The sequence below is a fragment of the Haemaphysalis longicornis genome, unplaced genomic scaffold, assembly GCF_048455015.1.
Source record: "Haemaphysalis longicornis isolate Haplotype H1 unplaced genomic scaffold, Haemaphysalis longicornis Haplotype H1 scaffold_1, whole genome shotgun sequence".
Taxonomy (NCBI): Eukaryota; Metazoa; Arthropoda; class Arachnida; order Ixodida; family Ixodidae; genus Haemaphysalis; species Haemaphysalis longicornis.
In genome coordinates, this window is record NW_027526203.1 from 289,371,257 (window position 1) to 289,515,435 (window position 144,179).

The following is a 144,179-nucleotide window of genomic DNA, read 5'->3' on the forward strand; positions in this document are numbered from 1 at the left end:
TAGGCCGTAGGAGCGCATATTTTCGTCGTCTCAAAGGGTGAGCGGTTGGTAAACGCACACGGCCGTTTCAAAGGTCCTCCGCAGGACTTCTACAGCATCGCTTATGGACAGGAGCATTTTCTGTGTATAGGCCGCACTTCTGAGTAGGTAATCAAGTGTCAATTAAATATTCCTTGTAGCACAGGTATTAGATGGCAACATTTCTAAAAAGAAGCAAATGGACAACAAGCAAGGAGTGCACGCTAGCTGGAAACTAGTGTTTTTTTTTTGTTTTTTTGTTGTTGTTGTTAAAGACAGCAATGAAGTTCCCGTGTGAGCCATACACGTTATCTTTTGTGCCTTGGTAACGTGAGAGCAGTGTTGTACGGAACGGCGTTCCTGGGACTAGCTCCTTCTGGGAGGAACGGATGAACGCCACTGTTTCGTTTAAGGGTCGGTGAAACTCTAACGGTAACTCGTTACGTTTACAAAGGAACGGCAGAGGGTACGGAATTCCTTCTGTAAACGTTGCATCATTATGATTTGGCTGTTTTTGATGCCAATGCTTCAGAGCACTGAAGCTAGTACAAAAAGCCACAAGCCGCTATTGTGTTTCTCTTCCTATAAGCTGCACAATTTGCCCGCCCTTCTGCGGTACGTGCTTCCTCGAAGGTCAAAGGCAGAAGAATGACCACGCAGAGGGCCGCAGCCTGTCGGGCAGTCTGCAACGGGATGCCAATAAGACAGGTGCTCCGGCGCCACTTTGATTCGTCTTCCGCCGCTACCTCTTCTTTTGTACAACCATGAACACAGACATTTGGAGGACGCTTAAACTCACGACCTGCTTTATAGATAGTAAAGCCGGTCGTGCTTAAACTTCGCATTTAGGAGGGGAACGTGAAAGCCGAGCAGGAGCAGACGCATTCGCCCTCCGCACTCGTAGAAGATGCCAGCTCGGAAGAGCACCTCGCACAAATAGACTGCACCGCATTCATCGCACACGCGCTCTCTACAGGCAGCCGAGCCAGCCGAAGGTGCCGTACGAGACTGCTCTGCTGTCCGTCAATGGACACCTCGGTCGCCAGCGTTGCGCTCACTGCGTGTAAAAACGAGGCGTCAAGTTCCCAGCCTCGGATTCTTGAAATATTGCTGCTGCCGCCCAAAGCGAGGGGAGCGTTATCTGATCTCATGCGCACCAGCAACCATCCCCGCGAGCTGCTAGCCGAATCTGACCTCCGGCGTTCTATCGCTTCACTGCACGAACATCGCGCTCAAACGCGTCGCTGTAAACTTTCTCACGCACCGAGCGGACCTACGGTTTCGTGATGCTTGCCAGGTTTGCTGCGAAAATTGGTTTTCGTATTTTTGCTGGGAATTTTTGCGCCTCCTTCCCTTCGCATCATAATTGATTGATTGATTGTATGGTTTAACGCGCCGACGCAACACAGGCGATGAGGCGCGCCGTAGTGGAGGGCTCCGGATTAATTTTGACCACCTGGGGATCTTTAACGTGCGCCGAAATCTCGACACACGGGCGTTTTTGCCTTTCGCCCTTCGCATCATAGCAGTGTGACGACTGTAGTGTGTTGTCACGGACCGGCTCCGACCAGTGCTGCAGCCGGGCACCGATGGCGAGCCAATTCGTGTCGTGGCTGGTGGATGCTGCCGTGCGTAGAGTTGCTCCCTTCCAACGACGAGAAGCCAGGGGACAAACTTAAAAACTGTTTAATGCATAGCTAAGTGGAGAGAACAAAGTTACAGCAGACAAGGCTTCAACAAAAAGGCGAACATGAATTCTCAATCCGGCAGAGTAACACTCCGAAGCTCTGTTGTCGACGCACTGGCTCCGATGCACGCGCGTGGGAGAATTTAAGGCGCAAACCACAACGGTAAAAGTTATGCGCACGGCACCACAGAGAGATTTAACGGACGCTTCAAACAAAATATTTACAAAACAACCACTGTGTCTGTGGAGAGCGCGGGTTGCATGCTGGTACACGCAGATGAAGAACTTCGAGGGACGTGCACCAACTTTCCCTCAACTACAACACGGAAGTACTCTCAAGCGCTTCGGTGTAACTGCTCTTCAACAGTGCCAACGAAGTGTTGACGAAAAAACGGGTTTGTCTCTCCGACTCCAACATCGGGATAAGGCTCTTCCTGAGTTCAAACAAGGGACTCTACTAAGTTGCGAATATGCATATTACGGGTATATTTTCCCCACTAATACTGTAATATTGAATCAGCATTCATTAAACGCCTATGTATTGTTCCATTCGATGCTGTTTCATGCGAAAGAAATTTAATTATGCTCGTGCATGTAAATAACTTTCTGTTTGCAAATCTGAAGCGCAGTATACTCATTGCGAAGTTGAAGGCCTATGATGAAAGTGCCATGTGTGTTGGACTTGTAATAGACAAGCACCAAAGTTGCAGTTAGCTATGTCTGGAGTATGTCCGGTGATCCCTAAAAAAAATTCGTCTGGAAGCGATTCTTTGGATTATTTTTATCTCCAGATATTCTGCTCCCGGCGGTGTTCAATATACATAGTTCGATGTGTGTTTTTAATTGCTCCCTTTATTTCGTCTTAGACTTACCCGACACTATATTAATTAAAAACCAATTGTCACGTTAATATAACGACACGATCCAATGTTCCAAGTGTAACTGGAGCGCGTTCCTTCCGCATTAAAGTCACTTGTAACGGGAACTCGTTTCAAAATTGGGAAGGAACGAGGACCGAGCTTTCGTTCCCGTTTCAGAGGAATGTCTGCACCAATGCGGGAGATCAATCATGGGCAATAAGGTTGCATATAAAGCCGGTCGTGGTTAAGAACGGCAGGGGTAGTAAAACAAATAAAACTCAGAATGTGAATGTCATAATACCGAGTTCAAGGAAATGTGGAAGCCATCATGAAGTACAAGAAGCATAGCATCGTTAAAATATTCCCTCCTTCCCTTAACAGCACTAGGAAATGGTAGGGTTAACTTTCAGTCATGTTTAAACAATACAACTACAGAAGCGCTAACTCCAAACTGTCCTTTTATTGCAAAGGCATGAAAATATGCCCTAACTCTAAAAGGAAACATTGGCAATGAAAATGCACAAAATATAAAGAAGCCACACATCCGGATTCGGGCAACTATTTCAGCTGCAGCCAGGGGTCCCGAGCCGCTAACTTCAGCCCATTTTATTACATACAAATTACAGTACATATGCCTCGTTGAACTGATGCGCGTTTTCTTCCTAAAAATGTAGCAGGCCTCCATTACCCCCCGCACACTGTGATTACCATGCGTGCACAAAACATCGCTTCGCTACCATTGAAGCATGGCGAGCGACCTCCTGAATGAATGAACGAACGCATTCATACCGACTCGCGTAACTTACCATCCCGTTGGGTTTGAAAAGGCTTAGGCTTGCCTACCCGGCTCCAAAGTAAACAGATTGAATTGAGAAATGTTGGGTTGGACCCGAATTGTATGGCATAAACCTATGTAATTAAAGCATTCAACATCGCAGGAGCAACTAAAACCGGCTGAGTTATTGGCACGGGGTAATTTTGTCCGGCGCTCACAAGTGCGGAGCTTTGGCGAGTAATCTGGCACGGGGCTCTTGGAATAGCGGAGTCTTTTGTTCTACCCTTGTAAGCATCTTTGATGGCACGGCGCCTCAAATAAAGCTGGCAAAAAATAGTCGGTACATAATTCAGCAGCGTGTCGCGGTAATTATGAAACCTGTTGCACCGCCCTTACTGGTGGCCAATTCAAACATTTCTAAATACTTCGGGGAGGCCAGTTGATTTGCCCATTGTGTTGCCTTGGGCACGGCCGCTCGATGGAAACAAGATTGCTTCCACCGAACGGCCGTGCCTTGGGTAAGTGACCCGTTGCGTCAACCCTTGCAGGGGTAGTAAAACAAATGGAGCCGTCGAGTTGCTTCCCGTGTCTGGCTGGAAGTTCTTTTGAAGAGCATGTGGTAGCCTTATGGCGTTCTGTCGCGAATTATATCTAGACTACGTAGACCGTTGCGCATTTTAAGAAGCGTTACAAGCGCTCCACACCCTCGCCGCTATCCTATTGGCGCGCCGGCAAGTGGGAACGCTCTTGAGGCACGCTGGTGTGAGCACAATAAGTGTAAATATTCATTGGGCAAGGAGTGGCGAGTGGCCTAAGAAAAGAGGGTTGTTTTGGAGGGGGTGCGGGCTCCTGTAAGCCCTCAACTCTTAAAAAAAATGCTTGAGCGTGTTGGTTCATCGTCGCCCAGAAAACATAGCACGGTAAAAACAAAGGGAGGGGAGAGAACAGGACGAGGGCTTGTCCAGTCCTCTCATTGTCCTTTGTTTTCACCGCGCTATGTTTTTTGGGTGACGCTGGTATGTACGGGTGTTCGCGTAAAACCAATAACCGTCGTTTTTACGGCTGTCGCCGCATAACGTTCTCTTCTAAATAGCAGCGACGGCAAGCGACATAATAGTAGCAGTCGCCTTCATATTGCATAGATTATTGCTCTAAAAACTTCTGTGGGTTTGTTTTGACACAATACATGAGCACGACATTTAGATGCACCTAAGAGGGCAAATATGCCGAATGACGAGGGGAAGCAAACCGGGAAGCGCAAAAAATGTGACCAGCGTTGTAACCTCACGCAACGCGTGCATTTTATAACGTCGCAGCTGATACCTCTTTTTTCCAGCCAAATGATGTGCATGGGCCTCGTAAATGTCCCATTTTGTTCATCTGGCCGAAATGAGAGATCATTTAGGAGCGCATGGGCAAATCCAACTCAATGCCTGCCCAAAGCATTTACTTCACATGAACCTAAAAAAAAGTGTACTTTAAATATACCCAGACTGCATAAGCAGGGCTTTTACGGCGCTAAAACTTCGCAAAATAGAGTATTTTACATCACTGTTATGGTAAAAAAAACAGCAAGGAGGTGTTAACAGATTGGCAAAGAGTTCTCGACTATATTCAACAGGTCTATAGAATTAAAGAGTGCCATCGACTGCACTTTTTTATGTATGTAGAATATTTATGTGTGTCCTATTCCACACTGGACCTGGATGAGTGATCACCGAGTCTAATGAAGAAATATGACCAAAAATGGAGCTGAAAAAACTACTCATCTCAAAAAAGTGATCCGTGCCGTGACGTGACTCAAGGCGAAACGTTGTGCTTGCACTGCGTAATGTTGCAGGGCAGGGCAGATTTTTTCACGTGAATCACATGCTCAGAATCATTATCGGACTACAGTTTTCCCTTTTAACAGCGGAGCTGTTGTATAGGTAGGGCCTTTTCGTCCGTCTGCTGAATGCCGCGCGTCACGCAGGGGTAGGCGCAGGTTCCCAGGCCCACAGATATAGAGGGCGCAGTAGTCTCGCGAGAGCTAGGGTGCCTCGATGCGCGCCCACCCTAGCGAGAGCGGGTTCCTCTCCCTCCAGCTAGGGAAGGGACAGGGGAGGGGGCCTCCCGTTGCTGACGTTTAGCTGCCGATTCCTTCGCGGCGTGAAGCGCAGAACGTGCGTTGCGAGGGCGCTTTTGTTCTCGGGCGAACGCCCTTTGATGTCCGAGCACACACAAGGGAACTCCAGCTGCGCTGTTTGTTCTGGTGACGTTATTTATGGGAAAGTGGCCAGTAAATGCCTCACAACGTTCACCGGTTTGTGCACAGATCCCCTGTCGGGTATCACCATTTGACAGCTTTGTTTGCCAATGAGTCTTCATTCGATTCCTCATGCCATACCCTAATTTTACCGGACGAGACAAACGATCTCCTACAGTATCGTCTTAGCAAATAGCAGCCTGAAAAAAAAAAGGAATCTTGTCATTTTTTTTGTGCCCGTGAGTTCGCACGTCTGGGTTTAACCAAATTGTAAATTTTATAAACAGTGAACGTACAAAACTGGCAGTGCGAAACCAAAGGTGACCCTTTTTTTATTTATTTTACGCTTTGGTTTGGCATTCGACGTACATGTGCATAGATGCTGTTTTTATTTTTCAAAATATTAATTCAGTTGTGAGTCAGAATTCTCCTAGCTGTTGCTTCTGCGTCCAGTTATTGTCAAGCTTTTCGTGCAATGCAGGGCACCGACCCGATGAAAACTCGAGTTTAACTAAACCGATTAAACCAACTCGAAGGTAAGCTCAGAGGGAAAAAACAAAATCAGCAGAATGAGCCCTACGGGGTTTCGAGAAAACTCGTACCTCTCAGCTGATAAGATGAATGTGAAAAGCCGTCGCATTTCTAACGCTGTAAGATTTAACAGAGCTGTAAATTAGGACTCCTAGGATGCATATCCTAGAACACAGCCAGATTTACAAAATATATTTTGGAGGTTGACGGCAATGTTCGGGACAGGCTGTAAGATTGGCAAGTTTAAAATTCTGGCATCTTTTCCCACGGAATCGCAGGAGAGGGCGGGGGGGAGACGAAGAGAAAGAGGAGTGGATCGCTTATTCGCGATCGCTTCGATATTATACTAAATATTTCTGCGGAGTTATTCATCAGTTTTGCTGGTTTTGCGAACCAGCTATAAAAGGAAAACTTCTAAAAGTGGCAATACATCCTCACCAAAAGAGAGAAACGCTGATAGGCAAAGCTACGCTTAGCAACCGCCACCGACTGCATCCAACAATGCATCATCCCGTCGCATGCAAACGCGCCTCAACATGCCGCACCACCAAGTAAGTTCAAAAGGCCTTGGTTCGCTCCCCTGCCAGCAAATGATTTCAAACCTATATTACGTCCAAAACAAGGCCTTAACAATAACCACATACCCCCGCTTCTTATCACGTCAGCAGTAACGGGAGCAGTCAACACGGCTTGGAGGGAACCGGATATAAAAATGAACGTGCATCGTATCCAAAATACAGCTACTATAAGTACTCCAGTCAAAGAAGTCGCTCTCAAGATGAGCCGAGTCAAGCAGCTCATAACAACAAGCAGCATGAAGTAGAGCTTTACATGATTGCTCCAGTTGATACAATTAAGGGGCAAGTTCATGGCATTCCAATTGGTCTCACGGAGCCGGAAATACTAGAAAACATTTAACAAGATAATTTTGAAGTAATCATGTCCAGACACTTGGGGAAAACTTCCCAATCAGTCGTCCTAACTTTTGTCGGTCAAACCGTGCCACGACGTGTCCGGATTGGGGGAACTATGAATGCAGGCCCCACAGGAAAACTGTGCCCCTATGTGATGTGTGCAAACAACTCGGCCATCGTGCCACATCTTGTCCAAACCCAGGCGTAAAGGCATGTTCCTTGTGTGGTAAATGCAATCCTGAGGTAGAACATGCATGCGTACGCACGTGCCAACTATACGGGGGTCCACACCTATCGGCATCGAAAATGTGCCGGCAGAGGTACATCACCCCCTACGCTGTCACACAAATCGACAACCAACAAGAACGGGATCATAGCACCTCACATAAAGAAAATATACGGATTCGCGAAAATAATCGGCCAACCAGAAGGAGTCAATCCAAACATGAAATATCGAGTCATAACAACGGCGCAGCTACACCCCAAATAACAAATACGCCAACGACCCCTATTTCCACAGCTAGAACTACTCAAGATATTTAGATACCCAAAATGTCTAATTGGGCTACAGCTGTTACCGAATATGGCGCGCAACAAAACAGAAAGGTGACTTTGACCCAACAACTCGAAGAAGCAAACAGAGAAATCCCTCTTCTCAAACAAGAACTCAGAGCCAAAGACAGTGTAATTAATGACCTCAAGAAAGAATTTGCTGCACTAAGGGCAAACTTCGAGAAAAGCCGCCCAGACGACGAAGTGAAAAAAGTGAAAAGTCCCCCCCCCCCCCTTTAAGAAAAAAAGAATCGCCTTCCCGCATACACATACCAATCGCGAAAAAAAAAACGATGGCACTTCTTTCATAAACGAGGAAGCGACTGCAGAATTGCCTGAACATAGAGACACTGCTCGACCATGCAAGCAACTGGACAAAAAACAAACCGAAAATGACCCTAAGAACGGTGTGGAGAAAACACTAGAAAATATATTTACGGGTTTTCATTTCAACAATTGCACAAATGCAACACGGTATACAACAGCAGATAGAGGCCTTAAGAAGTAAATTTTACACTCACTTAATAGAGTTTCTCCACCCCTACAACAACTGCAACGACATCAAATATAAAAAAAACACCCCAGTAACAATCATGCAATGGAACTGTCGAGGGCTGCGACAGAAGGTAGGAACTCTGGCCAATTACATTGACCTCATGCCGTCTAAACCCGACATCATTGCGCTACAAGAGACTCGCTGCAAACCCTCCTTGCCTGGATACTACGTTCACATAGACCCGACTACAAAGAACACGGCGACCCTCATTAAAAAGACAATAGCCTCTACCCAGATCGACACGCCGCAAAGGGGATGCCAACACGTTGTCACCGAGCTCCACGCCAGAAACATCGGCGTTCGATCGCAGAACCTCTTCATCGTAAACTTGTACTGCAGGCCCAAGGTCTCGGCTGATATTTACAGAACTGTCGACGACATAATCAAGACCATCCCAGTTGGAAGCAAGCTTCTCGGGCTGGGCGATCTCAACGCACCGCACCCCTTACTTGGATATGACAAGGAATCTCTCCGTGGAGCCAACCTCATGAAGACCATCGAAAACCAAGAACTTGTCGTGTTCAGTGATCCGACAATGCCCACAAGAGATGGGGGTTTGAGAACTCTAGATAGAAACCCGGATGTGACTATAGCGTGCCCCAACATTGCGTGTCAGTGGTTGGTCTTACAAGAAACACTAGGGTCGGACCACTACCCCATCATAATCACGATTGGGTGACAAAACAACTACGAGGTGACCTACCGCACTGCTCGCATGATAGACTGGGATCGTTTTCGAGAACACCGTAAAGGGGTCAAGACCGCCCTCGAAACTGGAGAAGACGGAGAAGACAAACCAAGTTACGACAGCCTATTCCAGGGCATTCTCGATGACGTCCAGAAATGTACGGAAACAATCCCTCTGAATTCGATGAGACCGGAAGCCGAATCACAGCTAATCCGCCTGAGGAGGAGACGCATAAAATTTAAAAAAAGATGGAAAAGACACAAGTATGCCCGACTCAGAATAGGATACGGAATATCATGAGGCTAGCGGAGGATCATGCGAATAAATTACAACGTGACCGATGGCCGAATATCCGCAAACAAATGAAAGGAAGCCTCGATCAGTCTCCGCAAAACCTGGAACCTTCTGAAGTACCTCATTGATCCCAACTCAGGTAGAGCGGTCACAGATCGGAATATGGCCAGAATTTTAAACATGTATACCGGCCGGCAGCAAGACCTCTTCGCTGAGCTAACATTACTCGATCGAAAAACGGCCCGAGGAACCCTTCACCCTCCATATACCGGCCAACCGAACACAAAATTGGACGGCGTTAGAAATGCACGAGCTGAGGGTCACCTTAATGAGAGTCGGAAAGGAAGTGCTCCCGCCCGTAATCAAATTACACATAGTATGATATTTAATTTGGATGACAGGTCACTGGAAATTCTTCTGGGAAAATTCAACGAATATTGGCAATAGACCCTTTGCAAAATGGCCCAAACGCTGGCGGAGGAACAGTAAACCATTCCGGCAACACTGTGCACCGCCATCATAAAGGAAGCGAAAACACCGAAAAGGCAGCAAACGCAGAGCAGCTAACGTTCGCCGCGGCGTAATAATGACATGAGCTTCTCGTAAAGTTGTTTTCCCATAGCTAAGTGGGAAAATACTCTTGCTGCTCTTCCTTTGTTTAAAGAGCAGCATATTCTGGGATTTTATATTCGACGAGGTAGTCGACTGACAGACCCTGCGAGATCCTACAAATCAGCGTGGAATACCGTCATCTGGGATGACGAACCGCAGCAGACGAATGCAGGATTCGTTTGTAAGATGAATAGCCTTACCGCCGCCTACTAGTTTAGTCGTCGAGTTCTAATTGTGTTGATTCGATGCGCCCTTGCCCCGTCGTAGTGGCGGCTGGCCGCTATAAACGGACTATGCGGGGCCCGTTCTTTGCTGAGCGCTCATGTTGCGACTGCTTAAAGTTTCTAAACCATTTGCGCAAAGGACTAAAGCATACATAAAGACACTGCTCTTGTCTCCACAAAATTTTCTGAACGAACTTTCGTTGCCTTGCAGACAGTAAAATGTTGTCCCTCGTCTCTCTTGATTGCTGCGATCCATCTTTTTTTTTTTTCGTCTGTATGTCAATTGGAAACACTTGATAGGACACATGCACATAAGTTATGCAAGTTATAAACATGTGATGTATCTTCCACCTGTATCACATAAACAGTACAATTCGCGCATTGCGTCAGGGGGTTCGTCTTACATCGGGATTTAATAGAAAAGCAGGATTCTAATTCGGTTCGAGTACGGAGTGGTCGCTGCACGGTATGCGCCGTTAACACCACGAGAGAACGAAATTCGAATAATGTAAAGACAAAAATTAAAGTCCTATGCGGTATTCCCGATATACTGCCGTTGAAATGTCAAAACAAGCAGAGCGAAACACGCCTGCAGGCTCGAATTTTTGGCTGCACCTACACAACTCTCCTGCCTGAATTGTCGCATTAAAACTTCGGCAGTCATGCATTCCACAAGTGAAACTACCTCAAAACAGTTTTAAAAAAAGGAAGACGACCGCGTTTCCGGTTTACAGATGTCGAAACATCCATCAGCGCGGGCAGAGCGAAGCACGAATGCAGGCTCGAATTCGCCTGCGCCGAAACAACTCTGCTGCCTAAATGTTCGGCGTTATTAATGGTACCAGTCGTGACTAGCACGTGAAACGCAGCTCTCAAGATAGTGTACAAAAAAATTTAGTGCCCTTCCTCTCTGTGAAGAAGGATGACCTGCGAAGCTGCACGCCCTCCACGGAGTGCAGCTTCTTGTAAACTTACCTATCTTAGCTTTATTTGTAGAGTATGATTGTAAGGTCCACTTATGAGATTAGCGGCCAGGCGCCCGGGCTGCGCGTGAGAACCCGCCACTCTGTCTGACTACGTAGCACCGCCAACACTGCAGAGCAGTCGACGCCAATTCGTCACGGCGCGCAAGGGAAACGGATTGTCTGGCCCACCGCATACCACAAGGATAATCCCCCATTGAGAAAGCAGACAGCGCCACCGGATTCCGGGAACGTCTGCTAGACGCGCGGAGGTGGAGGGATTACCGGCGTGGGGACGAGCGCCGCACGAGTCTCCATTGTTACCACGTCCCGGTCAGCATGACGCACAGTCGCGTCTTTCGCTCTCATCCCTCTGGGTCGTACGCGCCTGCTGGCCCGTGAGCGGTCCGTTGACCCAGAGATAGCGGCGCCTCATTGAATATTCCGTGGCGTGCTGAGTGACAGCTGTCTACACGAATTTGGGCACTCCCTTGCGCGTGTACGAACGCTATTCACCGCGAGCTCGACATGTAGGTGGCGACAGCGTCGCGCTGCTAGTGTGGATGCTCCGCTGAGCGGCCCGTAAGAATGCACACTGTGGGCGCGCTTCGTGCCTTTTTCCCGCCGTATGTGCGCCCGAAAGGTGCAAACAAGAGTGGTATGCTGTAGTTCGGCTCCTCAACGTTCAATGTATAGCATGGAAGCGGCAGTCAGTTTTCATTACTACGCAAAAAAAAAAAAAAAAGCGACGACTCATCGGGAATCTCAGAATGGCCGTAATTGTGGCAATGAACTTGTACGCTGTGGCTCGTAGCAAGTTCGATCTTTCCAGACTATGGCTTTGAGCCTTCAATAAAAGCATAAATAGAAACAAATCAGGAAGCCTCGATCTCTGAAATTCAGTTTACAACGGCAATCTCAATCGCTTTCACTGGTAGCATGACGCATTCTTGCATTTGTGGGATGCCCTGAAATGGTAACACTACTTAACTGCCCCGAAATTCTTTCTAAGAGCTGACGATATTGTTTGTGTGTTCAAAAGGCAACATAAAATTACTGAATTTTGATCAGCGTAGAGATATAAATGTATCCGCTCTAACGGGTCCTTTAAATGAAATTTTAACGACTCTGAAGGAAGGTTTGATGAATAACGGTTTCGGATCACTTATTTACGGCTTTCGTCGCAAGTGAACTTGCGAATTGAATTGTCAACGAACGCAGTACAATCAACATCTCATGTTTAGCTAGGTTTTCGTAAAGTGACAAGCAGGTTTACAGTGCGCAAACCAAGCTTCTGGGACCTCACAGTGAGCACAAATTTTCTGTTACGGCTGCTCTGTTGACCATTTGCGTTACTTTTAAAATCTAACAGGTGCCTACAACAGCGAGATGTGTGTTTGCATTCTTGCGTATAAGGTCGCTTACGAACCCTAAAGATGGCAATAAATGAAGTTGCGCTGTTGCAGATGTAGTAAAACGTTACCTTTTTATTTCTCGTTGCGAATCAGCGCAACGGGTTCCCGGTAACTACTTTGTTTTGTAAACTGAACATCGCATTTTTCTTGGCATTTAATTCTTGAGGATTGATTAAAAAATGCAAGGATAAAAGATGTCGGTGCATTTCGTTTTTTTCTTTTTTCGGGGGGGGGGGGGGGGGGGGTCTGCAACGTTGCAGGAGCAGCGTGAAGAGAACGCATGTAACGCGAAAAGCCAAACTACGGTTATCACTATCATTTACAATCGAAAATACACTAGGCGTCGTGTTCTGTAGCGGTGAAAAAGCAGTACGTATTTTCAAAACTGATTGGTCCGAGATTGTCCAGGAATTGTGGCTCGCCTTTTTCGAAATTGTATTGAAAGCAAGCATTGTGGGAAAAAATTAAAAAAAAAAAACAGCGAGTCATGGCACACCCCCCTCACACATGTGGGCAACAACGTGCATTATATTACGCGTTTTCTCCTCTTTCTTTTAACTTAGGTCCACCTCAAGAGGTTAAGACGTGACCATATTAGGCATTTGGTTATGCTGAGTGAGACACGTTTCTGGACAAGGTGATTCATGTCGGATTTGAAAATGATATATATAAAAATGACACACGAAATGCCACATGACAGACGCAAACTCACAACTGCTTAATTTTACCGAAAAATCCCCCTAAATACTCTTGCGCATCCATAGAAACGTATTTTAAATAATACGTAAAATTAGCAACTCGATACAGTTGAATAAATGTTTATTGCTCCTCCTCGGTATAAACAACGACTGTCCAAAAATGATATTTATTTTAGAAATGGTACGGGAAGGACACGATCACACAGGCGTTTGCGGGTGTAAAATACGGTCCGGTAATGTATGGGCGGTAGCGCATGGGTCGTGTGCAGTGTGTTTTTGTTTGTTTCTTCTTTCTATAAGGACACAGTGCAATTTTACAAGGGTGTGGAATTTGCACGCGTATGCACAGGTCTTGTCGCTTCTTACCCGTTTCGCGTACTAAACTTTTATCATTTAAATAATCACCACGCCAACTTCAAAAAGCACCCTTCTACGTTCCCGAAACGGCAGACGACTGCATTCAACAATAAGAAAAGTGCAATGTGTGGAAGCAATGTTTATAACACGTTTCATACTCAAGCGGTGACCAGGGCGAAGATGTTTCGTGGAATTAAACCAGCGCATTAACCCGCAACGGCCGCTGATTATTGCGTTTCTAGAGGAAATGCGCAAGCAGAGGTAACTATGTCATTGCTTACTGCCAAACGAGTACACATATTGGTTGTTTTGTCGTGTGCAGCACGCGTCTTGCGCCGCACGCAACGTGAAAAAGCAGACGACGCGAGAGCGCCATCCACACTAGGAGCGGTTCGTCCCGCCGCCGCCAGGGGCCGACTGTGTTCGCGCTCGGGGCGAATAGGGGCGTTCCCGAGAGAGGGTGATCTCGAGGTTTTATAAGGCCGAACTTGGCCGTTGGAAATCGTTCTCGTCTGAGCGCCGACCTGGGCAGTTCCCGGCGGGACAAGGAGTCTCGACCGTTAAAGCAGGTTGGGATTTGTGAGCCCCCTAGTCGAGTTTAAGATCGCGTCGGAGGTTAAGGGTACAGCGCCGTACCGGGCAACTAGACGGATCTTGCGGCGAGACAGGGTCTCGGCCGTTGTTTCTCGAGCGGTTTGTGTACGCTCCGAGAATAGGAGAGTTAGACGAAGTTGAGGAGCTCGAGTGATTTGTGCGCACTCGGAGCTAGCGTCTAGCCGAAGTTTGAAGTTTTTCTTTTTATTTCTCATGTACCCAGTTTTCGTACTGTAAATAGCTGTATATAAACTCTTCGTTTCATTTAATCAACCTCAACGCCTCGAGTTCGTCAATTCGACCGCCGTCTCCAAGAACTTCAAGACCATCGCCCTGCCAGCCTCCTGCCAAATCAACCGGAGCCGGGCGATTGGGTTCCTGATCGACACCGGACTTCGGGGAAACGATCTTTACTATGATCATCAACTGTTGCTTTCCTGCACCATAGCAAACGAATAATGTTTGTGGTCCAGTTTGCCACTTCTCAGAATTTTCGCCTTTTTTCCCGCGAAGGCCATCGAAAAGTAATAACTAATATCGCCTTCTTAAAATGGCAATTTGTGTGGCTTCTGTTCAGACGTTCGGTTCAAGGTGACGACTTTTTGGGGCTATTGTGGACAATTATCCGTCGATTTTTTTTTTTTTTCTGGGGACCTGGCAACCATGGTCCCTATTGCAGCAGAAAGACACTCGTTGATTTTGTATTGCCACCTTGAAACGCGTTTCTCTCAAAAAAAAAAAAAAAATCCGCTGGTAATTAACTCTGGTTACGTGATTTCAAGGCGAAAGCCATCAATTATGAGACTTCACCTCTTCACCTTGTTTGCGTCTATTCCATCACTTTCATTTCCTCGCCTTTGCGCGCAAATTACCCCGCGGCAGGGAGAGTGGCCGCAATTCACGCGGCAGCTTCCCCACAGCGAGAGCTCTCTCTGCGTGCATCTGTTCCGAGCTCCTCAGGTCGCGTTTCCCTGCCACGGGGCACACATCAGGCTGGTTTTGTTCCACACATCAAGGGTGCTAGGTTAGCGCTGTGGTTAGCCACTTGCCTCGTGCTCTGGCGGCACGGAGTCAAATCCCACTATAATCCAAATGTGTCTTTATTTGTTTTCTGTTTGCAGGGGTGGCCATTTTGGAACCATTCGCGTTGCCCGAAACAACGACGACTACGAATATTGGTCACTTTCGCGTTCGATGAGACAATTGAGGCTTTCGCGTTCATAAATGTTTATTACTACTGCATTATGACGATGATGAACAAATTTATTTTTTCCAATTAAAGCTAAGAAAGATCCCAGGAACGCCTGCCCACCCGCCGCGGTGGCTCAGTGGCTAAGGCGTTGCGCTGCTGAGCACGAGGTCGCGGGTTCGATTCCCGGCCGCGGCGGCCGCTTTTCTGATGGAGGCGAAAAGCAAAAACGCCCGTGTGTACGAGATTTCGGCGCACGATAAAGATCCCCAGGTGGTAAAAATTAATCCGGAGCCCTCCACTACGGCGCGCCTCATCGCCTGCGTTGCGTCGGCGCGTTAAACCCCACAATCAATCAAATCAAGGAACGCCTGCCCTGCTCAGACGTCGGCCCTTAGGCCTTGAGCACAGGCGGCGCCCGAGGATAGATGGATGGGAGCTTTTTGAAGGTCAGCATCGGAGCTGAGCACGCTTGTCTTCCACTGCAGTGCTCGTGCGTGCACGCGACGCGTGCACGTAGTCGCTGTGGCCATAGGAACGGGGTATGTGCACGTGTCTGGACAGAAAGAAGGAGGAGGAGGAAAACTTTTTATCGAACGTGCCACGTTCAGCGGCAGTGGCTCAGGAAGACACCGGCAAAAGCATCGGTCCAGAGGCCCTTGAAAAGGACGTACCGCCCGGCGTACGGTTAGACCACAGCAGGGCTGGGGAGCCCGTGGGGCCCACCGCTCCATTCGGGGGAGCTTGGAAGATGACGGACGAAATTCGTCGTCTTGCATTAACCCTCCCCCCGCGAGGGTTGCCCCAGCACCTGCCGTCACGTCTCCTCTCCCCACCTTCCCCCCAACCCGATCTCTAGCCCGTCCTCAACCTCCCAACCCCTTTATTTGAAACAATGTCGGGTATGCTCAATATGCCCGTAGGCGGTATTGCAGTCGTAGGAGAAATTTTGTTTTAATTTTTAAAACCGACAGTGTTAGTTAAATCAGTAGGTCAAAAATTGTTCGGGGCACTTAAATCTGCTTACGACCTTTGAAGGCGAAAGCCTGGCGATACATTTTTTGCTGCAACATCACATTTGCGTCTCTTTCTTCGCTTTCATTTCTTTCTCTTTAGGGTGAATTACTTCAACCGGCTTCTTTTGTGCCACACTGTGTTTGCGTCGGTTTCTTCGCTTTCTTTTTTTCTTCTTGCTGCGCGAAATACTCCAGCGAGCGGACTGAAACACGCCACGAGTTCCCTTAAAATCGAAGTTCCGCGAGGCTGTAGTGCACCTGTTCTTCTCGCATCCCATCGCGTTCAGGTGTCACGCGGCAGGCAATATTGTACAACTTCGACGTTTCGAATTTGTACTTTTGAATTTTCTGAAGCGGGCACTATAGCTTCTCAGAGCTCAAAATTCCTAGTCGATCCATAAAGTGGGTAACTGCATGCGTTCAAGAAAGGAACAACAACAGCAACAACTTTTGTTCTACCGCTCGGAATGTGCTGAAATAGCATAGCGTTAACGTACCGGGCTGCTATTAAAAAGACCCGGGTTCAAATCCCAATGGATCGCACATGCGTTTGTTAGTTATTCTTTACAGCGACGGCCATCTCCTTGCCCGGACATGTCATCAGTAAGAGCATGAAACCTTTACCTCCCTCCACTCCGAACCAGTGCACAAGGGATATTGGCCCACGTCGGCGTTCCAAGCGGGCCAGTTCCTGTTCATCCGGGTAGGACTCACAGCTACTCGATCAGCTGGAACTTGATGCAGCAACCGCGGCAGCAGCGGCTTTCCGTTTTTTTTTTTTTCCCGCCTATTCGCGCTTCTGTTCGGGCTGATGCTTCTTCAGTTTCCGCTCTTTTTCCTCCCAGCGAATGACATGCGTCCGTCCCATAGCGAGTTAACACCTCGAAGGCCTCCAACTTTGTTTTAGTGGACGCACACGTGAGTGTCCCTTCGCTGCTCAGTAGTAGGCATCTTATTTTCTGTGCAACACGCCAACCCAGACAAAAACCGCTCGATTGCGGAGGACAGCTGACAGGACGCATTGTGCGATGTGACTCACACGTTTAAATCTCCCACCACCACAACGGGCATGTCATCGGTTTTGGCATTAAGCCCTGCTATGCATGCATGCCCCCTCCCCCCCCCCCCCCACAACCCGTGCATGCATATTCCTGGAACCGTGGATGGGCGCCTAATTAAGACTGAAATACACCGGCGAAGGGAGAGAGAGAAAGAATTTATATGCGGGCAGACTACGATCTATTAGTCTTCAGCCAGAAGAACTACGACCAGCTGGTCAACGAGGGCCGCCAACGCGACAATGCCGCTAGGAATGGCTTTCAAGCTATAGAAGAATTATTTGCTCACGCCGGCGTTCCAACGGGGTAAGTTGCTTTCGACCGGCAGGAACCCGCAGCTAGTGGGTGGGCGAGGTGGAATTTGAGGCGGCGGCGGCGACGGTGGCGGCGGCTTTCGGACGTTTTTTCACCCATTCGCACTACTGCTGATTCTCCGCAATCATCTGATAACGACACTACGGCCGCTGTCAGTCGACTGCGGAACTTGTGAAAGAGGCATCGGTGGTGGCGAGGGGAATAACCGTTGTGATAACCGTTGTGAAAGAGGGGTCGGAAGTGGAGGGGAGGAGCCCCGCAGCGGCGCCGAGTAAATCTGCTTCACCGGAATGAAAACTGGGGGGGAGAGACACATACTGCTTCGCAGTAAAAGACGCTTTGCCCTGGTGATACACAAATTAAAACGGGGGACGCTAAAGGTGCGCGTCGTACGTACATTTCGCCCAGCATCACTGCACATAAACAAGCCGCTTGCAAAGAGCTGCCCAGCAGTGCGTAGGCATCGTGCCTTATAATGCTACAAGAGCACTAGCAGCGTATACAAAGCAACCAAAAATATCTCTTTATGAGGCTATAGAATGGTGAAGCGATGGGTCAAAACGCGTAACCGCAACGGCGTTCCTGCGCGACGCTTCCTTTATCATGGCGTCGTCGCGTTAACCACCAGTGTTGCTACCGCTGAATGTTCAGTGTGGTCCGCCTTTTTGCAAAGGGTCTATCAAGCAAAATTCTGTCTGAATGGAAAGAAGCTGAAGTGCGGTTTATTCCTAAATTGAGCAAACCGCTAAATATTAACAACCTTACGCCCTTATCCCTCACGTCCTGCGTAGACAACCTCATGGAGAGGATCGTGCTGAGAAGGCTAGAACATTTCCTCGAAGCTACAGGACTGCTCCCCAACACGATGTTTGGCTTCCGGAGACATCTTTCTAGCCAAGACATCTTATTCCAACTTAAGCCTCAAGTGATTGATGTGTATGATAAAGACAACGGACAGGAATACTGACCTTATACCTCAAAGGAGCCTTCGATAATGTCCTGCCCAGCGCGGCGCCATCCTTGCGAACATACACGAAACCTGGTGCGGGGCACGAGTCTACAAGTACGTGAAGGACTTCCTCACGAACAGAACGGCCAAAACTAAGACCGGGAACGTCGCTTCCGACACAATCCAGCTCGGCGATAGAGGAACACCTCAGGGAGCAGTGCTGTCGCCACGGTTGTTTAGCCTGGCACTCCTCAAACTCCCCGGCAAACTAGACGGTAGGAGGCGTGGAGCATGCGCACTACGTTGATGACATTACACTCTGGACTACCTTGAAGCAATCAAGCATCATCACCATAACCCAAAAACTACAAGATGCGGCATCCCTTGTAGTGGGTGGTCTGGAGTGTTCCCCACAAAGATAGGAGTTGCTTCTACTGGACGGCCACGAACGGCTCAGCAAGGTTCGCAGCTCTAGGAGACCAACCATCCAAGTAGGTGGTCTTCTGATCCCTGAAGTTGCCAACATTCGCATCCTTGGGCTGCGCCTTCAAAAATCAGGAATTAACACCGTCACTATTCAAGAACTCAAGTCCACATGCCGACAAGTAATTCAGTTAATCAAGAGAATCGCAAGCAAAAACCGCGGAATAAAAGAGGCGGAGATAACGAGAATTGTCCTGGCCTTCTTAATTACCAGAATCATTTACAGCACACCATATACCTCCGTCTTTCGGTTCGTGAAACTGACGAGATAAACAGACGCTGGACATACCACAATGGACCAATACGGACAGACTTGAAGAACTTGGTCTCTATAACACTATGGATGAACTAATCACAGCCCTTTTGCCGTGCCAATACAAAAGGCTCGAAAAAAATTAGCAGTGGCTTAGCTCGGCTATGCCAGGATATACGTAGCGTGGGTTCAGCTGGTTATTCTTAGCTTTCCTGGTTGCCTATAGATTAGCTTTATTGTCATGCTTACTGCTGCTTCAATGACACACACACGGTATACGCATTATGTGACACATGTATATTTATCAAGCGGCTCCAGCGCAGCGTCACCAATCGCCCCAGAGCTAAGCTGGTTCCACAGGCGCACGCCGGTGTTGCTGCGACGCACGAGCCATCAGTTCCACAACCGGCCGCCCCTCGTGTTATCATCAAATGGACCGGGCCGCCACGTGCGGAACGGAGATCGGCGAAGACGCTGGGCGCGTGGGGTGCGTGAGAGACGCCGGGCAGCGAGCAATGTTCTGTGCGCCGTGTGACGTCACTGCTCCTCGCGCATGCGCAGCAGGGCTCTCCAGGAGCCACACGAAACTGCTCAACCTCGGCCAGTGTAGCTCACGCTACAAAACGGAGGCGGGAGCACACGTACTCCGACGCCTGGGCCTCCCCACGCATGGGCCTCCCGAGAGCCGAGTAAAGCACTCATTACCGACAACTTGGCGTTCTAGAATACATTTCGATCACATCCCCAGAAATATGCCTCCGAGGCAACATTGTGACTGGAGGTGGAAAAGAGCTGCTACCATCGAAGCTTACCTATCGTCCATCATGCCACAAGCGGTTCTCTACACGGGTGCTGCAGCCCTGCTCATCCGGGGCGCCAGCTACAATCAAAGACCTCTGGTTGCAGTAGTGGTCTATGGGAATGAAAACGCCGTCTCTGCTATGACGATCCTGCCACAGGTCTCTGTCCTAGAAGCCGAAGAAGAGGCAATCGCATTGGCCATTTCCCAGGCCTTAACAATGCCCCCCATCATCTACGTAGTCTCTGACTCGGCAGAGACATGCAGAAACTTCACCTCCGGCCCTCTGGGTCGTCTCCAAGAAAGCCCAGGAGATTCTTCTCGCCTCCTCATCAAATCACCTCCACACAAGTACTACATTCCACCTGCTTTGGACCCCGGCACATTTAAACAACAGCGCCGAGCCTCTAAAATTCGCCCTCCTCCGCCCGGTTCCGGAAACACCAGTTTCAATCAAGACGAAGCCGTGGATTACATACCCGATAGCCTGATGTCGTTCGCCTAAATCATTGAGCATTTTCGAGTCAGGCGGTGACGACTACCCCATCCCCATCCCAACCTCACCAAGCCACAGCAGACAATGCTGAGGAGACTAAAGACAAACACACTCATGTGTCCAGTCAGACTCCACCAGTTTTACCCAATGAAGTTCACCAACCCTCACCTCAGTGCAGGTTTTGTGGCGACGACGGGACCGTGGAGCACATGAGCTGGCTTTGCAGTCCCCCCCCTCCCCGCCCGTCTCCCGGTTCCTCGGATTGGCACTCACCCGCCCCTGCTTTCAGGACAGGCACCTCAACAATCCACCACAAACAGCAGCATCCCCATTCCATGCCGTCCCTCTCCTAGGCCTTGGAGGCTTATCCTGTACAGACCCTTCCTTGAGGACCAGCTCCTGTTGGTCGGCAGAGCGGAGGCCACATCCATGGCACATGGATTCCCCTGAGCTGGAGTCCGGGCCTCCTCTACCCAGCCCCCTCCCCTTCTAAAAACCAACAAATTGCGTTCCACCACCATCCCACAGAACCTTCCTTACAGCGAGTTTGTACAGATTCACTGACCAGCTAGCTTTCGGAATTTTCGAAATATTTTGTAGTCGGCTTCGCCACACAATGCACATGACGCGGTGAAGCCTGTTTTCAGCGATCCGGGCAGCCTCCAATATTCCCATTAGAGTCGAACCGGTTATGGCGCTATTGATCGACGACTCGTGTCTTTTCTTTCCTGGCCTCTCGGAAATAGATATTAATGTAAGCTTTAAGGAGGTTTTACGCTGACGTTGTATACCGATACCCGCATTTGGCTAAATCGTTCCTGGTGTTCGTAGACAAGAAGTAGACAAAATACGTTTTGCGGAAGCCAGCTTTTTCGCCAATGAACTGTAGCTGTTCGTCTAATGTAAATGTCGTTGGGAAAATATACTGCAGTTGACCGCTACGACGAATCTATCTTTAAGCTGATTTTCATTTACTAGCCATAATTACTTAGCTCACCGTGGAGTTGTGAACGAGAAAGAATTCCATCGGCATTCAATACACGGGCTTCTAGGGCAGAAGTAGCGCTCGACAACGGCTGTAAACCGCGTTTTGTGGAAGATATCCCGCAACAAGTTGCACGACAATTTGCCGCTCAGATGACTGTATTACTACGGGAAGATTAATTTACTCGTTCACGATGAAGTTGTGAACAATTTGAATTCCCGTCTGCTGTCAATACACTCTTCTACGGGGGAATCATGGTACAGAAAACAGCTGTAATTAGTGTTTTATGGTAAGTATCCAGAAGAAAATCATGTAACGTTAGTCTGCTTTACAAATAGAAGTTTACAAATAGCATTAAACGGCCGCTCCTAAGGCATTCGGCTGGTATCACAAAGCCACAGAGCAAATGACAGCCCCATATTTGTCTGCTAAGATAAAACTGTAGTCATTTTAAGCTGCATTCAGCAAATTACTCAACGTACAGTGTGCTAAATAATTACAAACAAACGTGTTTTGTTTCTCGCACTCGTTTGTACTGCACCCCGGTCAATCGTGTTTTGGGTTGTGCACTCGTTTAGCAACCGCGTTCACACTGTGGATTAACGCTTTCTTCCTTGTACCCCGATGCGGCAATAAGAAAAATACAAGGGATTGTACTACATGAGCTTCACAGCGCGAAAACAGACCAGGAACAATAGGAAGAGGGACTACGAACAAGCGCTGACTTCCAACTAATTTTAATGAAAAGTAAACATGCAGTCTATCGCAACGTCATGACAGATACCATCGCTTCAAAACAGCCCCATATACAGAACAGATTAAAACCCGCTGTCGGCATACGCAGAAACAAGGGAAATAACGACAAAGCGATCCGTCATGGGAAAGAGTGTATTGTTTGTAGTCCCGCTACTTGTAGTCCCTGGTCAGTTTTCGCGCTGTGAAGCTCACGAATTACCAACCAGCCGGAACCCTCACGCTTTTGGATTGTACTCGCTGTGTTTAAAAATGTACCGTAGCTGAAACAACAAATTTGCACTTCACGGCCAACGATTTGAAACCCCTGAATTATTTTCGGACATGTACAAAAACAGGCCCTTTCCGCGAAAACAGTCCCCGAGAGGATTTTATGTACAAGGGTCGGGGAAACCAAATGTATATTTAAGAGTAAACAATAATTACGCGCTTCTCTAAATTTATGCGAGGAAAAGATGAAGGTCAAAAACGTTGACCATGTGTGCGTGCGCGGTATGCGCTGCAAGGACACCATATTCCAGATATTTAGGTAAAAACGGGTGCCCCCCCCCCCCCCCCCCCACACACACACACTGTCGCCCCATGCCTACAAATAGTATACTGAGGACTAGGGAAAAAAAAACACATCAGCCATCTCCACCCGCGTCTCGCTTTAAAACGCTCGTCTATAACAGCGATTTCTATTTCAACTGGCTATATCTGGAAAGTGCTGACGGATACTCTTCAATTGTAGGCTGAAGTGATCGGCGTGGACTTCAGAATGGTGTACTAAGTTTGTATAAATTATTTCAAGCCAACACCACAGAAGGGCGGAGGTACAAAATCCGTGTTATAGACGAGCGTTCAATCGACTGTACGTGCAGTGCGCCACAAACTTCGCTATAACAGCGAGCCCTACATCAACTAGCTGTGTTGGAAACGTGCTTACTCTAACTTTCAGAGAAATGGTGGGGGCTAAAGTTGTCAGCTAGATGGTGAAGCAGTTCCTTCTAAACTATGATAGGTCGAGGCAGTAGAAGGACACAACTACGAAAAGCAGTCAGATATATAGGTAAGCGTGTGCCCTCTGCACTGAAGAGTTCGTGAGTGTGTGCGGAATTGAGGTACTCTGGGAAGGGCAGACGAATCCCTCTCAAGGAGGCTGTTATCCTGCCGGTGAATTCGAATTAGCGGCTCGAGCAACATGGCGGGGCTGCTACACTTCGTGCTCTGGAAGCGCGATAGTTGAAGGTTACGACGACCACTTTAACGTTGGCCGGAATCTCTTACAAACTGTATTTCTTCTGCCTCCTTCGGAAGTGCAGCTTCCGCAGCCAGGAACAGGCAACTTCGAATGCCACCACGGCGGCTGCTTCGGGGTGGGAAAGAGTTATGAGAGAGGAATTTTGTGACATACATATTAAGGTGCCGGAAAAGATTTCTTACGCAAACAAGACGTATAGTACGTTGTGTGAACCAAATATATCATCTTCATTTCGTCTCGATTCTCCTGTGGCATCTTATTCCCGAGCACGAACCTTATAGATATCCTGCATCATAAAGTAAAACACTACAGCTTTGGGTAGCTGTAGTGTTTCTCGCCCGCGGCTTCTAAACCTCAATTTGAATTTAATTATTTTTATTAACACTGGTAAGAGGCTTTGAAATTTGTAATCTATAAATAATCACTTTTGGTAGCCAGCGCATACTGCATTCACTGACGGCTTTTCTTTTCTTTTTTTTTTTTTTTTTGCGTTCGCATCATCATCTATATCCCCGCACGAGGCTCCTTGTGAATTCAAGGGGACGGTATTGGCGACACCGCGGACCCCGAGCCCCCAAACATACGCTGTAACCAACCGTGGCGAGGTGTTTATAAGTGGAGGGTGAGAAATCACGAACGGTGTCCGTCAGAGTCTCGGTCAAGCTCCGGCGGACGGGCGCTCTGTCTGCCTACCAGGCAGGGAGCTCCGGGACCTCATTTGCCATAAGGGTAAAGTCAATAAAGAAAGAACCCGCATCCCCAGATTTTTTTCCGATGCCTAATAGTAAATCGAAACTCCCCCCTCCCCCCCCAGACATGATCGGCCGGGGCCGCCCTGAAGGTTCATTTCATCTCCTGCCAACCATTCAATTCCCAAAGCCGGATAACTTCCCCCGTTTTTTTATTGTTGAATTCGTGGACCAATCGAAGCCTCTTTTTTGTCAATCCGTATTCCTTGTCTCGAATTTTCTTGAAGGCCTCCTTGGCAAATCAGATGACGCTAAAAATCTCAGAACCGATGAAGACCTAGCCGAAGTTAAGAGTCAGCATCAAGCCGCAATCCTCCTGAAACAAACTCGCATGGCAGATCTGGACATCAGGGTCACACTCACCGTATACCGCAGCCTCAACAGCTCACAGGGTGTGATCTCTGAGCGAGATCTGATGACCGAAACGGATGCCGACCGTTTGGAAGACCTAAAAGATCATGGTGCCACGGCTGCTAGGTGCATCACTATATGCCGAGATAACAGGGAAATACCCACTAAGCACATTATCTTGACTTTAAACTGGTCCAGAATTCCTGAACACATCAATGCGGGCTTCATCTGCTGTTCTGTCCGACCGTGCATATCTAACCTGCGCCGCTGTTTTAACTGCCAGCGGTTCCGGCATGGTACCAACTCCTGTCGCGGCAGAACAACGTGTGCCAAGTGTGACCAACACGACCATCCAACTGAAACATGTAATACCCAACAATTCCTCTGCACCAACTTCCAGGGTTCTCACCCGGCATACTCCAGAACTTGTGAAAAGTTTCAACTTGAAAAGAAAATAATAAACATCATGATGACCGAAAACATATGTTTCCCGGAGGCGCGGAAGAGGTTCACCTCTTTTCCCCTGGGTAAGAATGCTGGTGAAGCTTGCCGGGGCGGAGAGGCGTCTGGTTTCCGCGGCGACCCAGGTCAGCGAAACTTATCTGGTCCCCCCCGCTAGGTTGCCTCTGGCCGCCAAACCCACGACCGTGCCGTCAGCCCAGCGGGCAGCGGCTGGGAGCGATGCCGCAACCATCTCTGTTGGGAGCGATGCCGCTTCCGCCGTTTCCGCTCCACTGTCCCTCAGTACACCTGAGGGCATGGAGGAGATGGAATGGATACGGCGGGACGAGCAGCGGCTTCCACACTGCTGTGCCACCCGTGGCACCCCTGGCCTTGTCGTCGGTGGCGGTTATAGCAAACAGCACCCGTAAGGGTACACGGTCCAAGAAGCCCGATCCGTCGGGGACGCCGAGGACATCCGACGACGAAATGGACGTCGGACCGTTCCTGACTGCATCGCAGCGCAAGGAACTGGTTGTAACGTCCAAGCCTTCAGAGAAGCCAAAAAAGAATAAAGCAACTGCCCAGAAAGACCATACCTAAGCACATACTGCAGTCGCTTATAAAAGCATAGAATGGGAAGAGAAGATGTAGTACAATTGAACTGTAGAGGCCTTATCAAGAATCCTGATTATATGTATTAGATGTTTTCTTCTATCCAGCCAAGTGTCATGTGTCTACACGAAACTCATCGTAATAGTAAACAGACAAACTTTATTAATAGCTATATGGTATTACAGAAAGGACAGGGTGGCGGCGCACACTATTAAGGCGGTGTGAAAATCGTTGCCCGGAAATCCTTAGCATGCCACCCTGTCAATTTGAACATTGTCCTTGAGGCTGTAGCAATTCGTACAAAAATATTTGGTAGGTTATTAACGGTGTTCTCCCTTTACATTCCTCCTGATTTTCTGCTGTGGAGCTCTGATTTCGAGGTGCTGGTAGATATGTGCACAATTCTCTTTAGGGCTCTTTTCGCACGGATGCCCGAAGTCGCCTGATTCAAAATTCCCAACACTTTCGGGAGAATGCATTTTCAATAAGAAACAAGCCACAGCACTTCAGTCAGATCTTCACTTGAGTATTGGTTCCGCAGTTTTCTCTTCACTTGAGCATTAGTTTCGCAGTTTTCTTTCCATCTCTTGACTGAGACGTGGGCATGGACCCATATGGTAGTGACCACTTCCCAACAACGTTAACATATATAGGTAAAGGCCAAAACAGTTCACCTTGCCATTAAGGATTCTATAAAGCCCGTGCGAACAGAAACACATTTACAGAAACATCTAAATTACACAACAGACCCTTAACACACCTACACGTGGACGAAGCAGCCCAACTCATCGAGGCGCACATCCTTGACGCCGCCGAAAAGTCCATTCCCCAGGTCTCCGGTACCCCGCACAACCCAAGAAGGCCTTGGTGGAACGAGGACTCTAGGCGAGTGCGAGAGGCCCAGAACAAGGCGTTGTACCCCACGTCGGATAACCTTATATCATTCAAAAGGGCAAATGCTCTTGGTAAGCGTGCGCGCCGCGATGCAAAACGAGAGAGTTGGCGCACCTTTCTGACATCCACAAATTCATACGCAGATGCACACAAAGTCTGGACACGAATACGAAAACTCAAAGCGCAACAGACACGCAGCCAGCCCCTTGTCAGCACAACAGGGGACACACTAACACACTTGCACAACACTTTCCTCAGTATCCTCAGCGACCTTCAGTCATTCGGCTTATCTGGCAACATAATGAACACTCATGGAAGTTACATGTCGGGAAAAGCCTTTCGCGAAAGTATTGGTAGTAATGCATTTTCTCGTGTTTATGTGTAGGAAAACGGCGTGCCGCAAGGCGGCGTTTTAAGCTGCACAAGATGAACTCCCTTGGGAAGGCATTGCCACCTAAGATTTCTTATTTTATGTGTATGGGTGATCTACAAATATCTTTTAAATCACGTAACATGTCAATCTGCGAACGTCAAATTTAGCTTGGCGTGAAAAAAAAAACCTGTTGGCTGGGCAGAAAAGAACGGTTTTAAACTGAATCCCGTAAAAAGTACTTGCGTTGGGTTCTCCAGGAAGCGTGGGATCCACCTTGACCCAGAAATTGCTCTTAATTGGGTGTCGATTCTTGTTAAAAAGGAGCACATGTTCTTAGGAATATTACTCGATAACAAACTGACATTCATCCCACACCTAAAACAGCTGAAACAAAAGTGCCTAAAAACAATGAACATTCTTAAAGGGGCCATGAAGACAAAATACAAGTTCGTTTTATTCGAAAGATTTTGTGTTTTATGGTGCCCCCAGCGCTTGCCCGAATGCAAATGATGCTTTATTCACTGAGAAATTAATTCATTTAAGTTAAAATTTTGATTTTCCCGCTAAATCATGCGTTTTCGTGTCTGCAATGACATCACAGGAACCGACCGCTCTGCACCCGATTGCGAAGCTTTGTTTACCGTTAGTGAACCTAGATGGCGCCACCATACCGCGGCAAGCCGTTTTCTGCCTTTGGTTTGTTTTTCACCGTATTTATACCTGGCTTGTTTTTGTTCAGAGAGAAAATAATCATTTCGTGAAACATAGTGCTCGCTCGACAAACATGGTCACGTAAGACACCAAGCTGCTTGCGTCAATCGGCCAGTGTCGTCTGAGACAACCCCAAAGCCCCGCAGTCCGGTGCAGTTAAACCAAGCATAGTGCGAGCAGTACCAACAGCAGTGCAGATCGGTACTTTTATGTTTACGTTTGCTTTCGTAACTTCCACTGTTTGTCCCACCATCCTTACTGCTTTAAAAAGAATGTGCCCTAAATTTAAGCGCAAATAGCTCGTCCGGCAAGCAGCTTATAATCTCTGCCTAATTTGCGTTTGCTGTTTCCAACCTCTTCCAATCACAGAGCTGGCTGGTATGACATCATAGGTTCTGTTGCGGGAAATGAGCTTGTGGGTCGCATGACCATTCCCTTTTTTCCTAATTATATAGCTTAATTGAGCGAAGTTTACGTTAAAAGTGCTGTCAGTATGATTCTAACGAAGTGACTTTTGAATGAACCAAACTTGTGTTTTGTCTTCATGGCTCCTTTAGAGTACTTTCACGCCAATCCTATGGTGCAGACCGGCAACTCCATCTGCGTCTATATACTGATTCATTGATTATGAAGTTTAACTAGCGCACCGACGCTACACAGGCGATGAGGCGTGCATTAATGGGGGGCTCCGGATTAATTTGGACCACCTGGGGATCTTTAACGTGCGCCAAAATCTCGAACACCCGGGCGTTTCCACTTTTCGCTTCCATCAGAAAGCGGCCGCCGCGGCTGGGAATCGAACCAGCGTACTTCGGCTCAGCAGCACAACGCCTTAGCCACCGTGACGGGTGCGTCTAGATACTGCATTGGTAGGATCTCGGTTGGACTACGGCAGTGTTGTGCATGAGTCGGCAACAAAAACGGCACTGAAAATGCTCGACCCAGTGCTGCATCTGGGGCTTCGCTTTGCGTGTGGCGCTTTCCGCACTAGTCCTGTCCAGAGTCTGTATGTAGAGTGTGACCAATTGTGCCTCGGGCATCAGCGGATGTATGATGATTTGCTCTATGCCTCTACAATTATGTCTCTCATGAACCATCCTATTAAATATATCATTAACGACACATCAAAATACAACTCTTTTTAAACAGGCTATTTCTTTGTCTTTCTTTCTTAGAGTGACAGAAGGAGCTTTTGAACTCAAGGTCCGTCTTTCATACACGCACAAGGCACCCATCATTCAGTTCATTTCACCATGGCATTTACGTCCTGTGTCGTGCGACCTGTCCTTCATGCAAATGGAAAAAATAGGGTACCAAGCAGTGCGATTTTGCAGCACTTTGTCGCTGCAGGGCAAGTACGGGTGGGCCGAATTCTACAGCGATGCGTCTGAAACTGCTTCCAATGTTTTTTGTGCTGCGCACGGACCAGACTTTACTGTCTGTAAAACGTTGACCATTTTTACCAGTATCGTCACGGCAGACGCGTACGGTACCCCTGTCACACGGGCACTTTCAGTTGCGATTGAGTCGATCCGGATCGAGCTCAACTTGGATCGGGTGCTGCTACATGGCCAGTTTCAATCGAGATGGCATCCGATCCCGTTCGAACTCAATCCCGATTCTCCAAGCTCGGTTGAGGTTTCCAAGCGCTATCGGACGAAAGCGGGCATACTCTCGTCCACGCTGAGTGATGGCGCAGAAGGTCAACTTCAACTAATGCCACAAATTGTATCAGATAACTTGACTCAAATAAACGTGCGATAGCATTTATGTAGTTATGTATGCCTACGACCGCACAAAGTTACCAGGCGCCGGCCGCGAAATACATATTTGGCGCCATCTGGCGTACGTGAGTGCAACCGGTGCAACTTCTCAATCGGGATTAAAACGTGCCGTGTAGCAGCGGCGATGTGTCGAGCGCGCTCGAAAAGTCAATCGCACCTCACTCCAATCCGGACTGAAAGTGTCCGTGTGACAGGGGTATTGCCTGTTTCAAATCACATTGTCCAGAATCAAATTCCAAAGTTATCATGTTGACAGATTTCCTAAGCGTTGTGCAAGCACTGTCACCAAGAAAGCCTTCCAAAAACTATGCGATCAATCTTCTTTTTAAGGCTATTATGAACGCATATGCCTCAAATCTTGAAATAACTATATGCTGGGTGCCAGGCCACTCTGTAATCGTTGGGAATGTGACTGCGGATCAAATGGCCGCTTCTGCTGTACTTACAAATGCTGTGGGCATAACAATACCCTACATCGACCACACATCACACATCAAACACATCACACACCAAACATCAAACCACACACACATCAAACAACACCTTCGGAAAACATGGCAAGCACACTGGAGTACACAGACACACGTGTTACACATAGTAAAACTACAGTTGGAACGATACATAACGGACTCACACAACCCATACACACAAGTTACAATAGCAGTGTTACGGATGGGCCACACACATTTAAAACACTCACACCTGCTCACTGGTTCTTCACGACCTTTGTGCAGCAGGTGCGGAGAACACCCATCCATAATTCACATCCTAATTCAATTGAAAGCAGTTGACACAACAGGACACAAGCACTTCGCTCAACTCTACAGACGACATATCCCACTCCCCCCAGCAATTTTCTCGTCTGACGATCACATGGTATATTTTAAGCGGGTTTCTGAGTACTTGTCCGAGGTCCAATTTTTACAGCTGGCTTCATATCATGCATAATCATGAACTGGCCCTCTACATCAGCCATCTTCATTTTTTTTTAATGTTTTTGCAACCGTTTTCACCTGTATTGGTCAATCCCTTCTTCTTGGCGTTCTTTGCCCCAGCTGGCTTTGCGCCATAAAAAAACCAACCACCATCATCATCAACCACCATACATATGCTTGCTCAATTAAGCATCTCAACCTGAGTAAAGTTAAGTTGCAGCGTGCAATTAAGGTGCAGCGTGGAAAGCGCAATTTTTTGTGCTGCAAGCATTCGTCGTAACAGTTGCTAGGTTTTCAGCCAGCCGAAGTGCGTTAAATTCGCTCCCTCCATACATCTCCAGCTGGGCCGGAGCCAAGTCGGAGCGGGTCCCCGGACAGCCGCGGGTCGTACCCTCCGACGGCAAGGATCCCCCACCCCAGGGGCTGGATCCCCCCGAGCCTTGCGGCCCCCACTCGCGTAATGAGTGCCGCGTCGCTCCTGCGCCTGCTTCCGGAGGCTGCTGTCAGCTGCAGCGCCATGAATCACGAACAGCTCGGACGGCGGCCCTTTGTGAAGCATGAATCACCCGAATCGGGATCGCGCATTGATGGCGCGAGATCCCGAGGACCGGACGGCATCGGCACGTGGCGCGCGACCCCGACGGCGGAACTCGCACGCCGCCAGAGCCACGTCCGCTCTGCATCGAACCAGGGCCGCGGGTTGCGACCATGCGTGCATGCCGCCCGCCCCCCTCTCGACGGTGCGCGAGAACAGCCGGTGCAGCATGCGTCGGTCCACACACGGAAAGAATTGCTCCGAGAGAGAGAGAGTAAACTTTATTTTCCCGCACCGGTCGGCCTGTAGTACAGGTTCTTTTTGTTTCCTCCTCAGTTTCCGTAGTGGCGCGCGGTTGGCAGTGGTCTTCCGATGACTCCTGTGGGTCATCAAGGCGGGTGTGGTGTATGTGCCTGATAGTAAAGCCAGCCATTCTTCCTGGTAAGATAGGGGACTCAGGAAAGGGCTGTAGGTATGAGAGACCAACCTCAGGAGAAGTGGCAAAATTCGAGTATACAAGCAGCATAATGGGGAGCTTGGGGTGTGGTATGTAGAGAGATATACTTTTCGCTTGTCTCAGAAACACTGCATCTTCTATGTTCGTGTCCGTAGGGGTATGCGGGTGGGCAGTTCGATTGGCTCACTATTCTCTGGAGGATGTCCTTCTGTGATACTTTTGAGTTCTGTGGGTGGATGGCACACTTCAAGACAATCCCGTCCTTCAACATTACCAAAGTTCGTCAAGTGACCAGTCCATGCCGCCAGCAAAGCGAATGCGGCGAATGGCAGCAACGTGCATTTTACTCAGAAATGTTACCTGAGCTGTGGCATGGGACAAGGCAGAACGGCGGGCTTGCAATGCAGCAGCATTGCACCATGCCACCGCGAAGACTGAATATGGAGTCAATCGTATGCTCGGCGTTGTCATTCGCCGAAACTTTTTTTGTTCGCTTCTTAGATTTGTCAATCGAGCGTATAGTGGGGAAGCTGAGCCTCGGGCTCTTCTTAGAGTATATGAAATTGGCAACCTTATGCGTGGTCCCGGGAGCTGACTCGGAAAAGAGCGCTTGCCCTTGCGCTGTCGCTTATGCAAGGGTAGCCAGGTATCCATGTCCGGGTCTTAGTGGCAAATAGGCATGCAATTTGTTTCCGGAAAATTTCGACAAAACACGATTTACAACAGTTTTCTAACGCTACTCCTGCTTTAGAAGCCCATGCAATGACAGCCGATGAAATTCTCCATCATTCCCAACTCCATGGTCACCTGACTAATTATGCAAGTAAATGAAACTCGGTGTAAAAATAGAGTCGTCTCAAGGGTCCATTGCAGTATATTTTTCAACAACATCTACATAAGATGAACAGCTGCAGAGCATTCGCGAAAAAGCTGGCTTCCGCAAACATATTTTGTCTACGAACGCCAGGAACAATTGAGCCAAAAAAAGGGGATCTGTATACAACGTGGCTGTAAAACCTCCATTAATGTTTGTATTAGTAGCTATTTCCAAAAGGCCTAGAAAGAAAAGACACGAGTCATCGATTAGTAGAGCCACAACCACTGCCACCTGCTGCAAACAGGCTTCACCGCGTTATGTTTCATTGTGTAGCGAAGCCGACTACAAAATATTGCGGGAATTCTGAAAGCTGGTCAGTGAATCCGTAAAAACTCGCTGTAATGAAGAGTCTGGGGGAAAATATGCCCGAATTATAAACTTGCCACCTAAAGCTTAAAACACGAACGCTGTAGTTGCGGTGATATAGTAGCTAATTTAAGACCCACGTGGTGCTTTTAACGCTGGTGGGATAGAAAACAGACGAGAAGTGTGGTTTTCTGAGGAGACCGCTGCAACCTCAGCTCTTCCACAGCATGTCCAGAACATTGCCGCCAACCTCAAAGATATATTTTGTAAATATTGCAGTGTTCCAGGATGTGTGTCCCGAGAGTCCTGATTTACAACTCTGATAAATTGTACATCATAAGAAACACGACGGCTTTTCGCACTCGTCTCATGATCTGGCGATAACGAGTTCGCCCGAAACCCCGTATGGCTCATTCTGCTCACTTTGTATTTCACTTTGAAGTCTTTGAAATCCTTTATTTATTTAAACGAAAAAAAAATATATGCAGTGCACACAGGGACCCAACAATGATGTCAAAGGGTCGGAGTTTACATTCGACCTTTTGTAATTGGCTCAGTGAAAGGAGCTTTTATCTGGTCGGTGCTCCTTCATTGCACGAAAAACTTAATAATGAAGGGACGCACAAGCAACAGTAGACCAATTCTGACTCACAATTGAATTAATATTTTGGAAAAACATCATCTATGCACACGTATACGACCAATCCAAAACCAAAGAGGAAAATAAATCAAAGAAGGGTCACCTCCAGTTGCTCACTGCAAGTTCTGTGCGTTGACCCTGTTTAATAAACCTCACAAGTTTGCCTAAACGCAGACGTCAATACACGCGCGAAATCACAGCCATGAAAAAAAAATTACGAGCTCCCTCTTCTCGGGTTGCGAAGGTTCTACGAAGCGTACATTACTAGTCAATCACGTAATGATACTTGCTATAGGAGACCGTTTGTCTTCTTTGATAAAACTAGTGTATGGCATGACGAAGTCAATGAGAACTCATTCGCAAATAGAAAAATGTCAAGTGACCAAGCCCGACCTGCGCACAGAACCGGTGAACGTTGGGACACAGTTACTGGGCACTTTACCGTGGATGATGTCGCCAGGACATTCAGCGATGCCGATTGCGCAATCGGCAGCACATAACAAGTTAACGAAAGTTAAAGCACATAGCAAGCTAGTAAAAGAAAACTTTGGCGCCATATGTAATGCAAACCTTAACATTAGATGGTTTTGTGAGCACAAGTTGTGAATTTTGTACTTTTTCTATTGTTTTTTTTTTAAGTGAAAGAACCTCACTTTTTGTGTTATGCATAAAATGGTAGATTGCAATATGTTTTTGAAATCATACATGTCTTCGCAAAACTGCCAACGAAAAGGGGTCGGGGCCACGTCAAGCTGTTCAAACAGCCCTTCGTGTCACCTCCTCCTGTAAACAAGGGAATGAAGATTGAATGAAGGAATGAATGATCAACCTCTTTTAATGCGAAAACTTTAAATGGTCCATTGAGCGAAAAAGCCGGGTTTGGCGTCGGCGTCTGTAAGAGCGAAACGACTCATTGATCATGTGCTTTTGAAGCGTTCCGCAACGCGACGCCAGTACACCAAACATGAAGTAAGGGAGCGTAAGAATGGAGTCAAGCGAGCGAACAAGCAGGCAGCGAAATCCGACGTCGTCTTCAACCCTTCCAACACAAGGCAACAGGAGAAAGAAGCGGCGAACGCTTAGGGGGCCAATCGAATCCTTTCGAGTAGTAGCAAAAAACTTTATGTAGCAAAGATGTGGGATGTGCTTCCTTAGTCCAGAGGCCCGAGTGACGACTTGGATGTCTGTACCCAGGAGAGCAGAACAGTTACTCGGCGTCCAGGCCAGCACGTAAGGTTAACCCACAATTAGGAAGAGAAAGAGGGGAGGAAAAAGATGGGGGGACTAGGTTGTGAGCATACCCGATAATGATGTGGGTAAGGATGCCCAATTGAAAGCAAACTTGCATCCAGGTGTGGAGGAGGAGGAAGTGATTGTTGGGAATGGGGGGAAGGGTAGATAGAGGCCGATAACTGTCTGGCGTTACGCCGACATGCACCTCAACCGACCGAACGGAAGGGAGGAGGGGGATAGTAAAGGAGGAGGAGGAGGAATAGTGGAAGAGAAGAAATATTAATTATAGTAAATTCTAAGTGGGCAGACTTGAGGATTGTAATTCAGAGGGAAAGCGTAAGGTGAAGGCTGATCATGAAACATATCGTCTCAAGCGGCAAGAGGACGAACCCTTAGAGAACGCGGGGCGGAAGCAAAAGCGTCTCAGGCGTTCCATTGGACACCAGTGATTTCAAGTTCACAACCCTTAAAAAAAATCACGCCATATCCACGGAATGAATGATGATAAGTGGGGCGAAGCTCTAGAAGGGGAGATCATCGGTAACCGTAAATCTCCCGTGAAAGTTCGCCCATTACATCATTAAGAAAGACGTAAGATTGTGTGCGTACATTGTACAAATGAACTTTTATTTTGTTCTTTTATTTTGTTCTTGTTCGTTTGTTGTTGTTGTTGTAGGGTTCGTGAGGCTGCAAGCAAGCGCTCGTATCGGCAGGCAAACCCCGATGCAGTGAGAGCTCGCGAGGCGGCTGCAAAACGCATCAAGCGAACTCAGCCCGAAGCTGCCGACGCGCGGTTTAAGCGCGACTTTCTAGACGAGATGCTTCGGCCTCTCTTTCGCGCACGGCGGGATCCTGTCGGCGAGCGCGCGCTGCCGCCGCCCTGCGCGCCCTCCGCTCCGCAGTCTTGTCAACGACCACCTCCTCCATCTGGTGACTCGTTGCGAAAGAGGAAGCGCGTCAACAGCGATTGCCTTTTATAGTGTCAGTCACGTGCGAGTGACGTCATCATGACGTCACTCACACCAGCGCCACCTTCGAGTGAGTCATCGAACTAGGCGGTCACGTACCACGAGACACAAGGGATGGACAGACCCACGGCTTTAGGAGCTTCGCCCCTAAAAAGTGCTAGGTGTACTCAAACTTCTTTCTCTTTCCTTTTGCCCAGTTAACCCTGAGTCGAGCAGGCTCCAGTTGAAACCACTCCAGCGCAGGGATCGCGTCGTCGACGTGTTTTCTTTTTAGGGCGCAGCCCTTTGGCGCCCGTCTCTGGGCTGAGCCGCGTCGCCGTCGTAACCGAGTGAACGATGTCAAGACCAAATAGGGAAAGAAAGGGAAAGAATAGGGAAAGGAAAATAGGAAAGGGAAAATAGGGAAAGAAAGCAAAGGAGTGAAGTGTCGCGAAATTGTGAGAGGAGGGTGGTTCGCCGTGGCGGCGCGAGCGCTCTCCGAAAGTGTGCGGTGGGGGAGGGGGGGGGGGGGGCAGTATGCTGTGCCCGCACGATACGCTCGTCTGCGCGACGCTGGAGAAAACATGAGGGGGGCATGCGCGTGACGATGGTGTGCGTTCCCAGCCTAAGACGCGGGTAGCGGTCCCTTCCTGAGACGCACTTCGCGCCGCCGACGCAGAGGCTCATCATCGCTGCCGTCGAGAGAACCCACGAGAAAGTGCTGCCTCAGCGCACTGCTGCTGCGCGCCCAAATATCGCATTAGGGAGTAGAGTAATCGCCTGCCCATTTTTTTTATTCAGCTCGCCTCGCCTCTTTCTGGCGCTGCCTTTTCATCCTAGATGCGCCGAGTATTTTTTTTTTTTTGCAGCAACCAATTCAATGCGTATATTAAAATAAGGGAACACTATATATGGTGCTCAGTTGTGCACTTGTGTAATAATGCGCCCACGGTTACCTTCGTTCACTGTGGCGGACAGTCGCACCACGACTAAGCGTGCAGTACGGTGGTGACATTACGTGTGAAGGTTTTGGTGCAGCTGAATGGGCGCTACTACTAGAGAGAGTCTCATAGTGACTGAAGGTGTGATTCGGCGAAGAGTAGCGACGGAGCACTGTCGGGCAACGCACTCTCCAAGAGAATTTCCAGCCTTCGTAAGTCAACTCGCACTCTGTAAGGCACTGTGTAAGGCAACTTGCAGGCTCCCTATTGGAGATGACCGCAACGGACGACGCAAATTGTCACCCACACAAAGCAACGCAATGGTCAAAGCAACGTGCCTCCCCAAAGTATTGAAAAATAGTCGATTAGGTCGACAATAAGGGCGGCACAAAAGGTGTCGCCGTGCCGTAATTACCGCAACACGCTCTTGTGATCATGACTTTTTTCCCATTTCCAACGCCTTATTTGTTTGAGGCATCGCGCCATCACAGATGCTTACAAGAGCAGAGCAGGAACCACGCTATTCCGAAAGCCCCGTGCCAGATTACCGCGCCAAAGCCCCGGTTTCAAAGGGTCCGCACTTGTGGGGGCCGGACAAAATTACCACGCGCCAGTAACTCTGGCAATTTACTTTTCACCAGGTTTGTATGCTCATTCAGTGTTGAATGTTCTCGTTGGCTATTGGTTTATGCAGTGCAATTTGTGTCCGGAATATTAATTTCTCAACTCGATCTGTTTACTTTGGCCGGACATGTAAGACGGCCAAGCGTTTGACATAAATAAGGGGCATCAACCTAGTATCCGCGTTAAGACCGATGAGATGCTAAGTTTCGCGAGTTGGTATGAATGTGTTCATTCATTCATTCATTCATTCATTCATTCATTCATTCATTCATTCATTCATTCATTCATTCAAACGCATTTTAAAGTGATATGCCGAGTGGATCGCCAAGTATCTGTATGTTTTATTTTCAAAATCACTACATGAAGGCCGAGTACCAGATGATTGGAGGGCCGGCAGAGTCAAGCCTCTTTATAAGTCTGGTAAAAAGCAACTCATTATCGTCCTATTTCAGTAACGTCAACTACCTGTAAACTTCTAGAACACATCATTCATGCACATATGAGTTTCTTAGTAAGCATAACATCCTAACAAAACACCAGCACGGATTCAGAAAAGGTTATTCAACCTGTACTCAACTTGTCGAGACAATACATGATTTCGCAACTTCAATTAACAATGGGACGCAAACTGATGCCATCTTTCTGGACTTTGCAAAAGCGTTTGACAGTCTCACACAAAAAATTACTTTTTAAATTAGAGGAAACACTTAAAAAACCGCGCCTGATAAAATGGATAGCAGACTACCTGATAAACCGTAAACAATTTGTTGTTTTTAACGTATACTGTTCAGAAGAGGCAACCGTTGACTCTGGCGTTCCACAGGGTAGTGTTCTGGGACCCCTTTTGTTTCTCACTTTTATCAATGATATTGTGAACGAAGTTCCTGTTAAAATCAAGTTGTACGCTGATGGCTGTGTCATATATTCTGAGATATTCAATGCAACTGATCAAAACATTCTAAATAGTGCCTTTCATAAAATTGTTGAGGGGTGTGATTTATGGCAGATGTCAATTAACTTCGATAAAACAGTATTTATGCGAATAACCCACAAGAAAAAAAACCCTATTATTTAATTATTCCACCGCAAGCTTCACCCTTTCTGAGCTAACTAAAATTAAGTATCTTGGCCTTTGGATTACCAATGACCTTAACTGGACTAAACATATTGACTCCGTAATTACTAACGCTAACCGAAAACTATTTTTATTCGAAGAGCTTTAAAACATTCTAATTCCGCGGTGCGGACTCTTGCGTACAAAACTATCATTCGCCCAATGTTAGAATATGGGGTGATTGCTTGGGACCCCTTCACTAAAACTAACATAACTAAATTGGAAAACGTGCAGAAAAAGGCAGTTCGCTTTATCTTTAACAGCTTTGGACGCACCTCTATAACGGAACTCTTACATCGTGCCAATGAGCCTTCACTTACCGAAAGAAATCGTTTAATACGACTAAAATTTCTTTACCAGTTAATTAAAGGACATTACAAGCTTGATGCTTCCGATATCATTTCATTTTCATCTAGATACGCCACCCACCAAAGGCATCAACTGACAATAACCCCTGCTTCAAATATTCCTTTTTCCCGTGTACCATAACTCAGTGGAATGAACTAAATAATAACCAAGTCATGGAGCCGTCCTTATTGTTGTTTGCAGCAAATTTGACCTGATTATTCATCTTGCTGTTGTATTTTTTTTTTCTTGTATGTGTTCTAGAGTGCCAACATTGTGAAAAAATTATGTCTGTAACCACCCTGCTAAAATCCCTGTAATGGGAATTGCAGTATCAATAAATAAATAAATAGATAAAATCGCACCGCGTTTGCACCATCCTACTTAATAAGCACTAAGGAGAGGAGCGTCTTTAATTCGAAGGGTGAGACAGCGTAACCTACCCATCCTGATGTGCTAGCTCGGGGCCACACCCCGGCGCGACACAAGAGCAGACACCGAAACAATTCGGCATGCGAGCTTAGTGATTCCCATTTATATCGATTTGAACTAGTTAGTTTAGTAAGTTTGAGATTTGCGAGAAAGCTGAGGGAACTTTTATAATCGCTATTTCTCAGAACCACTTGCTCCCTTCGCCTTTTGTAATACCTCTTAAAACCCAACCGGATTGGTATTCACCAATTTAGAAAACGGAGTCCCATTGTTGGCAAGCAGTGCGCAAAAGGTAGCTTTTCTCTTGCGGCCAAATGTCTGTATGTGGTTTCTACATTTTGCTTTCCCGCCCTGCCAACCAATCCTTAACGTATCTTTGCCGTGCGACCACTTAATTCCGTCGGGTCCGGGTTGCCCAGAAGGTGCTGCCGAACAAGTTAATCAAGCCGTACGAAGGCAGCGCGCAATGGGCGCGAAGCTTCGCCAAAACAGACCCAAAACAACCGTCGCTTAAGCAGACGACAAAGCCTACACAATGGGTCCCGCCGATGCGCCCGCCGGGCTGAGCAGGCTCCGGCGCGCGGGGAACGCCGCGCCATCCAAACTGTGATCCGTGAGTGAAAAGCGCCCTCCCTCTCCGCGTTGGGAGTTTCTTGTCGCGCGCGTATACGACGAAACCATTGGCTGGTAGAGGTAGAAAGCTTTGCTTTAAAAAAAGCAAAGAATAAGCAGAACACGAAGGGTTGAGCGAGCTCTTTACCTCTATTGGCCTCGAGGACATACCGTGGCGCCACCTAGGAGTGACGTCACTTGTAGGACGCCGAATCGTGTTGTCGTCTGCTACAACACATTTCCCGTGCGTATGCGAAAGCGTGTTTTTTTGTTGTGGCCACCGTCTCGCCCGCTCCTTGTGAATTTGATGCAAATTACCAAAAAAGTTGTCTGTAAACCAAATAATTCGGGCAAGCAATCAGCGACTCGCTTGCTCCCGGCGATACCGCCGCGCTTAGGTAGTTGCTACCATCGCGACCCACAGCTCTTACATACGCAGCCAGCTAACGCCAAGGACGATGCAGCTGATGCCGAGAAAAGTACGCTGTAAATTCATTATGAAATACTTGTGACGGGACATGTGTGTGCAAGCAAACACCTTGTAACAGCGACGGAAACGTGTCGCTCACTTATGATCTCACCGCGCGACCTGCTCGTATTTCCTGGTAAATGAATGACGCGAGAACGGTGATCAGATTGCTTCGCCGCACATGCTTAAAACTATTGTTATGGTCTGCAGTTTGGCTTAATCAGAGCCTATTTCCCCTACGATGTTTTTATAGTCATGCCCGGATTTGATTAACGATCACTGCCGTAGCCTGTACTCTGCACGGCTGATGTTCGCGACTTGTCCGCAATGTATGAACGTATGAACGCGAGTTTTTAACGCCTTCGAGCGGGTTCGGACAAGGCTATATTTAGTTTTCATTAGGTGCTCGGCGTGGTAATTTATAATGGCAGCGTGTTTTGTATGTTTACAGTAAGCCGGCATTTCTCAAGCACCAATTTCGAAACTCACGACTGCTCACAGAAGGCGAGGCTGCGTACGAGGCGAAACACGCCGTTAATGGTTTCAGGTAATGAGGATATTTAGAATAGGAGAACCGAGCGTTGGGGGCCCCCAAGAAGTTAGAGGAACCCTAACGCAACACGCGCGTGCGCGACGGGAGGGCCTTCGCCAACAGCTCGTAGCCGGCTTTGGATGCACGTAATCGGATGTTGGGAACTTTAGGCTTGGCGTCGAAGCAGATATTTCATCGCCGTTAGAATTGCGAGTGACAGTCCCTATCACCGCGCTGGGAACTCTGTAAGCGCGGTGATTTCCGTTGAAGCGATCGACGATCAAGATACCTACACGGCCTCGGCCGATTCTTGCGCGCAAGCAAAGCCATACTTCGGCCGCTCGCCGCACCGTGCGTAAACGGGCCGGCGGTGCCGGGACCGACCTTCGCGGCCGGTCGGCGTAAATCGCGGCAGATATTTGAGCATCGCTTTGAAAACCACAGCTGATGACACTACCTATCAGAATTTTTCATCACACTAACATCCACTTTCACCAATCTGGAACTTCTTTTCCACGATTTGTGTGATTTTAAAAAGCGGCGACAAGTTGTTGCTGCCGCGACCTGCGTCGGTTCGAGCCGCACCGTCAGCTGTGCGGGCAGGCACGGCGGGTGCGTGTGCTTCTGCGAGCAGTTAACGCTTCACGATTTCCTGCTTTATACATTTCTTGCAAACAAGGGAAATCTAGAAACTTAACTGGGCGCTCGTCGTAGCCCACATTGTTGATCGGGGAAACAAGCCGCTGCTTACGCTTCGGTCGCATGCGTAATACACCACCACGCTCATGGTGTTTGCGGATAATCTACCACAGTGGATACGGTTATACAGTCACCTTTAGGTCGAACTGCGCTTGACGCACTGAGAATTAACATCAAACGAAGGAAATTAACACGAAAATACTTTTAGAACGCGCTTCCTAAGCGAAGTGTCACGCGTTGCAAGCCAACTACGCAGCAAGATAGGAACGGTGATCCTACGAGTGACGTCAAAACGATCGCAGCGCCGGCCTCTCCAGTGGTGGGCCTCGCGGCCAATAAAGTAACTCTCTCTCTCTCTCTCTCTCTCTCTCTCTCTCTCTCTCTCTCTCTCTCTCTCTCTCTCTCTCTCTCTCGAATGTATCACTAGAACTGGCATCGCATCACACCAGTAAAGATGGGAGCGCAGCATGTGACCGTTTAATCCTTTGTAAGAACCAACGACAGTGTAGCATTTAAGCGCGCCAACCACCAACCATTCTGAACGATTCAAAGCGGGAACGAGCCAAAGCTGTCACAGGCCGCGCTCTCGAAAATGAAATGCATTGGTCGGCTGGCCGCAGAAGGTGAACAGCGTTATTCCGCCAGTCAGATATATACTTTGAGAATCCGCCCCCGACGCGAATAATAAAAAACAGCGCCGACAGCAAGAGTACATATCGACGCAGGGGTTTATCCAGAATTTTGATTTTGGGAGAGTGGGGTGTCAAAATCCTTCTGGAAGGGGGGGGGGGGGTATAAATTCCTTCATCGACGGTTCCAAATTATGCTACAAAACGAAGGCACTGCGACGCATCTGTCAGCCGGGCAGATCAGCCGAGCGCAGAGCGGAAGGGCACTGCGTGTAGTTGACCGAACAGACCCCGGGCCTAAAAACCGACAGAACATGCATTAATCCTGCACACCATTTCAAATGGCAAAAAAAGGGAGTGTCCCATCACCGTTTACTTGGCACCAATTAATGTCTTTGGGTGAGCGCATGTTCGGAAGTCAATGTATAAACCAATCTTTGGAGTGGCCAATCTTTGTCGGCCACTGCCGCTTGGGCGCTTTATGCGTGCCACACCCGATGAGCTTCCAGCCCGCCTTCTCCAAGTTACCCCGTCCCTTGCTTCAACATCACCCATAGATGGCATCTGCAATGGAAAGAAGATGTACGCTGATGCGTCAGCCGGGAAAATTAGCAAAGACTGAAAATGACGCTAACCCCACATCGTCTGCGGTATGAGATATTACTTTTTCGACGACGCTTTTTTTTTTTTTCCTGCGTAGCTGTCAAACGATTGATACAGCCGGTCCACCTAGATGTCTGTTTTTAGTCTTGCAGTGTCCCTTAAGAAGTTGCCGCTCGGTCGGTCATTAGAAGCAAACACGAGAGAGGCCATGCACCCTAGAGTGGGCAGGCAACACATTTATAGATGGTGCAAAACACATGTCAATGCCACCTGCTGAGCTGCTTGAGTACTCCGGGCGCTCGTTGATGGGCATTCAGGGCCGAAATGTGCTGGTCTAACCATACCATTATTTTCTCCATAGCTACGCTGATAAACCACGTGGCGGTGCGGAATGTAGCTTTACCAGGGTTGCCGATTTTAGCTGATCGTTGCCATCTTACCTAAAGGCTATTCTCATTGGCTTCCAGTGCCGTAATGAGAACTGAAAGCGAATCGATGATGATGGCGATGTTTAGAATTAGTGGTCCCCTTGGTAAGGGTGGGGGTGGGGGGGGGGGGGGGGGGGGCGGTGGAAGAGACTCTTTCATGAACCGGCCAGGTCAGCCAGACAAGCCGCCCGACTTGCTAAGCCGGATGTGGGCGAAAGTGTCACGAAAAATTCGCTTGCACCCTCACATAAGTACAAAAACAGAAACAGTAGTACCGCAGTTGTACCTTCACCACGCCATCAAAAAAAAAAAAAAAAAAACGTTTATGTTCTAGTATACTTCTGTGCTAGTCTGACTTATTTTGTTTAGATTCCTTCGCGATTTCTCCTCTACAAAGACACGGGTTCAATTCCCGGCCGCAGCGACCGCTTTTTTGATGGAGGCGAAAAGCAGAAACGCCCGTGTGTGCGATATTTCGGCGCACGTTAAAGAACCCCAGGTGGTCAAAATTAATCCATAGCCCTCCACTGCGGCCCGCCTCGTCGCCTGCGTAGCGTCGGTGCATTAAATCAATCATGCATTAAATCAATCAATCAATCAATCAATCAATCAATCAATCAATCAATCAATCAATCAATCAATCAATCAATCAATCAATCAATCAATCAATCAATCAATCAATCAGTCAGTCAGTCAGTCAATCAATCAATCAATCAATCAATCAATCAATCAATCAATCAATCAATCAATCAATCAATCAATCAATCGATTGATTGGTTTATTCTTTGCTTTCTTCCAACCAACACTCTAACCGTCTTTAACTCACCTCTACTGCTTTCCAATTCGCTTTTCCACTAGGATGTAGGCCCAGGGCTTCCGGAAGACACCTCCCTTACTGAGGACAGGTAAGATACCTTAGCACTCCGTTACAATACGTCGCACGGTTTCCGGTTCCCTCCCGCAACCCGCGCACAGTTCTTCATGCGACTGCTCGCAGATATCCGTTTTTGATCGCCGGAAACCCACTCGGCCGCTTCAAAAAGCAAGGCAGTCCATTTAGTATTATCCATAAACTTTTACCTCGCTATCGTGAGCTTCACGATACTGTAGGTATCCTCGGATATATTTGCTTGTATACTTATCTCCCAGGTTGCTGTCACGGATTCCTCCTCTTTTTTTTTAAAATTAATTGTCGTGATCGTTTCCCCTGCACTTCCTAAGTCTTCTAGTTTTTTTTTTTTTTCTCTCCACTGTCTATACCCTTTCCATTTAAAGATACCGCATCACGCTGGCCGCTCATCTCTGGTCATCAACGTTTCTCAGCCGTTCTTTAAAACTAATTGTGCCTTGCGCTTCCCTCACTTCGAAAGAGGCCAGCTGGAGCCCCTACCTTCTTTTTTGTGTGCAGGGGCTTATCCAGAATTTCCAGAATTTCGCTTCCGGATGGGTGTCGAAATTCTCCTGTGGGAGGGGGGGAGGGGGGGAGGGGGTATATAAACCCCTGATTAGTGGCTCTAATGCCGGCCATCCCATGTCTCCCTGCACAACCTCATTTGTTGTTTCACTGCATGCTACTAATTCCAATCAACCCTGCCACCCTCTGGTTCACTTCGAGACTTAACCTAACCAGAAATACGCTCTAAATAGAATCTCCGACTTGACGCGGTACTGCGTTCAAAAAAGCGAGTTTTAATTTTGGCGGCAAGATGACGCACACATTTCCGGAATTTTTTTCTACAATATCAACCTTATGTTTATTTTTAATAAAACTACTCCAAAAAGTTTTTTAAAACAAGTTGGTTACAACAATGTTTTCTTTTAATATATTTTCAGATTACTTGTGTTACGTTAGCGTCTGGCCACAATGACACTCTAATTACTGTTGCCAGACCGCAATCACGGCCATCTATCGCACCCATAGGGGGCCGGACTGACTGGACATGGCATAGTCTTCTGCATCACCGCCTAACCCTATTGCCCCTATTTTTTATCTTGGGCATGATCCTGCAAGGCTGTTTTCGCGAAAACTTGAGACAGCAGTTCTGGCGTGTGAGGCTGCTTTCAAGACACAAAGACATCAGCGGCTACCATCGCCTCTGCTTGTGCTGATGGGTAAGAAGGTGGAAACTCCATACTTCGTGAAGGGGCCTCTACCTTTCCGTCATAAATAGCAGTGATCGCAGTTGATTAGTGTGGCAACGCTCGCCGCACTGTCTGAGAATGTTGTTCCATTTACCGGAGTTAATACATGTTGCTTGTGAACGCTGCATTACGAGAGACGGCCGTTCACAAGAAGAAAAAAAAAAAGGGGGGGGGGGGGTGTCACCCACGAACAAATGGTTTACTCCTCGTTTGGCTTGGACGCATGTTTGTTTTACATGTTTGCAGAGGTGACGTTCGGCGTACGTTGTTATTTGAAGCATGTGGGGCTTATGCAACCTCCAGAACGTCCATCGCAGGTAACTGCGGCTGACGTTTTGGCAGCAAGACCGACAACGATTCTGTCGGCCAGCGCAGTCAGCTGCTGATAAACAACCCGTGCTTACGCTGGGGTTGTGTAACACTCGTGCGCGTAGTCCGATTTCTTGGCTTTGTTCTTCTGTGCTTCTTCCAGGGCAGCTGGAGTCGGTATCATTTGTAGTGTTATGTTGTCATTTCGTCGACTATTGGTTGCGTGCTAGCCAAGCCCCGTTTTTAGTGGAACACTTGTCTGCCTGGTCATTTTAAGCTGTCCGGGTACTGTGAGGCTATGCAAACAACCGCTGGAGCAATTGCGTGAACCGTAAATAATGTCCATTTCATGCGGATGCAGAATAAACTTACCTTGGGCTACAAGGGTCAAGGGGTGGGATGTGCCAGTTATAAATAACCATGAAACGATTTTACAATGTGTAGTTGTCATAACTGGAAAGAAAGCTGGCCCGATACTGTTGGCTTTTTCGAAAAAAACAAAAGCGTGTTAACCAGTATAAACGTACGTCGCCATTTTTCTTTGGACTGTTTACGAAACAAATTTATGTGTTCATAACGTTTAAAAAGGAAAATTGCATCTGCGCCTGATCTGCTGCCATATTGCAGTAGAGTAATAGCCGTAGCGCACTGAAACAAGCCGTACAGGCACGTGAAAGAGCTGCATGGATTTAAGGCTTTCCACCCAGCACATACAGCGGGGAATGTAGACAATGTAAATACTCTTGACTGTTCACTTGCAGTGCTGCATTGTTCTTCTGAAGCAAAAACTCAGTAGCCACTCGTTCACAGCAGCTGCGCTCCAGTCGAAGACAAATACAGATATGTCCGTGTACTGGGATTTTGGTGGGGTTTAAAGAGCCTGGGGCAGTTAATCCCAATTCAAAGGGTACCCCACTCCCCAGTTTTTTGTTTTTTTTTATCCTGCTGTGTAGAGCAAATTTCAGACTTCAGTCCACACAAACATAAGAGCAGCTGGTACATGTGCAGCGCTGGTAATTCCAGCTGGTTGATGTTGACTGTTCATCAGTGAATGAGGGGCCTGTCATTCCTGACCAGGCTTATTATAGTTGAAATAAGTGCAATTATTTATGACCGTAGTTTTTGTGACATGAATGGCCTACAGTGCAAAGTACACCCAATTTTTTACCAATATCACGGGAGCGTCGACCGTTCAATTGGTCAGCGCCGTGTGATGGAGTGATATGGCAAATTCGGCGAGAGTAGCCGCATGCGCACTAAGAAAAGGTCGCTGCTGTCGTCGTCTGCTAGGCTGTTTCAAGAGCAGACGGCCGTCCCCGATTTTTGTTATTCGCTTATCACACTGCCTGCCATACTCGAAATTTTTCAAGACCTTGCACATGGCGCCAACTGAAAACAGAGCAATCAGCGTTGCCGAACGCAAGGTTCGTTTGGAAACGTTGATTACTATGTTTTCAGTTGGCGCCACGTGCCTGGAGGTACAATTATGAACAAAATCTATTTAATAAGCACAACAAAGTTTTGGGGTGTTGGTTTTCGTGCATTCCAGCTGTTGCGTAATGGGGAGAGGTATTAAAAGGATCGTAAAAACAATCTACATTCTTGTTTTATTTGGAAGAACTGGCCTTTGATAACTCACTGATCTGCATTCTGGACTCAAAGGACACTGTTTTCACCAACAAGTGATCACAAATATAGACGAACATTGAAATCTCTCGCTGCACAATGCCAGCTGTGACATCATTGGCAAGACACCAAAAATGGAGGGAACTTTGTGTCAAGTTTGCACAAACATTAAAGCGGTGGCATCAAACAGAACAAAGAGGCTCCACTATAACACAGCATTCCATTTTTTATTGATGGTAGCTTTCGTTAGCAGGTGGTACAAACTAGTCCTGATCTGACGTCACGGCACCAGTGCAAGAAAGGGGCTGGTGACTTGCCGTCTATTTTCCTTATTGTTTAGTTGAATTGTTTGAAGTTTGTTAAAACTGGCATGATTCTGACGATGCAGTCTTTTAAATGAACCAAACCTTTATTTTGTCTTTGTGGTACTAGTTAGCTTCGATATGTTCTTTTCCCCGGGGCTTCTCCAAGCCGCAGTAGCACTGAGGATCTCACCCCGGGTATCCTCAACCGACAAACTCAACTTCTGATACAAAAACTGTACATTTATTTACAGCCCAGCGGGCGGCTAAGAAACAGTGCTTGGGCAGAGCCCGAAGACGACGGGCTGAGCTCTCCGGCACCCGGACCGCGTCTCTTATTGCGTCGAAGCGCCCGACAGTACTTTTAATGCTTACCATGTTTAATGTGCAGTGGTGTAAATAGGTGAGGTGGTCCAACTCCTCTGAGGTGTTAGTGAGTCTGCCGCCTGCTTCCCGCCTCACCACTGCTTTTGAGCAATGGCAATGGAGGAGTTGTGGTTAGGCTTCTGGGACCCCTTCTGCCAGTGCCGCTGTAGATGTGCCATTAAGTGTTTGTTTTTTTGCTTTTTGATATCCATGTGCACTTTAATAAGCTGTGCTACATGCACTGACCTTATCGTGCTAGTTCACAGGTATACTTAAAGGAGCCATGAAGAGAAAATGCAAGTTGGTTTTATTCGAAAGATTTCGTGTTTTATAGTGCCCCCAGCGCTTGTCCGGATACAAACGGTGCTTTATTCACTGAGAAATTAAACAATTTAGGTTAAAATTTTAATTTTCCCGCTCAATCGTGCGTTTTCGTGGTCCCAAATGACATCACAGGAACCGACCGCTCTGCAGCCTAGAGTACCTTCATTCACGCATCCGCCGTACAGGGTAGAGACACGTATACGCTGGCGCCGCCATTTTCGGTTGCTCGCTCGCCGCCGAAGCAAGTCATTGTGTCAAAACCGCGCTAAAATTATCGCCGCAGCGCGGTTTACTGAAGAAGTTTGAATCATATTGTCTGTTTCGCGTTGCTAGGTCTCGTGGGAAACGAAAAGAATAACGCGTTGAGCCCGTTGGCCCAATTGCGGCGGCACGGGACCGTTCAAAGGTTGTCTCCACCCTGTACAGCGGTGTTGGTTTGTTCCCGCGTTTCTTTACGTTCCGTAACCTAGATGGTGCCACCATACCGTGGCAGGCGTTTGGTTTGTTTTTGCCCGCATTTAAACCTGGCTTGTTTTTGTTCTGGGAGAAAATATTCGTTCCCTGAAACAGTGCTCGCTCGACAAATGGGGTCACGTAAGACACCGTTGCTTGCGTCAATTGGCCAGTGTCGTCTGAGACAACCCCAAGCCCCGTAGTGCTGTGCAGCTAAACCAAGCATGCTGTGCGCAGTACGAACAGCAGAACGCATCAATACTTCTATGCTTACATGTGCTTTCGTAACTTCCACTGTTTGTCCCATCATTCTTATTGCTTTGTAAAGAATGTGCCCTAAATTTAAGCGCAAATCGCTCGTTCGTCTAGTTTGTAAGCTCTACCTAATTTGCGTCTGCTTCTGCCAGCCTCCGCCAATCGCAGAGCTTAGCTCATGTGACATCATAGGTTCTGTTGTGGGAAATGAGCTGGTGGGTCGCATGACCATTCCCGTTTTTCCTAATTATGTAGCTTATTTGAGCGAAGTTTACGTTAAAAGTGGTGTCAGTATGATTCTAACGAGACAATCTTTTGAATGAACCAAACTTGTGTTTTCTCTTCATGGCTCCTTTAACGCGTAGGTATACATGATGTGTGCGTAAAAACTCACTACTGAAATTGTAAGGCTGACATAACTTGAGTGGGAGGCATTCTAGCCGAACCAGAAAAAGTTGCCATGATTTGAAGTGCAACAAAAACACACGGACGAAGAACAGTGTAGACGAAACAGGCGCTTCAAATCATTGCTTCTATTCACCAACTAGTCCAGCAAGAAGTTCTTCTCAGAAAAAGTTGATTTGGGCAGAATACATGATTCTGGGGACAGATTACCGATGGGCCTCATGAGTAAGAGGGTGAATTGTGTGGGATGGGTGAAGAGAACAAACAGGATTGAGGGATGAGGTATAAAAATTTTCAGAAAAGGGTATATTTGGCTGGCATAGGGTAAGAGTGGCTGAAAATCGCTGACACAGGGACTGTTGTTCAGTGGACTGCCAACGGCTGATGGAGACGATTGTGAGATTTGAAATCTTATAACTTGTCTAAGTTGCGTGCTGTTGTAATTTATCTGGTCAATATCACTGCACAATAGGAGTGTTCAATGTACTGCACAGTAGTCCAGTGTAAACTCCTTTTGGGTGCCAGCCTTGCAGGAGAGGGGCAGCATAATGAGGAGGAGAAAGTAAAAAAATGCATAAAAAATGCAAAACAAATAGTTCAACATTAACAGCGAACCTTCTGGATGCAATGAGCATGCTATACATAATCTTCTGATCATTTTATACACTTGTTTTTCTTCAGGGGCATTTCAAAATGGCTTATCGTTGTGGTGGGAGCAGATTTCAGAGCCATGTAAGCATGGTACATCGCTTTGCATAGTAAAATAATTAACAATAGTCACTTGGTGACAGCCAGATTTAGTTGCTTTACCTTTACTCTACCTCCACGGACACTTACAAAAAGAGCACGCATTCTTCTACATCCTCCTCCTCCTCCCGCTTCCTCGCCCCGAACATATGCCCTTGTAAAACAACTACGGGAAACTTGGCTAGTAAAGCTGAGGATGTCAAGTGCTGGCTCGGGGGTCTGTAGCGCTCCCATGATGGCGCTTTCATGTATAGTCATAAAAAGTGGCAACAACAACAAAGAAGCAGGTGCCAACCTATACACAGAGCCGCAGCTTGCGATAGCCATCTGCACTCACAAGGCTGACCTGCACTTGGGTGCTCCAGCACATGCGCAAAAACTCGCTTACTAGGGTTGTCACCTTTCCCCGAAAAAAAAACCGGCCCTTCGGGGGGGGGGGGGTGGTATATAGAATGTTTAATTTGTGTTGAAAAAAAGACGCCATGTTTTTGACATATTGTAGCGTTTTCTTAGAGAGAAATCAACATAACGTTTGTACTGAAAGTGATTGAGAGCTTGGTTATTGCTCTGTATGTGCTTCACTGCAAAGTAATCGCAATTGCTGACCGCGGTGGCAGCATTTCGTTGTTTTGTTCCTCCCTTAGGTCCCCCTCCATCTCAGGCAGCACGTGCACCCGCGTATTTTCTCTGCTCGCGTGTCTTTGCGCAGCTTGGCGACACATGTTTGTCATCTTAGTTGTTGAATTGACGCTTATAAAACGCCAAAACAGACATAATCATGGCACGAGGGCCAAAAAACCGGCCAATGACGGTCGGTTTCAAGTATGGACTGGCAACTGGCCTGCTGATTAAAAAACCGGTCGGGCCGGTCCAAAACCGGGCAGGTGGCAACCCTATCGCTGACTAACCCAGGTACTGTCGTAAGCTGCTGCTCTGTGCGTAGAATGGCAACTCGTTCTTTCTTGTTAACACTTTTGAGGGGTGTACACTGTTGAAGCTTAGATGTTTGATATGTAACAGCAGACGGGAACTCATGAGTGCTTCCAGTAGCTTATTATGGGCCATTCACCTTGACTCCATTATTGGTTTTAGGGTTTCCTTCCAGCTTGTTTGCTGTACATCCGTGTACTGTCCAGCGAGAAGCTCCTAAACCGGAAGTGCTGATACGAATATTGCACGTAACATTTATGATTATAAACAAAAAAGACACTGTTGTGCTTTAAACTAGCTGTTATTTGTTGAATAAGATTAAAGCTGGGTTCTGTGTGAGTTTGTAGTGAAAGTTTAATAAGCAGATAGTTTGTGCTAAATGTACCACCAGACCATACAAAATTTTGTTACCCACTGGCATCCAGTTCTGCTACTTAAGCTAAATCAACCTGTGTCTTGCTTTATAAGTTTACGATAAATTTATGGATTACTATTCATTGATGATGACATATAATTGTGAAACACATCAGTAGTAAATATTGGTTGTCATCATTGTACAATCCATTGACATTAAACAATGCCATTTGATATCTTAAATGGGCAGTAGCGACATTTAGGTGGATATAGAGCAAGTAAAAACCTGGGTTGGCTAGAGTTTAAGGCTGGCTAGCTGGCACAAAGAGGAGGGCAATGACATTTTGCACGCTTGACAGATATGTTTAGCTGTAGCGAAGAGTAGGATTGTGCGTATTTTGATGTTGGTGCAGTTGAAAGAGTTCCGGCTGCCTTCAGTACAGAGCTTTTTGCTGTGGCATCTTTCGTAGCCTTAGCTTGTTGTCGAATACCACTTCTTTGATTTTCGATCCAAGGTCACAGCCATCACTGGATCATCCATACTAAAGCAGGCATGTAAATCTTGAACCGGAGTTGGGACTTTGAAACAAAGACTACTTGAGGTCTTGTTTTCTGGGGATCGGAAATATTTCAGGTGCAAATTTCTTCTTTCAGTTTGAAACCATCGAAATAAGCTGCTTGTGTAGCTCTGCTTCATTGCTTTATGATGAGTTAAGTGATAAAAATCTATTTCAGTAAAGACTGCCAGCATAGGACACAAACAACCAGCAAACACTCTCATGTGTTCTAAAATAGCCCAAAGTTCAATCGGTATCGTGTCTGTGATATGAGTTGGGAAAATAGCAGTGGTAGTAATAAGTAGATATTTTGATTGGGATTCTGTGACATGCTGCTATGCAATCGGTAACAGGCAGCTTTGTAGCAGAGGGGCTGTGGTCAGCAGTTGGATTGCAACTGTAAGCGTGCACAGTTGCTTGGTTAGGCTATACGTTCATTGGCAACATATAGATTTTGCTGAGTCGGTCAAAGACGGTGTGCATTTGTCTTGACCTTGTGGCTAAGTGTAGGTGAGAGCAGGCACTGGAACATTCATTGGCACTCATTAGAGACATGCCTGTGCTTAACTATCTGCGAGGATGTGTGTGTGATGTACGTCTAACATGTTTTGTTCGGCATTTCAGTCTTTGTGGGGTCGCCTTACTTCTTTCTCTTCCCCCAGCCTTGTTTCTTGTTGTTCGGTGCATGGTTCTCCCCGGGCTCTCTGCGGGGGTGGTGCAGAGCGGTGTCTGAGCCCTCTTCTCTGCGTGTTCTGTCCACAGGGGCGGGGCCTCGCTGAGGGCAGTCGGTCATGGAAGAAGAGGCCAGCTCGGACTCGCTGGCTACGAGCGAGGAGTACGAGCTGGTCTGTCCCGAGGCGCCTCGGCTGAGCATAGCGGGCAACGGCAGCCAGGACCAACTGCAGAGCCACCTGGGGGAGCTGCTGGCCGAGGGACCCCCACACAAGGTAATTTGGGGCATAGTGGCCTATGCTAGAGGGCAATCTGGTGGGTCTCACAGGCATTGTGGGGAGACATTGTGGGTGCTTTTTGTCTTTCCTGCAGGAATTGAGCCAGTGTGAACAAAGTGGAGAGGGTGAGATGAAGACGCCTTCGGAGTGCTCCCCAGAGGAAATATCTCCGGAATCAAAGCCAAGGTCATCATCTATGGAGTCCGGTATGGGTGTTTGAGCAGTCATTCCACAACTTTTTTTTTTCTATCGATTTACTTCAGCCTGGAAGGGTACTAGGCAGAAGACATGTCTATGCTTTTAGTGTAGAGCCTGTCGCAGCTGCAATTTTTTATTTTCTGGGTCAGAATAAACAGGGTTATTCGTTTTAAAATTTCTTCAGCACTACTTTTGTGTGTTGCTTTCCGTTTTTGAGCACGTCTTTTTTTACAGCAAACTTTAATTTATAGTTTTTACTACTGTGCATGGTTTTTGTTGGATGGCAGTCCATCACTAAGGTTGATGCTTACCCTAAACTTATACAGTTCTCAAAGGTGTGCTGTTTTGCAATGCCCGTTCAATTCTCCCTTGTAGGTTACCTGGGAAGGCTTCTCGCCATGCTGAACTTCTAGAGTGGTGTACTTTAAGGGGGGACGTGGCAAGTAAAACGACTTTTTTATTTATGGACCAAATTGAACCAAATTAGGAGCATTTGTGTAGCTAACCATTCTAACAAAAATACTGAAATCAGATTAAAGATACCTTCTATACTTTTTAAGTTGGAAGACTAATTACCTGAAGCTTGCAATCAGCATAATTAAATAATTAGGCAAGAAGTCAACCAGATTTGTATGTCAGTGTGATTAGAAATGCCTATTCTGTGCAAGGAAGCTATTAGATTATTGCATTATATCCTTTAAGCATAAAGAAAGAACAAGTAAAGTTTCACCTTCCTTTCAAAATCAGAAATAGTGTCATGTCAAAAAGAAACTGAATCTTCTGTCTTTCTTTTTGGATACTTGAAGGAAATAAATCAATAATCAAATAGCTTCCTTGCACAGAATGGACCTTCCTCGTAATGCTGACATAAAAATCTTGTTGAGTTCTTGCCTAATTAGTTAATTAATCTTGCGACAGCTCTGTGAAGGTAATTAGTCTGGTAACTCAAAAAGTATAGAAGATATTTTAAAACTGATTTAAGTTTTGTTATTAGGTTAGTTAACTACATAAAATCTCCTAATTTGGCTAAATTTGGTCCATAATTAACAAAAATAGTTTTACTTGCCACGTCCCCCCTTAAACGTTTTATGGTGTGGAGGCCTGAGGCTGTTGCAGTGGGGTCATTATTACATCACCCAAACTGGGAACTCCTGGGCGAACTTAGGCAGCATGTAAAACTTAATTTGCTTTATCGTGTCTATTTTAAGGAAACTGGTACCAATCCTGACACTTGTTTGTTTACCCCACATATAATATCAAGACGGTGTGACTGTAGCTGGAAAATTCGTGAAATATCTTGCCAAAAAAAGTTTAAAGGTTTCGTGCCCTTCTTACTCTATTAGTATGCGGAATAAGTGGCCAAGTGCTGCAGTTGACTGTGCCATAGACGCACTTTTTAGCAAAGTTCTGTCAGGCCTGTAATTTTTAATTTTTTTCTGTGTTTGTGTATGGGTAACGGTATTAGTGATGTGTTTTTAGTCTGCCATCTACATTTTGTGATCAATACTTCCGAATTCCCCCCCTCCTATAATGCGTTCTCGGCACTGCAGGAAACTGTAAATACATAAATAAATAAATATTTTTCAGGGCCGGAGCCGCCTTGTGGAGTGCTGGCGTATGAGGACGTGGCTTACTTGGGCTGCGCAGCCATCAATGCGCCACGCAGTGAGTTGGAGATCCAGCGTAACATGGCCATCCTCAACGATCAGTCTGCAGATCAACACATCCAGGTGGCCATTCTGGTGCCCCCAGACTCGGAAGGCGTCGTTACGTGAGCATACAAGTTCCCTCTACTGCTCGAAATAGCCTCAGAGGGGATGTGTGTTGTTTTTCAGAGCTCTTCCCAACGTGTTGTATCCGGGTATCTGTGGGAGTTTTGAACAGGGAAACATTATTTGCAGCCAGGCTTGAAGCATTGGTACATGCAGTAGTGCCGCTAAACCAGTGCCTCTTTTTAATCAAATGTTGCTGTGCCCATCAGAGTGGCAGGAGAGGCGGCCGCCACCACTCATTACCACTTGCCATGTGGAGCTCTGTAGCACCTGCTGCTGATGGATTTGCAGCCTTTGTTTTTGAAAAATTCTTGTTCAGTCTCCTGAGGTGGGTAAATGTGTGCTGCTGGGCATGCCAGATCCGATTTTTGCCAAGGTCAGTTACAGTTGACCTGTTTGTCACTTGACGGTTGCTACCATGCAGATATCTAAGCAGGCATTGTTTTTCACTCTTTGCAGTGTGGTCTCAAAGGAAAAGCACTGCAGTCCAAAAAGGGCAAGCACTGTAGAATAGTAATTAGGAAGTTTTGAGACATTGTTCTGCAAAGGTACACCTTACCACAAGAAAAAACAAAACCTGCATATTCCTTACAAAAGACTGAAAGCACTACCACTCTCAGGGAGTCACTTGGCCAATAGGAGTTGAGATACCTCTATGTGTAGTACAGGTCTCTACATTTGCATACAGCTTCTAGGACAGGGGAAACCGCTCCCCCCACCCCTCTTTTTGCATTGAGCACCTATACACTGTAACCAGTTGTGTTCAGGGATGAAAGGTGAAGGGGTAGAAAGCGCCAAAAACCTGCAAATAATTACTGTCAGAGATTCTGCCGCGCGGTTGGCTCTGGGACCCTGCAGAATCCCTTTGTCATTTGATAGTGTGTGGCTTTGCTTAATAATTGTTCACTTCTCTTGTATGCAAAAAGATGCAGGCTTGCGCTTCCAAACATCTCCTAGCGCTGGTCAAGATTTCTTTGAGAGCATGCTTATAGGAAACATTCAGCCTTCCCACTAGGGAAATGCACCTAGGATGTTGTTGGCAGTAACTACAAATTAAACAGCTAGCCACGGGCAATGTGCCTATTAAATAATTAAAAAAAAAACAGGAAACCTTCAATAAGAGTATGTGGTAGCAGAAGTCAAGGCTGCCCACAGGTGACTGGTGACAAGTATCTTACTAGTGTAGTAGCTGAGGAAAATGTCCAGGGAGGCAAGGAGGAGGCCGTCGTCGATAGAAAAGCAAATATATTTACATTACGTACAGGGAACCGTGCCTTAAGCAGCCATCTTGTAGCTTCTCCTAGTCGTCTTCTTCTTCTGCGTGTCTGTTGAACTCTGATGCTGCTTCAGCTTCGTCGTTCCTCAAAAGTCCCAACAGTAGCAAAGTCAATGAAGAAGCAAAATAATACACATCTTTCAAATTTTCAACCACACTGCACTCGAATGCCAACATTATATACAGGGTGTCCCAGCTATCATGCACCAAGATTTAAAAAAAGAGAAATTGCGTAACTCGAAGAAAGCCTAGTGCATAATGTTTGCAGTACTGTGAAGAAGCGGAGAGTATTTTTTTCGTTAATGAGACTTAATTAATTAATTGTAATTAATTATCTAACTCGAGAAATACTGTCCTAATCACTAAAGTGTCAATCAGGCACTTGTAGGTAACCACGAGGGGCATCTAACTGCGCTATTTCCAGCGACGAACTAATTGCGTACTCATTTATTCTGACTGATAAAGGAAACCCGCGAAATATGAAAAATACCACGTGACGACGCTTACGCGCGCATTGTAAAGCAGCGTCCCCAAACAAAGTTGATTTAAAGCAACTGCTTCGCGTGTTACCCGCCCGAAGAGACAGCGCATCACCTTGATAATAGCATGCATGGAAGGAGCAGCAGCAGCCAGATTCGCGGGACGCGTGTGCAGATAAGGAACAAACTCGGTCGCGATTTCATCTTTCTTTCTTTTGTCTATTTCATTCTGGCTTACTCAGAGGCAGCCTGTTTGAGGGCGTTGCTTTACGGTGCGCGCGGAGGCGCCGTCACGTGGCATTTTTCATATTTCGCGGGTTTCTTTTATCAGTCAGAATAAATGTGTACGCAATTAGTTCATCGCTGAAAACACCGCAGTTAGATGCCCCTCGTGGTTACCTACAAGTGCCTCATTGACACTTTAGTGATTCGGACAGTATTTCTCTAGTTAGATAATTAATTACAATTAGTTAATTAAGTCTCATTAAAGAAAAAAATACTGTCCGCTTCTTCACAGTACTGCAAACATTATGCACCTGGTTTCTTTCGAGTTACGCCTTTACTCTTTTTTTAAATCTTGGTGCATGATAGCTGGGACACCCTGTATAGTAGTATTTTATTGCTGCTGTTTACAACCTCGTATGCCACTCCATTTGGAACAGTGTGTGTGCCAACTCTCTTTCAGTGGTTGTTCTTACACTTAAATATCTGAAGTCGCAGTGAGTAGCACAGCTGTCTGCACTTGTAAACCTTAAAGGGGCATTGAGTGCCATAGTACGCCTATGGTAGACAATTATGCGAAAGAAACTTCTGTGTGCAAAATGATAAGCTCCAGTTTTTCAAAATTTGCAAACACTAATTTAAAAAATATAAAAATCATGCTTAGATTTCAGTTTCTTTTTTTTTTCTTTTTTTTTTTCCACCCCTCTATTTAACTCTTTTGTTATTGCGCCTATTCAAACTCGTTCAATTTGGATGATACCTTGGGAGCCCCCTTTCATAGCATTCCAGGCGTTTCTGGAACAAGTAAAGCGATTTAGGGTTAGTTCAGAAAATGCCCTTTCAAAATCAGTTGTTTTCATTTTTGCAACAAAAACGTGGTTTTTGACACACGTTTGCATCACCTGGGCGTGGAAAAGGGACGTGGTCATCGCCCGTCGCTGCTACCAAAGAAGAAGGCGTGCTGCTCATAATTACTCTGTATCAGCATTTCGTTTTTGTTATCAGGGCACGAATGGTGAATCAGAAGATGATTTTCAATCTTCAGGTTTGCACTCTGACTGTAATAATCCCTGAAATCGGCTGCACATATCAAGGAGTCCCTGTTTGTAAGGTTATTTTATGATTTTAGGCAGTTTGATTGCCTTTGCACACGTTCTAAGTTGTGCGTTAGTTCTACGTACCACAGGACTACTTGCAAACAGTTTACAACAGTTTCGGTTTCGTTTCTGCATCGTGAAATTCCTATTTGGCTCTACTACGCAGTTACCCAACTTCTAGCCTCTCTGCCATGGCGCCTTCAGCGTCCACTACTGAGCCTCGAAAAAAGCATGCCACTTGTGATTTCATCCCGCCCTAACTCGATTTCTGCGATAAGAATTTCAGATGCAAGTCAGAAAATAACACCCAGTCGCCAGATATATGCTCCGACGAGGAGAGCGCTTCAAGCCGGCCTTGCACACCGCCAGCTGTTCGCCTGCCGGTTTGTTTCCATACGAGGGTATCTCCGGGGTCTGCGTTGCTTCTTAGTTGAAACTAACTGTCTATTCGGACGGAGGTTTGGTATTGTTTCTTTTTAAGCTGTTAAGGTGGCCCTCAAAGCAGAAGTCTCGTAGTGCTGAAAACTTTCCCCACGCAATAGCTACTCGGTGAGAGCATGCAGGGAACGATTCTAGCGCATCGCACCTCATTCCTGCAAGCAGAGATACAATAGCAATCCAGAAGATGATAGCGAACCTCAAGTTCATGTTTCGAGAGATAAGTGACAGTGAAGGTCAACAAGCATCAACCAACAAGTTTCGTTTTCAATTCCATGCAGACTTTTCCACATCGCGTACTTTTCCCAAATACTGTGCTGGCCGTAAATGCACAGTCAGTCACGTGGGGACAAATTGGTGCCTCTGATAATGTCAAACCACCAGCTTTCTTCCAGAAAACCACCCAAAATTTGGCATTTTGAAATGGAGGTCGGGGCTTCACCTCAAGGCGCAGGCACTACGCACGCTAACATTTTTTTTTATATCAGACAAACTGTTCCGCGCAAGTCAACATTTTTTCTGGGACGTGTTTTTTAAATGTTTCCCCGCAAAATGTATATTCGAAATTTTTATACTATTGGTGGTTCGTTATACACAACTCCTTTATGATCATTTTCTTTGACAACTTGACAACAATTTTGATTTTGATTTTTTTTTCTCGCATATATGATATATGAAAACATAAAAACTAGTGTTTTTGGAAAGGGCATTAAATTGTCTGCATTTTATGTTGCTGCAATTAGGGCCTAATCAATGTGTTCCACAGAAAAAAGATGTCGTCTTAGACCCCTAAAAGTTGGCCAATTTCTTGCAGTAACAAAAGAGTTAATGCAAGGCAGTAGTACTATAGGAATTCACTGAATCATCATCAAGAACTACTTATGCACTGTATTGCATGTTCTCTGCTGTTTTTACAGTTAGCCTGCTCTAATTTAGCTTGTTTCACTTTGGATATTTACAGTCTTTTTTTAATAAAACAAGTGTAAAATAAAAACAAGTTGGACCTACCACAGTGGCTAAGGCATTGGGCTGTTGAGCCCAAGGATGCGGGTTCTTTCCTGGCTACAGTGGCTGCTTTTAAGGTGTAGGCAAAGAGCAAAGTTGCCCATGTGTCGGGATTTCAAAAACTTCGAAAAACAAGTTGGCTTGTATTGGTAGATTACAGTGCCAAGAGTGCAAGTGCACCACTTTGATAAGTTGCAGTTGTTTGAGGATGTCGAAAACGTCAAAAGCGTGATATTGGCTATCACCACCGCATGCATTTTTCCACACTACGAATTGTGACGTCACATGCATGATGAGAATGCAGGATCAATTTTTAGCCTGAGCAGCAGTTTTAGAGCACAGCTTGTAAGTGCCCGCTCCTGTGGTTTTGCGTCGTCCGTCGCCGTCAGCCTCATTGTAACCGAACGTACGAGGAGGACACTGAAGATAGACAGAATAGAGCGGGCAGGGAAGTATGCTGCAAGTGTGAGGGGTGGGGCGGTGTGCCAAGGCCACACGAGAATTTCAACAGGCCTTGTGGCGGCGACGCTCTGCGAGATGACGCCAGAGCAGGGTGCGTTGTCGTGCGTTCACTGAATCCTGAGACACAGCAGCTATGCGCTGTCACCAAGAAGACTGCAGTTCGCACTGTGCTCAAATTTCGCATTAAAGGAGCCATGAAGAGAAAACAAAAGTTTGTTTTATTCGAAAGATTAGGTGTTTCATAGTACCCCAAGCGCTTTCCCGGAAGCAAATGATGCTTTATTCACTGATAAATAAGGCAATTTAAGCCAAAATTTTAAATCTCCCGCTAAAATTGAACATTCCGTGACGTGTACAATGGCGTCATAGAGCCGGTCCATGAAACAGATACTTAGTATGTCGACTCCATATAGCACCCACACGCGGGAGTCGATCGAGACGGCGGCCATTTTAAAAATACTAGTAAAACCTAGTGCACCCGCAGCCCTAGTCATGGAATCGCCTGATCCGGAGAACAAAACTCTCGCCGAGGAGCTCGGGCTTGCATTTAACAACCTCACACCACAATAACGCTCAATGCTTCTAAGTGCACGAGCGGCAAGAGTTGTGGGATACGCGGTGGACGGGAAAGCGACCATTCCGCGATAGCCACAACAGACGAACGCCCAGCCGTCGGCACCGCTGCCTCGTCAGCCCCGTCGCGACGGACGAATATAGACTGGTACGTATGTGCCGTATTTTGATTACGGTTAATAATAGTTCAATTTCAGTAGCAGTATCACTTATGCCAGTTGGCCGGTGTCGTGTATGGAAAGCCGTTCGCGCGAGCTCTCTGCTTCGACCAGAAAGATACGAGCGTCAATGCGCGGTGTTTACGGCATTTTTTTCCCCAAGGTCAGAGCGATTTGACGAAGTCGGCAACGAGCGCCAGCATGTTCCAGGAGTGAGCTAACGTAAGGGTCCCTGCCGTAACTGAACAAACTGAAGTTTTCAGTGGTTGTAAACTGGAAACGAGCTCGTAACGACAGCAGCAAACCAACACCATTCGAAACTTACGCGACGACTGGCACTATCTCGTCGCTTCTTGCTGTTCCTCACTCCCCTCGTTTCTATTTTTACCTTTGCTGGTTGGCGATATGACGGCCAACCTCCTGTGAAGGGATTACGATACGAAGCAAGGTCGCGGCTGTGCGTGCTGGAACGGTTCGTTGGCCCCGAAGAGCCTCGAACCCGAAAATTCGTCTGCGCGACGGCGAGATGTCGAGCTCGGCCGGCGCGCTAGTTTCGTACGCATTGGCGCACACGCTTGCGAGTTCGTTCGGACCTTCAACCGTTTACTCCACCGTTCTTTGTCATAAAAAGAATGTGCAGTATGTTTCACGGGCATTTAGCTCGCTATGCAAGCTGTAAGCCCTGCCTAACATGCGTTTGCTTTTGCCGGCCTCCGCCAATCGCAGAGCTTAGCCCATGTGACGGCATAGGTTCTGTTGCGGGAAATGAGCTGGTGGGTCGCATGACCATTCCCGTTTTTCCTACTTATGTAGCTTATTTGAGCGAAGTTTGCGTTATAAGTGGTGTCGTTATGGTTCTAACGAGGCAATCTTTCGAATGAACCAAACTTGTGTTTTCTCTTCATGGCTCCTTTAAGGAGTATTGTAATCGTCAGCCAATCTTTTTTTTAACTTTGTTTCTTTTATTTTTGTTCTCCTGCAGAGGTTGAAGTGCGGAATTCCTTGTGCCCTCGTGGATTGAGGCTGGAGTGTTGTGTGCTTGCCCCTCTTCCGCCCACTGCAGGGTGTTCGAAAGCAGCACGCGCAGTGAAGTGGCCAGTTTTCCTGTCCAGCGGATCCTGTTCTGTGCCAGGGGAGCGGTGGGGTCGACAGAGCAGCACTGCTTTGCCTTCACCTGCTCACACGGAAATAGTGCGGAGGAGGCGATCTTCCAGTGCCATGTCTTCCGATGCACAAAAGGAGGCCCCGATGCTGTCCATAGGTGAAACTTTATCAACATGTAACGGGATTTCAGCGGGTAATGTTTAAATGGCCAACATTTTTTTAATAGTTTGGATGCCCTACTTTTGTGGTTTTTTTTTTTTTTGGTCTGAAAAAGTGCTCACAGGGGTGCGACGGCAATAGTTTTGTTCCCTCAATGTTTTCCGCGAAATTTCTTTGCTTCAGCTTTTTAAATATTTTTCTTTTCTTTTAAGCTCTAGGGCTAGCGTACCAACATGAGAATAGCTTAAGTAAACGTGGCAAATTTAAACACTTCACATAGCACGCAAGCGAAAAAAAAAATTGTCTACAAAATAAATCTGTGTGCACACACCTACTGCCGTCTGCACGGAGGAAAGAATGCTCAGGCGATGCCCTGACGTCGCATTATGTGAAGTCAAACTGTGTCATCTCGGGATACCCATGGAGTTCACTATTCTTTGTCATTGTCCTCTTCTGCGCCTCACCTTTTTTGCCACCACTTACTTCCATTTAATTAAACTGCTGCTGGTTGGGCTGCCTTGGCATGCGAATGCCCACGAAACCGGTGGACTCTTCTGGAAATCAGCCGTGCTTGTCTTCTTGGCTGCTACTTTCATTCAAAAATAAAGTAGATCAGGCTGACGAATGTCAAAGGAACCTGCAAGCAAACATTGTGAAACCTAACAGTAGTCGGCCATAGCAACAAAGCTACACTTGCTCCATGGGCATCCTTATGTGACTTCATTACACTTGCTGCAAAGCATTGGGAATGCTAGGGGCCTCTTTTGAGTATTCTTTCCTCCATGGCTGTGTGTCTACCCCAATGCCCACCCTTCCCCATTGCTCTCTGTATGTTTTCTACTTTTTCCCAAAAGCCATGGTGCCAGACAAACCTCGATTAGTGCGCATGTGTGTTGCTGTCAATTCGTGCCACTTCTGTTTGTATGTTTGCTCACAAGGCCACTTTATTTGCTGCTTTGTTTCTTGAACACAGAGCAGGTAGTGTTAATTGCGGTGAATAATTAAAGGAACACTGAAGGCAACCAGCAACTTGGTTTCAAATGAAGTTCTGACCTTTCCATAGCCATTTTACATTGATTCGGTGGCAAAAGATGTCTTAATTGCTGAGAAATCGCTTATCAAACAGTGCATTTCTCTTCCTCAGTTTCCTCGCAGCGATTCCACGATGCAAACAGCGGCTGGTGAAGTCACTGTTTGTGTCACGATAAACCGGAAGCAAGCAAGGCAGCGCTGATGTATAGCGGTATAGGCTCCGGACAGCGAAGTTTGCCGCGCGAGCGCAGCGCCAGCCGCGACAGACACGCGCAACTCCGCGTCGGTCCCGCCGCGCCGACCGCCTTCAGAACCAGTGAACGCTACTTAGAAAAAAACGTTTGTTATAACGTTATTTGCGCATATATGTACTACATAGTGCAACAAAGTCATGTAAAATGTTATGTAGTCGGGGGAAGCCTCCAAATAAAACGGGGCACTGATAAAATGCTGTCGCCTCGCTGCCGAGCCGTAGGCTAGCACAACTGGGAAGCATGTGTTCAAGGCTCCCCATTCTCCCGCGGATTGTTGTTCTCTGTTTTTTTTTTTTCCGCAGATACCGAGCGTGGTTACTGAATCTTGAAAGGCCCACATTAAGCGAGCAGATTACATGCTGCCGTGGTGTACGATCAGCTTGTTAGTAGGCTGGTTAGCATGCGGTCAATACACATAATTGCGCTCTGAATTTGGTAACAAAGAGGGCCCCCAAGCACAATTATAGCATTGTAGCTTTAGCACCCAGCGGTTCTACTCTGCTTCATCTAATATTCCACGTGCTTATACCGGCGAATTAAATACATATAACCACATCGCTGCTGAGCACGAGGTCGCGGGTTCGATTCCCGGCCGCGGCGGCCGCTTTTCTGATGGAGGCGAAAAGCAAAAACGCCCGTGTGTACGAGATTTCGGCGCACGATAAAGATCCCCTGGTGGTCAAAATTAATCCGGAGCCCTCCACTACGGCGCGCCTCATCGCCTGCGTTGCGTCGGCGCGTTAAACCCTACAATCAATCAATCAACATATAACCACATATGGGGCGCGGACACTTATAGGCGTTAATGTTCCCACATGTTTCGCGAGCATTTGGATAGCATAAAATCACCGCCTCTTCTTGCAAAAGAAACAATGAAATTGTTGTCTAAGCCACTGAAAAGCAAAGAAAAATAGAGCTAAGACATGCCGCAATCAAAGTTGGAACAATATGTACACAGGAAAAAAAATTTCGCGTTCGGGGAGGAGGAGGAGGACAAACTTTATTTCCCCGTCCGTTGTGATTGCGGTCACTCCGGACCAGTGAGGGGTGTACTCAGGGAACTAAATTTTTTCTCCCGTGACTTTTGTTGCAAAAGTGTTGACGGTAACAAAAGCGCTACTATTCGTTCCTAACGGAGGTCTCCTGCCGAACCCGTTGGCGTGGAGAGAAAAAAAAAGCCCGAATATGAATATTCCGTAGTTTATTCCAATAAGCCTATTAGATGTTCTGCTTACCCCTCCCCCATCCCATCCCTGCCCAAAGGAATTTCTTGTGATAGCCTTCTCGTGATGAGATCCTGTTTTGGGGGCGTGTTTACATATATGCAACTAACGTACTGGGCTACAACTGGAAGCCCAAAAGTTTCTCGGCGAAGCGGGCACTTATTAACGTCCGCACTTTCGCTATACCCCAACAAACGTGAATTTCATAGTGTTACATGTATGGAGCATCACATTCGGATCAAAGACCTATATGTAACTCCCGTGTGGTCCAGTTAGTAGTTCTGCAGTCGCATGCAAGTGCACTAACACGGATGGAATACCCCGCGCGGAAACATCGCGCAACGTCTGATATATTTGCAGGCAAAGCCTCCTCTTTTGTGGAGTGAACAATATAAATTACGTTTTTTTTTTGAAGCGTCACATGCTGATGTTGAGAAAGGTTTGCCCTGCAGGCAGGCTGTACAAGCGTTTCTCTTCTGGGCATCACGGCTATGCGGCCTTTATATGCCTTCTCATACGCGAGTTCAACCGAATAAATCCTTCTCCATTCACATGCACTATGTGGCAGGATTACTTTACAATCTCTTACTTCGCTTCAAGCCCAAAAGGGGCGACTAATATGCTTAATCCGCGCTGCAAAAAGAAGAGCGCCCCCGAGCCAGCAGCGTACCGGCTTGCGGGGACCGACCCAGTGTTGGGCATACTGCCGAAGAGGGCGGTGGGTGTCGCGGGCTCCGTGTCGCCCTCTGGGCGCTGTCCGGAGCCTATAGAAGCAACTGAATACAACGCTGCCACGTACCAAGTGGTTTCGCCACATCAGTCGTGCTTTCTCGAACTGCCGCGTCCTTTGCTGCTCCAAACCACTAAGCAAAATGTTTCTTCACGGGACCCATGGTCAGTATTGTTGCTTTGCTGAAGAAAAGTATGTTATCCTTTTTAGGCTGCGTGAATGTTACCGTCGAACCAACCGCTTGTGCGGGGCCCCCGCACTCTGCCTCGCATAGTGGCGCTGCTGCCAGCATAGACGAGTAGTGCTGCCCGGCGGCAGCCAGGACAGACGTTGCGTATGCCAGACGTTCCCGCACACCTGAAAGTACCGACTTTAGCAAAAATAAGTGTTTCCGTGTTTTTTTTTTTTTTTTTTTTTTTTACACAGTGAAAGCATGCAGGGGGTGATAATAGAAGTGGCTATGTACACAGTGCTGTACAAGGGTCACACAATTACAGTAAAACCTCGTTACACGAGACACTGTTACTAGACACACTTGGTTATAAGAGACATTTGAATGAAAATGGTTTGGTTGGTTTTCCTATGTTCGCCATGTTAGCAACATTGCATGCAAGAGACCTTGGTTACCAGAGACATGATTCCGAAGTCCATTGAGTGTCTCTTGTAATGAGCTTTTACTGTATCCGTCCGAGTATTGCACCAGATATTGCATCAAAACCAAAACAAATTTTTTGGCGTTTGGAACCACCACGCGATCTATCGAATGGGCTCGCATCATATTGTTTTCAGCTTTCTTTTTGTTCTTCGACATTGAAACATGGCACTGCAAAAAAAAACAACATCCAGTTAAGTTTTTATAAACTTGCGATAGTGTATTGTTAAAATATTTGTCATGCAATTTTAACCACTTCCGGTTTAAGTTTTGACTACTTCCGGTGTAAGTCTTCACGTTTTCGCTATTTCCTACCTAATCTTAGGAAGGCTATGCATAATGGTGGTATATTTGTGTTCTTGGTGAGCTAATCTATCGATCTAAAGCAACTTGTATTGTGCCTTCAGTGTCCCTTTAAGCAAGTAACATCTAAAACTTATTCTGGCTGAAGTTACTGCAGTCGTGCAAACCACCCGAAGCACGTTAATTGGTCTAGGCCACTTTTGTTGTGCAGTCGTTTGCAGAGCTGCCGCGAAGCAGCAGCAGGGTCCTTGCACTGACCCTTGCAGAGGCTGTTCTTCCTTTGCCGCAGGGTTCTGCAGAGTTTCGCTGGGGCCTTTCGTCGGCAGCCGCGACAGCCGCTGGGCAGCCATGGGGGGACTCCTCCACTTGGCACCGTTGGCACTGGTGTGCCCAACAATGAACAAGTGCACACTTTTGAAGCCTCCCTAGATGTGCGAGAGGAAGACCAAAGGGTAAGCCGCATGGAAGGCTTGGTTAAGGGGTTGCCACAGTTTCCCAGTGGGAATGGGGCTGGTAAAGTTAGATTAGACACATTACAAACACATGTGTTGTGAAGGCATACAGCAGTTGTGAACAAAGGATTTACAAATTTCTAAAAATTGCGCCGGTTTTCACTCCAACTGGTGTTTTCTACGCTGCTCATTTGCGACTAGGGCAACTTCTCGGCATGTGCCCGAGACAAGGACTGTTTCAAGTTCCGCTCCAACACAGAGAAAATGATCCAAGTGACGATTCAGCAGACGACTGCCACTCGGGAGCTTGGCATTGAAAGGTGCGTCCTTTGAGAACTCCTTGCATTTCTGTGCTTTCTGTCTTGGCATGTTGCCATCTACGTTGGCTGGAAATTTATCGTAGGCTTTCAAGTCTGCCATGCAAGGTGTGATGCTGTTTGCCAGCACTTCAAACTTTTTCGTTGAGCAATGCAATGTCTATTGTGCAAAAGAATTGTGCAGTAAATATCTGTGACCAGTTCTGTGTGTATGCTTTTGAGCAAAAACTGTTTCAAAAATTCAAAAAAAAAATTTTAAACGGTTTTTGTTTTTCTTGCACCCATAATTGCGACCAGTGGCTCTCAACCTTGGGTGTGTCGAGGTCCTTTTGTTGGCTGGCACAAATGGGGGATGATACCATGAGGAGGAGGTGTGGGTGTGTTGAGAGAAGCATAACAGTGACGTACATTTGTTCCGTGCGTGTCTGTTGGCCCATCTTCTTGCGCTGTTCATACATATATGCAATTTCCTTATAGCTTGACAGGGTTGAGGCCTGGGCAAGTTGGTGCGAGGTGACAATGAAATAGCCTAGGAACAAAACTGACTTGACAAGACAGAAAATGAGGAAAGTTGTGCACAGTGCTGGCATTGCTTTGCACCACAAACATAAGGGGACGAGAGATGATGACTCAGTTGTCACACCTCTGCTTTGTTTTCTTAGTTATATTTTTTACATCGGGGGCACATTCAAGCCAACATGTCAAAAAATAAATGTGTTGTAAATCAGCACTGTGGCTGTACTTCCTTCACTTTGTGTCCTGCCAATTAAGAGTTATTTCTACTTTGCAGTAATTCTTTATAATAAGCCTTATGATGAGTTCCGGCAGTCGAAGTACGTATTGTCATAATTTTAGAACGAACACGAGAGAAGAAACAAATCTTCAGCAACAAGGGGCAGTTTCAAAACAGTGTGATGTCTGTGAGTCAGGGGTTCGGTTTTCTTCGACTACGTTGTTGCTAATGATGCAACTTGCCACATTTCACGGCAGGTGCTTTGGCATGCTTGTTTGTCCTGGACGACATGTGAAGCATAGTGATATGCAACTCATAGGCATGGTGAGTATTGTCGTTACTTTCAGGCTAGTTTTTGTTCGTACCATTCTGTTCACTTTAATTTCGGCTATTTTCACTACGAGTGGTTGTTTTCGTCGTCAGCTGTGAATATTTTTACCTTTTTTACAGCCTTCAGCTTCATACTGCTTGCCATTATTTTTCTAGTTACCTAAAAAGTAGACTCTCAAGGCTCAAAATTATGAAAATAGTATTTATCTTCATAATATCCTTGCGCTTTTTCTGTTTCTTGTTGGGCATTGAAGCAATCTCCATCATGTGTGCCTTGCTACAAGATATTCCCTCTTTTCTCTCTGTGATCGACCAGGTGTCCATGGCAAAGTCTACTGTAGGAACAGAACCAACGGCTTACCAAATTACTGGCCGATGGAACCCCCAAGAGCCAGCTTTCGAACTACTCAACACAGAAACTACACGAGGTAGAGGTGCATTGTGTTTAAGCGATATATAAGCAGCAATCTGGCTGCCTCCTCTCCGTCTAAAGTGCTCATTTCTCGCGCAAAAGATCACGACAGTCGCAAAATTTGCTGGCGCCTTCTGCCCCTTGTGCTCACGGTGTGCTTCCGTGCTGCTGCTCGTGTTGGCAGATACCAAAGTGTACCTGACTGTGGCTGTGGACTTGGTGGTGACCGGTGTGCGGGAACCTGTTCGCTTTGTCTTCGAGACAAAGGCCAAGATCTTTCCTCAGGCAGAGAAGTTCTGGTACTTTGGACGCAAGCCTTTCCAAGAAGAGTTCTTCCTGCGTTTGAGAGAGGTAAAGAAGCTGATCTCACTGTTTACCCAATTTTGAGTTGTTGTTTGAGTAATTTTTTTTTTATTAATGCCATAAGCAGTACCATGGGGAAAATTGAACAATATTCCCAAAATTTCTTACACTGTTGTGTTGCTAGTGGATCCAAAAAACGTTTATGCAAGTTAAATCTATAAACTGTAATTCAACCTGTGATGTCTCGAATGCAGTTTTAGTTTCTCGAATACAGCTTTGGGTTTGTGTGCGCTAACAGACCAGCAATAGAATTCTGCATGATTGCATAGGAACCCGGCTCATTGCAGTTGATATTTTTTGTAAGTGTGTGGATTAAAATCCTTAATTGTGCTACTGTGAGGAAAGTTTCTTAACTTCGTGGTGCGTTAATATGTGCTTGCCAAGATTTTCAACCACATTAAAGCTAATTTGAAAATTATATTTTTTATACCTATTTAGTTGTCCGTAACTGTTCCCTCTGCTAAGCCTTGGTTTGGTGTAGGCTTTAATGATTTATAGCTGTTTTTATCAGGGTAGGGCTTTCTTGAAACTTGTCTCTTTTTTTGTAAAGTCTTGTGCAATTCGGATTATTTGTATTGGACCATAGCACTTGCAACTTGTATGTATGAACTAACAAATGTAACTTATATGCCAATGCTCTTTCTATAAAATCAGCTTTTCAGAGTGGAATTGTTTTCCTTCATGAAAATCATGAAACGGGTGAAATTCTTTTATGCAGACTTTTTGACGAAATGAAATATTTTAAGTGTTGTTAATAGGGAAGCAAAGGGTATTTTATGTCAGATCTGGAAGTTTAGAGTTCCAAGGATTTGCAACAAAGAATTAGCGACAGTAGATAATTTTTATCAGCAGTTTAACCTTTAATGCAAAGTTTCGTTGTGGCCTGGTGACTGAGGATTCTTCAGCACTCTACTGGTTTGGTTTTAGGCTCTGACAGCTGCATTTCTAATGAAATAAAAAGATAGTAGCGCTGATCTAAGCTATATTTAGTGATTTTTAAAAAACACCGGGTGCTGAAATGAATCCGTAGGTCCCCGTCACAATGTACCTTCAGGTGTTAATTCAGCATGTGAATCTCTGAATTTATTTTAAAGCGCACATGTTAGTTCAGCATATTAATTCCTAAATTGGTCTTAATTTCTCATTTGAGTGTTCATTTCATTTACTTTCATTTCTTTACATGTGCGAGCAAAAAAGCAGAAAAATACTATACATATTTCAGGTACTAGGTGTATTTTAGCTTTGGTGCTTTCATTTATGATGAAATTTCAATAACCTTAGATAAGTTGGGCACCTCAAATTCCACTTATAATTTCTGGTGTCAAATCGAGAAAATGTTAATAGGTTTTAAATAACTTGTTCTTGGAGTAGGTGATCTTACAAGTTAAGAAACTTTCATTAAACATTTGAATGACCAATTTGTGGAGTAGAAACTTTCCCAACCTTAATGCATTCACAAATTGAGTATAGCAAGGTCAACAAGCTAGTAACGAGGATAGGTTATATGAACTTGATAGAGCAAACCCAAAAATTGGCAGCTGTCAAGAAAATTCCAGACCAAATTGAAGAATGTAAACAAAATATGCTTTTTGTCTCTGCATACAGTCATGTAGGCAGTACAGCCGGTAAACGGCTTGTCTATAACACAGCTTTCCTACTCTCAGCCCTATCCTGCCCCGCCGGAGCGAGATTTGAATAAAACTACTGCGGAATTCTGAAGTCGTAGCCCTTCGCTTTTCCCTCCGACATGTTTGGAATGAGTATGTTTCGGCAGTTTTCGGATGTAGCGGGTTGAAGTCGAAATCGCTGTTATAGACAAGCGTTTTACCGACTGTACATGCCATGGGGCGTATTGAAAGACATTGCAATGTAATGAAATGGCAGGAATTTTTTTTTAAAATGAGAGCTAACATCTTGAAAAAACCAGCTGCTGCTGAAGTTATGGTACAACGTAAAGAAGGTTGTTACAGTTGCAGTATTCTCTTTGGCTGACTAATCTTTAAATCCCGTTTTGGAGGGCAAATTCACAGTTCTTAAAGGTGTTTTGAGTAAGGTTAAGTAGCTGACTAAAACTCTGTGCTTTTTTTTTTTTGATTGGTGGCTGTCATACGCCAAAAGCACAAAAGGTACGTGTCCCTTAGTAGAATAACTGGCATCTCCATTGACTGCATGCCGCTTACGGCCAGGCCAGATGTTTCTTTGCAATGCTGAAGCTCAAATTTAGGCTTGAATGTTGTATGCCTTTCAAGAGGCGAGACCTTGCGGGCATGGCAGTGGAGGTTGGGGGTGGTGGGGATAGTGGGGCTGAGGGGTGTCGTCCTTTGGCCTGTGTGGCAGGTGGAGCCTGAGGAGGCCAGCCAGGGCCACCGCTGGGAGGTGGTGGGCGTGAACAGTGGCAGCCAGATTCGGCGCAAGGCGGCCCTCTCCCTCGCCCTGGACCAGCACAGTCCCGGCCAGGAGCCCTCGCCCGACTCGACGGCGGGGGACGTCGACTCGGGTGCGTCCTCCTCGAGGAAGCGCATCAGCAGCGCCACGTCCCCCCTTTCACCCCCGCCCCCCGCCCCCTGTGCTTCGCTGCAGACCTGGACGAGCCGCTGCCGAGCGGCACGGGCGAGGTGAGCAAGGACTGCTCTGCGGGCGAGCTGGAGGGCTGGGCGCAGGTGCTGAGCCGGTGGCGGCAGGCGGGCCTCGAGGCGGGGCCCCCCAAGGCCCTGGGCCCTCTGGTGCGGGCGGCCGGTGTGCCCGAGGCCCTGCGCGGGGAGGTCTGGCAGCTGCTGGCCGGCGCCGCCCAGGACCCGCATGCGGCCCAGGCCTACCGGCTGCTGCTGGCGCGCGACTGCCCCTGTGAGGGGGTCATCCAGCGAGACCTGCACCGAACCTTCCCCGCGCACGAGTTCTTCCGGGAAGCCGCCGGACAGGACGCCCTCTACAAGATCTGCAAGGTGGGTCCTTTGGACTTCACAAGAGAGATCTTCCCTTTCGGGGCCGCTTAGTGGGACCATAGGCCGGCAGGCTCACTCACGAGTGCACTCACGCACTCCCTACTCGCCACTCGTGAGGGAACGGGGAGGGAGCCTCGCCATCGTTGTGGACTGGCGAGTGTGAGTGCGAGCCCCTTGCGCAGTGAGCCTCACTCGCCATAGAGTTTCATACTAATATATACTAGAGGGAAATCTGGCGCTACTGTCTAGGCGAGCCGCGCTTCAGCGAGCGTTCCATCATGTACCCGGCAGGCACGTTCCACTTGTCCTTGGCATGGCTAATGAACAGGCTGAAAAGTTGGCTCTGGCTGCAAAAAAGGACCAATATTACAGTAGATGGTTCAGGAAATTTGTTTGTTATTATAAAATTGAACCTCCAAAAAGATTAATTTGTCAGCAGTTGTTTAGAAGCTTCAAGTACGATGAACAAGAAAAAAATGTCACCCTTTTTCATTGATTTTGGCTTAGAGACAAAAAAGAAGCTGTATGGCTAGCTAAGCCAAGTAGGCGAGGAACGTCACTAGCAGCAATGGCGCCGCCTACGGTGGCCCGCGACTGCAGCGACAGATTTCCCTCTAGTATATATTAGTATGAAACTCTGTGTCGCTCACCACTCGCGCCGAGCTCCACTCACCACTCGCAAGTGCAAGAGCAGCTGTCGGGGATCCCTGCTGACCACTCGCCGTGAGCCCCGCTCACCACCTGGGAGTGCACTCGCGCCACTCGCGCCATTTGCAGGGATTACCGTGGTGAGTGCCACTATTGCGCTTTTACTCGCTGTTGGCTGTTCGTCGCAGGAGCCACTCGCTGTGATGGTTGTTAATGGTGGGATTGCTTTTAGCTTCGGAAATATGTCGTCAGAATATGATTTGGATGGCCTTCTGACACCGTAAATGCACTGATACTGTTCGGTCTCATGACTCATGGAGGGTCTGCTGCACACACTTGCGTGCGAGTGGAGATGACGAGTGGTGAGCACGAGCGCGAGTGAGTGCGAGTGGTGACGGTGAGTGGGGAGCATGAGCGCGAGTGGGGGCTAGTGGTGGAGGGCACATAGTGAGTGTGAGTGCGAGTGGTGAGGGCTGCTGGTGAGTGTGAGTGAGTGTGGGAGGAAAAGTATATTTTTCTGTGTGAGTGTGAGGGAGTGGCACCCAGTTATGCTGAGGTACGAGGGCATCACACCATCACCTAGTGCCAACCAAGCCTTGCTTCAATCCCATCACGTTTCAGGCTCTGCACTGAAGAAATTTCAGCATCATTTGAAATTATTCATCATGGTGGCTGCAAAAATTTGCCCAGGCTCACTGCCTGGGGCATCATCACCCTGCCTTTGTAAGCCTCGCCCACATCCGTGATGCCATGGTACCATTCTATCAAGGCAGTCTAATCTAAAACAGAACTGGCAGAAAATACCTAAGGTTTGTAGAGTTGTGAAGTTATTTTCTGTGCTTGAGAAACCATCCAGTTCTGGTTTCAAGAAGGAAGATGCATTTTTATCTTTCTTAGAAATTTGACTGAAATATTTGCTACTTTACTTTTGAAGCTTGTGTTTTAGATACAATACACTTTGTGCACTGTTTTCTTGCGGCATTAAAATCTTTTTGTGCACTAAAAGCTTGCTGCACTATTTTCAGAATTTTCAGACTATAAAAGTGCCCATAGCCTGGAAAAACGCTAACGTAATTCTGATTCACAAGAAGGGAGACACCAAAGACCTTAAAAACTACAGACTGATCAGCCTACTCTCAGCTGTTTACAAGCTGTTTACCAAAGTTATAGTTAGCCACACAGGTGACATCCTGAATTTTCAACAACCCAGACAGCTGGCTGGGTTTAGGAAAGGATACTTGACAATGGATCACACGCATGTCGTCACTCAAGTGATAGAAAAATCTGCAGAGTATAATTAACCCCTCTGCATGGCATTTATAGACTACAAAAAAGCATTTGATTCATTGAGCACCATAGCAGTGCTGGAAGCATTGAAAGACCAGGGGATAGAGGAGACCGCATAAGACTCCTCGATGACATATATAACCCTTTCAACGCAGGATTTTTTATTTTGAAGAAAAAACTTTTTTTCCTTTCCCCAAACTGTTTGACGCAGTGAGCCTACAAACAAAAAAATGAGCTTGTGCTTCAAGTAATTAGCCATTTACAGGCATAATAGCTAATTAGGTCATCAGGTAATTAAAGTTTTGATTTCCAGAAAAAAAATTGTTTTGGCTTGTTTTCGTAAATTTTGAAAAGCATGATCCCGCATACAAAAAACAAAGCTGGTAGGGCAAGTATTTTGAGATTTACAGCCATTTCATCAAACTAGGATTTCAGTCCTTCGGGTCACCCTGACGTCAGTAAGGTCTTCACTGCAATGCCTTCCTTTTTATTTGCCCTCAGCTCTAAAAAAACCAGTAATAGTGACATGTCTCACAAGAGGCATCCTTGAAGAACTATTTTCCAGAAAACTATCTGTTTTGGTTTTGTTCTCGACGTGCTATAGGAATTTTGGGTAATGTCCTGGACACTAGAGCAGGAAGGGATAAAGGTTGTACGGGCAGGATAATCCTTCACAAGCCAAACGACAAATTCCTGATCCGTGAAAGCGTACAACCATCTCACCAAAACTGTACACTGCTTGCCTGGAAGTGGTATTCATGAAGCTTGACTGGGAAAACAGAGGAGTGCGGATAAATGGAGAATACTTGGGCCATTAGAGGTTTGCAGACGACATGCTAAGCAAGTCTGCAGAACACCTGCGAAAAATGTTTCAGGGACTAATTTCAGAAAGCAAGGCCATGGGGCTAAAAATAGATATGGATAAATCTAAAGTTATCAGGAAGAAGCAAGCCAAAAACGTCCTCTTAAGCTTAGGAAATGAAACACTAGAAGAAATAACAAAGAGAGAAATCCAGCGCAGAATAGGTATGGGTTGGGGAGCGCTCGGCAAGCACTCCCAAATAATGAAAAGTAAGCTACCTCTTTCGCTAAAAAGAAAAATATACAGCCAGTGCATACTGCCGGTGATGACATATGGAGCAGAAACTTCGCGCCTTACTAAACAACTGGAAAGCAAACTTAGGTTGGCTCAACGGGCCATGGAACGAATAATGTTAGGAGTAACACTTAGGGACAGGATACGACCTACCTGGATCAGAGAACAAACTAGAGTAGAAGATATCATGGTTCAAATAAAGAAAAAGAAATAGATTTGGGCAGGCCACGTAGTTAGGCGAAATGACAACCTTTGGACCACCATGGTGACAGAGTGAATACCAAGAGGCAGGTCAAATTACTCGATGGAGGGACGAAATAAGGAATTTTAGAGGCAAAAAATGGACTCCAGTGGTGCGGGACAGTAGTGGTTGGAGGTTGAAGGGAGAGGCCTTCGTCCTGCAGTGGACCTAGTGGGCAGTTGGTAATGACGGGGGACACTTAGTGGGCATCTATGAACTAATGGTCACATTGGAATCGGCCTTGGTTCCGAAGGGCGTAGGAGGATAAAAGCCTCTTCCAAAGCCGCAGAAAAAGGCACTCACCATATCTATGTCTACTGCTGTCTTACCCACTCCATAAGTGGTATGGCTCATAAATTCACTTGTATTGTCAGATGTTTCCCATTATTGCTTATATTAAAGGAGCCACGCAGACAAAACACAAGTTTGATTCATTCGGAAGATTGCCTTGTTAGAATCATACTGACACCATTTTAACGTAAAATTCGCCCAAATAAGCTACATCATTAGGAATAAAGGGAATGGCCATGTGACCCACTAGCTCATTTCCCGCAACAGAACCTATGATGTCATATGCTCAGCCGTGCAATTTGCTGAGGCCAGCAAAAGCAAATGCGAATTAGGCAGGGCTTATAAGCTTGCAGAATGAGCTATTTGCACTTAAATTTAGGGTGCATTCTTTTTATTCCATGCCCAGTCCTAGTATCAACCCTAATAAAAACAAGTCCGGCCAGAAGCAAAGTATGAACACTGGCACTTCAGCGGTATTGCACTGCCATCTATGAAAGTGGGCGATAAGCAAGATAACCGAACGACCATTTGTGAGATGGTAGCAGCCCTAATCAGCAGGCTATCTTTAGTTTTAAGGCCCTGCTGTGGATAAGTCACTGTCAAAGTCACGAAAACACGATTTAGCGGGAGAATTAAAATTTAGACTTAAATCATTTATATTTCTCAGTGAATAAAGCATCGTTTGCTGCCGGAAAAGCACTGAGGGCACTATAAAATACTAACTCTTTTGAATAAAACAAACTTGTATTTTGTCTGCATGGCCCCTTAAGGATTCTGAACATTATCATGCAAAAAGTTTGTACATTTGTGTACATAAGATGTAAGATTGTGCAGGCTTAGTACGGAGCATGCAACGAGAAAATATTGCAAGGGAAACACAAGTTCCAACATTTAGTATGGTCAAGGACCAGCAGTTATAAGCACTTGTGCCAGACCTGGTGACTCCCAATATCAGGTTAAATGCAAGCCTTTCTTCAAATCTTCCAGCATTTCTGCCATGGGAGAGGGAGCTCCAGTGCTGAAAAGTGACAAAAATTAAAAAAAAAAAGTAGCGAGCAGACAAACATGCCATGGCATCATCATGAAGGCGTTCTTTTTGCTTGCACCATTGGTACCATTTTAGTCATTGAACTTGAACAGTGAATGCAATAATTATGAATCTGCTGAGTGTGACGATATGCTGTTGACAGTAAAAGTAATTACATTGCACCATTTGCAGCTCACCCTCGTAGTGAACTGACTTGTTTAGGAGCAGCAGTTTTAAGTGGTGAGGATATGTAATCAGCTATGCACCATTTTCTTTTTCTAGAGGTGAGCGCCGCCATTTGCTTTTTCTGGCCAGACGCTAGCGCCGTCTATGAAGCGAACGCCGAAAACACCATGCTGGGCTGTTAAGTGCTCCGTTCTTACCGTGCGTCTATTCGGTGTCCCTGCGTTACCCAGTGAACCGTAGTGGTTTGGCATTGAGTTAGTGGTTGCAGTGCTTGTGTGTGTGTGTTTTGTTTTGTTTTCACCACCTGCGGATGGATTTTATGTCATAATTTGCTGCTAGAGTGGAAGATGCCGACCCCTTCGTTTGCAATGGTGGTGCAATGGTTAGCAGTGTTGGTGGTGCCGGTGGCGCTCCGCTGTTCCGCGATCTAAATGCTACCGGTAGGATGCCGACCGACATAAAAATCGATATCGGGGAGTACATACGTATTTTAAATGCCACCATGCTTGTTATGTTCGCCAATTAGTCATGTCTACGGAAGCGCAGAAGTAGAATGCGGAGCGCGCACAGCGTGGGGTCACGGTGATCTGCGCTCGCGATGGACTTTCGACAAGGCGATTACCACGCTGTTGACATTGCAATACAATATAATCTTTCTGAGCTAGACTTATGACGGTTACTGACGAGTGTGAATTAACTGGGCAGAAAAATAACATTACCGCACAACCAGTCAAATTACTATTCGAAGGTTGCAATCATGATTGGCCTAACTCTGCGCACCGTATGCGCCCTGTCACTCGGAGCCCATCTTTGTGGGCCCTCTGCTTGTACCATTAATGCTTTACGCAATCAGCAGTGGCTCTTTTGTAATTGTAGTACTTTATATTCCATGACAACGCAAAAGGATGAGAAAATTTTCCTTTGATCGCATTGTGTACAGGTTGAGCTATTTTCCAAGTGAAGCAATGGCATATCTTGAGCTGCGTTTCTACATTGTGCTGCCTGCTTATCCTGCTATCAACCAGCAGTGTACGATGGAGAAAGGTATCCTTTCATATCGTTTGGCAGTGTAATTCGTTCGCCTGAACAAAAGTAAACGAAACACCGTAATTTTAAAGGTTAGACTGAATCAAAAGAGGAATGCCATTGGCTATAATGACCGAACAATATACATTATTTTAAATTGATTACAAGGAACCAGAAGTGATTATAATGTTATACAGTTGAACCCCTTTATAAGAGACACGTACCGGGGAGCAGTTTCTGTCTCTTATACGAGATGTCTCTTATAAGCAGGGTACCATGTTTTCACTTAATAATCAGACCCTAGTTCAATGTGGGCACCATATGACTAAAATAAGCTCAAAAGAACGCTACAGCATGTTGCAAAAGATCCATTCTAATTTATGTTCGGCCCCCAGAATTTATGAAACAGTTCCGAGTCTTGTTTGCTTCATGACTGTATTTACACTGTATTTTACAACCGATTCTGCAAGCTTTTTTTTCTTTCTTCGTTTGTGGAAGATGAATCGTACATGTTGAGTTCACAAGCCTGATGAATAATAGGCAGAGCGCACAGCTTCTTCCGCTGTGGGCTCAGGCTATTTATTATGCTTGCAGGACTCAACATTTGCGATGCTTCTTAATTGGGAGCTATGCGAGTGGGAGAACCCGCATGTGCGATCGCACTCCATCCAATAGATGGCAGTAAGCTTCAACCACTTCTGTATGTTGCATTTCCATTGGCAGGGCTTCTCATTGTCATTTCATAGCTGACTGAACCACTGTGTGTTTGCTGAAGTTATAATAAATAGTGACTGCAGGCGTCTGTCATTCACCTGTGCTTCCAGGATGGAAGCAACTGCAATTAGTGACTGGTGGCAGTGCGTCTGAAGTTAAAATGTCTGTTACAAGCGAGATTATTGATTAAAGTTCAAGGATGACTTGTCCCTTATAACCAATCTTCTACATCCGATGTCTGTTATAAAAGAGGTCGTTATAATGGGAAAGATAGGGCAGCCAACCATGTGGGTCAATAGTGTCTCTTATACCCATTTGTCTCTTACATCAGTGTCTCTTATAACGAGGTTCAGCTGTATTGTAAAGGATAAAGTTTCTTCTAACATTTAAGGAGGTTTCGTTTTGTCGCCCCTGTTGCAGCTTTGCCTGTGATAAATGGATTTCGCTACGTCTGCTTGCTGTCCAAGAAGTGCACCAAACAGACCCTAGAGCTGGTCGTTAGTACAAAGTCTGTGCGGTCTATCAACGGCGTCCACCAATGTCTCAATTCGGTGTCTGCTGGGAAGCAATGCAGCAAAACATGTCGCAACCGCACTGTATTTTCGCCACGCAGTGTCGTGCAGATATGTGCTGTCAGCAACTTTTTCTCGCTTTCTCTGGTTGTTCGCTAACCCACCTCCACACAGTGTTGACCAAGCGATGTTTGCGCCTTGAACGGCATCGCAGCATAGGCTAAAACAGTTAAAAGTTCTGCAAAAACTAAGCACACAGTGAGAAACACTCTTGCGGAGCACACCGCGCTGAGAAATGTTAACAGCCCAGTGTGCCCAGGCAACGCTGGTCTGCCGGAAGCGGAAGGCGCGCGGGCCGCCAAGAGAACTGGTTTCCGAGTATTTCGCTCCTTTCCCGGCTGCTTATGGAAAAGGGTGTATATGCGCAAAGAAGGGGATAAGTTAAGCCTAGAGCCCATCTAAGCCCAGGCATTGAGCATTTTGTGGGATAATTACGACAAGTTAATGGTAATAGTTACATATGCAAATCATTTCGTTAGTGGTGATGTAAACAGGTTGGTAAGCATAGCCAAATTTATTGCTTTGTATTAGTACAACCTACAGGATTAGTTAAGTGTATGCACAACCATGTGTGTGTAAGTGTGGTATCAAATGAAACTTGAGTATCAAAAAGATCTTGGTGACCACAACTTGGGGCAACAGTCACACAGGGAAAAGGGCTAGTTATCGTCAGAAAATACAACTGCAGGAAAAGAAGTACAGTCAAACCTGACAAGTATGTTAAATTTGAAGCAAAGTAGTACTTTGTACAAAATGTACAAAGAAATGTTAGTGCTGACGACATAGTCTTGCTAAGCGAGTACATTTTGTACTTTGTACAAATTGTACAAAGTGCTGTAAACAACAGATTTTCAAGCTACCCATCGTTCCAGCAAGGGGGGGAAGTGCTGCGCCATTTGCGCCACGCTGCACCAATCCACTTCTCTTACACCATCCTGCTCCAAAAAGCAGTATTGTACTGAAACTACTCCCAAAAAGGTGCCGCAAAATGTTCAGCAACAGTGAGATGATGCTTTGTTGCGCGTTGAGCAGCGACAGCCCGTTTCAAAGGGCACTGCCGCCATTACCATCATCACCATCCATCATCACCAGTCACTTCGCGCAGGGAGCACATAGACTCGTTCATTCAGCTGTAATTCACAATGTGGTATGTTCCAGGGGACTCCCTAATGGCCTAACACTCTGATTCACTTGTCACAACTTCCCCGTCCCCAAGTGGCGGCGCGGTTTCACAGGACTTGGGGGTGAACTTAGGATGGGGGCAATGTGCAAACTTAGTCCCTAAATGCAGCTTCACCGCACAGCCCACTACGCCATGATGCATGTGTCGTCACTAGCGGTCGTTGCAATCTTCCCGCTTATTTTCAGAAGCAAAAAATAAAAGTTTTACTGTTTAGGCAGACCCTCTCTATTTTATCTTATCGCGAGTGCGCTTGCCATTCCAAAGGTTAGATGCTGCCGTGCCAGCGACACAGGCCCAAGCAAGAAGGGAGATTCTATTTAGCTAGCACCTACAGCAAGTAATGAGCTCAGTAGGTGCGACTTGCCATGCAGCACTTTTCTTTTTTTCTTTCCTTTTTTTTTTCTTTAGGGAGGGGGGGCAATCCTGCCCCCCATCCTCCCACCAGTAAGCCCACTGTTTTCGCTTGAAAAAAAAGTTGATAAACTCTGACCTTCCTTGCAGGTCAGTGACCTTCACTGACCTTCCTTGCAGATATGCAGCGGCTAATAAATATTAGCGGCCAGGAAGCCACCGACCTCGGTTTAAATTTCAGTGCAGAAAAATCAGGAATAATGGTTTTCAATGATGCTACCACTGACGTAGTGTCTATCCAGCAAGGCGAATTACCTAGAGTGAAGGAAATATGTGGATAAACGAAGGGGATAACTACTTAAGAACTCACGAGGAGCAACTTAAGGTTAAGGGAAAGCGAAACGCAGCTATAATGAAGCATAGAGCTCTGTGGGGGTATAACAAATATGAAGTAGTGAGAGGAATGTGGATCTCACATTTGCGAATGCTGTACTCTGCTTAAAATCAGACGTTCTATCAGGCCTTGAAGTGAACCAGAGAATGGTAGGACGTTTGGTCTTAGGCGCGCATGGGAAAACAACTAACGAAGCAGTTCAGGGAGATATGTGCTGGGCTTCATTTGAAGTTTGAGAAGCTCAGAGTAAAATATGCTTTGAGATGAGGTTGAGGGCAATGGATCAACGAAGGTGGGCAGCTAAGGTTTTTAGGTACCTATACTTGAAAAGCGTGGACACGCAGTGGTTAAGAAAGACTAGAAGGCTAACGATGAAATACGGAAAGAACAGTGGAGAATCCAAAACAGCCAAGGTAACCAAAAAAGAGGCAAGGCAGATTGAAACGAATAAATGGAGGGAAAAAATGGAAGCTAAAACGTCGTTAGAGCTGTACAGGGCTGAGAAATTGAACATCCGAAAGGAAAATTTCTACGATAATTCCCAGGGCATTGCTTTGCTTTTTGAGGCTAGAGCAGGTTGCCTGCGAACTAAGAGTTTTGTGGGGAAGTATTCACAAAATGATGGGGTATGCGTGGTCTGCGGAAAAGAAACAAACTATGCGGCACATAGTGTTAGGATGTGAGGGCATCCATCCAAATCTACATGAAGGGAATATTGGGCTTCCAGAAGCCCTAGGATTTAAGGGTATCACAGGGGAAGTTAACTTCAAGGCTATCGAGGGGACGAAAAGAAGATTAGAATGCTGGTGGACGAAAAGCAGAGAGGGGAATATTGCCTAGGACAGTTACCACCTGTAACAGGGAGAAAAAAGTATTTCGTGCCTAATAAGCTTCAGTGCCTGCCCTAAGCAGCGCTAGTATTAAACCAAGAGTGTAAAACATGGTTATATTAGTCCTTTTTGGTAAGATGACATGTCATCACCCCGCTTCAAAGGAGAAACCAATAGCAATCATCATCATCATCATCACCTTGTTTAGATGAATCGAAAAAAACAAGGACATGTGATGGGTATTTTCAATAAAAAAAAGTGACAATATAATTTTAGTTCTTAAATTAATAGTACACTAAGCAAATGGGAAAACAATGTTAACGTTGACTCGCTTCTCAATCACATCACACCAAGGTTTATAAATGCACAGTGCTCCTGGTCTCAGCATTGCCAGGATGTCAACTGCTGCTTTGGCTTGTTAATTAATATTGGTACACACTTCATTATAAGCATTGCTTTTTCGTTTTCTTAGATACAAGGGTTTTTACAGAAATATGAGCTTATCACCTCCCATAGGACGGTATGCCCAAGCCACAGAACGAGAACAAGACAGGAGGGGAAATGGCACTTCCTTGGGCGACCAGATAGCTTCACAAGTGCTTGGCCGAGCTGTTGTGCGAAAAGAAACTGTGTGGCCCGGCCACAATCTGCATTTCACTGCACAGCCCCGGAATGAATTGGGGCCGCTATCATTTCATCCATCAGATGCTGCTACACTCTCCTTTGCCGTCGCAGCTACAAAGCTTCATAGTCCTTGTTGGTTTTCATTGTGACATTATCTGGTCGCTCGCCTGAGCCAGTGGCAATGGGCCATTTCTCCTCCTATATATTCTTGCTCCGTGGCCCAAGCATCACTCCCAACTAAACTATTATGTATACAATTAATCATGAATGCAACCACAGAGCAAAAATCATTAGAATTTGAATTGTGATAATGCTCACCACTAACCATTTCAGATTTCAAAAGTGGCACTTCAGGTACTGTCTTGCTTCCATGTCTTGGCCAAGAGCCCTAAGAAAGGAAATGGCTAGAACCCTGTAATAGGGATTTTTTCCCTTGTCGTGGCAGTGGAACCTGTCTCCTTTGCACTGACAGGAAGGTGGTGAATAATTAACACGTTGTGCAAGCCCAGCTGAATTTCTTGCTTTTGTGTTTTTCGCTGCAGGCATATGCAGTCCAGGACCCAGAAGTTGGCTATTGTCAGGGCCTGTCATTCCTAGCTGCTGCCCTTCTCCTTCATGTAAGTGGTGCATTGTCTTTTGTGTGCCTTTGAAGCCGTAAATAGACATTAAAGGCTGTATCACTTCTTGTTTTAGCTGAAAGATCACATTTTTCATTGATCTTTAGCAGCTGTTCCTTGACGAACAAGGCTTGATTTGTTTAAGAATAAATAGTTAAAGTTGTGTTTTCTTCTTTTATTTTCCTTCATTTTATTTCTTTTTTAAGAGTAAAGGAAAACATAAATCACGGAGCAAGCCTAGCGTGCGTGGTGGTGCATGCCATCAAGCAGAAGGTGTCAGAACTGCTGCATGTCGAGCGATAAAGCTGACAGCTGGTTTGGTCATCTCACACTTTTGCTGCTGGCTATTGTACATCTGGCTGGTAGTAAGAAGCAGCGGCAGCTCACACATTCACTCTCATAAATGTTTTGACTGCACTTGAATTGGCGATTTGGCCCTAATGTGGTCGTGTTTGTTCATTGTTTTTTTCTCAACAAATTGCGTCTTGGCAGCTTAGAGTTCCTTTTAATTTTCTTTCCCCAGCTATCTTGGCTGTATCTTTTAATAAAAATAGCCTACATTAAAACGCACTTATAACAATACGGAATTCACAACACGATCTTATTGTTACAATGAGGTTGGGAGGGAAAAAAAAGAAAAAGGCAACTTTTGAATCTGTTAACGATTATTAAGTTATTAGACACATCTATTTTACACTTGCAGATGGATACCTCACTGTTATTTTCCCAAACCTAGTCCTTTCAGAAAACATTCAAACAAGCTCGACCAGTTGACCTTTCAAATCGCACCGTTTGTGACGTCACAAGTCGTAGTGCAAGAAAATGTGTGGGCAGTTGGACCCATTTTTATGCTTTTGGCATTATAATGTGCTGGTGCCAATAGTGGTACCTATTAGACATGCGAATTGTGGTTTTTGATATCAAAGCAAATATGAACAAAAATAAATTTTTGGAGGTATTGTTTGGTGGACTTTAAAAGAATCAGCGCAAGTTTATTTTTGTCTTAGGCTCATGCGTGGGCTGCAAGCAATGGCTCCATGTCTTGCGCACTGAAACCGAAAGTATACAATTTTCGCTCCCATCATCAGCCATGCCGTCTGCTTACTTTTTTTTTTTTTTATATGTGGTTTACTTGGCATGTACCAAAGTTGTAAAACTGATGAATCAATGTTTGCGGGTGTAGTCCGCGCTCCATCCGAGTGAATTAAAATATGTTCATATAAAAATATTGGTCATAATCTTTCTTTTTAACTTTTTTATTTTTCTTCTCCAGAATGAACTCATCACCCTTTTATGATGAAAAAAAATGTAGCTGAAAGGTGCATTTTACACTGTACACAAACCACACAGATATCCCGTGGGTGACTATCATCAGGTCGTAAAGCGCTGCAGTACCTGTTGTTTATTACCTTCAGCGTTCCCCTTTTGGGTGCTGCGGAATCTGACCTTTAACGAGATTAGGCTGGCAAAAGAGATATAATAGTGCCGCGCAAGCACAACTCCACCGATAGGCAAAGTGTAGGGCCCCAAATAAAAGGTTTCTGAACTGCTTACTGAAAGGGACTCTAAAGTGTAGAAACCAGTTGATTTCAACGATAGATTACAGTGCTGTGAATACAGGTATGTCACTCGTGGCAGCAGCGGTTGCTTATTAAATGCAGAAAATGTCATAAGCATGAAAACAGGTATTGTCACCTCACACACTTTCTTGCACTATGAATTGTGACGGCACAAATTTTGAATGACTAAACTGGATTGGTTGAGCTTGTCCAAGGGTTTTTAAGAAACACAGTGAAGAAGGTACCATACTAGCTCACATATTGATGTACTTGCATAATGATCGCACCCCCACCTTTTGTTATCAATTTTTTTTTTTCTTGCATGAAGATCGCATCCTGAATTTGCCGCCATGATTACTGTACCACAAGGGTTGTGTGCTCTGATGATGGTGGTGCATGAGGGCCGAATGCCATCTATCGGACACTATGTAAATGATTCTGCGCACTGAGTTATAGCCAATTGCGAGCGGTGACAGCAGTGACAACAGTAAGCACAGTGACAACTTATTTGCCATTTTGTGATGGTGCTGGCTTCTGTCTTTGTTATACGGCTGTGTTCAAGTTTAAGGCAATTCAAGTTTAAGGCTCTAGCTAGTGCAAAATGGTGGAATTTTTTTTTCTCCGTGAAGCTACTAATTATAATTCGAGTCGAATGCAGTGAGAAGTCCGACGTTCTGTGACACATGAGATTCCCAAGAGCACCCTCAGCATGATCTTGAAGAATAGGACTGAGATTGTTCGTGTCAGCAAGGAGCTTAAGATTGACGTGCTCACAGTAGGCCCGGGCAGATGTTACAAAAGAAACCATCCAAAACTGCTTCAGGTGTGCCTGCTTGCACATGCTGGTGTTGACTGAAAATTCTGAAGAGGGCAACGAAGCCATCATCGGTGTTGCTGAAGTGTGGGGTGAGCTGTCAGAATTTCTGGCTGCCATTACCAGGTCAGCGGTTGGCGAGTTTGGGAGTGTGGATGGTGGTGTCGCAACCACGGGAAAGTTTGGCAGACTACATTGCTGAGATCGTACCGAGCGGTAGTGAAAGCGGACGCAACAAGGAAAGCAACGACGATCTTTTGCCCACAACCTCCGAGCTGATTGGTGCACTCGCACTAGTCCAGCACTTCGTGAACGGGAAAGGTTGTGGCCTCATCTGCTCCAACTAACTCTTTAGGCAATGTGAAGTGCATACTGTTGCAGGCAGCGAAGTTGTCTGAGCAGAAGAAGATGCGACACTTTTTTTCGCGGAAGTAAGACAGTCTCATCAGTAAAGTGCTTTTATGACATCCAATTCCTTAGCCTGCCTATAATGTATTAGGCTATATATCAGGGGGGGCACAACTGCGCCAATTGCGCCAGGATGCTACATTTTCGATTTGCTTCTGCAAGATTCGCCAAAACCACAAAATTTACCCAAATTGCGCCCGCACTGCGCCGAAGCGCGAAATTCGACAGCCGTTCTCGAGCCTACACTAGTTTTAGCGAGAAGTTCCAGCTATGTAAGCAACCTGTGGTTTGTAAGTTTTTTGTTCAGCATGTCAGGAGGCGTGGCAATTGTATAATCCACCCTAAGGAGGTTATACTTTCTGGTATAACCTCCTGGATCCACCCAGTCCCGGCGGAATTACCCGCCAGGGTTGCCACTGGTGGCTACTTTTCTCCACATTGGCGAAGTTGAGAGGCCCGTGGCGACCTAAAATAATGAACGGCAACAGTGAATTTCTGGCAATTTTCGGCTAAGGACTCTCTATTGAGTTATTGGTTCCAGTTGCTGTTCCTCATTCGCTTCCCTCACCCACTTCGCTTTCTCCGCCTGTCCTAACGGCAGTGCAAAGCTATGCGCGTGATGCGGCATTGAGGGGTTGTTTATCTCATTTCGCCCCGGGCGCGTGCATGTCTAAGCGGGGGCGCGGGGGTAGGCATCGGGGGGTGGAAAGCGGGACGCAACTGGCACGGCTCATGTGAAATTATCTACTACCGCAACTTAGGAACTGTATGGCTGGCTGATTTTTCAGTGTGCTTGTGGGTATTTATCCATCTAAGTGCAGGCACTGCTTTCCTATTGTGTGTGCGAGATAATGAAGAAAGACGTGCTTATTCGCTGGCACCAAAAAAAGCAAAAGAAAGGAGCGCTGCTTTTGTTGGGGCAGCGTTGGCACGGGAAAACGTATGCCCTCGCTGGAAACACTGGTGGGGGCCCGAACACTCCCTTGCATGTCGTGTTTCCACACAGCATAGACACAACATACCCCCCCCCTTTTAAAAGATCACCTTGTAGGGGTCAGGAGGTTGTCGCTGCTGTGTGGACCTGCGTTGGTCGGGTGCCTTGGGTGGCCAAGGAGGATGGGAGCAGGCTATTGCAGGTGCAGCTGGAGGCGTCGCTTTCCCCGTCTGTGCTGGGACGGTGCTTCCCATTGGGAGATATTAGGCTCTGTTGAAAGGTGGTGACACTTTCTTCGGAGTGGCCTCTTTTGTTCGAAGATGGCTGGAAAGCTGGGGTGCAGGCGTTGTTGTCGTCCTGTAAATTTGGACAAGCCCTTACCTTAGGCCAATTGGTTTTTTCATGGTCGCTGAGACCCATTTTGGCTTTTGTTGAAACTGGCGGACGAGAACGGCATCTCCCTTTGGAACGGTGGCATCGGTCGGTTGTGCGTATCGTGTGCCGCCTTTGAAGTTTGCTCTAGAAGAACAGCTGTCAGCTTTGTTCTCATCTTGTGCGGAACCAGTAGCGTTGCTGCGGTCTGTCCCGCCGGGTTTCACACTGTTGTGTGCTGCTTGAAATTTGAAAAGGAAGCGGGACATTCGTTGCTGTACTGACCCACTTTCATTAGTTCAGGAATTAGGCAGAGCGACCTCAACAAGGTGCACAGTGATCAAGTGCTATTTCAAAAAGGCAACACAGCCCTAAATGAGGCTCTTCAAGAGCTTGCAGAGTTTGATAAGAAAGCAAATAAGAAGTTGTGGCATTGATGTAATGCCAGAATAAAATGTGTTTGAGCATGCAGTTCAAATTGTTTATGTAGACATCCTCTATGTTCATTCTTACAGCTTTTGACCTAAAAAACCAAATAACTTCGAAGTGTCACTTGTGCCAAGTTTTCTTTATGGTAGTCTGCTCCTGTGCTGCTCCAAAATGGTATTTTTTACTTGTACGAGCTGCTCCAAAAGTGGGTTTTTGTGCTCCGAAATGCAGTTTTTTGTGCTCCAAAATATGCCCCAAAAGCTGTTCTAGCTGTCCCACCCCTAATATATGAACTTATAGATGTTTTTTTTTTATTTTGCAAGTTTGAAATAACTGGGTTTGACTGTAGTGCGATCTTTCAGTTAAAACCATTCAATGTTCAGTTCCCCTCTAATGGGAGTTGCACAGTGCTCAACCACATTTGTGCACACTTGAAATCTCGAGTGTCCCTTTGCTATTTCCACTTTACGTTTGATTCAGTGTTTTGACAAGTTGGCTGCTTTTTGTGCAGATGCCCGAAGAGCAAGCCTTTGGAGTGTTCTGCAAGGTCATGTCTGATTATGGGCTGCGAGACCTCTTCCGCAATTCCTTTGAGTGCCTCCATCTCAAGCTCTTCCAACTAGAACGACTCATGGAGGTATCACTTTCCCGCACATTTTCTTTTCTGATACAGTCGTGGTGCAATGTGTTAAGGGGGGACTCAGCTTATCACATTCCTACAGGACTCGCTAATTCATGACCCATGGGCTTAGAGACCATCGTGTATCGATGCGGAAGGTTTTTCAAATTATTAGAGATGTTCCTAACGGCCTAGTTTTCTTCTTTTATAAATGTTATATCACTTTTTTAATGAGATAAAGAAGTAAACAAGAAATGCATTTTGGTTTATCCAGTTTTCACTAGATGGCACTAGCTGTCTAGCAAGCGAGAGTTACTTTTTAGTTCGGTACAGAAGTAACATATCTCTTAAATAAGCAAACTAGGCCATTGTGAACATGGGTATGTATCTGTAAAGCTTTTCGTATTGGTGCTTGATGGTTATTAAGTTCGTGGGTCATGAAGTAGTTAGTAGCGCCATAGGAATGTTAACAGATGAGTCCCGCTTAAAGGGGCATAATTTCCCAAACCTCAAAGGATAGAACATCTGTTCTACAGCTCTTCAAAATCCTTGGCTAATGTGCACTTGTTTTATTAACTCGGACACTGAAAAATGACCATCACAGGTACAATGGGTCAGCCAGTTCAGGCAATGAAAGAGAACGCTAATATATTGTTAGCAGAGGGCTGGTACCAAGGCTACAGCGTATGCCCCCCTTGGGCTGTGCTCTATTTCCTCACTCCATTTTTTGCCTTTCCCCTCCCCCCATGAGGTCAGTCAGGATCTGCCTGTGCAATGGCCAGGAAATAAGGTGTTTACTAAAGTGTCACAGGAGCAACTAATGTCTGAGTTGCTTGCAGCATCACAAAAGGGTTTTGTTATGAGGCAAGTGTGTATGAATTTCAACTGAGTTTGTGTATGGCAGCAGTTTAAGTTCAGACTTGAATGGATGCGGCACGAGTATTGTCTCACATTGGCCTCTGTGCTGCGTTTAACTCTAATGATTGCAAGTTGAGCTGGAAGCTTTGCTAAGTAGGTAACTACCATTAGGCTTCATGGGCATCCACATGTTGAGGGGGGCGTCTGGGGTGTGAAAGAGATTTGCTTGTTAAAGAGGCAGCAGCTGTAGAAGAAAGAATTTTGTGAGCATGCCTGCTACGCAGCGTGCTGGGGGCTTGTGAAGGTTTTATAGAAGTTTCTGACAATGCAACAACCTCCTGAAAGAACTTCCGACAGAAAATGGGACACTCTGGGGCACCTTGTGGGTGCCATAAATTGGCAGAATGGTTGCTACATCAGCCCACTTGCCCAAGGTGATAAAACGGGCAATGCAGTAGGGCTGTGTGGATGTAATTATGCAGAACAATTTTTACAATTGGTGCAAGCTCTAATTTCAATGTTTTGGTGCTGCATATAAGCTTTGCTAGGCTACTTATTATGAAATATTGCTGGTCTTTGTCTGCATGTGTTTCTGTTGTGTACCTCAGTCCTGCTCAGGAGGCAGAATCATTGTCTCACTCTTCTCGTGCTAGCCAAAAGGAAAATGAGACAGCACTGTTTATGAGATCAAGAGGCACCCTGCTTTCCCTACTGAAACTCTGTGTAATGTGCTTCCAACATAGCAATTGCTTGAAAAGGCGCAAAAGCATGCAGCCTCCCCATTCTTTCTTTAGTTCAATTTTTGAATGACAAAAATTTGGTTGCTTTCTCGTGGGTTCCTCAGTATAGTTCATCTCCCCATCTTCTTCCTTGTAAAAGAATTCTGCAAATGTTGCAGTAAGGCCTACACTGGTGCAGTAATACAGTTAATCCTCATTATAAAGAAATTGAAGGGGCGCCGTGATTTGCTCGTTATAACCAGTATTTCGTTATAGCCGTAGCGGGCATTTACTGCAAATATTGTGCACTGTACTTACCCAAAACAAAGAATGGTCGAACTCAGGATCTCACCACATGGCGGTACAAACAAAATAACTTCATTCCAGAGATATAAAGGAAAAGTCACGCACCTACGTTATCGCAGTTCAAAATACAAAACTCGTGTTTCAAACAGACTTTGCTGTAAAGAAGTCCGCAATTGGACGTTGATGCATCTTTCTGATGCGAACGACGGTTCGCTCAGCTTCGTGCCCAATGTGACGGCTTTTATCATAGCCGCCCTCTGTTCTAGTCATTCACTTTCCTGGCACATTCATGCTGCTCGATTCACGTGCGCAGCATGATAAAAGATAAGGCTGAAGCACTTCAAAAAAACGCGCACAACTTCAGCCATGTGGCTACAGTGTTATTATAGAACACTGTAACGCGGCTGCCACAATGCACGTCGGCGAGTGACAACGGTGCAGGCAAGCGCGCCGCCGCCGTGCGTGTCGCATGCATTGGCTGCGGGCCGTGTGCAGTGAGAAGACGATTGGAATGGCTTCGCGGACGTAGCAGACGCATGGCGCACCGTTTGGCTTTGCGCGCATTGCGGGAGGGTGCATGGCGGGAGTTTTAAACTGCGAAATACAGTTGTCACCTTGCACACCGTCTGAAATCTGCATTGTGCACTGTCGTGCTCAAAATTTTATATTTCCTAACGAAATTGGTTTGTTATATATCCCACTGAAGGCAAATTTCACCTCGTTAATTAAATCGAGGTTTTAAATACTTTAGTTTCAATGGGGCTTTCAAGGGAAATTATGATTTGCTCGTTATACCAATTATTTCGTTATAGCCCGTCTCGTTATAACGAGGTTTCACTGTATTTAATTTTATCCAAACTGGTAAGTATAGCAACAGTATAGGGCTTTTTTGTTTCTTTTTTTCTTTTCCCCCCTCCAGAATGCCAATTTCTTGTGTAGTATAACCTCTTTTTGGGAGAACACATGAAAAGGGGGGAAAAGCTTATGAAAGCAAAGTGTAGGGGTGAACCCACTTGCTGAGAAGCAGTGTTGGCATACCCCTTGCTCTTGCCCTCTCACAGGACCAGCTTCCACAGCTGCACGCTCACTTCCTGGACCTTGGGGTGGAAGCCCACATGTTTGGCTCCCAGTGGTTCCTAACACTGTTCACAGCCAAGTTTCCATTGCATGTAGTCTTTTTCATCTTGGACCTGTTCCTTCTTGATGTAAGTGCCCTGCCTTGCTGAGTTTCTTTTCTTTTCTTTTTTTTTTTTTCCCTGCCTACTGTTACTAGAATTACCCGAGTGCAGTATAGTTCGTTAAATTCCGCCTGCATTCAGTTTTACTTTATGCCAGGACTTGTCTTCAATGATCACTTAACTCTTCTTTGTGGTCAGTCGAGATTCTAAGTTGACTGCCCCTGAAAGGCATTGGTGCCAGGTTCAGGCTTTTAACATGTTTTTTGAGGGACTTTAAAGGCTCAATAACTTTTTGTTCTAACTTCAAGGTTTTAACTTTCTGAGCTCAGGCTTTTTTTTGACAACAAGCCATGCTTTTTTTGTCTGTAAAAATGCAATTGAAGTTGGAGTTTCTCTTTCCCATTTCCATTCAATTTCTTTTGTGACATAAAAAACTAAGGCACCAGGCCAACCAGAGGCCGTGCGATGCTTCCTCCTAGAAAAAAAGGAAGGTGTAAGAAATGCCACTCATATGGTCAGCATAAAAGCGAATAGTTGACCTTAATTGTGTTTTTGACTGTGCTAACATTTTCTGACTTTTGCCTCTGGCAGCCGAAGGCACATGTGTGAGTGCGTGTGTGTGTGTGTGGACACACACACACAGGGGTGTATATATGTATGTATTTATGTATGTGCGTGTGTGTGTGTCCACACACACACACATATACATAAATACATACATTGCTTCTGTTATATTTTGTGTTTTTGCTTTTCTCGCCCCCCTTACTCAATGTTCCTACGGAAACCTCTAAGGTAACGTGAATAAATACATACGCCCCTCTCAATTTTCCCAGGGTACCGAAGGTGAATGAATACTTTTCAGGGGTTTATAAAACTTTACTTCTTTTGCTGCAAATTTTAATTATGACAATGTCCTTTCCAACAATATCAGCTTTACGAATGCCTCAAACACGATACCACTCACCATTAAAATTCATCATTGAAATCATCGATTTCAATGACCAAAGTTTTAACTCCTGCTATGACACCTATTTTAAATCAAAGCTGAAACAAAGCTTACGGTCTATGGCACTGAGGCAGCCTATTTATTAAAGTTTACTAGCTGAAGCTTGTGTTTTCAACATGAGTGTTCAACATGCCAGGCACAGTTTTACATTTACATATCCTTACCTTACTTTTTTTTAACATTTACAGTAGCTTTGCTAACCCCATTGCAGTATTTACAGTAGCAGTGTTACAAGTCGTTGTGCAGAAACGTGTATCATGTGGCAAGTTTTCATGTGTTTGGAATTTTGTACGTTAGTGAATGACTGTTGCTCATGGTCTAGACTAACATCTTTTTAGACTTTGTTTTAAACCTTTGAGAGCAAAATTTTAAGTAAGAGCAATGTGACCCGGTGGTCAAATTTTTTAGTGCAGATTGTGCTTTTTAAAAAATCACTGCTACTAATCGCTTGATAAGGGGAGATGGGGTAAGAGGCTTGCACCCTGATGAGAAGAGGCATCGACAGGAAACAGGTGGAGGGCGAAAGAGAATTAAACGAGCCAGTTTCAGTGGCCTACTGCTGCACAGGGCTGTATCTAAACTACAGGAGATACGTTCGTATCAGTAGTTAACTGCACAGCGCGCAAACCAAGATTATATGTCTTTCGAAGAAGCGGGCGGTGGACGGGCGCAGGCCATGTGAGCAGTTTGAGAGTTGGAGGTAACCAACCTGAGCTGACAGCTGCTCCACATAAAAATCAGTTTCTGCGTAGCAGGTGTAATCACGATGAAACTTAACTTTGCACTACTCCACAGAGATGGCAGCACACCTCAGGCAGCCCGCAAAACATATAAAAGTGGAAACTTTAAACTCCCATAATGTTTCTTCAGAAGTCATGCAGGAGGCATTCACAAAATCGTTAAGTTCCTGCGGCTTCTCTCATAAGTTTAAACTGAAATTTGAGAAAACTGATAACTTTAATTTTGTTACTCTTGGCAGCGCTCATGTAGTTGCGACTTATCTCTTTTTAGAACCCGGCAATACTTTAAAATGTTTCCCGTGAATACTAGACTCACAACTGGATAGTGTGTAATTTTATCTTGTGTTGCATGTGGAAGAGACAAGTGGACCCTTTAGTGAAAAATACTTTGGTTCTTTCTGCACAGGGCATGGACACATTGTTCCAGGTTGCAGTTGCCTTGCTAACGGTAAGTACTTGGAAAGTGAACCTGCACATGTTAGGCAATAGATACACATCTGTCCGTTTGCTATAAAAATTTGTCGTTCTTTTTATTTGTGAGCAAATGGATTGATTTGGCAACGCTTCTTATCCAAAATTTATTTATCATGGCCTGCCAATACTAGTGTCCTGAATAAGCTTTCTTTTTTTTTAATCACCAATTTCACATGCATGGGTGCTGCTTTATTCACTTCATCTGCATGTATTTCTCGACATGCAGCTATCTTGCCGGGACCTGTTGGCACTGGACTTTGAAGGAGTGCTGAAGCACTTCAGGGTGGCGGTCCCCAAGAAATACCGGTCTGAAGAGGCGGCAAAGTTGCTACTCAAGACTGCTGTTGGCATCAAGGTGAACAGTTCTCTGCTTGCGTTTGGTTGAAAGTGATGCGAGCAGTGTACGGTGTCTATCTAATAAATTCAGTGTGGCTGTGATAAATTTGGGAAGCATAAATTGTGATGAAGGGCGTTGACCAGGTCTGATTGTGCCACTTACCGTCCCCCTTCAGGTGAAGAAGTTGAAGCGGTATGAGCGGGAGTACCAGGTGCACAAAGAACAAGAACGTCAGTTGGAAGACCCTATTCAGGTTTTGCAGGTAGTTGCTCTTTGCTTATTGTATCCAAATTATGTTGGTCCATACTTTATCCGTCATTCCTTTGGAATTTGAAGCGTATGCAGGTATGCTTGTTCTTGGGCATAGTCTTGCCGGCCATTGCACTTGGGGTCAAGTTCACTAGTGCCGGCTGGCAAAACATGGTATTTTCCAGTAGCTGTAGTGTGCCTGTTACCATTTTTGCGGGCTTTGCATGCTTTTAGTTGGAGGAAGAAACTTCTTGGACAGACGTCATCAAGAAATTGGAGGCAAGTAATAGCTGAAACTAACTCACTTCAAAGTAGTCCTGAAGCACCCTCCGCTGACGCCATGGGTGTGGGGGGTTTTCCCGTAGAGCGCAGTTCCAGTGATCAACTTCTGCAGGAATTTTTATAATATGATCAGTATTAACAGAGTTATTGTACACAAGAAGAGTGCATATCCCTTTGTATCCTAGCAGCCACTTATGTGGCCGAAAAGTATTACTGCAGTATGAAGCCTGTAAATTGCGTGATGCATCAAAATGCTTTTGAAATAGTGTTTGCAACACATTGCCATTCTGCAAAACGTCCCCTCGATGACAGTAGCTTTGTGTATATAGTAGCAGGGGCAGACTGAAAGTGGCATTCTGGAAAAGTTAGTGCTTACAATATGTGCGTGGTTTCTTTGGGCAATTTTCTCAGAATTTCTATATATTTCAAGCAAAATTTGGCTATATTCTTAAAAAGCATTACCAAATCTTCTATTTATGAAATTTGTGTCGCAGTCGGTGGGAAGTTGATCAAACCGACTGCTAGCTTGCGTGTCCACGTATGTTGCCATTGGGACTGTGGGGCTTTCCTCGCGCACTTGTGGACCAGTGCATGTGGAGCGCTTGCTTCGATATCACTATGCGATTTCCTTCAAAATAGTTTGATGCACGCTGACACTTCTATTTTGAACGCGGTGTCTGTTTTGCTGGGTCGGTAGTGACATTATTCTTCATGCCCAGTATCTCTGGGAAAAGCCTGGTACCTCTAACGTACTGTATGTGTACGCTTGTTTTTTATTTTGTACAGATAGCATGAGAACATATGGCTGTTTAGTTTTTGTTCATTTCTTTAGGCCTCCTGAAAAGATTTAAATAATAAAAATGTAGCAGTTTCCGCTGGTAAAACCACATGGGAAACAAAGGGATGCTATTGCGCTCTTTTATTCTCCTCTCCTGAGGTGTTGGTAGAGCAGTGCTGGCTTGGGACTGTGGCAGCCCTCGTAATGTACATGTCAGCGAACAAATTCTGGGTTAAAGCTTTAATTAAAGCCAGCAGCCTCTGTTATGTATGCAGTGAAGTTCCTCTTCTATAATTAGACTGCTGGTGCTCACGACTAAATCCTCGGCATCACATTTGGCTTCAGAAATGTTTTGTTGGCAAGTGCGACAGATTGCGTCACTTCCAAATTTCTTTTGTAAGCGTCAGTAGCAAAGTGTTGTCTACAAAACATGCATGCATTTTCCCTTATCCGAAGCTGAGAGTCCGATTTGCTGTAGCCACACTTTCCCGAGCTTGCAGTCTGGTGGTTCATGATAGTAAAATTTTCTCTGGCTTTGCAGCCGGTGACTGCACGACAGACCACAGTAGTCTGCTCACTGTTTGCAGGGCCCGTCGATGCTGGCATCTTTATATAATTAGTAGGGGTGTGCGAATATTCGAAACTTCGAATATTCGATTCGAATTTTTTGGTATTCGATTCGATTCGAACGACACTTTTATTGTTCGAAATATTCGAACCACCCAAAACTAAAAAAAAAAAAATTCAGAGCGTGTCTGTATCGGTGTTTATTTACAGTGGACTCTCGATGATACAATTCTGGGGGTGTGAATTTGGGGATGATACGAATTTCCGAAAAGTCCCGGCGAAATTGCATCGTTTGCAATGGAAAAAATTTCGGCTGTCACGAACGGACCTGCGCGGCCCGGCGGAAGATACGAACGAGCCGTCGAGGCACCCGACTGCCGAACGAGCAAGTGACGGCTCTCGCTCCCCTGTTTGTCACTCTTTCTCCAGAAACGGCCGGGCTGTTGTTTTCTGCTCGCGAAAACGCTCTGCGCACGCCCAACGCGCTGACACCGCCGCGAAACCACCCCCACGCTGCGCGTGGCGCGGCCGGCGGCGTCAACATGGCGTCGGCTCCAGCCGCGAAGTGGCGCGGGCGCTCGAGCGACCGCTTCTAACCGCTCTTTAAAATGCGGCTCAAGGAAGACACGAAGTTGCTTGTGCGGTAAAGGAGCTGATAATGCATGCGAAAACGGTATTAAAAGACATCATCCGTGCCGCTAGTGAAAGCGCTCGTAAAATATTTGCCGGGGTGCTAAGCCTAACCATCTCCGGCGGAGCCAAGCCGGCTGTCTCGATCTCATCGCAAGTAGTAAGCTCCTAATTCTGCCGCGCGCGTCGTGCGTCATTTTCTGACCGAGGTAGGCGCTACCGTGGGCGCGAAATCGTCGATGTGGGTGTGAAAATACAACGCTCGCAGAGCCGAGGCGAGCGAATCGCGTGCAAAAACGCACCATGCGGTTCACGCTTGGCTGTTGCGGCGTGTAGCGAGCTTGGGCACAGCGAGTAAGGAGACGAGCGCGAAGCTTTACGTGCTCTAGAAAGAACTGCTTTGCGACACGGGGGTTAAAAAAAAGCAGAAAAAATCACGAATTTCTACACGCGAAAGTAGGAAAAGAAATAAACGAAAACTTTTTTCAGCGCTAAATTTTTTGGTCTGTGTTGGTTCATACGAATTTCGGATGATACGAATATTTTTCGCAGTCACGCGAGATTAGTATCATCAAGATTTTACTGTATCAGCGCGCGGCAATGTGCACGGGCTCGGGCATCTGGTAAAGTGGTGACGAGCAGGAGGTTGTCACTGCTCCCCGAACATGTCGAGCAGTTAACCTTTCTCCATGTTAACATTTAAGTTAGTGCAGACCTTAACCTGTTGAGTGCAATGGTATTGTGTAATTCCTAATTTTACTTTGTGTGATTTGTTGTGCAATGAAGTTGCAGTTTTTGTCTCTAGATGGTGAAAACATTAATTTTACAAAAAACAATAAGTATTCGTATTCGAAAAATATTCGAAAAATATTTGATTCGATTCGAACGTTGTTTTTATTATTCGAATTCGCTTCGAAATTAAAAAATTGATATTCGCACACCCCTAAAATTAGTATTGCATGCAGCGCGCTTATGTGCTATCGTATTCATTTAGGATTATCCTGTTATTTTAAACTTTTTTTTTATGCTCCTCTTTGCAAGTCATGGATGCAGTGCATCAACATATGCACGTATCCTGCTTAAGTACAACAGTTGTTAACCCTGTCCCGTGGAGATTCCTGTTGGTGCTGAAAAGGCAGTCTGACCATCTTACCAAACAGTTCACACCGATGCATTTCGAGGCCACCGGTTCTTAACCACTTTTAAACTCTCTCTCAAAGCGTACACAAAACGTCGCTGTGCAGTGTCTGGCTACAAAGCTAGAGAAGGGAATTTTGCTATCACGTACCATCAAGCAGTGAGCTGCAGGAAGTGTGGCAATAGTGCATTAGACTCTCAGATGTGGACAAGGGAAAAATGCATGTAAGCTTGTGGTCAGCACTTCGCTACAAGCACTCACAGGGGAAAACCGCAGGTAGTGCAGTCTGTCGGGCTTGCCAGCAAAGCATTTTCGAAGCATACTACGAGGCTGACTGTACAGTGCTGGCAGGTGCTCTCGGGATTTACTTGCAAGTACTCGCCAGTGCAATTATGTGAAGGGGACTTTGTTGCGCACTAGCATCACTATTGCCCTAGTACAACACTCAATTCAGTGTCCTGTCTTGGGACAGTGTTTGCAAACCTTGTGTTGACTTTGCTAAATCAAGCCTTGCATTTAGTGCAACTGATTTTATGCGATAATAACATAAAAGCACAAGTGACTTGGTTAAGCCAAAACCAGGGATGTTGTTTATGTGAGGTTACAAGAGAGGCTCACTCTCGCCCATTCAAAGTGAACGCACCTCTGCTTCAGCTTCGGAGAGGAAGCGTGGACGAGGATCAGATAACCGACCTCTCCACGATGGGCAAAGGAAGGAGGATCACGTTTCAGGCACGCAGCAACTGCAGTTAGATAACATGGCTGCACTGCAGAGTCACCATTTGGAGATGGCTTGTAGTGATTAGTCAGGTGCCAAAAGCCAAGTTTGGAGTAGCTCGGCCTCTGCTGCCAACATAGGGTGCGTCTGACCAATTGGTGGACGGGGTCATGTTGGTGAGCATCAGTTGCGTGACGTTCTCATCGAGGTGGTGTTACCCAAAGTAGTTGTCTCTGATTTTGAAGTTCCTGGTGCCATAGTGCTTTCATTTTGTGTTCACATGGCCTTCAGTTTCGGTGATCATGTTTTAGGGCCATGTTTCTATTTAAACAAGGCTAAATTGTGGGGGAAAATAAGGCACAGAAGTCTGGTTCCAATTTGCAGTCATTCTGTTGTTGATGGATTGCCAATTGGGGCGAAATGAGGTCAATGATACAGTAATAGTTTGTATAGCTTGTGTGCCAGATTTTGATGTACATTGTGGAAACAAAATGAGCCTTGCACTCCTGAAAACATTATTCACCGTTCATACAAATATTTGAGAAGCTAAAAACTGAATACTACATATTCGTCAATTTGCAAATTGAATTATTCAGAGACGTTTGGTTTGATCTGAAGGGTTATTTCCTTGCCGGATGCGCCTTCTGTCGAACTTTGGACTGCATTATATTTGATTTGTATTTGAGTATTTGCATGCCCTTAATTATTAGCGTATAATGATATATTATGGTATTATAATTACATTACCAGTAATTGCAGATTTGGAAACATTCACTGTTTATACAATAATAGACTGAAGTATGCACTGCACACCGACATTTGAACCATTCAATTAGAAATTGTTCGAGCCTATAACCGCCTGTTCACGCATCTGTAGTTATGAACAATCTCCATCCCGACAGGAGCAACAGAGGAGGAGCCCCTGTAGAGGGGGTATTAAGTTACGTATGGCAGATGGACGCCACAAAATAATTAACTTTGGCCCGGTAAAAGCGATAGGCCCGGTAAAAGCTATCGCATCAAAAAACAAAACAGCCGCTTGTGAAGGAATATAGAGTTGTTCAACCTACTAACTTGTGCAAGGGACCTGTCCTCAAGAGACACTTCACTGTTTCTGCTATGGCATGAACACGGTGTTTTGGGTTAGGGGGGACATGGGTCTTAAAAAACAACTTCTTTATATGTTAAGTAAACTCCGTAAAACTTGCCAGTCTCTGCTTTTTCCCCACTGATTTCAAGTATGCCATTATTTTTTCAGTAAGTCAACTAGTTCCTGAGATAATTAGAGATAATTATTAATTTTTGGAGGAACAACAGACAAAACAGTGTTGGTCATAAAACTGTAATCTTCATATTTTTAATGCTGTGAACACTGGTGAATGCACCATATAGGTAGTGGTTTTTTGATGCATCGCTTGGAACTAATTTTACAGCTCATTAAACTTTGGTGGTACCAGTGGCAAGTAACCATTTTGAATGCCGATTTCAAACACTGAAGTTTAATGAGCTGTAAAATTAGTTCCACGCAATGAATCAAAAAATCACTTCCTATAAGTGCATTCACCAGTGTTCACAGCATTGGAAAATATGAAGATTACAGTTTTATGACCAACACTGTTTTGTCTGTTGTTCCTCCAAAAATGACTAATTATCTCTAATTATTTCAGGAACTAGTTGACTTACTGAAAAAATAATGGCATATTTGAAATCGGTGGGGAAAAAGCAGCAAGACTGGCAAGTTTTGCAGAGTTTACTTAAAAATTAAACGAAATTGTTTTAAGACCCATGTCCCCCCTTATTAAAGGATCTAGGATGGCAACCTGAATCATTACCTGTTGAGCGATGTTTTACACCGTTAATTGGCTACCAATAATTCTCAAGTTACCGAACGACAAAGGAAGTTAAAAGTTATGTATAACAACGGAGGTGAAAACAATGACAGAAGCTGTATACCTTTTTTTCCTTGCAGGATATATTTGATCATTCTGTCGCTTACTTGGGTATCCATGTAGCAGCACTTTAGTTAAAGCACGAGGTGCTTTGTAATCCTCAGATTTCGCCAGCATTCTCCAGCATAGTGCCACACTGTACTGGGAGGGATTACAATTTTTGTCAGTAGGGGAAGAGTGTGAGGGTTGCCATGAGCGCAAGGAAAGGTTGTATAAAGGCACAAGCACAAAACTCAAACCGGTGACATTGGCAACATGAGCCATTGGCCTCCCTGCGTGCAAAAGCTGTTCTGCTGTTCGTTGGTAGGTTAATTTAGTTCTCGTTTAGTGCAGCTAGTTAGATTTTCCGGCCCCAGTAGGTCCTGCCCAGCTGCAATCATGTACCCTCAGTCAGATAAGCAAAAAAAAGCTGACTTTCAAATTCTGCATTCTTTCTGTTGCCTAGCTTTACAAGAAGGCCACGCTGAGGCACAAGGAAGATAACCCCTTGGTTAGGCTTGTTCCTAATTTGTCTCCTGCAGATCTAGCAAGCAAGGAAATGGGAGGAAAGTAGAGAGGAAGGGAGAATAAAGGTATTTTGCGTGTTGTTCACTCGTGCACGAAGTGGATGCATGTGGCGTCGACCTCGCGTCTGAAGCAGTTCTCAAGAGTGCCTGCGCGACTGTTGCATTTTGGAGATAAGATACTACTATCCAAGCACCATTACAAGTGCTCAGCTTGTTGAACTGCCACGAGTTTTGTCTCAGGTGTACTGCTGGGTTTGTGCACGCGACACATATGGAAACAACCCCGCAAGTGCATGCGCTATGTCACGTTGGAGTATTCACGCGAGGAAGTCTGCTGCAAAGGTACCTGCATGTCACCTTCCGAAGCCGTTTTTCTACCATGGACCCTCGGAGAATTTGTGTTGACCGAGCAATCCTTTTCACTGCAATGCCTTACGGAGGGCTGACTACATGCGTGATTCGCACCGGGTGCTGTTTGTGACCACACTTTAAACCACTCTGCCATCATGTTACCTTCCCGGCTCTCATGCTTGAAACATAACCAGCTGGCAAGGGGCTTTGCGGTACGGCTCTGTTCAAGCAGTAATGGGCACGAGGTTTTTGAAGGATTTGTGAACTATCATTGTGAGTCATATTGTGGCAGACGGGGTTGAAGAATAACTTTTATTACCATGTGCTTGAAGAGACAACGATGGTTGCTTATTCCAACCCTCCACGCATGGATACTCTCGATTAGGTTTCAGTCGAAATGTTCTGCCAATCACTTGAAAAGAAAAGTAGACATTGCCATTTGAACCCTTCAATGAATCTGCTTATGTTTGTACTGCTGAATTTGTTTTTTAACGAAGTAGTAGTTTAACCAGTTCATACAGGATGACACATACGCGTGATCCATAACTGTGATTTGGCTGTCTTGATATTTATCGATGAATGCCATGCGGTGACTGACAATTTGAATATTAGGAATTAAGTCTATACCGAGAAGTGCTGAAATTGGGGATCAATTTTGTGGGTCACAATAGTGGAAGGCAAGCTGGAACATTGGTTGCAGCTGCACGTGGCGTGGTTGCTATGTGCAGCCATAAACATTTGCTACATGCCACATACTTGCCAAACTGCATCTCAACTGGAATCCAAATCTCAAGATAAACTGTTTAGCCAGACCTGCTTTTCTTGTCAATGTTTATCCCCACAGGAACAAGCAAGGATGCTGGAGGCTAAAAATATTGCGGCATGTGCCCTACGCTATGCGAAGAAAGTAGAGCTGTCTAATTTTCATGCTTTTACCAGCAGAAGGTTGTAAGATTTCATTAGTACTATAAAATGCTAAAGCCTTTTTATAGCTCACTGATCTAAGAGAACTGAGAGTAGTGGTGGAGTTTAGGAGCCTGCTCAGAGATTTTTATGAGGAACTAACTAGACAGTAGCTGTAGATAACCGACAGTTTTTGCTATGTAAAACATTTCTTTGATGCGAGATAAAAGAATTTGTAACTTCATTTTTGAAGCCATCTTTCTCTAATGACTTTTACTGTTGACTTCAGGTTACCGTTGTTAGGCTTCTGTGCCAAGACGAAAAGTGTGAATTTCTGGTGTTCATTGTTTGCCCCAGGCTATTTATTCAGTGCAATTAGAGGGTGATGTGGTACATGTGCTCCTGCTTGTGTTTCCTTTCAGAGAGAAAAGCAACGCCTAATGGAAAGCAACTTACGGCTGGAGCGTGAAAATGACGAGTTGGCTCATGAGCTAGTCACCAGCAAGATTCAGCTGCGAAAGGACTTGGATGCTGTGAGCAGCCACTTTTGTATCCTTGTTCTTTTTGTCAAGCCAAGTGTTCTGTCACAGCATGTGCTAGGGATTTATGGCAAAATGACTGCAACATCAGATAATTCCATGAGATACAGCGCATTAAAAAGGCGCAGTTTGAAAGAATGGAGGTTGTAGCGGGTAATGATTACACAGTTTTTTAAATTGAGTGCTTTTTATTGCACTTTTGTTGCATTGTCTCTATATAGAGAGAGGAGATCGATTGTATATCAGAGCATACAGATGCAGGTTTCTGTTGGCATTGAAAGAGAAGGAGCCATCACACACAACTTTAGATTGAAGCTTTTTTTATTTCACTCCCTGTTACATTTTTCGGAGCTGCAGCTTCAGTCTTTGTCGTAATGTTTGTGCACTGCTCATAACTCTTTTGTTGAATTCTTCATTTTCCTTCTCACTACTGTGTTCATTGAGCTCCTTGTAGCACTCCTTGTCGTTCACATTGTTGGACTGCTTGTTATTTTGAATTCTTACCACTCTTTTAATGGCACCTCTTGTCACACTTCTCTTGAGCCTCCCAGTCAAACTCTGTCAATGCATGCCTTGTTCAAATACTAGCTCCACCATTCATCGGTGATGAATCGTACATAGATTACTACTGCCTGTATTTACATTATTTCCTTATTTTTTTAAATCGCATCCCATTTTCCTGTGCTAGGCCGAAGAGCAATCCTATAATAAATAGACTTTTAATTAGTTGATTAATTCGCTAGTTTATCTATGCACATCACCGTGCCCTTACCTGAATAGTAAGGGCACGGGGATTACAACGGTGAGGGCACAACCCGATCACAGCGATAATCACGCTGATTATCGCTGGATCAGGTCGCATAACTTTCTTTTCCAAGATATTGTGTGGGATGGTTTGGAAGAGCTGGTGCATGCATGGGTTCTCTGATAGTGTAGTGCATAATCTTGAGCACGTTTACTGTTAACCCTGCAACGTCGGTAACGTGGTTGTGGTTCTTTGGGACGGCATCTGTGGTGGCTTCCTCTGTGCACAGCATGCCTCGATTAGGGCCGAATCCTTGGGCGAGCGGTGTGCTTGTGCAGGCTGAGGACAAGGCGGACCTTCTCGGGAAGGAGCTGCAGACGGCCGCGGCGTCACTGGGGGAACTGGAGGAAGAGAAGCGCCGGCTGGACACGGAAGTGGGCCAGGTGGGCTGTGCCGCAGGCTTTTTGCCTCATCTGTGCCTTGGGGTTAGAGAACGCCGTCTGCCGTGGTTGGTAGTCACACTGGCAGCAGTCTTTGTTGCTATATTGTGGTGGGCTCGCACGAATGTTAACCCTCATTCTGTTGTTGCGATTGCTTAGATTGGCAGCAGTAATTTCACTTGTGCACTAACTAATATTTACTGTAAAGATATCGACCAGTGTTCTGCTTTCATTTTGTGCTCTTTGTTTGCCGCTGCCCACATGCGCAGCTTTGTTCTTGAACACAAGGAGGACAAGCACGGTGGAAGAGTGCACACTGACAACTAGTGTGACTTTGCAACACAGAAGAAAGTGTGTGCTGATGGGCATCAGGCTTGCTGTGCCCACTAGAAGAGGGAAAACACTTTGACTTGCCGGTGCTTGTGGAACCCGAATGACTCCTTGAACACTTCCATTCTGGTGAACTAACTTTGAGAGCCCCCTTTGTACAGGTCAGCAGGTTATCATGCCAAGAAACAAGCATGCCACTGTCAGGAGGAATATTATAAAATTAAGGAGCTACAAAAAAGGGGGAAGTCATGCTGCCTTCATGTGCACTGCTTCAGTCACTTTAGGGCAGCTGTTGACATCGTGAGGGGAATACATCTTAATTTTTAATCTCCTACCAATTAGGGGCATCTTCCATCATCAAATCAACAATGAAAGGGCCACTCGAAAGCCAGTCTTCTGGTGTAACGCAGAAGTTGTCTATGGAATCTCTTTAGGCCGCAGTGTAAACAGAACCTCGGAATGCTTTTTTCTTTTTTCAACTTTTTTATCCTCATCACGAGTGCAGCATGCTGCATCACGAGTGCAGCACTGTGTTTAAAAAATGTATTGAAACCGTGTTTTGGCCACAGTTTTTAATATTGTTTTCTCATCTTTCGTGCAGCTGAAGGAAATGTGCCGCCGCGAGCTACAAAGGGCTGAAGCAGAAACGGTGCGCAACACAGCTATCTTGAACGAGTACAAACAGGTTGGTTTCAAGTTCTTTTCTGTTGAATACAATGCAGTGCAATACATTTTTCTGGTGTAATTTCAAGATTGCTGCTGACAGATGAATTACCAATTATTTCAACTAGTTCTTATTGGCCTTATCTAAATTATACTCCTGGCATCCAGCAAACTTATGTTAGGGCTAACTCCATCCTTGCTTCTCTTCTCATGTCCTGATTACGTGGCCGCGTCCAAGTGACCCCAGTCAATACTCTCTAAATGAAAAAAAGGCCTAGTTGTACACTGTCTCAGTTTCCTCATCAAATGGTGTGCATTGTTGACCGGTAATGTTTCTTTTCTATATAGGGCATAAAAAAGTGACAATCCTGTGTTTCTTCAGGCTATGACACCCCGATAAAGCTTTTTTGACAAAAAGCTGTGGACACCATGGCACTGGAGGAGAGCTTGTTTGCTGACCGCACACATTTATTATCATGCATTTGTCCCAGTTGTAGTCTCGACCCTTTTTATACATTTATATTAGCCATGAAATGCCTTGAGCAGAACTGACCCCAAAGATTTTTGTGCATATGGGGATATTCACAGTGCAGGTGTTCAAAAATGCAGTTCACACGCTGTTAGTACTGAGTCGGCGACCCGTGAGGCAGAGGGTTGCAAAGCAGGGATTACGGCACAACATCATGAAAGCATGCCTCCGATGTTGTGGTTTTGTAAATCAGGCTCATTTATATGCTTTGTATTGTCCCACACGTAAGCTTCCCTCATAGAACTACCAATACCACTGCCATGCACGCAGTTCTAAATGCACTCATGGCAGAAGCATTGTGAAACGTCAAGTGACGCTTGTCATGCGCTCAGCTGAGCAACGAAGTGCCACTTGGCTGTAATGGCAAAGGCGATAGCTCCGGTAGGGAAATTGGTGAAACACAGGTAAATATGGTCCGAGCTTGAAGTAATAATTTCTTTCTATATAATGGAGTGATAAGTAATTTTTTTTTGTTTCGACTAAATGTAAGTTTTAAAACTGTTGGACGGTGATGTATTCCGAGTTGGGACGAGTACATCGCCTGTCCAAACAACTAAAAACTTTTAAACTAACTGAACGGCAAGCAGACTGTAGCAGCAGGCCGAGTCAAGGTCTGACCAAGGTGAACAAACGCACACTCCAGTTGCGTATTTTATAAACACTGCTTCGAATGCAAGCTAGTCAGCTTAAGCGAATTCCGCTTCATGCAGATTTTTTGTCTGTAGCCAGTGATGTTCTACTACTTGTAATGAAATTGTGTCGCGGCACTAAAGCACCAAGCCACAGTAATAAAGAAGCCGCCCAGCCACAAGTTTATGGACTCTGTTTGGCTCAAGTGTAACATGTAGTTTTCCCACAACTTGATGCTTGTTTTTTGATCTATTCATTATCTGTACTCCAAGTTTCGTGAATTCAAGTTCCCTGAAGCTCTCTGAAGACACGTGCACTCTACACTATACAATAGTTCGTGCTTTACACAACTTTGTTGCACAGGGCAGAAAAACTCAGAAAAAAAAAGAGTACAGTTATTCCTCGTTAGAGACACGCAAGGGACCCGTGAAACATGTCTCTTGTAACCAAGGGCTCTTGTATGCAATGTTGCTAACATGGCGAACATAGGAAAAACCAACCAAACTGTTTTTATTCAAACGTCTCTGATAACCAGGTGTCTCTAGTAGCAGTGTCTCTTGTAACGAGGTTTTGCTGTACATGTAAAAAATAAAAGTAAAGTGCCACACAACACACATCACACAGCAATCAGCACTTCGCACGAGTCAGCAAAAACACTGGTCTGTGCACTGAACAGCAGCAGTCATTTCTTCTTTTGTTCATTGTGCAGCAAATCATAGCAGCATAATCATAGATAATAAAAGAACCTGGATTACCAAACAATAAACACGTTTAGCCTGAAAACATGTCTGGGTACGTCAAACTCATTGTACGTTGAGCTGCATGTACCAGCCGTCAATGTTTTTTAAGGTGAGGGCCACAACGCATTCACTCAGTCCCAACTTGCATTCTGGAGGCTCTGGGTTCAGTTTCCAGTCCCCACACAGTCCCAAATTCTTTTTTTTTTCTTTCAGTTAAGTTACTTTACTTTTATTCTCTTTGCTGCATCGGCCGTTTTTAGGAGCCTTTTTCGTGCTGCAGACATGAGGCTCACTTCTGCTCGCTTTTCTGCTCACTTAGCCACTTAATACTTCGCATTAAAATTTTTGTAGGGGGAGGTGTGCTTTACCAACCCCGTATGCTGCCTAGCATCAGCAGAAGGTGTTTTGGTGTCCCTCTAAAAATGCAGGACCTTTTATTAGCAACACTGAGCTTTGGTTAGTGGCTGTATGGGAATGTGATGACCTTTTGTGGTGGTGTCGCGAAGTAATGAAATTTTCCCCAGTCTGTGCAACTGGTCCATGCATTTACCGAATGCATTAGTGTGCAAAGAAGTTGATTTCTTGTCTGTGGTAGTGTTCACTTTGTTGAGGCATCTTCCAATAGCGGCTGAAAAAAAGAGCCAAAGTCTGTCGAGCAAACTTGACGAGGGAGGTGGCGGTTGTGAGGCAGTGAGCGAGCGTGCCACCCCGTGGTGCAGATCTGCCGCCAGCTGAGTGAGCAGCTGGAGCGGGAGCAGCAGCGGGCCAAGGAGTCCCTGGCGGCTCTGCAGGCAAGCGTGTGCCCCAGCTGTGTGGCACAACTGGAGCGCCAAGCGGAACGGGAGGGCTGGCCGCAGCAGCCGCAGTCATCGGGTGGCGACTGTGGCAGGCCCCAGGAGAGCGCCCAGCTGCGACAGCTCGAATTGGAGCTGGCGCAGACCAAGCTGGCCCTGGTCGAAGCACAGTGCCACAACCAGGTATGCACGCTCATGCAGCTTGATTTGATGATTGATTGTAGGGTTTAACGCGCCGGCGCAACGCAGGCGATGAGGCGCACCGTCGTGGAGGGCTCCGGATTGATTTTGACCACCTGGGGACCTTTAACGTGCACTGAAATCTCATACACACGGGCGTTTTTGCTTTTCTCCTCCATCCATCGTGCAGCTTGCCTAACCGCGAAAGCCGCGTGGCCATCCAGTTGTAGCTACTCCAAAGACGTGAGGGTTCGTTTGCCGAGTAACGGCATCGGCTGCAGTGTCAGTTGCCTCCCTATCCGTAAGCCTCACTCATAGCTTTCGCCGTCCTACACTTTTAAATGCTTTAACACATTTCAAAAACCAAACTTGTACTGCAAGAGCACCTTTTCGCAAACTTATTGACCTGAAAAGTATGAACTAAACCCTTTCCTGCCTACCGGAAAAGCAGTGATTTTGGGAAGTCAAGGAAACAATTTTTTCCCAGTGGCAAAAAATTTACGATATATAAGTGTATGGTATTGAATTGTAGAAGAGTAAATTTCCTTTGCAGTGGTGATTGTTTCAAACAAATTTTTATCGAAAAAAAAATAAAGCTATACAGAAAAGTTTTGGGGCAAACACACGCACACAAGAAAAGCAAGAATGTCAATGCTGCTCCACAGAGAAAAAATACACAAAAAAGTTTACGATATACATTTTGTACATGTACTATCAGTGCAAAACGCCTGCAGGTATCAAACGCCTAACTGTAAAACTTCTTGACTTACAAAAAAAAAAGTTAGTACTACTGAGTTTCATGCCACTGTGCAAAGCAGTTCCTCGAAACATAGGTTGGCCACACATGCATTGCAGAAAACATTGGTTTTGTGCATAGGTTGGCCACACATGCATTGCAGAAAACATTGGTTTTGTGCTGCACTCTTTTTGTTGGTAGCACAATTCACAATTTCGATACATTTGCATTTTGGGGGGCTTGCGTTGAATAGGGGTATCAGGTTCTGGGCCAGTTTGGCGCTGTATCGCTTTAGGTGCTGAAATCCGATGATAAAAGTTGTCCTCTGAGTCAGTGCTTTTAATGTCATCCAAAAAGTCGCGTGTAGAATCGTCCAAATCACTAAAAATGCGGCGTTTCCGTGGTACCGTAGAACGCAATGTCAGCACCGTCTCGGTATCATCCAAGCACCCGTTACGTGACACCGGCAGGGCTTTAAAAAATCACAGCGCGCAGGGAAAAAAAAATACCAAAGAGGATGTAAGTGCCTTTACTACTCAGTAGATGTCGCCAGCTCTCAAAGTGCACTCGGAAAGCACCAGATTCGAATGGGTAAACCTCAAAATTTGAACTTAAAAGCGTCGATAGTATACTATCGATTTGCCGAGGCGTGGGCAGGAAGGTGTTTTAAGGCAGTCCCGCCTTTTGCCAACCAACGTTTGAGACTGCAACGATAGCTTAGCTAAGGTTGCAGATTTTGTGTATGGTTTTGAGAAATTGATAAGGCTCAAATGAATTTAACGCTGTCTCCATGCAAAGATGACCCGGCACAGCCGTGTACACACCAGCACACTGGCCCAGGTATTGCGCAACGTGGCTGCAGGCAGGTGCGTCTACAGTTTGTTGCCACTCGCTAGAATGAAACTCTTAGCGAAAACAAAGTAACACATGTGAGAAAGGGGGTGAAAGTGTGGGGAAAATTGCACTAAGGAGCCTTATCCACACTTTTAGTGAAAGCAACGACTAAACATTTGTCGCAATGTTAAGCCCAAGGTTCCCTACAGGAACCAGCCACAAACAAAGCTGGCTAATCTAAATGCTTCAAAAACACAGCTGTGGGGGCCTCTTTTCTTATTCATATGCCATATGCGGACCGGCACCTCACGCACTAGCCTCATTTGCAGGTGCCTAACATGCTCTGAAAACGGTGCCTTTGGTATTACCAAGTTTCTGAATCGGGCGGTTACAGAAAACATACCATAACTGACATTGCACAACTTTATTGAACACATATACAAAACCACTTTGCACTAGGAATGCATCAAGTAAAAAAAACCTGCACCAGCTGTTTGGGGAGCGTGCAAGTAAATACTTGCAGTAAAATATGGACATGTGTACCATCACCAATTTTTTTGCCATAGGAGCCATCTGCTCCTTGTGTCTAAGGAAACGCACATCAGAAAATGTAGGTTCCTTGTTTGCTTGTGAGATAAGACGGCAAGAAAATCAAAGATATTGACAAGGTTGCCCGTACTATGCTGAGCATGCTCCAGAGGTGCCTTTGGAGCATGCTCAGCATAGTATGGTCTAATCCTCATTTTAAGGTTTACAGCTGCAACTCTTACACATAATCGAAATACAACACCAGCCTTAACAACCGCCACACGAAACCCTCCCGCTTGTTTATTTTGAAAAACAAAGGCACTGGTTCAGTGGGAGTAGATTGAAGGCCAAGCACATTGCGAGTAAGCACTTGCGATAGCACTTTTCAATCATTTATACCCCAAGGAGGTGTGCAATCACAAAGTCCTGAACTCCTGTCGATCCGCTTGGATTGGGATGAGCGGCGCTGCCGCGTATGTGTTGGCGATTGTAACTCGCTCCTCCCTGTTAATTTTAATCAACGTACTGTATAAGCGCTACGGCATCAACACTACCGCCGTCTGAAATTTTTTCTGTCATGCTAGGTAGCAAAGCAGGTGTGCTTCAAGTGGATTGTATGACATGAGATCCATTAGGGAGCTTGGAGAAAAAACAAACTAAAAACTACAGTGGAATCTCGGTGATACGAATTCGGTTGATACGAATTTCGTTGTGATACGAATTTTCAAAATTCCCCGACCAAAATGCATTGTACGCAATGTAAAAAAATTCGGATGATCCGTTCGCATTTATCACCCGGTGCGGGTGATACGAACACGCGAGCCGCGAGCAGATGACTGCGGCGTGGACGGGAGGCGGGAGTGTTTGTGCGGCCGTGTGGCCTTGGTCGCACGCAGGCACAAAATCATTAAGCGTGAACTGCATGGAGCGTTTTCTGCTCACGAAAACGCGCCGCGCACGCCACAGGCGCGCTAGAGAGTTCACTCTATAGTTGGTGACAGCTTAACTCTGCAGTGGCTTTTCAAGATCAAAGGGATTTTGTGTTCATCCGCAACCAATGGCGTCTCGCCGTTTGTGTGACGCCTGCGACGTACGTTTGAAAGGAGAACTACTTCCAATATGGCCGCGCCCGCTTCCCCACCGCTGCTGCGCTGTCGAGCGACAACGAGGTTGCCGAGAACCAACAGCTGTGTAGGCGATTTGTGTTACGAATGTGCTGTAGTGCATCAAGAAGCCGCTTATCGTCACCTGTCCCGTGTGTGTCTTGCCGCGTCGTGGTTTGTACGTACGTGAGCAAATCGTGGCGGCACTGGTGGGCTGTTTTACGTACTCGGAACGTTGTCAACGAACTCGATCTGAGAACGGCAAAGCGTCGAAGCTGCATCTGTTGCTGGTGTGATTGTGGAAATTGTGTCGGTGTAACGCAGCCTTTGTGAAGAAATAATGCGATTTGCTTTCGTCTACGGCAGTAGCGGTGACAAGTTGCAAGCGTTTTCGTTTGTTGCTGTGACCGTAGGCTGCGCTTGAAGTTGAGCGCAGGCCTACGTGGTGTCCGTCCGGCCCGACGCCGATCGTGCAAACGTGTGCGGCGTGTTTTTTGGCCGGATACGGCCGCTCGTACAGCCGAACACGTTATTAAGACGATTGCCAAATCTTACAATGTAAAGTATCTTTCCTTGCCGATTCGCGCATTCCTTTAGCCTGCCGGGGTACGAACGGAGCAGCGGTGTGGCGTTTTTTTTCCCCCTGGCGTAAACAGGTATGATTAAACCATTATTGCAGAGACTCGCGAAGAAGTAAACGTTTGTGCACAATTATCCGAGACTGGGTTGGGTAGCTTAAGAAAATCGGTATGAACCTGCCTTCCTGCGAGAGACGGGTGCCTATGGCGTTCTGTTTGTGCCAAAGGGCACATTATCGAACATACAAAAGTATGAACGAGTGCGAGTATTGTTGAGGTAATCAAATGTGGTTGCGTTTCGTTTCTTGACTCATTGGTTGGTCGTAATCATCAGTAGCATTTTTGAAACGTATAAGAGGGCTAAATAAACATCGAAACTGCATGATTGGTGGATTTTGAACCACGTCGTTGAAGGAAGCCGGAAATGTGTGGCCCCGCAACATGACCACGTAGTTTTTTATACATTGCCAAAAATACACACGCGCGCAGCTTTTCATTATTATGCCTGCTAAGCTTATGGTGCGTATGTTCCCATCGCTACACTAAGTCGCATCAGAGAAATTGACTATGCATGTACTGAGGCTGCGTATTTCGTGTGCAGTGTGGAATTTCTCATAAGTGTCGGGAGCTGTTAAAGTTGTTTTGATATAGCTGAATGCGTTTAGTAGGAAGGAACCAATAGTTTATCTTCCCTTTATTTTCATGCAGTTTGTGTGATGGGCTTTATGAGTTATAAAAATTTGTCTATTGCAGCTGTGTTTCATAGTGATGGCTGTAGTTTAATGATTGCATTTTGGTGCTTGTGCAGTTTAAGTTTCAACAGAGGGGTTACAGTGTATTGGCAGACATTCAGATTTCCAGTGTCTCTGTCATGATAGACTGTTATTATACAGAGTGGAGGACATGTTTGAGCGTCTTATCATGGAGCATACTTTAATTTAGATTCAACACCGCTTCCCACTTTTAGATGTTTTTATTGTTCCAGCAACTGTGGACAGCCTTCAAACAGTGACTGAAGGTGGTTCAGGTTGAAGAGCTGCAGTAATAATTGCTAACACTTGTGTATCATGTAGAAATGAGGTATGTCACCCCGTCAGAATGCTATGTTCATACTTTTCAAGCATGCACTGTTGATTCTGGTTATACAGCTGCAAGAATAATAGAAAGCAGTGATGCGGCATATCAAAATGGTTCAACTTCAGGCCTCCAGAGTGTCATGTCGCTGCTTTCTGTGCGCGCTGTTGCTTCCAGCTGGTTCAGACGCAGTAAAAATTGGAAAAACTTACTCAGCAGGTCGCAACGATTTTACGTCACTTCTTCAAGATGCTATGTAACTCCTTTGCAAGGTTGAACTGTTCCTTCTGACTAGAAAGCTATGGTAAGAAGTGAAAGCTGTAATAAAATACGTTGGAATGTGTTTATGCCAGGCCTTCAAACCGTGATGTCGCTGCTTTTTATGCACACATTGTAGCTTCTAGCCATGAAGTTGTGGTGAGGGTTGAAGACACTTACATAGTACGTTAGAATAAATTCATGCCACACTTTCAGGCTATGAAATCGCTGCTTCTCTCGCACACACATTGTAGTTTCTGGCCATGAAGTTGTGGTGAGAGTTGAAGATGCTTATGTAGTACGTTAGAATGAATTCATGCCACTTCTTCATGCTGTGAAGTCGCTGCTTTTCACGTACACACTGTTGCTTTTGGCTTTAGAGCTGCATTAGGCATTGAAAACACTGGTGCAGCACATCAAAATGGATCCAATGTCAGGCTTTCAGGGTGCCACTTTGCTGCTGCTGGCTGGAAAGTGTGGTAAGAATAGAAAATGCTTGTGCAGTAGCCCATGACACCTTGACAAGGGGCAGTGAGAATTAAATATTTCTTCTCCCTGTTCCAGTTTGGTGCACTGATTGGTTGCAGAAGTGGATAAAATGGAAATGCTTGCATGGAGATGCCGGCACAATTTAAATAATTCACTTAGATCTCACGTTCATACTCATATCATTGGGCCTGTTGAGTGTGGTTGTCTAAATAGGTGCAGTAAGAATTGAGTGCACTTGTATAGCTGTTCGTTCAGGTTTCGTATGGGGCAGTCAGTGTTCGACGTCACTGTTTGGTGTACATAGGAGAAGATTATTGGCTTCGGGAAGATTATCAGAAATTAAAATGCTTCCACAAAAGCTTGACATGACATGGCTGCAAAGCAACTACATGTTGAACCGAATATTTTCTTTATGTATGCTATTTCAAAAGCCTCATCAACAATAAAAATATCTTCACGGTAGGCTTCGGCACATCAGTGTAAAGCCAATGAAAGTTGAATGTAGCACAACTTGGAAATTAACTTCGGACGGATGCATTTGTAGGTCACTATTCGTTTTTTTTTTTTTTCATAAAAGCTCGCAACAGTATTTTTTTTAGGCGGCTTTAGCGTCAGTTGGGGTTTTCTGCGTTATCATTCCACTGTGAACTGCGCGGTGGTGATATGACACTAAAGAAACGCCGGCAGCTCTTTTATTACATCGCCGGGAAACACCTCGGAAATGGTCGCCTGGATTGAAACCATGACACTGTATACTGTCAGTCTAACCAACTGACGTAGAGCGTCTTGCCACTCGCGTGTCTCGTGAAGTAGAAATGCTTAGTCTTGTAACGTTTCACATCCCGCAGTTCTCTGCTCGTGCCATACGGTGTTGACGTCTCGTTTAAGCGGAATAAAATAACGCTTGTTTCTTCGCACCTACAGCTGATTTCGCAAGGCAGGACACCTTATGCGGCATCGCGACCTCCACGGTTACGTGCGTCGCCGCGATAGGTGTTTGCAGTGCGTCACTACGTTCGAAACAGTCGCATAGAACAATGCGTGGCCCGTTGATATCGCGGCCGATTTCTGAAAGGCACCGATGAATTTTCGCCGCTGGTTTCCTTGTCACCCTGGGCTTACATAGTCCGTGCACTGCATCCAGCCATTGCGGCGACGAACCGCCCCTTTCTTCCACCCTGCGTTTACGACGCTTGATTTAGCGGTGATGATGGCTGTGGAAGATATTGTACCGACTACATTTCTTGACAATGATTGCACACGCGAAGTGAAGAAATAGTCGAACTGCGACGAGCCCGACAAAATATAACGACGACCATTATGTTGATCATGTTTCTCCAAGCAGACGACGGCTAAGCGACGTGCAGCGGTCGAAATTCGAACTATTCAGACCCAAAAAATTGTGTGTGCGTTGTTTATATGTTTATTTCTGTTGTCGAACAGTAAAACAATCACAAATAGCTTTGATTTAAGCATAAAATACACCGGAAATAGTTTCTATCAAGAATAACCTTTGTTTTAGTGAGTAATTTTTTTTCTCCTGAGCCAGTTTTCAATGAGGATGACTTTTTCTTTTTCCTGTGAAAATCATTAATTCTTCGGAATAAAACGTATATAAACGACATCATAATCAGATGGTTATACTGTCAGCCGCTCATATTAGTAATCATGGGTATAAACAGCTGCAATATAACGAACTATTTTTTCTAACCGCGGAGAGTCAGCTAGCGGCCAAACAACGCTTGTGGGCGGAGCTGCATTCTTACCCTGTCATCAACTATAGGCGCGCTGACGCCACCGCGAATACCACCCGCATGCGGCGCGCGGCGCGGTAAGCCGCGGCAACATAGCGGCGTCAACGGCCGCGAAGTAGGGCGGGTGGCTCGACCGACCGCTTCTGACCGCTCTTTAAAGAACAAAAGAAGTTGCTTATGAAGTAAGGGAGCTGATGAGTCCGAAAACGACACTGTGAAGCATCGTCCGCGCGGCTAGGGAAAGCGCCTATCAAATATCTTCCACCGTGGTAAGCCTAAACATCTCCGGCGGAGCCAGCGGGCTGTCCGGAGCGCTTTCAAACTGCCGCCATGAAGAGTGGGCCTCCCCGTTGGCGCAAGTCGGCAGGCTCCTCCCACCCGCGCGCGTCGCGCGTCATTTTAAAGAACGCGCGCGCAAACGCCGACGCGCCCGGATGGCATGCGGTTCAGGCTCGAGTTCGTGTGCGCGCGTCGCGTCGGCGATGAGCGCGCGTTCTTTTGACGCCCGCGCTGACGATTCAGCCCGGCACCCAGGCGCCAGCCTCTGCCTCGGTTACCGCTAACTGCATTGGGAGGAGCCTCACGACTTGCGCCAATAGGGAGACGCGCGCCTCATTGTGATTGCGGCAATTTCGGAGCGCTAGCAGCAGCTGGCTGGGCCACCTCCGCGGTGGATATTTGGCGTAGATGACATTTTATAGTGCTTCTCCCATACTGTCAGCTCCTTTCCCGCATGAGCAATTTAATTTACACATTGAGCTCCGTTTTAACAAAAGGTTAGAAGCGGTTGCTGAAGCTACCTGCACCTCTTCGCGGCAAGAGCCGACGCCATATTGCCGCCGCCTGTCGCATGCGCAGCACATTTCCATTTTTTCTCGTTTTCTGATGATACGAATTTTCGGGTGATGCCCCTTGAGATTCGTATGACCGAGATTCCACTGTATATATTTCCTCAGTATGAAAGAAGACAGTCGGAAATTGTTAAATAAATATCAAGTTCAGACGTCTAGTAATACAAACAAATTCAATCTACCTTCACAATGACTTCTTCGTGATACTGGGGGCAAGGAGGGGTAGGGTTGCCACCTTTCCCCGAGAAAAAAACCGGCCCTTCAGGGGGGGGGGGGGGGGAGGAGGGGAGGAGGGAGGGAGAGGAAGAGGAGGGGCGTGGTATATAGTATATTTAATTTGTGTTTAAAAAGACGCCATGTTTCTGGCATGCGGCGCCATTTATTGTAACGTTTTCTTAGAGAGAAAACATAACATTTGTACTGAAAGTGATTGAGAGCTTGGTTATTGCTCTGTATGTGCTTCACTGAAAAGTAACCGCAATTTCTGACCGCGGCGGCAGCATTTCGTTGTTTTGTTCCTATCTTAGGTCCCCCTTCATTTCAGGCAGCGCACTCGCCCGCGTATTTTCTCTGCTCGCGCGTCTTTGCACAGCTTGTTGACACATATTTATCGTCTTAGTTGTTGAATTCATGCTTATAAAATGCCAAAACGGACATAATCACGGCACGAGGGCCAAAAAACCGGCCAATGATGGCCGGTTTTAAGTATGGATTGGCAACTGGCCCGCTGTTTAAAAAAACCGGTCGGGCCGGTCCAAAACCGGGCACGTGGCAACCCTAAGGAGGGGGTTATGACCCAAGCCCAAGTGTTGTACGAGTGTTGTACTTAGTCCCCATTTCACCACAAGTGGGACCTGTTCAGGCACCACTTTGAAGCAAGTGGTACCTGTTCGCAGACGACTTGCAGTAAGCGGGACCAGTTCAGCTCCCACTTTGAACCATGTGGTACCTGTTTGGGGACCACTTACAGCAAGTGGGACCACTTCAGGTCCCACTTGCCTCATGCCATATTTGCATGAATACAACTCGAGTTTTTTTTTGTTGTTGTTGTTTCGTTCTTTAAAATGTATTTTGCGTTATGCAAACTGGCATGTTTGCACCACCATCGGCCAGCGAATGGAAAGTCCCAAGCCATCCTCCGTGTCCCTAGCACAGACTGTAGGGACTGTGCCTCCATGCAGCATTCTTCGTCAGCTGTACAGCTAGAATGGAACAGAATGTGCCTCATTTTTCTTAGTTCGGCCTTTGACATTTGAATGGCAATTATCCCCTTTTATCATGAAACAATCTTTACATACTTCAATGGGTTTCATTCACTGTCACCAACAATTGGCAGGCAGAGCACAGAAAGCAGAGAGGGGGAGGGTAAACGAGATTTAAAAGTAACGACGTGACGCCAGAGCGCAGTGAGCGAAGAATAGCGATAGGTGTAGGAGGAAGGGGAAGAAGGAAAGAGCTGCGTAGAGGGGATTGGATTGGATGGGATAGCTTTTGTTGACAGGGGTAGGGTAAGCGAAACCTAGAAAAAATTGAGAGGAAATTGAGCAATTGGAGAGAGTTTCGTGGAATGAGAGTGGTAAATGCGAAAGCAAACAGAGACGACAAACGCAAAAAATCCAGTAAAATCACACAACAAATGCCGACATTCCTAAACCCGTCCCCGCTAAGCAGCACATCAAATCGCCGCGATTGTTTACGAAACTCTCCACAATCATGATCCTTCACAAGGATGGGGCGATTTGCTTTAATATTGTAACAAGAAGCAAAAAAAGTGGACAGTGGCACGTAGCACCATGTGTAACCAAGAACGACAAAAAAAGCAGTGGATGACATGGATACGTTGCTCGTGCTGTATTAGCCACTTGTACACCTCTTTGTAAATAGGCCACCATCAACCGTGGTTCATGTCACCTTTTTCTTGTCGCTGCACCACAGTTTTTTTTTTTGTGTGTGTATGCATGTGTGTGCTGTGGAAGCCGCCCGCTGGGTTATATTCATGGTCGTGTTATATCCATGCAAATACATTCATGGTCGTGTTATATCCATGCAAATACAGTATTACAAAGGGACGCGCTCGTTCGTAGTCGAAGTCCTGCTGTAAAGAGGTGCTTGATTTCTGTGAAGCTGGTGTTTTCCATGCTGAAGAAAAAATTGTTTGGGGTTCTTTGGTTCTCACCAACTCCTAGAAAACCGAAAGCCTCAGTGGGCTCACTTTTCAGAGTTTATTGTGTGTACTGAAAACACAGGACCCGACTCGTCTGCTGTAGTGCGTTCATCTGCAGTTGCAGGAGCGACGAAGTTTAAACTCGAAATGCTGGGATACTCGAGCCGCACGGTCAGCTGCATAAAGGTCCAGTGGCCAACCTTTGTGGGGGAAAGTTGGTAAATCTGAGTGATCTGAGTGTCATGGGATTTTCTGATGTCTGATATGGCCTTTGGGTCATCTCCACTCTTTGCAGGGAAAACCTGAGCTCTACCTTGAAGGCATGCATGGTAGTTGGGGAGATGAGCTGTTTGATCAATGCATGAGGGCAGTTGTTGTGCTGTGATCTTTAGTATTTCTTTTTGATGTTTTTTTCAGGCAGGACGTGCATAGTATAATAACACTTATTCTGTGCCTTAGAATGAATTTCTCAAATCCATTTAATTGGAAGCTGTTGGACGGTACTCGTTCCGCACCTGTGCACACTTGTTGTACACGCCTGCCAGGGAGTCTTACGGGTGCTTCTTTGCAGGACTTAAATCATCAGCTGAGCTGCGCAGCGGCAGAGCTGCAGGCATCCAAGAGCACCTGGCTGCACAAAACCTTGTCCTCCATTCGAGAGGTGGCTCGCAAGGAGAGTGCGGCTGCAGCGATGGCAAAGGAGCCCGCTGTGCCCTGACGAGACCTGCCCTGTTGGGCACCCAGCCTTATCAGCAGGGGCTGTACTCGGGACGTCCTCCCTGATGACCACCTGGCACCACAGTGTCGTCGGTGCTTACCAGCGTGTCGGCCTGCCCACGTTGCAACCGCAAAGAGTCCAAGCCACGAATGATGGGACAGTGTCCTGTTGCCACTGGTGTGCGTCATGGGAATGCTCATTTCTGGTGAAGTGGTCAACCTGGAATAGGCTGTTTTTTATGAGGACCCTGAGCTGCTACTGCCAGTGTGCGGTCATCGAACGCAGCAGGAACTCTGGAACGGGCCAGTTGAAGGCCCCGCATTGCCCAGCTGTTGGGCGTGTCGACCGCAGGTGTCCGGATGATCGTAGCTGTCTGATTGCACGAGTTGTAGCTGCGACAGTCCTGTCCAGTGCAGTGGCAGTCGGGTGCTATTGCAGGCAGTGTCGCTAGTCCTCCAGTGGTGGTCCAATCGCAGTAGCAAATGCAAGCGCAGTGCATGTGATAAGAGATGCTTTGACACTCTCCTTCCTGGGTCCCCTCCTGCCGTAGTGGTCTGGAGGGAGATCCACCCGCCAGTATCAGGTGTGTGCAACCTTAGAGCCCGAATGGGGGAAGCCCCGTCAGGGTGAAACGAGTGTCTGCAGATTTGAAAGAGCTGTGTGCGTGCTTTCAGTGGTCTGAATGTGGCTCCATTCACACCTACCAAGCGTGGCTTGTTTATGCTGTGTCCCTGTGACCTACTAGTCTCACTGATGTGACATTCCATTAGCTGTGACAGCCAGTCCTGCTACACCTTCAGCACAATAATGGCCCAAGTTACGCACCAGTTCAACAATGCAACATTCCTGTGTCATGTCGTGCTTTGTCTGCCATGGTTCTGTGACTTCAAGGCCCTCAGCTACTTGAACGCCCAGTGTTTCAACAGATAATGTTGTGGTGAAGTAACCATGTGTGGTTGAGGGCCTTCGCATCGGATGGTCACAAAAGGTGTTGGGAGCGGTGAGCAGGCATTGTCTCTAATGTAACTGCACAATTATTTCTAATTGCCATGCTCTGAGCGCATGACTACACGTAAGGCAAAGTAAATATTCCTGTCTTAAAAAACGTAGCAGCACCAAAAGCTATGCAGTGCTTCAAGATGTAAGCCTTGCATTCAGCATTGATGCTCTGCGCTTTGTTTCTAGTTTGTTAGAGAGCTGCCTATGGCCTTTACACATGTGTACCACTCCTTCACGTCACCATAGTATCGAAGCTGCATTGCGCACATTTCAACTCAAAATTGTGTCATATGCCAATAATAATGTAAAGATAAAAAAAAATGTTTATCGCAGTGACACAGTTAGGCAATAAAAGCCCCATGCTTCAAGCATGCATGCATGCAGCGGTGTACATTCAGCAAAATAAACATGCTTAGATGTATAAACGTTGCTCTGTGTGCAGGTGCAAGACCAGTACATGGCCAGCAACCGTTGTATATTGAGCATTGTTTGTTGAACTTGCAGTGCAAGACTGATGCAAAGGCTTTTTTTTCTTGCCCATAAGTACTTAAGCTTGTGAATATTCAATAAAATTATGTTTAAGCTCGTGAATGCACCATAAAATTTTGTCTACTCTAGTAATTTTTTAAGAATGTCAAGTGTAACAGAAATTAAAACCAAAAGTCTATGGAGGGCCATTGCATTCTAAAGTTCACTGCTTCTGGCAGTTGCAACAATTGCAATGCAGCTCTATAACTGGCAACACCAGAAAACATATTGAGGTAAGTTCAGCTTGCCTTCACTCTGCGTTTTTTTAATACAAATGCATTAAATGCCCCATAGAGTAAAAGTTGGTGCCCAGCATCTGTAGTAGCATAACAACCTCCTAAACCTGCAATTAGCTGTGGTGCATAGCTCATACACGTATGGGTGTATAGGCACCGGTCACTGCCCAGAGGGCGACACGGAGCCAGCAACATCCAGCACCGCCTTCGGCAGATACGTGCAACACTGGGTCGGTCACCGCGCACCAGCACGTTCGTGACTGAGGCGTGCTCCTTCCTCACCGCACCCGGTGAATCATATTAGTAGCCCCTTTTATGTTTAAAATAAATTGCGCTGTTCTACATTAATTCTGCCACACAGTGCAGGAGATCGAAGATGGATTTTCTCGGTTGAATTCGCGTACCAGGGGGGAGGTCGAAACAAAGTGGCGTGACGCCCAGAAGGGAAATGCATGCGCGGGATAGCTCGTGCGTCTTCTGACTGGCCCGCACAACTTTGTCATGATCTGCGTGTTTTGGTTCAAAAGAAACGGTACTTTATTGTTTTCGAGTCCCCTAAAGAGGATGTTTTGTTTGCAAATACGATATCAGACGTTGCACGATGTTTCCGTGCGTTAGCCGATCCATGTGAGTACACTTGTCGAAATGCGTTTTTGACTGAAGAGCTACTGAGTGAGCAACATGGGCATTGCAAGGTGGTCGGATCTGAATATGGTACTGTGCATATGCAACAGTATGAAATTTATGCTTGTTTCTGTGTATGGGAAGCAGTGACGTTAATTAGTGGAATTCACCATCGAATACATCATCTCGAGAGCTGAAAATCGAATGCTGATTTTGGCTTCATGACTTCGATTACAGCAATCGAATAATTAAAGGGTGTGTATCAGGCACACCGTGTCATCTTTTTTCGTGTCTTTTTGTTCGCTTCTGCCGGAGCACCGCACAGCCAATATCCAGCCTTGCGGATAGAAAAAAATACATAGCTTTGTGTCTATGTTGGCCCCTCCACCAATAAACATTACGGGTTTTTTGGCGCAACCAGCATGCCAGCTGTATAAAAACACACCACGAAAAAAAGAAACTCTTCGCGAAAAGGCTATCATAGAACTTTCATTTGGATGAGGAGGTCGGTCGGAGAGGGAGCAGCTAAGATACCCAATAGGCATACTGGAATTATTTTAGAATATTCACATTTGGTGATATTTTTGCTCTACAGTAACAGCTCTGGCATGAGAACTCTATTAAAAAGTAATTGTATCGCTTTTATTGCCTGTAATTTGCAGCAAAATCTTTAATCTGCACAAAACAAATAGTGGGAACGCGAACATTTGGTCCTGCGTTTTACATATTTCTAACTTTTATTGAAGCCAGTGTTATGTGTATTTTTCTTACCCGTTCAGTGGATTAGACAACAGTCTTTTGCATAGTTTGTTTTGCAAGAAAAGCAAATGATATGTTATGTTATCCAATAGCTGAAGAAGCATTTAGGAACATCAACACTTAAAGAGTCTGCACCAGATGTGGTTGTCTGTATTAAATATGGTGGTAGCCACTTGAAATAATAGGTGTACCATAGAGTGGAACCACTGGGTGATAAACTGCACGGTGATCAGTGCGTTTGAGTGTCCTCGTTGTGAACAAATGTAATGTGCACTTTTTCGTATTTACAAGCCTGCTAACTAACCTCATAACCACCCGCTTTATTTTTCACAGCAGCACGTAATCTACTCACTTACTCTGTTTTCAAAAGGCAGTAACCAATGCAGTAACGATGGCTTCGTACCCACAAAAAAAGAAGAATGTGCAAGGAAATGCAAAGCCTTCAAAGCAACCTTCACAGTGTGCCGGCCTATGGCTCGGCAGGAAGGCAATTGTTATTCCATCAGGGCCGTCTTATTTGGAGGCTTCCACTGTCTACAACATTTATTTCTGCCATCACTGCAGTATTTTGTAGGTGTGCGCGCTAATAAACTGAGGCTAGACGCCTTTCGAGGGCAATGAAGGCGGCCGGCGCGGCCTGACCGACCCAGAGTTGTGCGTGTCTGCTGCAACTGGCGCTGCGTTTGCCCAGCAAACTCGAGTGTCCGGTGCCTATTGGCCAACAGTATCCAAAAATGTTCCTAATGTTCTGCTGTTTTGATGTCTAATGATGCAAGTCTGATGTTGCTTGGCACGTGATTGGGCTCAACATTAGGGCTACCAAACATTAAGCCAAACAAAACAATAGCGCATACCCACAGAGGTGTATTGGCCAATGCTTAACACCCCCCCCCCCTTTTTCATTCCCAATACTCGCGGTGTTACATAACGCACAGAGTAGCACGTGCCTGCCTCACCCAGCGGCTGAATAGTCACCCGTTAGCTTGGCCGCTTTTTGCAGCAATGCATATTGTACCACTGTAGAGTATGAAGTATCTGCATCATTGGTGGCTGCAACCTCGGCAGTAATGAAAAGTGGCTGTCTTAGCCAGTACACTGCAAATAACCCGTGGAAAAACCCGAGAACATTACTTGCAGAGCGAAACCCAGCGCTCCATTGGACATTAAAGAGGCCATGAAGGCAAAATGCAAGTTTGGTTCATCCGGAAGGTTGCCTCGTTAGAATAACGCTGATGCCCCCTTTTGGCATAAACTTCACTCATATAAGCTGTATAATGAGGAGAACAGAATAGACATGCGTCTCAGCTACTTTTCTGCACTGAACGTATTGCGTATTATGGGCTGCTTGTTGCATGTGGGTGAGGTTGGCCACATTAAACAAATTAAACATACAAGTTTGCAGAATGAGTTCTTTGTGCTTGAATTTAGTGCATATTCTTTCAAGGGGACGAGTTAACACGTTACCATAGAAGCAGTTAGTGTGGCGCTTACATTGCTTACATTAGTTAGTGTGGCTGTGTCAGGCTGACACTGCCTGACACAGCTGTCGGGCGCATTGGGCTTGTCTGACACGACAGTGGCCAGTTGTCATAAGTGGCATGGCCACTTACATGATCCTGTTTGTTGAGTCATACCTGATGTTTTACGGAACAATTACTATCAACAAGAACAAAAATACGGCAGGTATACAAGTCTGGTCAGAAGAAGAATGCGAACAGCAGTCCTTGAGCGGTATTGCTGCGCCATCTAGGAAAGTGGACCATGAACAAGATAACAAAACGGGTGGGTGTCTGTGAGACGGCATCAGCCCTGGTCAACCAGTAGGTTGACCAGGGCTGCTGCCGCTTCGCAGACGCCCGTTTTGTAGATCTGTAGATTTGGGTACCTGCCGTAGATAGGTCATCGTTGACGTTGCGAAACATGCGATGCAGCAGGAGAATTAAAATTTTTAACAGCAAAGCTGTTGAGAAAATCGTTTGTGTATGGTGTCTGCAGTTAAAAATACCAAGAAAATGTCGAGCGCTCGTGCACGCGTGCCTCGAGCACACGTATGTTAAGCTAAGCGTACCAACTTCAGCAGATTGGCTAATATGGGCCAAAAAAAAAAAAACTCCAGCATTCGCCGCGTGCCTCGAGCGCACATTCGTCAAGCCAAGCATACCCACTTAAGGAGATTGGCCATTGTGGTTTGCCTGCACTGCCCTTACAATAATTATTAACAATTATTACTGTTATTTCCAAATGACTTTCGTGAATCCAGTTTAGAAAAACTATTTTGCAAAAAGGACAGATTCAAGCAGACAACATAGCTGAAGGCTGATATTCACAGGAGAAACTATTGAGTAACAAAATTAAGCATCCATAAAAAGGAGGCACAAAAGAACAAAAAAGCACTGTTCCCAACAAGCCCTATTTACGCAGTGTTATCCTCAACTGTAGTTGATTTGTTGTAGAAACCAAGAAGACAACATTCAACTTAATTTTATTACGAAGCTTGGGCAATTCATGCCTCACCAGTCTGTTCGATAGGAAATAATGTGTCGATCACTAAGAAGCTTGCATTTAAAAGCACGAATTTTGAAATACCCACTTCTTTCACAAAAAACTGAGAGCACTGAATTAAAGCATTATTTAAGTTTAAGGGTCAACCACAACTTCAAGCAAAATAAGACAGACAGGAAATAGGCGCTCTCACAACTATGCTTTATTTTGCATTCACTGCGACTATAAAGCTATGAAAGTGCACCATGTGATACACCATAGCTAACACGTGTAAAAGCATGACAGTGGCTGTCTGGATAGTCAGTCTTACATAAAAATAGATTCATCAAAGGCTTGCTTATGAATCTATTTCCCATCTTGTCACGTGGGCCTCGAAGATTTCCCTTTCTTGTTGCTTGCCGTATGATTTTCACACTCTTTTCTGCTCCGATGCTGGCATGCAGCTTTCTGTGGTGCATTGCATCTTGCAATGTAGTTAGTGCCAAGTTGCTTCTGGTTCCTGTTTGTAATGTTCTATTGGAAAGGGTACTCAGCAGCGTTCAATGGACATTAATGCTTTTGAAGTGTGCAGGAGTCCTCAGAACATGCTGCGCATTCTGAGGACTCTTACACACTTCGAAAGCATTAATGTCCATTGAACGCTGCTGAGTGCTCTTTCTAGTTTTGCGTTGCGAGTAATTATGGCTGTTGTGCCGCCGTGTGAGGTCTGCGGCACGTATGCTTGATAGCCGCCGAATGCAGCGCTGACATCCACAGCTACACTTTTGGCTTTCCATGTGGCGCTGCCTAGCAGCACAGTCCTTTACTTGTGTTTTTATTATTGCGGACGAAGTTTGTGATGTTGAACACTTTGCAATTGTGTGGGAGCCGTTTCCAAGTTACAGACGCCAGCATCAGCTTTTTCACTCAATCGGACTATTAAGGCTTTCACCTTAAAATAACACAAGATACTTGGGGGAGCAGCCATGAAAGGGCAGCCACTTGGCTGGCTATGCCTGAAGGTTCGGTACAGCAGAAACCAAGAGCTGGGCTTTTTTCCAATAAAACTCGGTGAATGCTAGTAGCACACAGCCTGTCCAATGGTGGGGGGACATGGGTTCCATTCTTGTTTTTGATGATGAAACTCTCGTTCACGGGATTACTGGGCCAGAATTGGAAAGCTTGTTTTGTCTCAATGTTCCTTGCAGAAAACAAACTGCCTGAGTTGAACTGTGGTGGTCTTTAAGGTCACCTTGCTACAAGGCCTCCTCGCAAGTGGCTCTTGGTCTTCGGTTGCCGTGGTTTTTGCCATCAAAACATTGTCAACTCACTTTAACTTTTCGGACCATAACCGTTAACTTCCTTATCTCTATAAAATAGTAGCACTGCTTTGAGTTTGGCAAGTGCAGTGAAGGGGCTATGGAAGTGCAACCCCTTCATCTTTCCCAGTTATCTGGCTTAAATGCAGTAAATGTGTTGAACATGGCATATCTATTATTCTTATGCGACTGACTACCGACTTAAGTAAAGTTGTATTTTTTTTTTTGTTCAGGAAAATGCCCTTTATTTTCACAAGGAAAGCCTAAAGGTACGGGGACACAATTAAGGTACACCTAAGTACCTGATTGGGTCCCCGTTCAGGGTCTCGGAGTCCTCGTAACTTTTTGTACAGGATGCTGCGCACCTTTTAGAGCAGCTGTACCTCCACATTGGACCACAGTTAGCTCTGAATGAAGACACATTTTAGAGTTTTTGTTTTACGAAATTTCTAGGCATGTGCTAATAGTGGTTTTTGCTTTTGAAGCAAATTTCCACTGGTCAGTATTTTGTGGTTGCCAATACTAAGACAGAAATTTACGATTTACGGGTAAGCTTCAAGTTACCGGTAAAAGAGTGTACTCGTCTAAAAGCCTTTGTAAAATATTAATTAAAACAACCAGACAAGCTGCAATCGGGTACAGGCACCATGCACACGGTCACTTGGAAATTGTTTGCTGACAGCACGTGTGCACAAGATCGGGCAACCACCAGGTAAATTTAACGCTCAAAAGTTGAAACCGCCCCTCTTCCATCTTAACCACTAACTATAACCTCCTACATTTAGGGTGTTATGGAGTTATGCCATGACCCACAGGGTTAATCCATGACCCTCTAAGACAAGACGAGGGGCTATTGATTTACAGCCTCGGACTCACCGCGGATAGTCCACGGGTAGTCCAAGGATTCCCCATGCCATAGAGGTAGATGTATGGGAAAAACGAATTCCGGACTGCTTATCGGGAGTCCACGGCGAGTCCGAGACTGTAATCGAATAACCCCAGCACATTGCCGCATTGCCCTACCGAAGTCTCCCCTACAACAGCCGAAACTGCCGGAGTAATAGCAGAGTAGTAGATGTAGGCTTTAGGTCTCTCTCTCTCTCTCTCTCTCTTGCCTGCTCAGAGCAGTTCTGGGCAGCTACGCCCATAGAATTTCAATGGCGGGAGCAGTTCTGGGCTGCCAAGAAACTGCTCAAAGCTGCTCTGAGCAAACAAATAAAAGAGGGAGGGGGGAGGCAACAAGGGTGGGATCCAAATTCCAGGACCCCCTGACCCTGGCCGAAAGCAGAGCAAGCCGCTGTGCAAGGTCACGGCCGAGCTGGACAGGGCTTCCTTCCGCGACTCCAACGAGGTTTTATAGCTATTTTCGTTCCAAATAAGTGGGCAATTCTAAACCGTATGGAATAAATTGGCTTCTTGCCCTTCCTCTACCAACAACCGAAAAGGGCAGGTATTTTCTTTCGTTATTGTATCGTAGTTTTACGAGTAATAATACCATCCTCATGAATGAGAAATAAAGTGCAGTTTATGGTTTTGTTTCGCTCCGATTTTCTTTTTCTTCCATATTTTTTTCACGGAGGTGATTTTCACAAACCGTGCGCGCGTGCCATCGTGCTTTGGCACTGCGCAGCAACACGGCAACACTGGTCTCGCGGCACGTGTGAGCGAGGTCGCGTGTTGTGTGTTGTGCCGCTCGTGCCGGTACGGCGCGCGTCGAACGTTTTTGCAGGTTTACAGGGCGCGATTTTTTGGTACTCCGTGGTTGAACGACGCATAGGGTTTGGAAAATAATGTCGGGAGTCATTCGATGCACCTTCCGAGATCTCAACCTGGATGTGACACTGAGCTGCGGACAAGCTTTCAGGCAAGTTCTGCGCCCGCAACGCGCGATGTGTCAAGCATCGCGCAAGCTGGATTTCCCCTTTTTTAATAATGTCGTTCACTCGAGGTATCGCAATGAATAGGAGATCTGGCATGCGCAGCCTTAACAAACCAATTGCTTACTGTTTGGCGTTGCGCTTCGAACTGTAACGATAGCCATTGTAACGGGAGCTGTCACGATGAACGCGTCTTCGGACGCCACACAAAGGCTCCGCTATTTTCACTGCCTGCGACGGCCGAAGCGTAGGAGAATCGGTGCACACACTCGTCCAGCGGCAAGAGGGGGGCTGCAGTCAAACCAGGGAACCGGTCGCCGTCCTTCCGCCGTCGTTGCTACACCACTCTAGCGTTCGTTGACAGCTTCGGCTGTGGCCGGCGTCGTCGCAAGTGTAGCGAAAGCGACGGGAACTACGTCGCTTTGTCGCGTGACGATCGTTTTTGTCGAATGGGGACCCATTTTCGTCGCGCGACAGATCTCTCTCGCGACGAAAATTGGTCCCGACCATTGAGCAAAAACGATCGTCACGCGACAAAGCGACGGAATTCCCGTCGCTTTCGCTCGCGTTCTTCGCAAGTGTGAACGTGCCTTAACCCGTTCAGCACTGTTTTTTTTTATTTCCAGCGAAAATTGTTTTTCTGTTTGTTTTCGTACATATTTCGACTTCAGAAACACAAAAGGAAAAAAAATACGCTAATAGTGCGAGTATTTACAGGCATGACAATTAATTAGGTCATTAGGCAATTAGAATTTTTCTTGTAAAAAATATTTTTTTTTCTTTTTGTCATAAAACCTAAGTCATCCTGATCATACAGAAAAAATATAAAGCTGGTAAAATAAGTTTTTCCAGATTTTTGACATTTAGACAAACACCTGAATTACCATTTCCTTACCCGCCTTATTGACATACCCTGGGTCCACTGACGCTTCTTCTATTTTATATCGTCCAGCCCCACAAAAACTCAACAGTGGTGATGTTTATCGCAAGAGGCACCCTTGAACAACCCTCACCCAGAAATTTAAAGCAGGTACTTGAAAGGAAACTCGTCGAATGATGAATGTCCCAGAAATAGAGCATATTTTAAATAGGGTTTCGTTGTTTCCTTTATCTTTCTTTTCTTGCAAAAGCAGTACGTGGCCTATTAAGTGAGAAAGTCGGCGCCCGAACTCCTAGACTACGCGCCTTTAAAGCGTTTCATAGCTCTAGGCGTTCCATAGCGCGCGCTTAATCGGCAGCACCCAAAGATGGCCGTCCACACCAGTACAATGCAGTTGAAGTAAAGGAGCGTAGTAGCGCAGCCAAGCGAGCGGGCAGCAAAATCCACCGGAACGAGCAGCGCTGCAATACGCAGGACACGTCGAAGTCATTCGAAAGGGAAGGTGCAGGGGAATCACGAAGTGAATCTCAAGTGGCAGGAGAGCTTGATTGATTGAGGTTTAACGCACCAACGATGCACAGGCGATGAGGCGTGCTGTAGTGGAGGGCTCCAGATTAATTTTGACCGCCTGGGTATCTTTTTCACCTTCATCAAAAAACTGGACGGGAATCAAGCACGCGTCCTTGGGCTCAGCAGCACAATGCCTTAGCCACTGAGCCACCACGGCGGGCAAGTGGCAGGAGGGCGAAGCCCTTCAAGAATGCAGGGTGGAAGCAACGTGTCTCAGGCGTTCGATTAGACATGAATGCTTTCACATTCAGAACCCTTACGAAGTGCAGTCGGCAAGACGCTCATCTATAACCTGAGCGGCATGCTTCAGACTGCGCGGGAGACATCTAGTGATAGCGCCTGGTTTGAGACAGGTAGAATGTGAGCATGCGACCCATATCAGCGCGATGGCCGTGTCCCTTCTTGCTGTGCCCGTCATCTTGGCTTCCGTACGTTCTTTTGCCATCACAAGCATTGCCTGCAGTGATTCGACTTTACCTAGGTGTCCTCGGAACTTTTTCTGTTATAAATATATATTCGGACCTGTAAAATCCGCTAGTTTTTCCTTGCTGCAGCCTCTCGCATAGATTCACAATAATTTCAAGGAATCTGCGTAGCAACTTTTAGACTGTTGAAACTTACTTGATGTCATCATTCTGTAAGTTGCAGAAAAAAAACTGTGGATGTAGAGTATTTTCTGGTCCGGCTTGCATGCATTGCTGGTGTCTCCAAATATACCCTCAATACTGTTTGCTGAACCAGAACTGAAACCAAGCGAATAAATGGAACAAATATGCATAGCTTGCATTGACATCACTGTTGCTGCCGTGTTGGAGCACTGTTTGCACGTTGGAAGGCTTTTATCTCGAGCAGCACTAGGGAAGCTGGGAGCAGTACTCAAGAAAGGGCTGTGGTGATGACGCATGCAAGCTCATGTATAGTGGTACATTGACGTTTTTTTTTTCTAAACTCTAATCCAACACAATGCACAAGGCAAGTGGGTACGAAGGAAAGTTTGACATTAACCTGCACCCGTACGGCTACAAAGGAAAGCTGACAGCTTCCTCAGAAACTTCGCAGTTGAAGATGAATTCGTCCTTGTCCAGGATTTGAACCCGGGACCACCGCTTAACCAGAGCAGTCGCTCTACCAACTGCGCTAACTAGGAGGCTGAGGCTAGCAGTTTGTAGCGGAAGAGCCGTAGCCATAGGGCTGCATTGAGGTGGATGTCACTTTCCTTTGTAGAAAATTACTCCACCTTGGGGATTTCCCCTAAATCCGGTCAATTAAGGCAAGTGGAACATTTATGACAAAATATGCATAAGCTGGACCTTAATTATTGTATGGATAACAATGGCTACTGTGTTGAAATGTGACTTTTGAGTTATAAGTGATGAATGAATGAATAAATTTATTTCATAAGGATGGCACTATGGCTGAAGGGGGAGCGGGTTGGTGAAAGGAAGGAAAGATAGTCCACGTTTGCACGTTTAGGTCCTTCCCATGAGGTATGCCTCTTTGGTGAAGGCCCACATCGTGAGCAGCGTGTCTTCCACTTGGTTTTTGGGTAGGTTTATTCGTCGAGCTTCATACTCGCGAAGGCTTGTGTTTGTCTCGGATATCTGCCAATTCCGGGCAAGACCAGAGTAGATGTCTGTCGGTGGTTCCCTTTGGCATTGATGGCAGAGGAGCTTGCCCGGCGGAATCGGCACGTTTTCGTGTTGCCTGTAGTGCATCCAATGTGCCGCCATATCGTCAGTGATGGCGTCGGCAGTCCGTGCTTTGGTAAGGAGCCCTTGGGTCGCCCTGGGCACGCGGTACAAGAAGCTGCAATTAGGGAATTGTAGTTTTGCTGTTTTTTGCAGGCGTGCTTCATTTGCAGTTGGAAAGCAGGTAAGTTTGGCTGGCATTATGTGGAAAAGTTTATGGCAGCGGAGGACAAAATAAAAACATGCCTTACTGGATTGGGGCGCATTTAAATTGCTGAAGTGCCCCCTACCATCTACATTCCCATCTCCCATTAGACGAAGTCCTCCTCCAAAACATGTTTTTTCACTCACAAAATGGCTAAATTTCAAACAGCTGATAAATAAAGCTCTCTTTCATTACGAAACCCAGATTTTAATTCTTGGAATGAATTTTTTATCTGTTTTGAATTACCCACGTAAAGCAAGCCCCCCATCGGCTGGAGGCAGATGTGAGCGTGACGTTGAACAAGCCATGTTTCCGTGCTTGTCAGAGGCCCAGAAAATGGAGCTGCTTCACAACTTGAAACGGATGCAACTCAGAATTGAGCCCCTGGTTTCACATATGTTTGCCTTCAAATACACTGCCATTTTAGCTCATAAAGAAATCTGCATATGCACGGGAGCTTTAGGGAATGCTGCACATGCTACAAATTCTGGAGTAGCTAATAGTAGTGGGAACAAAAGATGAAAGGCCAATGACAGCTGCTTCCACTTCCAAGATATCTTAGATATTCACCAATATAAAGGTCTTCTATTGGAAGTCTTCAAAGACCTTCAGATTTGACATATGTAAGGTAGGCTACTGATTCAATGATAACACATCTTAACTCTGTGCTAAGAGTAAGTGTGGCCCCGTTTTCTTGGAAAACAAGGCAAGTAAGGAAGATGACAAACACAGCTTTGTTTGCCCTTGTCCTGCTAAAGGGGCCATTAGGACAAAATGCAACTTTGTTCATTGCAAAAGTGTAAGCCTTTGGTAACTCACTCAGCTCCATTCCAGCTACAAAGGATGTTTTGTTTTTTAACCGAAAAAATGCAAGAAATACAGTGATGTGTTATGAGCAGGTGTGACGCAATAGAAGCCAGCACTAAAACAGTTACCAGTGTTTTAACTGCACGTCAGCGTTCAAGGGATCGGATCAAATGGAACTAGAGGCCCCACTACAGCTGCCCAGTCATGTTTCTTGGTGGTGGCGCTGGCCGGCTGCTGCCAATCGCACAAACAAGAATGTGATGTAGGTACATCACTGGAAAGTGCCTGGGGAGTCGCCACTGCGTCATCTGTCTTTCTTAATATCTCCATTATTTTTTGTAGTTTGCAATAAAATTGTTAGCATTGTTGTTGGGACAAAGCAGCCTTTTTAATGAACCAAGCTTGTATTTTTTCTTCACGGCCCCTTCAATGATACTGTTCTTGACCAACTTGAAAAAGGCTCAACTTTGGGGCAGTGTTCAAATCTGGAAGTGTGCAGAAATGGATGGAGAAATTGCTTGCAAACTTACTGGCATCCTTGTAATGCAAAAAAGGTAATGGAAATATAACCATGACGAAACACAAAAGTGTGCACCTCAAGAGCACTGCAATATAAAGTAACGTACAAATGCGGAAAGGCTGAGTGATCGTTCTGCAGTGAAAGTTTTCCAAGTTAAACACAGTACTTCACCTGAGGACCTCGCATTCATTCTTGCTTTCTTCCTCTGCTTTAATAACGATAAGAAAGTGTGTGGCGACGAGAGCCTTGATGTTTTAAGAAAATGTTCATTGTTGTAACGACCTTCATATTTGGCACAAAACACGAGAAACCGAATTCAGTTTAAAGTTTGCACTAAAAATAAAAACTGCAGCATTATAATGCCATTAACTAAGTACAATTGAAGGCACAAAATGTAAATTATTGCAATAATGGTAACTTTCGCAGTTATTATGTTATGACTGTTATATATATCCAGTTGCGCTTACTAATGGAATGCTTGTGAGATAAACAAATACCTAAAAACTGAGGGGCAGTCCATTGCTAAAAGGAGCATCGGCCTTTACTGTGCAGAACGCATGCCTAAGGTGCACAGAAAACAAGCGGCTGTGCCTCAAAAACTTCCTCTTTGGCATGATTGGAGCTGCCAGTTCACTCGCTTCTGAGTGCATGTCAGAGCCATTTGGCGAGTGTCCTCCAGATGTTCCCATCAGCAATGGACCACCATGTGCTGTGCACCTCTTACGTGCTCAGGCAGTTAAATTTTTCTGCATTGATGCTGGCAGTAATTGCTTCTGCAGGTGGAAAAAAAATGAGCAGCGTGAGTGGGTGAGCACGTTTGGAGGGCGTGTGTGGTGCCTCTGGCAGTCTGACGCTGGTGACATCCACTACCGTGTACTGAACGCGGTTGGCAGCCCGCCGGAGCTGGAAAACTCCCCGGAAGGCGGTCGCCGCCGAAAGCATCGGCGTGTGGAGAAACCTCCAGAAGACGAGAACAAGAATCTCCTCAAAGACTACTTCCAGCTGGGGGTTGACCTGCGAGCCATGAGCAACGAATGGCGCCAAACTGACCCAACGTTTCAGGCCTTGGTGGCTGCTCGACCCAAAATGCAGGGCATCCGAGTGTTGCGCCAAGAGCCACTGGAAACCTTGATGGCATTCATATGCTCATCGAATAACAACATTGCACGGTCAGTGCCACATTGTTTTTTACGCTGCACAAGCATGAAGAAGGCTGCATGCTAACTTGACATTAGCAAAAATGTGTGGTTCCTAAGAGCAGTTGTTCATTATCACTAAAAAGCAGAACTTTCTTTAGCAATTTTTATCTTTTTAGCAACATGTGTTGAAGCTACGTATTGTCTGTTTGCTAACAGTTGAAAACACATATGTAGAGATGAGATTTTGCAGCATTTTTTTTCTCTTCGTTTGGTAGGCACTTACCGACATTTATTATTCTCATGTGCAAGCACCTGTTTTTACAGCACTTTTTTTCATCTGGCAATTTCTGCATTTTTACAGCTTGAAAAATCGTTCAATCATAGTTTGTTTGGGGAGCAAACAGCCCCTGTATTAATAACAAAACTGTTGTCACAAAGTGGTTAGGCGAGTTGTTTACAGTTAGTGCTTGTTACAACTTGTGATGCGTGGACATTATGCATAGAGGTTGGCTGAGAGCAAGCCTGGTGGCTAATTTTAAAAATGGAGGGAGCTGCATTACTTATTGGCACTAGACGTCGGAAACGCTTCAGCGCAGCACCCATGACCCATGGCCATCTGAAGTGGCGTGTTTTTAAAAACAAAAGCACTTTACTCTGCTTAGCACGCTCAATAGAACAGGTGCTCCACAAATTTTTTTTCCCACTTGTATCCTCCTTCATCACCGTAAAACAAGAGAGGTGGCTTTCGCTGTGTTCTCACTCATGTTTCAGCCGCTGTTGAGCTTGCGGTTGGGGCCGTAGTCACGCCAATGTCATTCGTGTCCTGTGGGCCAAGATGATGGTGCTCATGGTGGGGTTTAACGCGCTGAAGCTACACCTGGGTTAGGAGGCGCGCGGTAGTGCAGGGCTTTGGATTAATTTTAACCACCTAGGGATCTTGAACGTGCGCCAAATATCAGCAAATTGGCGTTTCCGCTTTTCGCCTCCATCTAAAGAGCGGATACCGCAAGGGATAGAACCCCCGCATCCTTGGGCTCCGCAGCACAATGCCTTACCCACTGAGCCACCGCGGTAGGTAACAGCTGCATGTTTGGAGTGCATGGTCTTGCTGGTGCTGCATGGTGTGCTGACCATAACCTGGTTACTTTTCAATTTTGGCACTTTCGATGTGTACTGAATTCCTGATTATATTCAGGTATATACTAGCATTTATCAGTAAGTGCCGAAAAATGCAATCCCTATTCCCCCATCTTTGCTTTTTTGTCACTGCAAACTACAGGGTATTGCGGCGATAACTGGAACACTTCAAAAATTTTTCCTGAGCGATCCGCTGCTCTGTTCGCGCTCAAACTTCACACAAAGGTCGCATTTTGTGGTCTATTTTGTTTGACACCGGGAACAACAACGGTACTTACCTGTTTATTCTGAAAATAAATAAAAACGATTTTCGTCTATGGGAAAATGGCCGCTGATTTGGACGTGCGAGCCAGCGCAAGTTGATGTTGGAATGACGGAACCACCTGCAGAGTGAAACGCATGTTTGGGATTCACGTACGGAGCCAAATGGGGCAGCAGACGATCAGAAAATGCACCTAGAAATGAGCTAACAGACGATCAGAAAACCCGGTTTTCGGGCTCGCACGTCCAAATCGCCGCCATTTTCCCATAGGCGAAAATCGTTTTTATTTATTTTCAGAATAAACAGGTAACTACCGTTGTTCCCGGTGTCAAACAAAATAGACCACAAAATGCGACCTTTGTGTGAAGTTTGAGTGTGAACAGAGCGGCGGATCGCTCAGGAAAAATTTTTAAAGTGTTCCAGTTATCGTCGCAACACACTGTACATCCAAAAGCAGTATGGACCGCGGCTTTGCAAAGCAGGGGTTTTGACCGGGCACTTGCTAGGTGCAGCCTTTTGACCATCACTGAAGGGTGCGCAGCAGCTTAGTGTCTGTGCAGTTGCCTAGAGGGCCTAACCTGTCGCACAAATAGTCAGGCACATGCTGGGCACACTCTTCTGCCCCAGTAAGAATGCGGAGCCATAATGGTTAATAAATGCATTCGCACAGCCATCGAGAGAGTTAAGCAGCCAAGCACAGGGACGTGAGACACAGAATGTGTGCGCTGGCTGCGTGCGCATAACTTCCCTCTTTTTCCCAATGCCTTCTCACTCACCAGCGCATTGTGTGTGTACCTAAGCATTGTTTTGTGCTGAATTATTTCGACTGACAGCCGTGCAGGCATATACAGACAGGCAAACTTAAATTTTTAACGGACTTTTTCGCACAAAAAGCCACTACGTTTTTTTATTCAATGAGGGAAGGCCGTTAAATGAGGTCAGCTCATACTGAGGTCTTTTTGTTGTAGCAAACACTATTCAGATCATGTGGCCTGTTAAGGTGGTTTGAGCATGAAGTGCTGCCATTGTGCCTCTTCTACTGTGTGGTGCAGTAGAATTTCAAGTGATTGCAGCTCATGATTTGGCAATACATTGAGACCTCTTTTTCCAGCATCAGCTCCATGGTCGAGAAGCTCTGCATCATGTACGGGACCGAGATTTACCATGGCATTGAAGGACAGTTCTACGCATTCCCTACTGTAAGTAGACCTCAGGGCTTCACTCCCGAAATTACCTTTGTGATGCTATCTGTCCTGTCTGATATCTTTTCTCTTTGTGATCTGTCCTCCGTGCTTGAAAATTTGTGCCTTAGCCTGTATTAGAAAACATGCAGTCTAAGTCTTGCTTCACTCAAAAAGCTGCAAATGCTTGTTACAGACTGCGCTTAGTTCGGCTAGATAGTAAAAAATTGTGTGACGCAAATCGTGTGATGTGATGCGAAATGACAGTACAGCCATGGGCATAATTAGGCGATAACGTGACAAGGGGGCCTCTAGCTCAGCGATATTCCTAAGACGGCACTGGGCGAATGCAAGCACAAGCTACTCCATGTCTTTTTATCCACTCCAGGTTGGCTGGGTTAGCAAGCGCCCAAGGCTGTGTGATGTAACATCTCGGTCCGTGCTGGCTGGGTAGAGTGAGCGCCCCCTTCAGGGGTGCTCGTTTGGGGTGCAAGGGGGTGAGGAGGACAGCTACCTCTGCTATAAAGGTGGCAAAGCTTGTTGTTCCCCTCCTGCTCGGGACGATATAATCGGCGTCAACAACCTCATAAGGTCAGCAACTCAACTGCACCCCAAAATGTTGATAGGGCTGTGATGCCTGGAGCCAGTTCCCACACTCGGTAAATGGTACCACTGGGCAACATCACCCGCCAGCCTGTACGGTGCTGTCGAAACGAGGCAAGATGACAAGGATGGGGTGCCATCTCTGGGACTGTTGTAACAGTCTGGGACTGCTGTAACAGGACTGCTGTAACAATCTCTGGGACTGCTGTCTGGGACTGCTGGGGGGAGTGCACAGTCATCATTGAAAGAATATTATGAACTCTGCTTGCCTCTTTTTTTCTGGTGTTGAGAGTTCAGCTGGGCTCTAGTAGCCCAATTCTAGTCATATCTCCCCAAGCTCGGAGTTCCTCTGACATGAGCACGGTACCTGTGACTACGACGTTACAGGGTTGAATTGCTCGACTAAGTCTTACTGGGGGTGTTGACTTCGCGCGCAACCGCGCTGCAGAAACGTCGCATTTCTAGAGATATGGATGAGCATACCCACTTCGGTAGCTCAGTGCCTAAGGTGTTGTGCTGCTGAGCCCAAGAATGCAGGTCTGATTCCCGGCCACAGCGGCCACTTTTCTGATGGAGGCAAAAAGCAAAAATGCCTGTGTGTTCGAGATTTCGGCACACATTAAAGATCCCCAGGTGGTCAACATTAATCCGGTGCCCTCCACTACGGCACCTTATCGCCTGTGTAGCGTCGGCGCGTTAAACATCATAATTGATATGGACGAGCGTACACGCGAATTTTCGGACATTAGCAGCGCTGACTGCGAGGACAACTTTAATCCATCGTATTTTAGTATGGAAAGCGAAAGTGCGTAAAACCAGCAGGGCAGCACCTGATACCCCTGTTCAACACAAGCCCCAGAAAATGGAAAAGTATGGAAACTGGAACAAAAGGGAGTAGAGCCAAACACCAATGTTTTCTGCGATGCATGAGGTTTTTTTTTTTTTTTTTTTTGTTAGTAGAAAACTTTTACCGTTGGGCATTTCATACTTGCGAGAGTTTTGTACTGCTAGTATGTGTACACAATGTATATCTTTCATTTTTTTGTTTTGTGTGTCTATGAGCAACACGGACATTTTGCTTATTTTTTGTTTGTCACAAGCTTCTGTGCAGCTTTTTTTTATTTTTCACTAAAAATATTCTTGTTTGAAACCATTAACCATTGCAAAGAAAATGTGCTCTTCTACATTTCGATACCGTACATTTATGTTACATATTTTTTGCAACCTTGAAAAAATTATTTGCTAGACTACCCAAAATCACTGCTTTTTCCGTGAGCATCAAAGTGTTAAAGGGACCCTGCAACACTCTTTCAGCAGTGCAAATCAACCTGCGTGACCTTTAGATTGCAGTGCCAGGAATACATGAGCCAAGTACTATTACACGTGCACACCAAGCGGAAAGCTCGCAAATTGCTGTGTAAGATGCGTGAAAACTAAGCCTCTGCTTTCCATTCCCCTACTTATGCAGCCCATGCAGCGCCGAATTTACGTCATTTCGGCGGTAGCTGTTCAGTGTTAGCGGCAGGATGTTGACCATTGCTGGTTGACGTCAGTTAAAATTATAAACATGGCAAAAGAGATGTTATCCTCTAGTATTTCCCGCACAATCCGCCGTCGATGGTGCTCTACACCAACCTCATCTACGCCGAAACCTTTACGTGCAGTTTTAATGGTTTTTATGCTTCGAGTGTGTGCGGAGTTGGTGTGATAAACTACTTGACTTCCAACCAGACCACACAGCGTTTGCTGTTTCAAAAACACCCTACGAGCCTGAGAGAGCGCTTGCGAGCATCGGAGTTGCCAAGGCTCCAGCAAGTGGAGTTCTCCGAAGGCCCGCCGCCGGCCTTTTTCCTGACCTTACGGCGAGGAGTCTCCGCATACGGGTCAGACATGTCACACTCACCGCTTCGAGCCGCGCTCGCAGGGCTGGGTTCATGGCACGACGAAGTGCACGGAAACGACAGCTAGTATCCAAAAACACAACAGTTGGATAACCCACAAGCAGGCACCAATGCCCGAATGGCCACGCCGCTCCTACTGCTCCGGAAATACGCGACTCCACGTTGCGGAGAGCATGAGAAAACTTGCCGGCCAATGACACATCAAAGGCTCTTGAAGAGAATGACACGAGCCGCCCCCCCTCTCAGGGGGAGAGCACGCAGCCCTCGCCGCGTAGTCCACACTCAAGTTGAGAGGGAACGATTATGCGCAATTTTTCATCTTGCGTAGTGGCGATGATATTGAGCGGATTTTTATAATTCTTGCGGGAGGAGGTTCCTGGGACAATAGACTTTATCCCCAGAATGCATTCTGAATAGTAGGTTGTAGGTGTTGCAGGATCCCTTTAAGGCCCAGGTTCTTGTAAGTGATATGGGCAAGTGGAAGGGATCTTGGTTGGTGTTTTCAAAAAGTGTAAAATGGCTGCAAATTGGGGGCGGGTTGGGAAGGGGGTAGTTATTCGAGTGCATGCGCTTGCCCGGTATTTTTGTTCGTTTAGCAGAAAATCATGCTTCCATTCTAATTAACCTTCAGCTTAGGATTATATTTTACTAGAATTGGAGGTCCAGAGCTCCTAATGTTCCAACGACACGATGGGTGACATGTGTTGAGGATTTTTTTTTTTTTTTAATTTTCGTAAGCGTGACCAGAATAAAGAGTGGCATTTTTTTCAGGCCTCTCAGTTACAAGAGAGACAGAAAAGTGGCACAACATCCTTGATGATTTTTCATTTATTTTTAACAGCATCAGCCAGTCCACGCAGGCATTGCAGGTGACGTTGCCCAGTGGCATAATCTGTAAGTGCAGGAAATTCCTCCAGACGTTGTACCCCCGTCAATGTTTTTCCTCATTATCTAGCCTAATTAACTGCAACATGGCTTTAAACTTAGCACATGTATTATTTTGTTATGGCAATCTTCTGATGAGAAATGTTGAATGTTTGGTTTTTCGTAGAAAGAAGGGCTACGTCTTGCAATTTTGCATATATTGCAGTGAAAACGCCCCTCATGAACACGCCTGCAGAGGGCCGTCTCAGCTTTAGGTACATCTAATGTTAAACTGCGGTTAAAACCCTTCAATTTCACAATTTTAATTTCACACAGCCTGGCCCACCAATTTTGTGGTCAGCCTCGTGTTGCTGTGCACTTTTAAGTTTCAGCAGAGATCACGGGGTAACAAATTTTGATGACTTAATTGCCATATGCGCCCAAGTGGACCTTTTTCCAGTGGCAGTCTCGCCTAGCGGCAGCCATGCAGAACTAAAAATGGTGGGCAGGCTTGCAGCCAAAAAACCCGTGCACAAAACTTCGTCTCCCCCCACCCACTCGTCACCCTTCCTTCCACATGGGCACCATGGAAGCAGGTGCTCATTTCGCATCTGCAATGAAGTGCTTTTTTTTTTTCCTTTGTTACTCAGTGGTAGCCATATGCTTGCAGCATGGACAGCCTCAAGCATGTTTTCCCCTTTCCTTTGCAAGTATTTTGTGTGTGTGTGTGTGTGTGTGTGTGTGTGTGTGTGTGTGTGTGTGTGTGTGTGTGTGTGTGCGCGCGCGTGTGTGTGTATGTCACGGAGCAAGAATATATTGGAGGCAAAACGGACCATTATTGCAGCAAGCGCGGGCGGGTGACCAGATAATGTCACAATGAAAAGCAAGGCGGACTGCAAAGCTTCGTCACTGCGACGGCGAAGGATAGGGTAGCGTCACCCAATGGACGAAATGACAGTGGCCGCAATTCATTGCACGGCTGCACAGTGGAATGCCAATTGCGGCAGCCGTGCAGTTTCTTCACCCGCAGCAGATGCCGCTAGCTTGACCTATGGCGAGCGCTTGTGACATTATCTGGCCGCGCTAGGAAGCCTCGTTTCCCCGCCTGTCTTCTTACTCTGTGGTGTACGTGCACACAGGTACGAACTCACAGTGAGCTGTTGAAAAAATCGTGGGTGAAAAGGAGCAGTGCTAGAAAGCAGCAGCTGCTTTCCCAGCAGCAAGCTGAGAGTGCACATGTTTGCTTACATCACCTGAGGTGCCTGTCGAAATGGCCGATTGGCAACGCGCGCATGCACAGACTTACTGGAAAAAGGTCTGTTGTTGTACACTTGCTTCGCACAGGTTTTGTGAGATTGGCTCTTTTCACATGGCTGCGGCCACGTCATGGCTGTGGCGTTATGCGAACAAAGCAGAGGTGGGCTACGTGTTGTGCAGTGGAGGCAGAAGGATGTGCCTGACCTGCAACAAAGCCAGCTGTTATTCGCAATAAATAAATTTAAAACTGAATATCTGAAAAGTACTTCAAACAGTAAAAGTGCACTGGAAATCTAGCTATTGCAGGGGTGGTACAGACAAATGCGCCAGAGTGCTACATTTGCGATTTGCTGCTACAATATGCGCCAAAACCACAAAATTGACTCAAAACGCACCCGCACTGCACCAAAAGCACATATTTCGACAACCCTTTTCGAGCCTACACTAGTTTTAGCGAGAGGTTAGAGCTATGTAAGCAACCTGTTGTTCATATGTTTTGTGTTTAGCTTGTCTTGTATAATGTCGCTCCCACCCACTTCTGGTAGAATTACCCGCCAGGGTAGCCACTGGTGGCTACTTTTCGCCAAATTGGCGAATTTGAGAGGCGCGTCCTAAAATCACGAATAGCAACATGGCGAATTTTTGGCAATTTTCGGCTAAGGACTCTCTCAATCGAGTTATGGGTTCCAGTCTCTGTTGTGATCCTCGTTCGCTTCCCTCACCCGCCTCTCTTTCTCAGTCCCTCGCTACGGCAGTGCAAAGCTCTGCGCGTGATGTGGTGCTGGGTTGCTTGCCTCATTTTGCCCGAGCCTCGCGCATGCCTAGGCGGGGGTGGGGGGGTAGGCATCGGGGGCCGGAAAGTGGGACGCAACTGGCATGGTTCACGTAAAATTGTTCGCCATCAGGGATCAAGAACCGCAGGGCCAGCTGATTTTTTTGGGCGCTTTTGGGTACTTATCAAGCTAAGTGCAGACACTGCTTTTTTTCTGTGTTTGCAAGATAACGAATGAAGACGTTCTGCGTCGCTGGCAGCGAGAACATCTTTGCTGGTTTGCAGCCAAGCAGGTGCCCCAATTACACGGAAATGCAGCTAGAGGGACGGCAGGAGGCACACAACTGAAAAAACTTCCTGGCTACACGGAGGAGCACCTAAAAAGGCAATTTATTCCAGCAAAAGAAACAAGCACTGCTTTTGTTGGGGCGGAGTTTTCATTCGTTATTACAGCTTTCGCCCTAAAGAATGAGTAACTGATAGCTTCACATGTGCTTTCACCCAAGACATATTTTGCCCTCTAAAACGAGGTTTCTTTACGCTACTCTGCTCCTGTGCTGCTCCAACATAATTTTTTACCTGTGTGAGCTGCTCTAAAAGTAGGTTTTTGTGCTCCAAAAAGTCCTCCAAAAGCTCTTCTAGCTGTCCCACCCCTGTGAATAGCGGACACTATTTACAAAGTACTACTTGCACTTATTAGCACACCACTAGTCGCAGCATTTGTGGGGTAGGGCTTCTCACTCAGCTTTAGTTATGTATGCCAGCCTAAAATTGCCATAACTAATTTAAAGTTTGAACAGCCCTGGGATGGTCTTTTGACAACAAAAAGAAGTATGTCCTGGCAGGGCTGCTCTTCAGTCTGTAGTACATCGAGCAGTTTGTATTATAGTATTATAGTTTTGCAGGGTTCACAGAGGTCCTTGAAAACCTTGAAAACCCTTGAGTTCAGAAGTGTAGTTTTCAAGGCCTTGAAAGTCTGGAATTTTTTGGCAGTCTCAAAAACCCTTGATTTTGATTGTGATAATCAGTGGCTCTGTTTTTTAGCAAGAATTTAAAGTTTTTATTATCGATTTTAAGTTTTCTCTAATTTAAAAAACGGATTGTAACAGTCAAGTTTAGTGTATTGCACAAATGACAACAGATTTAGCAGATTTTTGTTAAAGAAGTGCTGACACGAAATTTTTTTGTTTCGTTTTTTTTGCGGCTGTAGGTGCCTACAAACCCACCAATCATAGAATGACTCATTAGATTGTCGAACGCAGCATATATAATTACTGACAGCTCCGTCGCACCGCAGTCGATGCCGGTCTGGGTACGCGTGCGCACCCAGACCGGCATCGATCTCAAAAACTGGGATGTGATGCACAAGGCGGAAAAGCGCGCACCAACAGCACTGTGGCCGCCTCGATATGTCACAGGAGCCCTGACGTCGGCCGTTGGTGTCCGCTTGTTGCTTGTTTACTGTGACTCATTTCCTCCTCTTACGTTTGGTCTTACGGGAACGCTGTGGGCGTTGACATAGTTCATTATAACCAGGAAGTGCACCCTTACAAAGAAGCAATTTTTCCAGTCCTGGGCGTGAAATGCCGACCATGTGGAAAAACGTTTTGTCGATGGGAGAGTCTGCGTTAAAACGCTATTAACAGTGTGAAGCTCAATGGCAACATTATACAGCAGGTGGCAACTCCTTAAGTACCTGGTGCTCTGCAGAGTGCCTGACCCCTCCATGCAGTCTAAGCAGTCACCTCGTGCAAGGTGCATGAGTTGGTGACAGATGCAGAAATCTTGCGGGTGTTAAAAGTGGTAACATTACATGGGGTCCTTGAAAACCTTTGAATTTTTGCTTTTGAGGCCCGTACGAACCCTGGTTTGCCATCTAAAAGAATGCTTTAAGGGACACTGTAGGGTAAAAGCAAGTTGTCCTATATAGGTATACAGTAAAACGTTGTTACAGGAGACACTTGTTTATAAGAGGCATTTGAATGAGAGCGGCTTGGTTGGTTTTCCTATGTTCGCCATGTCAGCAACATCGCATACAAGAGACCTTGGTTACAAAAGGCATGTTTCCCGGATCCCTTGAGTGTCTCTTGTGGCGAGGTTTCACTGTGCTAGAGTTGCATGGATACAAATATACTACTCACAGGGTGGCAGTTGCTCATTAACGCAGAAAATGTCACAAGCATGAAAACAGGTATCGCTGCCCACACTAGGTTTTGTGACATCAAGAGTGCGGGAGCTTCGCGAAGCATTCTTCTGAAACGAGCACTGAGGCAAGGGCATGTAAATGCAAAATATATACGGGAACATTTGTGGAGCACGTGCATCTTAACATAGCATGTCAGCTAGCAGACGTTACGAAATAGGATGCGTCCCCACGAGCATTTCAGTTCCACTTTTGTTGAACTGTTTCACCTTATGGTACAATGCAGTACAAAGGTGCTCGCGAGTGAACACGAGAGCCCACTATACCTACTATTACTAGTGCATATAGGTATGTATATAGAACAGCCAGCGGCAAAATTCAGAGATTATTGCGGGGTAGGATAGCTACCGGGGCATGGCGGTTGCCAGTTTCATTGTTCACCAGTTTTGTGCATATGCGTATTCTACACTTTCTCCCAGGTGGGAGCACATCCCAGGAGAGGTGGCATGCAGGGGTGGGGATTGATAATCCGACTTAGCCTGGACTCGGCCAGGCCAAGGTGGCTTTAAAAAGACCCTCTCTGATTGGCTTGTAGTCTTTGCAACGAAAGTGAAAGTCCATGAGACCAGGCTTTCAGAAAGATTGTATCATTCAAGCAAAATCAGGCTCCAGTTTGCTCTGGGTGCTTTCTGACATGCACAAAACGTCACGAAAAAATGAAAGGGAAACGGCAGAGAGAAACGCCGGCTTATAACTAGTTTCTCAGCAAACAAAGCATAGTTGGCCATCAAGCAAAAGCTGGGAGAGGTATAAAATGCATGTTTCAGTTAAAATAAAAATGTCTTTAGTGTCCGTATAAAAGCTTTTTGTTGCTTTGAATTTTAAAGGAGTACTGACACGAAATTTCTAAACTGGGGTAACTATGTAAAAAGCTTCCTTTGTATGTATGATAATGACCACAAAGTTTCAAATGTAACTGTCCAGCCCCAAGAAACCATGCAGTACGATAGGTGACCATTGAATAAAGTGACATCAAACAAGTCACAGGCTTGCAGTAAAGCGTAGCAAGCAGATGCTAGCTTTGCACAAACAGCATCAACGTAATTCTGCCAGTGTATATGGGTATCCATAACTCCTAGGAATTAATCGAGTCCACCTGTTCAAATAAGCAGTTGTTAACTGACACGAATGCATGCAAGGAGTTTAGTGTCAAAGGCAGTCAAATAGCTGGCATCGTGGTGCCTTGTTCCTAAGAACTGTGTGCAAGTTTTTCTGGCACTTCACCAATAGCAAATCAGGATGGCATGAAAACGGGAAAACTGAACAATGCAGTTGTTTGGGTCTGTTGTAAAGGGTGCGCGAGTCTACTACCCCCACGTGGCTATACCAGCCCCCATGCCTCAGCCACCATAAAGCACGCGCCTCTCGGTGCTCGAACGTCCACATTCTGTCTTTGCACTTTGCATGGAAATACGGGTTAGAAATGGCCGAATTTTTAGCTGACTATACGTGTTTAATTTCATTAGGACGTTAAAAAATGGCTATGTGATGCCTGTCTTCTTATTGAGCTTATTTTTATTCTTATTAAGGCAATCAAGGCAATGATATGCAGTTGGCTGTTGTTACTCTTGATTAT

At 46.0% G+C, this 144,179-nt stretch overlaps 2 protein-coding genes across 2 annotated transcripts in view; both read left to right on the top strand.

Moving 5' to 3' along the window:
* Positions 1-44,690: 44,690 nt before the first annotated feature.
* LOC144147734 (rab GTPase-activating protein 1-like) lies at positions 44,691-119,459 on the top strand. Its single transcript, XM_077679581.1, has 23 exons — positions 44,691-44,909; positions 52,330-52,514; positions 52,612-52,723; positions 54,303-54,486; positions 61,261-61,458; positions 65,944-66,106; positions 66,308-66,426; positions 67,414-67,480; positions 67,803-67,914; positions 68,083-68,249; positions 70,599-70,758; positions 70,842-71,203; positions 82,216-82,290; positions 87,318-87,443; positions 90,370-90,513; positions 92,639-92,680; positions 92,933-93,061; positions 93,219-93,305; positions 101,537-101,647; positions 102,737-102,841; positions 103,770-103,853; positions 106,450-106,707; positions 117,645-119,459. The coding sequence occupies exons 2-23, from the start codon at positions 52,359-52,361 to the stop codon at positions 117,789-117,791; spliced, it is 3,108 nt and encodes a 1,035-aa protein (XP_077535707.1). The 5' UTR covers positions 44,691-44,909; positions 52,330-52,358; the 3' UTR covers positions 117,792-119,459.
* A 6,914-nt stretch (positions 119,460-126,373) lies between these two features.
* The window catches only part of Ogg1 (8-oxoguanine DNA glycosylase), a 24,575-nt gene continuing 6,769 nt past the window's right edge, over positions 126,374-144,179 (top strand). Inside the window, exons 1-3 of the mRNA XM_077679582.1 lie at positions 126,374-126,601; positions 132,064-132,453; positions 134,934-135,021. Of these exons, the coding sequence (XP_077535708.1) occupies positions 126,528-126,601; positions 132,064-132,453; positions 134,934-135,021 (552 nt within the window). The 5' untranslated portion in view covers positions 126,374-126,527. The remainder of the gene's footprint in view (positions 126,602-132,063; positions 132,454-134,933; positions 135,022-144,179) is intronic.

Coding starts and splice junctions, on each gene's coding strand:
- LOC144147734 (XM_077679581.1), top strand. CDS start 52,359: ATGGAAGAAGAGGCCAGCTCGGACTCGCTGGCTACGAGCGAGGAGTAC. Junction 52,724..54,302: donor GTCATCATCTATGGAGTCCG/GTATGGGTGTTT, acceptor AATATTTTTCAG/GGCCGGAGCCGCCTTGTGGA. Junction 87,444..90,369: donor AACTAGAACGACTCATGGAG/GTATCACTTTCC, acceptor GCCCTCTCACAG/GACCAGCTTCCACAGCTGCA.